Source organism: Triturus cristatus, chromosome 6, assembly GCF_964204655.1.
Source record: "Triturus cristatus chromosome 6, aTriCri1.1, whole genome shotgun sequence".
Lineage (NCBI taxonomy): Eukaryota > Metazoa > Chordata > Amphibia > Caudata > Salamandridae > Triturus > Triturus cristatus.
Window position 1 is genome coordinate 1,854,544,728 of NC_140589.1, and position 144,179 is coordinate 1,854,688,906.

The 144,179-nt window shown below is 46.2% G+C and overlaps 1 long non-coding RNA gene across 1 annotated transcript; it reads right to left on the reverse strand.

Moving 5' to 3' along the window:
• Positions 1 to 12,769: 12,769 nt before the first annotated feature.
• Positions 12,770 to 83,641, reverse strand: LOC146822198 (uncharacterized). Its single transcript, XR_014962817.1, has 3 exons — positions 83,486 to 83,641; positions 49,188 to 49,346; positions 12,770 to 13,191 (listed from the first exon to the last, which is right to left on the reverse strand). It is a non-coding gene; the product is annotated as an uncharacterized LOC146822198 (long non-coding RNA).
• Between the last annotated feature and the right edge of the window lie 60,538 nt (positions 83,642 to 144,179).

The following is a 144,179-nucleotide window of genomic DNA, read 5'->3' on the forward strand; positions in this document are numbered from 1 at the left end:
GTAACATTATTCCTGAAAGTATGGTTCAGTACTGGACATATGTCTCCACCATCCTCCAAATTTATTAGAGAAGTTTAACTAATTAAATGTTTTTGTTCCTAACTTATAAAATGTATAAGTTACAATTAAACATGTCAGTTTGTTCCTGCTACTTGTTATTAAAATAAATAGTTTTCTTTTCACATCAAAGGCTTTTTTGTCAATAAAGTAAACGTATTGTTTGTGTTTTAGTTTTTCTGTGTGTTTTTTTACAAGTGGGATATGTTTTACTAAATTTCCAAGTACTCTGTTTTTAAACTGTTTTGATATAATATTTCTAAAGGTCTCCCTCCCTGTATGAGTATAAACAGAGAACAATTCACCTGTTTGTTTTTTTAGGTGTTTTCTGTAGACATATGAACGAACGTGTACAAATTTTTTCATGCAGAACCATGTAATTAGTACATTTTAATTTCATTTTTTCTGGTATTAATTTGAAGGCATCATGGTAACTGTAGCTATGCCATTATATAAAAAATAGAGAGCAATGCAACAATAGAATTATTAATAATTACAATGAAATATACTGAGACATTACCTGTACATCTAACAAGCTTTGTTTGCAAATAGTATGCCTCTTTATTTGTATTTACCTTTCATAAAAGTAAATTTTATTATTCTTTTCCTAAGAAGACAACACTGTCAAATAAATAGGTGTATGTCCAAGCTTAAGTTGAACTACAATTCTAGTACAGCCATTTAAATAATGTAAATAGTATTTGCATGAGTCTAGTAGTATTGGGCTATGTTTGTAACCAAATAGTAATTGTAATGTAAGCACAATTTCTGTTACATGCAAATTGTAATTATAACAAATCATACTATTGGTAATGTTCTCATGGGATTAAAGTTAGTATGTTAAACAAATCATCAAGTACATAACACATAATTGGTGGGTTACCCTTGCAATACTACAGTCTATTGGTTTACATATCTTTATGACTAAAGGTTTCACAGAAATAGCTATAGCTACTCTTTACCTTTTTTTATTTGATAATCAATTTTATTGACTTTGTGAAAAACAGCAAAAGAAAAACAATACCAGCCATTAGTACAGTTGTCAGTGCAAAACAAAGACAGGAGAATAGCATGCCAGCGTACATACAAGAAGATGATAACATCACACTTGCCCGAGTCCATAGGTGACCTTCTGAGATTGTCAGTCCTCTACCACCCGACATATTTGCCCCACATTCTCCGAAACTTCTTCGGGCAGCCTCTGGCCGCATACATGGGTCGCTCCTGTGGAGCGCACCAATCCACTCCCCTGCGCCAACGTGCCATGGTGGGTGCAGTAGAATTCAGCCAGTTGTCCACAATGTCTCTTTTGGCCACCATCAGAGCTGTGTTTAGAAACAGTTTCTCAGCTCTGGAGCCATCCATTCCCTCGGTAATACCCAGGAGTATGTTAATTGGGCTAAGGGGAACCTCCCAACCCAGGACCTAAGTGAGCTCCCCCGTTATTGACTCCCATTAGAGCGTGATTACAGGACAGAGCCATACCATGTGATAAAAATCGGCCTGCGGGTATCCGCAGCTGGGATAGGATGCATCAGGTCGGAGCCCAGCGCGATGAAGACGCAGTGGCATGAGGTAGCCAGCGTGCAGATAGTATATTTGAACTAGTCGGAGCATTGCTGAGGCCGTGACTCTTTTAGGAGCCATCAATGCGTTCCTCCAATCAGCGTCATCCAGAGCTCCAAGATAACCCTCTCATTTGCCCCCGAGGTAGGATAGGGAATTGGGGGTGTTATTTGTGAGAGAACGATAGATGCTGGAGATCCCACCCTTCCCCAAGTTGCCAGTCATGACCTGGGCTTCAGGCGGACTATATTCAGGCAGGGAGGTGCCCTCTGAGATGTGGGAGTGGAGGGCATTGCGCAGCTGCAGGTAGCGGTAAAACTGGGAGTCATGGCGGGAGTACAGGTCCTGAAAGGTGCGTATGTGGTTCCTGCCCCAGACATCCCCCAGTTGTGAAATTCCCAATGAGATCCCATGCTCTAAAACCGGAGAGAGTGGCAATGTCCCGGAGCCAGGTTCCGCACCACAGTGGGGTATTTCTGGTCAGCTTACCTGACCAGTGTGTGTGATGCAGAGAGGCTCACCAGGCCAGAAGCACCCCACGCGTGACCTCAGGCAGAGTTTGGGAGATGGCGGTCCCATACAGCATCCCCTGCATGTTAGAGAAACCCAAGTTATGTAGTTCCAAGCGGTATGCCGGGTCCGACAAGCCGTCATTAAACCAATCATGTACGGCAAGGAGCTGAGTCGCTAAATAATAAAGATATAGATTCGTCATTCCCAGGCCGCCATCAAAGAGCGTGATCCGGCATTGCTTGAGGGCCAGCCTGGGCCTCTGACTTCCCCATAAGAACTTGGTGGCTAAGTCGTCCATTTCTCAGAACCACCATCGTGAGAAGGAAAGGAGTGTGTTCTGAAGCATATAAAGAAATCTGGGCAGAATCATAATTTTGAAAAGGGCTATTCTGCCCATAGGGTTCAGTGGCAGCATTTTTCATTTAAGGAGGTCAGCACAAACCCGTTTCACTAGTGGGGTTACATTTAGGGACCAGGCGAGGTCAGGAAGGAGGGCCACCCAGATCCCCAGGTTTCTGATGACTACCGCCGAAGGGGTATCAATGACTGCCAATCAAAGCACTTTCTCAAAGGATGGAGAGGGACCAGGACAGATTTGGCTGAGTTCAATCGGAGGCCAGAGATTTGTTCAAAGAAATGTAGAGCCCGGAGGCACTGAGGTCCCGACGTCATCAGCGTAAAGGGCAATATTGTCCTCTTCCAAGCCGGGCCATCTCCATCCCCTGAGAAGCGGGTCAGTGCAAACAAGATATGCACAGGGCTCCATCACAAACGCAAAAAGGAGAGGCGACAGGGGGCACCCCAGCCTCGTGCCTCTCCTGATGGGGAAGGGGCGAGAAAGGGCTCCATTGACCAATGCCTGGGCCCGTGGTTTACAGTATAGAATCCTGACCAGGTTGCGGAAGGGGGTTCCAAAACCTATTTCCCTCAACAATGCTTCTAGGTATCGCCAGTCCACTGAATTAAATGCTTTCTCGAAGTCCATGAGAAGAAGAGATAGATAGGTGGTCAATTGTTGCCGATTCGAGAGGTCGAGACGTCTAAGGCAGTGTCTGGTTCCCCGGGAGGGCATGAATCCCCACTGGTTTGGGTGGACCAGCTTGTCCAGATATGGACGTATGCGGTTAGCTAGGACCGAGGTGAATATTTTGAGCTCTGAATTAATGAGAGAGATGGGGCGGTAATCAGAGCAGTGGGTCGAGGGAGGCTGAGACTTAGGAATCACCATGATGGTGGCCAGGTCCGTCTCGGGACGGAAAGAGCCATGGTTAGCCGCTTCATGATACACCTCTAGAATGTGGGGAACTAGTGTGTCTCGATAGGATGCATAGAACTCCTGCGGGAGTCCGTCTGGCCCCGGTGACTTACCCGCGGCCATGCGTGAAATGGCATCATTGATTTCTTCTGGGGTGATCGGGAGTTCTAGCTCTTCCGCCTCGGATTCACTAAGCCACGGAAGGGGTCGCTGTTCACGCTGGAGGAGTTCGAGAGTGAGAGATTGGGAGGCTGCACAGAGTAGAGAGTAACATAGTATGTGGTGAAGCATTGTGCCACCGCCACGGGGGTCTGCTGGATCTCCCCGTCTGAGTCAATCACCTCAGGAATTATACGGTTGGCCATAGGATAGGTGGCCAAACGATGCAAGAGCTTTTTCCATTTTAATCTCCCCACCCATACACTCATGCTACCGAGGACATCCACAGCAGCTTAGCGGCCTCCAAGGAGGTCTGCATGATCTCATCCCTCAGAAACGCTGGCTTCCGATCCTGGGTCTCAGTTCTCTTCTCCAGAGGTTGGGCTTCAAGCAGGACAGCCTGGGCCTCCAGAAGTGTGAGCCGGGAGTCCTGGTTCATACGCTGGAGTTTGAGTTGGCCTTTGGCAAAGCCCCGGATGGTAGCCTTACAGGCCTCCCATAGGGTGCCAGGAGAGGAAACCTAGCTCTGTTTAGTGGAGAAGTAATAACGAAGCTCGTCCCCTACCTGTTTCCGTAACTTTCTGTCCTGGAGGAACCTGGCATTTAGCCGCCAGATTGGGCACAATGAGATCAGGAGGTTGCCCATCTGCATAGTCACTGGGGAGTGGTCCGATAAACCCCTGGGAAGGATGGTGATGGCCTGAATTGTACGACAGTCCAAGGCCGGCAAGAAGATATAATCCAGCTGGGCATGTGTGTGGTGGGAGGCCGATGTATGGTTGTACATTCGAGTGGTCGGGTGCCAGAGCCTCCAGGAATCTCCGAGGCCCAAAGTAGCAGCCCAATTTGATAGGAAAGTAGACTGAGCAACTCGGGGGATGGAAGGGGCCGCAGCGGTGTCAAGGCCGGGCCATAACCGCGTTGAAGTCCCCCCTAACGACAGTCGTTCCCGGGGGCAGGGCAGCTACTAGTGTGGCAAGATGCTGAAGTGGGGGGAGTATACAGCGAGTAGGTTCAGGGGCTTGTCCCCAATGTTCTCTTCCAAGATGACAAAGCAGCCCTCAGGGTCATGTATTACTTTATGCGCCACAAATGAAAGAGGGCGGCGTATGAGGACAGCCACCCCATGTGATCCTCGGGTAAAGCCAGAGTGCCAGATTCCACCATAACCATAGTGCGCCAGGAAGGGGCAGTGATTGCCTACCAGGTGGGTGTCCTGGAGCATCAGTATGTCTACAGTGTGTTGCTGGGCATATCTCAGGACCACAGTGTGCTTGACCTTATCTAAGAGGGCATTAACATTCCAGGACATGATGTGGTGCGATGCCATCCCGGTATGGCTGTCGGACATGGGGAGACTGAGTGGAGAGTTGGACATCCGGCTTGGGCAGTGGGTGCGGGTGAGGTGGTGTGTTCGTGCAGGGTGTAAATCTACAGTGTTGGCCTCTGCACGTTCGCTTCGCAGCAGAGAAGAAGTGCTGGTACAATAAACAAAGGAAACAATCGATATAACTCGGGACAACAGTCCCCCCAACCCAACCCCCAGCCCCCACCCTATACTTCAGGAACGGTAGCATATGTTGCTCTAACAGTGGAGAACTAATAGAGAACCAAACTAGAACGCTTGGGAATGGGGAATCGTGGAGGACCCCATCTCATATTAGGGTGTGCATAGCTGTGTCCGTCGGGAAATTGAAGTAGTGATGAGCTGATGCGCGATCCCCGGTCTTGGAGCCAGTTGCAGCCAGAGGGTAGGGGTGGGTCCAAGCGGAACCCATGAGAAAGGTCGGGCTACGAGAGAGATCCGTATCAGGCAGGTCCAGCAGTGATGGCCGAGGTGAGGCACCCCAGTGTCCGAGTGGCCGGAGGAGCCAGATTGCCGCACGACTAGGGGGCCTCCGGGGAGCGTCCCAGGCTTCAGCTGGCGAGAGTGGTCCAGCGGTAGGTCTGAGCGGTCTCGCCTCTGACATCGTCACCTGCGTGAGCGGTTGCGTGGTGGCCAGGGGGGCGGAACCTCCAGATGGGCACCGCCAGCGGTGCTTGCTGGTGATGGATTCCGGGTGCCGGTCTGTAGGGGCGTTCCTCTGTTGCCCACGTCTATGCCTCCTCAGGGGTGTCAAAGAAGAGGGTTCTATTGGAAAACACAGCTTGCAGGCGAGCAGGGAAGAGGAGCCTGTATTGTATGTTGATAGCGCGCAGCTTCTGCTTGACTTCCCCAAACGAGCGACGCCGTCCCTGGACCTCACAAGTGTAGTTGGGGAAGATCATGATTGTTTAATTTTCATATTGAAGGTGTTGGTGCTTTCAGGCTTCGGGTTTCGGCCAGAACAGAGTCGCGGTCTTTAGAATTGAGGATCCGTAGCATGATCGGTCTGTAAGGTGCCCCAGACGGCGGCTTAGGAGTAAGTGAGAGGTGCACCCGTTCGATAGCGAACCATGGGGAGAGGGAACCCTTTGGGCATCCATGAGCGCAACCACCGCTCCACAAAGTCCACCGCCCAGCCCTGCTCCGTACCCTCCGGAAATCCCACCAAGCGAAAGTTGTTGTGACAGGATCTGTTTTGACCATCCTCAGCCTGCCGATGAAGCTCCTTGGTGTGAGACTGGAGACGAGCGACTTGACCTTTGAGCTGCGGGACCTCATCCTCCAAGGTGGATATGCAGGACTCAGTTTCTATAATCCGGGCTGTGCCGTTTCGAAGGTCTTGCCGGATAATGGTCGAGACAAGTCACCCCAGAGTCCATGGTAGGGAATCGGTCTATTTTAGTCTGGGTGACGGGGGTTTTGGTTGGCTGCCGCCCAGCAAGGTAGGAGGTCCAAACGTCTTCCCGGCAGTCAATGAGGAGGAAATAAGAACGGAGGATGAAGAGGGGGAGGGGTAAGAAAAGGCCGGGCCTCTTCCCGTCCCTCCACCGGCCAATCAATGGACACTACTCCCCCCCGGCAGGGTCCTCTGTACCCCTACTCGAAAATCAGACTCGTGGAGTCCCAAAGTTAGGGCTGGATCAATGTCAGGACCAAGTCTCAAGGGATGACTCAGGTGAGGGAATGGAGCACAACCCCGGGACCTGCATGGAGAATGCCAGCTGGGGGGGGCAGAAAGACCAACAAGGCTGCTCACTGGCGTCACCCGATGAAGTGGCCGAAACTTCCCCCAAAGCGGCTCTGGCCACCCCCGGTCACCGGATCCTCAGCGGCCCACAAGATGGGAGGCAGCCACTCAGCATGGCACCACTGTTCGAATTAGCTGCCGAGGTACACCCGCACGTCACCAGCGTGCAAGGGAGGGGGGCATGTGGGATGAAGTTATCTAGCGGCCCCGGTCTACTATACCCATCCGGAGGGCTCAAGGAACCCCATACTTCCAGAGCGCAAGGTCGGGATGAGGGTCGGAGAGGCCTCTGCCTGGAAGGAGACGGACCCCCCACCGCCCGGATTGACAGCCGAACCTCCGCCACCCAGGGCCAGCCAACCACGGCAGCAGGTCAGAGTTAATGGGCGACCCCGCTCCTCACCTCCACAGTCCGCTGTGTGTGGCAGTACGGTAGTCCTCCAGAGGGCCTCGTTGCCAGAAGAGGGGCCTCCGTCTAGCCCGGTCCTTAGAAAATGCGGCAGGGGGAAAAAGGGGCCTCACATCACCCTCACCACTGTCCGACCGACAGCCGAGGACATCGCTGATTTAGGAGCACCCAGCTGGTGCACGGCACGGCCCCGGGGCCGGGAGTCCAGATCCAAGGTCCGGATCCGGCATCCAGCCAGGAGCCAAAGCGAGCTCTGCAACAAGACACCAGAGGGACGAAGATGCAGAAGCACCTCTCTGCGCTGCTGCCCAATCGATGGCCGATCGCGCGTCTGAAGATTGCAGCACCGCAGGGACCCTCTCCGATGCGCAGCGAGATGTCACCGGGTGGTGAAGGGCCTCACACACCCCCCACCGCTTTCCAACTGACAGCCGAAGACACCACAGGCTTCACTGCACCCAGTCGGTGCACAAGCCTAGCCCCCAGAGCCGCCACGTCCAGATCCAAATTTTTACAAAACACTGGTCCTTGATGAGGCTCAGTATTAATGGCGACAATAAATATAGAATGAAATCAGTTCTATATAACCACTATCCAGCCGGACAGTAAGATTTATTCAGGTAACAATTATAAAGATTTTAAACGGAACATGAATGAAGTGGGACACAGTCCTGTATCCAACACAAGAAGGTGAGAACAATTAACAAAAAGGACAAACAATCAGGCTAAACAAGGAGCTCGCTTGTAAATGTTAAGGGTTAAACAAGAATGATAATCAACAACAACCGATACACATTACATTTGAATAAGCTTGTGTGCACGGTTTAAAGAAAGTCGACGATGTTTCGATCCCTTCTACATAAATATTGGGATCATCATCAGGACAACATTAGATAAATGCCTGAAAGCCATGCATCTACATAATTACATACAAAACTGGGAAAAAAAGAGAAAAAAGAAAAAAATGAAAGAGATATGAGGATAAGGTAAATAGAAGGGGAAACCATTTTATGCAAAGTACAATCGCTTGACCAGCACAAGCCTATAGAGGAAGCTATAAGTGTAGGGGGGTCAGACGCGCTTTTTAACTGTACTGGGGAACTGAAAGGCTCCGTCTGGTAATTAGGCTAACCTCATGGTTGCGGCGCTTCATTTTAAAACAGGTCGTGGGAGAGCTTAATAGTGAACTTTTCCGTGAAAATCATTAGACTAACAATATATGAAGAATAGGTTTCAGGATTAGAAGGGCTGAGTGGCGCAGGAATCAAAACTAATGGATGAGGACCGGTTTGGGAATAATGGGTGAATGGGGCAGCCAGCGATTGAAGGCTTACCTCAAAAAAGAGTTTAATGAGTACTTCTGAACACAGGGAGTTCTTGGGCGTGCAGTGCTATATGCCTGGTTCCGTTCGGGTCTCTGAAGCAAACAGCCAGCGGAATTTTGGTGGCAGTTTTAAAAAAAAACAATCATGGTCGGTCGCACTAAAGCTGTGGTAGCAGAAGTTTACCTTGTGTAGGCAATGGTTGGGCGACGCTCAAGAGCAGGGGGTCTGGGAAAGTAGGGGATCCACAGGGATGAGCATGATGGTCTGGAGGGGTGAAGGGAGGTAATTAGGGCCAGGAGGGCTTACCTTAGTCAAAATAATACGGACGGTGCTAATTAGCAAGGAGTCTGTATGAGCTAGTAAGGGGATAGAGTGACATCCATTGGGTTCCCTTGTCTTGTTTAAACACCTCCAGATCCAGGGCTTAAGCCCGGCACCTAGCCAGGGCCAAGAAAAAGTACCGCTCAGGCAGAGCACCAGCAGGGGGGCCAGGCAGAAGCACCACAAAGCGCTGCCGTCCGACCAACAGCTGATCGCGCGTCCCAGGTCAGCAGCACCACAGGAGCCGCCTCCAATGCATGGCGTACTGGGCCTCCCTAGGCGGCCCCCAGTGCCCCAAGTCTGTCAGGCACAGACTGGTGCTAAGGGGGGGAGCGGCACCACAGGGCCAACCAGGATGACGCCAGCGGCCCTTCAGAGACCCACCTCTCGCACGACACCGCAAGCAGCTCCGGAGCCCAAGGCTCAGACAGATCAGGAGCTCACCACAGCAGGGCTGCCATTTTAGGTTCGTCGTGAGGCAGGGCTCCCGCAGCAAGGACTGTCTGTGGCACTTAAATGGTTCCAATACCGCTGCCAAAAGGGGCTCCACAGGCTGGAGCAGTCCTCTGTACTCTGTCAGGCAGCCAGATCTCGGATTTAAGGATTCCCCGACGGTGTCAGATTAGGAGCGGATGACGGAGGGGTCCAGAGCACCCCTAAGGTGCAACCGCCAACTTGACGCTTCTGGCCACACACCCTCTTTACCATTTTTAAAGTTTACATTTAGACTTTTTTCAATGAATTTGTTTGTCTAGTAGTATTTGGACTATATTAGCAGCCTAATCTCTCATATAAACAAGCAGCCTGTTTATTTCCTAAATATAAAATGTTACAAACAATGACATTGCCCAGTATTGTAGCCCAGTACATCTACATTAAGTCAGTGATCATTAAACGTTTTTCTTAGTCTTGAAAGAAGATGTTTTCTTTGTGGATAATTGGACATAGTTATATCTTTTGGGGTAGAGAAGTGAATAATTGAGCATAATTTAGGAATGGCAAATATCGAGATCACATTGGTGGCTGAAAGAGGTTTAAGGTGGAATAACATCCTACCTTTCATTTCATCTACTACTACTTGTCAGCATCCATATTTTATAATTATTTGTTGTGGAGGCAATGTGAGGTCACCTCACTAGTGTACAAATTGAATTAGAGATGAAAGCTATTTTTAAATATTTAATGACTCTTTCCTCACACCCATATTCTATATACAAATATTTGCCAAAGAATAAAATAGAAGTACTCAGTAACAAATGAGGGAAAGTATGACAGAAAACACAGATATATCAACAAATCAGTGCCTGCCTTCTTATTAGTGATCCACAGAATTGTAGATTCCAGTTGTTAGACATGTTTGATTCATTAATGGAGAAACATTGCCAATTGCTTATAAAATCGCATTGATATTCCAATACTGAAATGCATTTTGCATTGGCAGAACATTTTTTGATAGCTTCAAAAGAGCTGTCTTGAAGGAACTTCCATTGGTTCAGGGAAAATGCATAATTGTGGTGTCTCCTGTTCTGGTCTTAGAGGCTGTCACCAAGGTTAGTGCCCCTTTAGTTCTGGCATTGTAGAATACAGAGTTAGAATTTGTCAAAGTGTATGATTCCTATTACTGCGTCCGGTCCATTGATGATAATTTACTTTAATGGTTTAATGGAGCTTGAATTGATTTAGAGATAACGCTACCAAGCATAAGCTTCTTTAGGGTTAGGTGGCAGCACTGAAAGATGCTTTTCCATGGGCTCATGTGACACACACATTGATTCATCAACATGTTGTTGGCAAGGTGTCTGTTTAGACTGTATTAATAGCTGCGATTGCTCAGTCACATACGAGGCAGATGATGACATCATGAGAACACTGCCTGACACCCCTTGTGGGTAGTTCTTAAACATCTTTTATTTTTCTAGTTATGTCCTTACAGACACAGTTTCACATTAGATAGGCTTACACCTACCCCAGCAAAGAAAAATATGCTAACACAAATTAAACTGATTTAAGGGGTAGGATTATTGGAATGACAATACTGAACTTATGTCTGTTTGGGGCCATATGATCTTTTCAAACAAAACAGTAGAACAAACAAGAAATCGTTGTGGCTCGAGCAATGCAAAACATTTAAATACACCAAGCATTCCCTGTACTGCATGATTAGCTAACTGGCAACAGTTCATTAATCTAACCAAATACCGGCTTAATGAAATGGTGCAGAATGGCACATACAACGCTTCAATTTCAGGTTCAGGTGGGTGGGTATTATGGCCAGTAGATATAAAAAGGTATAATACTTATTGTTAACTCCTCTACAGTGTTTAAGGTAAACAGGACAGACCCCATTATATTTAGTCTCAACTCACTGGAGTAGTTATTACCTATAGCATAGCAAATTATGTCACCAATGGTTAGAACGTTCAACCTTAGCAGCAGTTAAAACTGTACTTGTCACTTTTTTTTTACAGGATGTTTTGTTGGATCTCAGATTTCCTCGTTCTATTTTCAAAATGTTGTTATAAGTGGTATATAAAAAAATACCACTTATAACAACATTTTGAAAATTTCCCAACAAGAAGCTGTTAAATGTTTGAGACAAATTGATAAGGAAACCTTTTAAAAGGCTTTGGCTGTTGTTGATAATGGTATGACTACACTGTCCACTCGCAAATATTCAGTGCAAAATGTTATTTCATCGCCATTCAATATCATACAAAACTGACATGTCTATGCTTCAACATGGACAGAGTCAGTTAAGATTGGTTTTGAAATTGAGTTGGACGTTTCAGAATTTGTTCAATTGTTCAACCTTGTAGTATAAATGTATTATTCCCAATATATTCATACCATCTTTATTTTTGTCTCATAATATTTTTGAGTTGACAGTATTTTTGACAAAATATTATTGCTACAATATTTTGTCTTTGCTATTTCAGTGGAAAACAATCTTGGGGATATCTGAGGGTTTTTTGTTTAGGTAATGTATTTAATTTCTTTCACAAAGGTGTTGAGTGTCTCCTGAAGTCAATCTCATTGTTTAGTCTAGGATAGGTGGTGGATAATGAACCTATGATATCGGCAAAAAACGCTAGGACCTTGTGCCCTACCTTCCCTTAACATCATATTGTACTTTTTTTTTTATTTATCAACAATCTCTTGTGTCAGCTGGATTTACAATGAGATGGGTTTATTTATTGAGCACAGTTTTATTATTTAGCTCCACAAAAATAAACAGAAAGAACTCGTCATTGGTGTTAACCCCTTCAGTGCCCATGACGAGCTGGACTCGTCATGGGCCGCGGTGGCGCTGTGCCCATGACGAGTCCAGCTCGTCATAGACCCCGCCCGCTAATGCAACGGCCGGCACAGGGCGGGGAAAGGGGCGGGCACTGAAGGGGTTAAAGGGGATGGAAGGAGGAGAGGTTCATGTAATAGCTGAACTGCACATTGTGAATTTGAGAAACCGGAGTTCAATCCCAGCTTCCTTGCTTGATTTCATTGTGTGATCCTTGTCAATTGCTTGTCAATTACTGTACTTCCTGTGCCGTGCTTTCCTTTATGAACTAATTTTAGTATGTTGGCAAATACTTTTGGATATGCTTACTTCATCTTTCTGAAAGAATAGTTCTCCATTGCCCACTGTGTTGCTGATTCTACTTTAGAGTATTGAAACATTTGTATTGATATTATGAGGGTGGGGTTTTGGGTACTTCAGAACTTAGAATTTGAGGGTTTCCCATTGGAAAGCCTGCTAGTCTACACAGCACAGGCTTTGCAAAGAAAACAATTCTTGGCTACAAAGTAACCGAGCTGGTTATAGATTATGGATTGTAGTGTGTTCATAATAACATTTTACATAACAAAGGAGTTTAACGTGAATCAGAGTGTAATGGTGTAAAGTGTAATGGTTTTCATGAATTCAAGACAATAAAAACTGTAATATTTTAATAACTTTACTTCATATACATGACTTTATTCAACCTTTGTTTTACAGAATGAAAACCTTCATAAGGCATAGCTTCTACATTAAAGTAATACATTCATAGGAAAAGGAGACAATGTACTCGATCAAGGATTTGCAACAACAAACAAATCACCCGTTTTTGATGGTAAAAAACAACAATTTAGAATAACAATTGTACAGATTTTGATAACATTTTAATACAAGTTTATGTTTGCAGAAAATGAAGTAATTATCCTTGAGGGTTTATCATATATAATTGATAGCCAATTGACAATATTTGATACTAAATGAAGCATTATCCATTCAGAGTTCAAGCTATGAAGCAGTGAAAGCAGTAACTAGAGAAATGCCAGCTTTAATTCCCAAAGAAGGCATTGCTTTAAACTAAGAATTTTGACTCTCTTGTCGAGGTGATGAAGGCATAGTATGAAAGGGACCATAATCACTCTGGTACCTAGAATAGGGAGTAAGCTTCATTTGAGGATGGATTCACACCGGGTGGGGGAAACCTGGAAATATACAAGAATACAGTGAGTGAGGCATAAATCATTATATGAGTACTTACAACACATACTGAGAAGGCCAATGTGAAACTCTAAAAACACAGAAACTTGTTGGAGGTTAGTATCAATGGAATAATTGTGCAGGCTTCTTGAAAGGGACACAATTCTTGCATTACAAGAGACTTTGGAAACAGCATTCAATAATTGGTTATTTGTGTAGGTTTACTTAAAGTTTGCCACAAACCGTTTAAATTCTTAACATTAGAAAAATAAAATAACAACATATATTAACTTCCTGATTTAGACATTGGTGGATGGGTACTCCACCATAAACATTAAGGATATCCCATCCACCTTATTACAGTTTTCCTTTTTTACTGATTTTTACAGAAAAATATAGACAGGAACCTGGGGAAAAATACAGAAAATTGCCATTCTTTTGGGTAACTCTCCATGCTGTGATTCTTGAATTTCAGACCAATAGCTATACAGATTAACTGCATGGGGAGTTAAAAAAAAGAAATGAGATTTCCTAAAATCCCGGCATATCTCTACATATGTCTGAGCTATCATGCGAATAATTTCATGTACATATTTTATTCAATTATATTTTGCTGTATAATGTCATAAAACCTGGCAGGTATCGAAATGTGAGTGCAATTTAATCAATAAATGTGCAAATATATCAGTTATGACTTCATTTGTTCACAAAACACTGAGGGGCCGATCTACAAGAAAGTAACGCAGCGCGGTGCCGCAAGTTATTTTGTTGCGCCGCGCTGCATTAGTTTTAAAGCACAATGTTGTGACATATTTACATCAATATGTCGCATCTCCGTGCTTCCCCCTGTGCTGGAGCACAAAATGCTACCATGAGCCGGTGCAGGCACCCTTGCACCATGGTGCAAGGACGCCTGCATCATGGAGAGATTGTTTTTGTGCAGGAAGGGACACCTTCCTGCACAAAAACAATACATTGAGGTGATTTCCACTTCCAATGTGTGATGTAGAATGCAGCACGCATTGAAAGAGGAAAAAAACTAGAAGAAATGAAAACATTTCTCCTCGTTGCACCTCGCTACGCCACCAATAGGGTGGCGTAGCATTCTGACGCATTTCCAGATTTACGATTTCTCGTAACTCTGGATATGTATCAGTGGACATGGTGTTGCGTGGGAACATCCACAGCAGCACCCATATCACGCCCCTAACACGCAAAGTGTTGCGTGAACAGGGGCGATATTTGCAAGTACAGGTTAAGTCACGCTGGGTGATTTTACCTGTGCTTGTAAATATCACTAAGCAGGCTGCGCCACCGGTATGTCACGCAACGTGATGCACCGGCGGGGCAAGGGGCTTGTAAATCTGCTCCTCAATATGGGAAAATACAGACAGAAATGTTCAACAAATGAACACCATATAACTCGTAGGCCTAGATATAATGCACTGGTACTAAGGAGGAAAGGATATCCATCACGTTTGTGATGGAGTAACCTATCTGCCAACCTCTAAATCAGGAAATATGTCATTTTCTTAAATATGCAAAAATTGACAAGGTTTAACATCAGTTTCAACATGGAAACAGAAATGTAACAGACTATTTTTCTTTATAAAATAGCTTATTATGGGAGATTCATCTGTTTATAAACACTTCCCCTCAGATGCCCATGAAAGCCTTGAAAACTATGGAGTTCTCTCCTAGCTCATTTCACCGAGACTAACCCGCTTAATTACACTCACTGTGAATTTCCAATATCATTAGATTTACCATATTTAATCCCACTCATTATGAAGAACATATTGGGTCACATAGGTATATTGAGCTGCAAATTTTGGTTTAAGTGCACCGCTCCTTCATGGGAAGGGACCTCCTGCTCCAGCAGACAGTATAGGCAGGCCAAATTAGCAGAAAACTAAGCAGAGTTAAGAAGGGACTAATGACTCTGTAGTGTCAATGTCTCTTTCCTATAGGCAATGGGGGCACAACCAAGATATCTGGTGAGCAGTTCAAAGTCTTATTTTGCAAATCACGAAGTCCAATATGATTGACGCTTCACTCTCCCATGTCCCGCCGCCAAAGACATTGTCCTCAAAAATGAATTCCACAAAAGGAAAGAAGCGTCAATGTATCTGCTATGATATCCAATCAGTTATTGTTTTTTGAGAATCAAATCCATAGGCAAACATTTCATATGTGTTTTCCATGTATTAATTCAAAGGAAAATCATAGCTTCAAAATATAACAGTATCCAATCGTCAGCCAAATATAACAATATCCAATCATCAGCCTACGTGTTTCGTCCTCACTTGGACGTCATCAGGGCTGGAAAAAAGGATAAGCAACAAATCAATATAAATCCCTATGTATTTTTAGATAATCAATAATTCAATCAAATTCCCCAAAATGTAAACATCATATCAATTTCATTCTTCACCAGCCCCTTCGTGTCTGCTTATTTACAATCTAATTTCCAAATATTATCCCCATAAAGAAAGTTCCATTAATGTTTTTTTGGATGGAAAACATCATGTGGTATCAGCACCCTCCTTATTGCTACCACTTCAATCCTAATCAATTTCTCTCCTTTACTATATACACTGTTGTTGCCATGCACCATGAAATTATATTTAAAGTTCTGGCAAAAATTAATCATACATAAATCTCTTAAATACTTATTCATCATTAACTCCCCAACAGCAATACTGACTGCTAAATTTCTTTAGTCGCCTTTTGGAACATACATCCAATGTATCTCCTAAGCATTTATCCTTAAAGTTCTTCAGCTCTTCATTAGCTCAACCCATACAAGTGGAAAAGGTTGCCCTGAACATAAAAAAACATATATGTCTGCTTAAAACCAATTTATAAAGACCCGTTTGCTTGGGGAAATTATTTTGATAATCTCATTTTTATATTTAACTTTTTACATACCCCCAAACAAAGACATAATAAGAAAATGGAATCCTGTACCTTTTTTCCTAATTATTATCCAACTATGTGACAAGAGAACACAAATACTTACTGTTCTTTTTATTATTAGTCACCAGGCTCTATAGATCTATTGCTCAAAAGCCCCACTCAGCCAAAGCTCCCCCATATCACCTCCTGGTTCTCACCTCTTGCCAGAGTGTCGTATACTCTGGTCTTCTTTACACGGACTGGCCTGATAAATTCCGCTGTAGAATTGACCATCTAGAGAACCTGTATTTCAATGTACCAAATGACCAATAGGAAGTCGCTATTTCAAGCCTCTGAATTAGCATTGCTACAACCGCATTTCCCTCTCTGGTCCTCACAGTACTTGACCAATCACCTTTCACGAGCCAATGGTACTATTATTTGAGCCAATCGCCCATCAGTTTTATTTTCATGACAGTTTTCCCTCTAGTCCTCACTTATTCTGACCAATCATGAGTCAAATATACTCCTTCCCTACCTCCCATGTGTCTATGTGTCAGGACTTCCGCCTGACCTGCCTGACGTTGGGCAGTAATGTGTTGCCATCTCCAATGACGTTGCCACAAAATTCAAATAATATATAAGATTAGTTATAAAAGCCACCAATAACTATACTGTCTACGTTTTTTGGAAACTACTATTCACGTGGTCGTTGCAAGTCGAAATACTGACTGAAAAATCGTAATTCTATTCACAGCCAAGCGCACTCAGGAATTACGATGACTGACCAGCCTGGAGGTGGGCATTTTTATCACATGACTATCACTTCCTGTCCCTTTTACGTACCATGTAAAGGGTTGCGTTGAGTATGGACAATATCGATCACACAAAAATATTTTTTTAATTAATTACATGTCTAAGTTTTTGTTAACTCATTCGAATTATATTTAAATTCTTTCATCCCCAGTAATTATTTTGACACTACCTGACCTATCCAGAATTGTGCGTGATGACATTACAAATGGTCAAAGTTATACAGGCATCTAAGCACTTATCATATGGTATCTAAATAATCATTCATTTATTGTGATTAAATTCAAATTAGTTGCTTTACAATTATTAATACGATCCTGCCTGACCTGTTTGCGATTTTATGTCGTGACATTTCACCTAATCTCAGTCGAGTACAGGTTGTATATTACGGCTTGCAGTAACCAAACGGATATGTCCTAATAATAGCTATTACCGCAAATATCAATGTACCATCCCAAGTAAATACTAAAAAATGTGTATACCTCCAACATATTGTCAAACAGCCTGCGCTAGATGCAGGCCATTTGCTCATTCTCAAAAAAAAAATCTTATTTGAGGGGCTGCTTCCACCAAATAAAGAGAACGGCAATGGGTTCCAGGTTTGCTCCCTCTTACGTGAACCTCTTCATGGGGTTGTTTGAAAGGGAGAATGACTGGATCAAGAGAGCTGACAAATTGACATACTTGATTTTGTTTTGGTGTCGCTTCATTGACGACATTTTACTAATTTGGAGGGGCACAGGACAAGAACTAATGGAGTACTTTGCATTTCTGAACAGTAATGAGTTTAATGTTGAATTCACTATGAGTCATCATACTCATCAGATTGAATTTTTGGATGTGCAATTGTTTGTAGTTGATAAATACAAAGCAAACTATTTAGAAAGAAAACAGCCACAAATTCGATCCTCAGAGCAGACAGTGCTCATCCCCCATAGGTAATTAACCGCTTTGATGCGGCACACATTTCCCTGCTGTGCGGGTGAACTCTACACGTGCGCAAATCGGACAGCCACCAGCTGTCCGACGCACAAGCCCACCGTGACCTTAGACGGCGGGGGCCGTCCGACGCACGGAAGAAGTTAAAGGAATACCGCATGGGGAGATGGTGCGAATCAGGAGAAATTGCAGTCTGGACGAAGACATCAATAGGGAACTAAATGAGTTACATTCATGGCTCTCAAATAGGGGATATTCTGGAGAGGGTCTGAGGAAAGCAAGAACCAGGGTGGGCACAATGAGAAGGGATGCCACACTTATCCAAAAGGAAAAGGTCCCAGCAATTGAACGTTTGGCCTTTATCTCGACTTTCAATACTTTGCATGACGAAATATATAAAATACTGAACAGAAACTGGAACTTACTGAAGGTGGTGCCTGGTTTAACAAGGATCATTGCAGACAGACTAGCAGTCACCTACAGAATATGTCCCCCAATCAGAAATCTAATTAATAGGAACAACATAGAACCTAGGAATATTAGGGGAGGGAATTGGCTCCCAGCCCAACCTAAGGGATTCATTACATGTGGTTCATGCAATGTTTGTGCGGTTGGAATCAATTGGATTAAAGAGTTCAATTACAATACTGTTAGAACCCGGAGTTTCTAATTGGGAATGGTATGTACCTTTGTCAAGTAGGGACCCTTTGTCTACGTCAGGGCAAGGACGTTACACGCTGTAGATAACCCCTGCTCACTCCCTTGGTAGCTTGGCACGAGCAGTCAGGCTTATCTCAGAGGCAGTGTGTTAAGCATTTGTGAACACATACAGTAATATAGATGAACCACTACAAACGTACACCACACCGGGATGTATCAAAAATAAGTAAGCTTTTATATAATTAACACAAGACCTTAACGGCAAAAGATTCCACAGTACAAATATGCTTTACGGTTACTCAAAAATAGGCTTTAGCTTCAAGTGTCTCTTGCAACAGATAACCCCAACGGGAGATATCGCTTCAATGCACAAAAGAGTTCTCGGGGTACAGCCCGCCTACGAGGAGCGCAGCGTGGGGCTCGGAGTACCTCCAGCATCAGGGAGCTGTGATGTCGTGTGGCACTTATTAGCGTTGGTTCCTTACTTCAGGGGAAAGCAATGCGGCGGGGCCCTAGATGCGGATGCAGGCAGGGGGCGGCTTCGGTCCTTACGGGAGGGAAGGTGACGTTACGGCAGTGCCGGCACCACTGGTCGTTGCGGTGTCATTGAGTCAGTGAAATGCTGGTTCACTCTTGTCAATGGTCGGCTCCGCCCAGATGGTGATCTTGGAGCCAGTGCAGCCCAGCGGCAGGCGTCGGTCTACGGGGTGAGTCGGAGCGGCGCTCACGGTCATGTTTGCAGAAATTGGCATTGTTGGCTGGCTTGAGTTGCAGAGTTCCTCTGTAGCAACTGAAACCGCAGTTCCAGCCCTCGTTCAAACAGAAGAGGTGAAGTCGTTGGTATCCCTGCGTCTTCAAACAGGAGGCTAGCTCGACTCTAGCCCTTGGAGAATATTCGGCAAGATGATGAAAGTTTCTTCCTTGGTCCTTTCTACCTCTCCTTGGCACGAGAGACACCACCACAGGCCAACCCACTACAGCGCCATGGCAGAGGGGCAGTATAACCCCTGAAGTCTCCGGGTGCTCTTCCTCGGCAGAGGGTCGTCTTGTTCATTCCCAAAGTGATCCTAAAGTTCTGGGGTCAGGGCCCCAATATTTATACTCCTACATCCCTTTGTCCTGGAGGGCAGAGGGTCCTGTGCCCAGACCAAACCAGTTTCAGGTGCCTTCGACCAGGTGTGCTCTTCTCCTTTGTCGGGGATGGCTAGGGTCTTCAGACGCTCCACAGGAAGTGGAGCCAGCACCGGGGGAGATGGCCCCGCTCTATTCAGACCCAGGCGCCTGCTCATCCCACCTTTCTCGCAACGATCGGCCTAGTGCCGTCACGCCCTACTCACAAACTCAGACGTCCAATACACACGCTAGCAGAAGCTGGCTGAATGGTTAGGCCAGAAAATAAAAGAGGTATTTTCAAGCACAGAATGTTAAAATCATCTTTCCTAAAAGATGTATCTTCCCATTCTGGGTTCAGGCATACTAAACTCGACTCTCTACCTGGTTCCCTGAGCCAGTTACGATTATAGGAAACTATCATCAAAACTGCCCTGTCTGGCCTAAGGGGAACCGGTAGTCTTGCAATAGTGAAAAACGAGCTCGTGGGTAATTCACTACCAGGTCATACCACACACTTTAAGGCATTACCTGCCTTCAACAGACAACACACCCTGCCCGCAGGCCTTCTGTAGGGGTGACTACCATGTCACAAAGGGAAGGGTCACAGACCGGCGAGTGGGTGCACTCGCCGAGTCACACAACGGCACATGCTGCGTACGGCGCTCTGCGGTGGCAGGCCCAAGTCATACTTTACGGGGAACTCCGGTGGGTGGCACAATCGGTGCTGCGAGCAGACCAGTCGCTTTTGAATTACAAGTCCCGGGCACCCCTGTGCATGATACGAGGGTCTGACAGTAAATCAAAATACCACTCATGGAATCACAAATTCAACATTACTTTTCTCAGGGAGCACTTGCACTGCACACTTGAGAGCAGTGGTGCAGTGCCCAAAGCGTCTAAACCAGCAACCATCAAAAAAACAGAGGAGGCAATCCGTCAGAAAAAGAGGAGGGAGACCCACGCCAATGGTACCAGGTCTAACTCGTGTCCCCTCCAGCTGAAATGTGGGGAGAACTACCCATCCCCTGGGAGTTCTCTTCACTAAGGCGGAAAAATCTGGACAGACCATCAGCATTGGCGTGTTCTGTGCCAGGGCGGTGTTTACCCGTGAAGTCCATCCCCTTTAGGGAAATGGACTACCTCAACAACTTCGGATCCTCACCCCTCATCTGCATCAACCATCTGAGGGACCTGTGTTCTGTCTGAACTCAAAAGTGAGTCCCAAACAGGTATGGTCCCAGCTTCTTCAGCGCCCAGACCACAGCAAATGCCTCACGCTTTATCGCACTCCACCTCTGTTTCCGTGGAAGTAACCTCCGACTGATGATAGCTACGGGTTGATCTAGGCCGTCCTCATTCACTTGTGACAGCACAGCTCCCACCCCATGCTCTGAAGCGTGTGTCTGGACAACAAATTCTTTAGACAAGTTGGGCGCCTGAAGTATGGGTGCGGTACACATGGCAGTCTTCAGGGCGTCAAAAGCCTTCTGACAGGTGTCAGTCCAATTCACTCTCTTGGGCTGCTTCCGGGAAGTCAGCTCCGTCAGGGGTGCAAGGATGTTGCCATACCCCTTGACCAACCTCCTGTAGTACCCCTTGAGTCCTAGAAAGGCCCTCACCTGCGTCTGAGTCTTCGGGGGTTCCCACGCCAGGATGGTATCAATTTTGGGTTGTAAGGGTGCCACCTGGCCGTTCCCTACTTGGTGCCCAAGTACACCATGGAAGCCTGCCCGATCTGGCACTTACTCACCTTGATCATGAGGCCTGCCTTCGGCAGTGCCATCAACACTTCCCAGAGGTGCCGTAAGTGTTCTTCCCAACTAGCGCTGAACACTGTGATGTCGTCCAGGTAGGCGGCACTGAAATCAACACCTGGTTGACCAACCTCTGAAACGTGGCAGGGGCGTTCTTCATCCCAAAGGGCATAACCCTGAACTGGTAGTGCCCATCTGGTGTGGAGAACGCTGACCTCTCCTTTGCCCCATCGGTCAAGGCGATCTGCCAGTACCCAGATGTTAGATCAAACGTGCTGAGGTACCATGCAGCCCCTAGCCGATCAACGAGCTCGTCAGCTCTGGGGATGGGGTGTGCGTCAGTCCTTGTGACTGAATTGAGTCCTCTCTAATCCACACAGAACTGTAGTTCGGGTGTGCTACTGGCTGCGGCAGCCTTCGGGAACAAGACCACTGGGCTAGCCCACGGGCTGTGAGATGACTCAATCACCCCTAAGGCAAACATCTTAAGGACCTCCTCCTTGGTGTGAGCTCTGACCCTGTCAGTCACTCGGTAAGCCTTGTGCTTCACCGGAGGACTGTCGCCAGTATCCACGCCGTGGACGCACCACTCGGTGACACCGGGAACCAGGGAGAACAAGTCAGAAAATTGCCCCAACAGTTAGTGACAATCTTGCTGCTGCTCGGGTGTCAGGGTGGTCCAGAGGTGGGCCCCATCCACTGACCCATCCTGCTCAGTTGCCGACAGGAGGTCCGGAAGAGGCTCCGTTTCCCCTTCCATCCCATCATCCATCACTAAGAGCATGCCCACTTTGGACCGCTCTAAGTGGGGCTTTAGGCGGTTAACGTGTAGGACCCGCAAAGGGTTCCTAGGTCTGCAAGTTCACCAGGTAGGTGACTTCACTCTCGCGCTCCACCACCTCGAAGGGTCCAGTCCACCTGTCCTAGAGCGCACGGGGTTCGACAGGTGCCATGACCCAAACCTTCTGTCCAGGCTGAAGCTTGATCAGAGTGGCATTCTGATCATACCACCGCTTCATCTCCTCCTGGCTGGCCTCCAGATTTGCCTGAGCGAGCTGTTGGAAGTGCCTAGTTTGGTTCCGGAAGGCCAGCATGTAACTGTACACATCCTGAGGAGGTTTCCTGGGAGATTGCTCCCAGCCTTCTTTGACAAAATTCAAAGGTCCTCGTACAGGGTGCCCGTATAGCAGCTCAAAGGGACTGAACCCTAGGGACCTCTGCGGCACCTCATGGTACGCAAACAAAAGGCATGGCAAGAGGACGTCTCATGGGTTTCTCGAGACCCATTATCATGCCCTTGAGGGTTCGGTTGAACCTTTTAACCAGCCCATTACCTTGAAGGTGGTAAGTAGTGGTGAACGTATACGTTACATCGCACTCCTTCCATAGAGACTTCATATAGTTCGATATGAAGTTTGTACCTTGGTCAGACACTACCTCTCGGGGAAACCCCACTCTGGGAAAAAAAACACCAGTGCACGTCCCACCACGGGGGTTGTCACTGTCCGCAGAGGTATGGCTTCTGGGTACCGGTTGGCATGGTCCACCAAGACCAGGATGAACCTGTTGCCCATGGCTGTCTTGGGGGTCCAGTGGCCCCACAATGTCAATTCCCACTCGCTCAAAGGGGGTACTGACGACCGGGAAGATCTGGAGCGGAGCCTTCTGCTTCCTTCCGCTCTTCCCACTTGCCTGGCAAGTTTGGCTGGTCCTACAATGAGTGTACTCTTCCACATCTGGGGCCAGTAGAAATTGGTGACAAGCCTTTCGAAGGTCTTGTCCTGCCCCAGATGTCCACCTAAAGGAACGTCATGAGCCAACCTCTGTAGGAAGGCTCAAAAGTGCTGGGGTACCACCAGCACACGGGCCGACCCAGGCTACGCAACCTTAGGCTCGCTATACAGGAGGTCATTCTCCCAGTATATCCAATGTGAACCGGTCTGATCAACTGCTGCCTGATTCGTGGCCTGTTGCCGCAAACCCAGGAGAGAGGGGCATTTCTTTTGCTCTGTGTAAAACTCTTCCCCGGAGGGCCCTCCTTCTTGCTACCAATAGGTCAGCTCAGGTAGGTCCCCCAGTTCAGCCACTTGTTCCCCCGTCTGTACCAGGGCATCCCCCTCAAGGTCTGCCTCCTCTTGGACCGCAGATATAGTGGGGGACGGCCTCCCATGCACCTCCCTCTCTTCTTCAAGGCAGGTCTCTGGGCCATACTCTCTGGCTCCAGAGTCTTGTGTACACCCTTACTAGCTGCCATTGCTCGGGTGGTCACACAGGCACACTCTGGCAGACCCAACATCTCCAAGTGTGCATTTTGCTCCACCTTCGCCCAAAGAGAGCTCTCCAAATCGTTGCCCAGCAGGCAATCTACAGCCATGGCAGGCCTCACAGCTACCTGGAGAGTACCTGACACCCTCCCCCACTCAAAGGGAACCCGAGCCACCTCACACTGGCTCTGCGAGTTGTCTGCTGCCACCACGGGGCAGAAAGCATGAGGGATGACCTGCTCTTTGGACACCAGCCGGCAACTGATGGCAATCACACTCACCCCGGTGTCTCGTAGAGCCTTCACCCTATGGCCATTGATAGTCATCCACTGCCTGTATGTTTTAGTGTTATCAGGCAGCCGGGTCCCAGAGACCATCTCACAGTCTCCTAGCGAGACAAGGGACATTTCTGCGGGACCCCATCCACCTTGGGCACCCGTCTCCTCTCTTCCCAGGGCTACACTAGCCAGCTGTCGGAGGTGCACGCGGCGGTGCCTTGGAGTCCTTCTGAGGACAGTCTGCAAAGCGGTGACCCTCCTTGCCACACGCAAAGCACTTGAAGGAGCCCCTCTGAATGGGTTTACCCGTCAGAGCCTCGGGTTTCTTCTCTTGGGGAGGTTGGGAACCTTTCCCTTGGTTCCCTTGGGGATTACTATGGGGCCCTTTCTTGAACTCCCGCTGTTTACCCCTGTCCCCCCCACTCCTCTGCTGGGGATCCTGCCCACCTTTGGCAGAATCTCCCACATGACCCTTGTGGACCCTGGTGCTGACCCAGCGGTCAGCCTTCCCAGCAAGTTTCCTCGGATTGGACAACTTACTGTCAATTAAATGCTGGCGTAGCCCTGGAAAACAGTTAGCGGCCAAGTGCTCCCATGCAAACAAATCATAGAGCGCTTCAAACGTATCCACCTTGCTACCCTCTACCCAACCGTCCATCGCTCTGCAGAAAAATGACTGATACTCCACCCAGGTAGTTGCCTCCAGCTTCTTACAGTTTCTAAATCTCTGCCTATACAGCTCGGGGTCAAACCATACCTTGTCATCAGGGCACCATTCATGTGGTCGTACGACATCCTATGCTCGCTGGGCAGGTCTAACAACGTATCCCTCCCATTACTCACAAAGCGACCCCACAACCCCGCTCCCCAATCCTTCTCAGGGACCCGGTGGGCCATCATTGCGATCTCGTAGGCTGCAAACCACTGCCCTATATCCTCCTGCCTGTGAAATTCCTTTATCACATCTTTTGGAATGTGGACTCGGCCTTCTGCAGGCACAGACGGTGCGCTGCCACCAGAGGAATTGAGCTCTAGACCCTTTGCCTTGATCTTCAACTCCCTCAACATTCTTTCATGCTCCAACCGCATTCTGTTTATCTCTAAGGACGCCCGACTAATCTCAAGGTCCCTCTGATCTTCTAACGTGAGCTTGGCCATCTCCAACCAGTGCATCCGGTCTCACTCTCTGTCTTCCAACTCTGCAGAAGATAGACCCTTGGAAGAGGTGCCACTGCCAGGCGGGAAGGGCACCCCTGCCCTGGCCGGAATCAACAGATTATCCAGCTGCCCTTCTCCGTCCCTGGCTGGCTCCACCACCATCAGGGGGGCATGTCGTGCTTCGACCCAGGCCCTCAGCGCATTTTGGTACTCATCTTTCTTGGTGACCAGGGGTCGCCACTTTCAGTTTCCGGCAGAAGTACTTCAACTGTTTCACGTTGTAGCTTTCCAACCTTTCTTCCTCGAACTCCAGATCCACGGATGTTATTGATGCCGGTTGGCTCATGAAAGCAAAAATAGGCGGTTCCAATGAGGTCGACTGATCTCCCTCCAAGGAGAGAATCAGCTGCGTGTCATCTGCATAATTTACGATGTTAATATTATGCTCTTTGATGACCGTAATCAGGGATTTCATATAAATATTGAATAAAATAGGGCTGATTGCCGAGCCCTGTGGCATGCCATGTGAGATGTTAATAAAGGCAGATTGGTAAGGGGGGAGGGACACTGCTTGCTTTCTGTCTGAAAGAAAAGACTGAAATCACTTAAGAGCACAGCCCATCACCTCCACCTCCCTCAACCTACTCAGCAGAGTCCCATGGTTGACCGTGTTGAAGGTGGCACATCCAAGCTCATCCATCATGGTCACCAAGGCTGTCTCCGTGCCATGAGCAGGCCAAAAACCAAACTGGACCTCCTCCAACAATTTATGCTGTTCCAGATGATTAGAGAGAGTACTGCTGACCACTCGTTCTGTAATCTTGGACGGAAAAGGCAAAAGAGAAATAGACCTATAATTCTTGGGACACTCTGGGTCAAGACAGGGCTTCTTTAACAGAGGTGTCACCAGTGCCTGTTTTCAGTGGGACGGCACCACTCCACTAGAGAGGGGTTGATGGCAGATTGACCGAAGTGTAGGAAACAGCTCTGCCTCAAACTCTTTCCAAATTTTATGTGGCACGGGATCCAATGGGAAACCAAAAGAGGTACCCCGAGCTACCTTGCAGAAGTCCTCCACATCCAGAGGCCCAAACTCCGTTAAATAATTAATGGCCATGCTTTCTGAGGTTTTAATAGAAGCATCAGTGCCTCTCTCTACAATATCACTGAGACCCATAGTGTCAGCGATTTCAGGTGGCGGTTGCTGACGACCCCCCCCAGATCATCAATGATAATTTTAATTTTATCATTAAAGAACTTGGCTAAATTGTTACAAAGTTCTTGAGAGGGGGGTATCCGCTTCTTAGTGCACTCAGGGCTAGTGAGGCTATTCAAGATGTTAAAAATGCTTTATGAGCTATTGGGGGCAGTAAGAATCAAATTAGAAAAATATTCTACCTTGACCCTGTTGATCTCCTTCTTATAACATACAATCTTCCATTTCCATGTGTGTTTGTCCTTGTCCAAATAGCCCCGTCTCCACGTCCTCTCAGCACGTTTACAAACTGATTTCAGATTTTTTAAATTATCATTAAACCAAGGGGCCGATGGTCTACCCTTGCTTCTGTGTTTTTTTTAACGGAGCTAGCGTGTCAAGAACCGCAGTAATCTTCATGCAGAGGGATACATAGTTCTCCTCCACCTGCTTGTCTGCTGAAAAGCAGTCTTCTACCTGAAACAAAGGGGCTAAACCCCTCTTACGCAGGAGAGCCTTCCAATCTCTACCAACTTAATCATTCAAGGTACCGGCTGCCCGGGGATTATAAGTTGCAATGTCCACAAAAAATGTGATCAAAAAGTGGTCAGACCGGTCCATAGGCAAAATTTCCACGATGTTAAGGTGACGAGCCTCTGAGAAAATCAGATCAAGTATGTGCCCACCCTTATGAGTTGGCTTTGCCACCTGCTGAAAAAGGACAAGGCTCTCACATGAGTGGAGAACATTAGAGTAGCCTGAATCAAGGGGTCCGTTCAACCAAAGATTAAAATCACCCAGAATAACCAATCTGCGGTGAGCGGCGACCATATTGGTAAAAATCTCCAGCAACGACTGTTGCTGAAGCACACAAAAAACCCCAGGGGGTCTATAACAGATAATCCCTGTTAAAACATGAGCCTGATCGTTCTTGATAGCAAAGCGAAGTAGTTCAAAACCTTCAACCACATCAATATCGATGGTGACCAAATTCCAGGTGTCTTTATAGATCACAATGACTCCACCACCCCTCCCCCTCAATCTTGGTTTATGGCAGATTTTGTAACCGGGCAGGCATGCCCAACCAGGATCAACCTCACAGTCTAAGTGGGTCCAGGTCTCTGTCATGAACAGAACCTCCAAATGATGAAGTTCCAACATCAATTGAATTTCCACACTGTGCTTGGGCAAAGATCTTACATTTAGTACCCCACAGTTCAAAAGATCTTTAGTCAGAAAGTCAGAGGTCGGAGAAGCAGACTCAGCAAACCTAAAGTTCCCATTATCTTTACCCCACTCACCATTATAGTGAAGCTCTTCACTAATATAGCTGACGGGGCGACCACCTCTATCAGGTCCCAGATTTCCAGCGAAAGGGCGGACAGGCGCAGACAGGCTTGCCTTTGGCGCGACACTGGCGCGCCCGCTGCGCGTGCCCGCTGCGCGCTCGCGCCGTCATCGATATTTGTTCAAACCCGGCGATCACAAATATCACCCCCCAAACAGCGCAAAGAGAGTTTTAAAAACAATACCCCTAGTGAGTGAAACAACCCCCCATGCCTTCTACAGACAACGCACCCTGCCCACAGGCCTTCTGTAGGAGTGACTAACATGTCGCAAAGGGAAGGGTCACAGACCGGCGAGTGAGTGCACTCGCCAACTCACACAGCGGCACATGCTGCGTACGGCGGTCTGCGGTGGCAGGCCCGAGTCATACTTTACGGGCGACTCCGGTGGGTGGCACAATCGGTGCTGCGAGCCCACCAGTCGCTTTTGAATTACAAGCCCCAGGCACCCCTGTGCATGATACGAGGGTCTGACAGTAAATCAAAATACCAATCATGGAATCACAAATTCAACATTACTTTTCTCAGGAAGCACTTGCACTGCACACTGGATAGCAGTGGCTTAGTGCCCAAAGCGCCTAAACCAGCAACCATAAAAAAAACAGAGGAGGCAATCCGTCAGAAAAAGAGGAAGGGAGACTCACGCCAATGGTACCAGGTCTAACAAATACCAACAAGTGGTATAGTATTAATGAATTTATAAATTGCAATAGTTGTGGAGTGATTTTCGAACTGCAATTTCAATGTTTTAAAATCTATATAGGCAGCACAAAAAGAATTTTAAAGTTGAGGATTTAAGAGCATATAAGAGCAATTGTGAATGAGGACATTAGATTGCCAATTTTTCAACATATTAGAGACAACCACCCTATGAGAAGGAATATCAAATTTTACGGAATACAGAGGAATATTCAAAATGTGAGAGGGGGTGATTGGGAACTAAAAATAAGGCAAAAGGAAGCTAGATGGATTAGTAAATGTAGAATGGTTGATCAGGGTTTAAATAGTGATAATGAGTTACACTATTTTTTTTTTTTTTTTTTTTTTTTTGAAGACCTTTATTGATAGAAAAAGGGCAAATACAAGTCAAACAAGGAGCCCGGGGGGGCTCACACATAAGGTACATTACAACTTACTGAAAACACAGAGGATATATTACAGAAGGACTGAGGTCAAGTTTTAAAAGTTTTCCTTGTAGGATAGACATAAGCAGGATATCGTAGCACAACAAGTCAATACTGGTGTTAAACAATCAGGATAGATAATCTTATAGCAGTAGAAAACACCAGAGTCGCTACGTGGCACCCAGAAAGGAACGTCTGAACCCCAGGGAAGGAAAAAGGACAAAGAATAGAAGGCCCATAGAACAAAAAGAAAAAACAAAAAAGAAAGCAACCCCACCCCCCAAGTGCCCCCCACCCTGCACCCCTGCAGCTGGCTACGGCCTTTCCCCCCCTAGCAGTGTGCCTGTCGCCCAAGAAAAGGAGTCCCGAAATATAGAAAGTAAGAAAAAGAGAGAATCCGAAAACTCTTATAAAATTAAGAAAGGTGGGGAGGAGCCCACTATTCGTCCCCCAGCTCCGCCATCTCGCACCCATAATAGCAACAGTAGTCTAACACCCAATAGTAATAACATGCTCGGTATGACGAGAGAACTGGGGTCACAGCAGCAGCGCGCAGGGTAAGTAAGGCAGCAACACCCAACCGAAACATCCAAAATATCCACCAGGAATCTTCAAGCCATGATTGATAAGCGTAAGCCCCCGCAATAGTCTTCTAGCACCACCGATACATGTCCCGGTCACTCAGAGAAAACTAGTTCCCCGGCTGCCCTACCCACAAGAACGGTGCAAAACATTTATCAACGGAGGAGGGCCAACCCAAGAGAACAAAAGAAAAATCAACAGATGTGTATCCGGCCATCACCTCCCGGGCCCCCATGCAAACCATACCCAAAGTCCAGCGTTCTCGTCAGTCCAGCACAGTCCCAGGAATGTAGTTACCGGTATCAGGGCAAGAAAAAGACAAACTCAACCCTGACCCCTACGTGCCAATGCGCCAGCATAATGCAGTTGCGGCGTAGTCCCGCAGAGTAGGAAGAGCAGCCGATGTGAACACCCAGAGAGATGGCAACAGCCAGTAATCGCCATCCAAAGCAGGACAGTGTTATCCCCAAGAGTGCAGTACGGGTAGGCATACAGTGATAGTCCACCAAAAGTGGGCAACTCACTCCCGGGCAACATGTGCAGAGTAAGCAGAGCGATCTTGTCAGCAATACCCGCTGGCGGTGGTAGTCCTGGCATCCGACGGCGAACCTCTAGGTTCCGTCCAAAGAGAGAATGCACTGTGTCCTCCATAGGTGCGACAGTCCGAGCGGCGGTGATGGTAAGTTCACTCACAATCAGTTCCTCTACGTCTCCCCGGAGAGGCTGCACACGACTGCCGAGTCCTGGGCGCGGCGATCCGCTCCGCGCACAGCCGCCCGTCCGGTCAGCCAAGGAGAGAACGGGCACGGCGTCGTCTAGCCGGCGCTCCAGGTCACGGGCGTTGGAACAGAAAGCGGCTCGCATAGCAGCCAAAGCTTCCAGGACGTCGCCGATACTCACGGGCATAGCGTGAGAGGATGAGATGCCAGCTCCCTGTTCCCGGAATCCGCAAGCGTGTGGCGACCCTCGAGCCCAGTCTTTAGCGTACATGTCCCGGCGTCGTTTAGGAGGTCAGCTCCCAGAGAGGCAGCGCCAAACCACAGGGACAGGGCAGTAACCCCCAGCCCAGCGCCACGCACAGGGACAGCACGGGGACGGTCCAACCAGGCGCCGTGTATAAGCGCCGATCACTCAATAAAGATGGCCCCTTCCATTACACTTCGTAGCGAGAGGTCAAAGGGGAACTTCCAACAGGGGGGATACATTTGTTGCATCGGTGGTGGTAAAGCAGCGTAGCGGCGAGGCTCCAAAAGAAACTGTTGCGCTACTTCTGGGAATCTCGGTGGCCTACCGCGTCTCGCCGGCGGTTTTGGATTCTCCTGTAATGGCCGCTGTTGTTGCCCTCCAGCCGGACGCCGCCGAGAACAAAGGACCGGACCCACTCCGTAGGCGTCTGCGGGAATTCAGGGCATTTCTTCACCCCCGGTGCAGGAGGGACGACGGGGAGCCCACCATCGGATGCAGCGTCGCCTCCCCTACCCGTTACCGCACAACAAGCACGATTCAGCAATCAGGAGAGGAAGCGGTACGGGAGGGAAGCGGACGAGTCGGCGGAGCCGAGGGCTCAGGCGGCCATCTCTGTTGCCGGCTAGGCTCCTCCCCCCGAGTTACACTATTTTTGTAACAGATTTACATCTTGTGAAAACACACTACTGAGCAATAGGTCTGCATCTAGCACAAGCTGTTTGACAACATATTGGAGGTATATACATTTTTATTTCCTTGAGATGGTACATTGATATTTGCGTTAATAGCTATTATAAGACATATTCATATTCATTTGGTTACTGCAAGCCGTAATATAGAACCTGTACTCGACTGATATTAAGTGAAATGTCATCACGTAAAATCGCAAACAGGTCAGGCAGGATCGTATTAATAATTGTAAAGCGACTAATTTAAATTCAATCACAATAAATGAATGATTATTTAGATACCACATGATGAGTGCTTCGATGCCACCATTTAGATGCCTGTATAACCTTGACAATTTGTAATGTCATCACACACAATTCTGGATAGGTCAGGTAGTGTCAAATTAATTACTGTGGATGAAGGAATTTAAATATAATTCGAATGAGTTAACAAAAGCTTAGACATTTATTAACAAAAATATATATTTATGGGTGATCGATATCGTCCATACTAAATGCAAACCTTTACATGGTACGCAAAAAGGACAGGAAGTGATAGTTATATGATAAAAATGCCCACCTCCAGGCAGGCCAGGCATCCTAACTCCTGAGCTCGCTTGGCTTTGAATAGAATTACGTTTTTTCAGTGAGTATTTTGACATGCAATGACCATGTGAATAGTAGTTTAAAAAAAACATAGACAGTATAGTTATTGGTGGCCTTTATAACTAATCTAATGCATTATGTGAATTTTGTGGCCACATCATCGGAGATGGTAACACATTACCACCCAACGTCAGGCAGGTCTGACACCTGACACATAGACACACGGGAGGTTGGGCAGGAGTATATTAGACTCATGATTGGTCTGAATAAGTGAGGACCAGAGGGTAAACTATCATAAAAAATAACTGATAGGTGATTGGCTCAAATAATAGTACGATTGGCTTGTGAAAGGTGATTGGTCAAGTACTATGAGGACCAGAGTGGGAACCGCAGTTGTAGCAATGCTATTTCAGAGGGTTGAAATAGCGACTTCCTATTGGGCATTTGGTTTATTGAAATACAGGTTTTCTAGAAGGTTAATTCTACAGCGGGATTTATCGGGCCAGGCCGCGGAAGGAAGTCCAGAGTATAAGACACTCTGGCAAGAGGTGAGAACCAGGAGGTGATATGGGGGACCTTTGCCTGAATGGGGCTTTTGAGCAATAGATCTATAGAGCATGGTGACTAATTATCAAGAGAACAATAAATATTTTGTGTTCTCTTGTCACATAGTTGGATGATATATTAGAAAAAGGTACAGGATTCAGTTTTCTTATTATGTCTGTTTGGGGGTACGTAAAAAGTTAAATATAAAAATAAGATTTATCAAAATTATTTCCCCAAGCGAATAGGTCTTTATGAATAGGTATTAAGCATACATATATAATTTTTTTATGTTCAGGGCAACCTTTTCCACTTGTATGTGTTGAGCTAATGAAGAGCTGAAGAACAGGAAGGATAAACGCTTAGGAGATACATTGGATGTATGTTCCAAAAGGTGACTAAAGAAATTTAGCAGACAGTATGGCTGTTGGTGAGTTAATGATGAATAAGTATTTAAGAGATTTATGTATGATTAATTTCATGGTGCATGGCAATAACAGTGTATATAGTACATGAGAGAAATTGATTAGGAATAAGGAGGGTGCTGTTACCACATGATGTTTTCCATCCTAAAAACCATTAATGGAACTTTTTTTGGGGGGATAATATATGGAAATTAGATTGTAAATAGGCAGACGCATTTTGGGGAAAGTGATTGAATTATTGATTTTCTACAAATACATAGGGATTTATATTGATTTGTGTACTTATCCTATTTTCGCAGCCCTGATGATGTCCAAGTGAGGACGAAACACGTAGGCTGACGATTGGATATTGTTATATTTGGCTGACAATTGGATACTGTTATATTTTGAAGCTATGATTTTCCTTTGAATTAATAAATGGAAAACACATATGAAACAAGTTTGACTATGGATTTGATTATCAAAAAACAATAATTGATTGGATACCATAGCGGATAGATTGACGCTCCTTTCCATTTGTAGAATTCGACTCTGTATTGTCACTGCATCCTGTTTGGAGCCAGGGCAGGTGAGCCAGAAAGTTACATGTACTTCAACGAACCTATCCACACGCTTCTCTCACATTCCAGCTCTAGAGCACCAGGGTAAAAATATAGGACCTTCAGACCCATTCTTCAATTCCATACTAGACCTGAGGAAGACCCCTGAGAGGACTGCCTGCTGCTGTGACCTGCTGGGCACTCTGGAAGGACTGCTTTGCTGCCTGGAGTCTGGCTGGAATCCTCAAATGCCATCCCAGCTGTTGAACCCTGCATCTTCAGCTGTACCCAGGACTACCAGAGGAGACTCTAATGGCTTGTTTGCTGGCCTCCTGATCAGAGCCACAGGGACATGACAGGCTCCCATCATCCTGAACATGCACCTGGGTCTAGCCTGAGCGAGTCCTGAACCCCCAGGAGTTGTTGCTCCTTGGTTGTAGTGCAGTGTCCTTGTTGTGTTGCCTAAACTGAGAAGTCTCTCAAGTTACTCAGTAGTCACCCCTGGATTTAGGCTAGAGGGGGTTGTGATGGACCTGGTCCACTCTGCAGAGTCACCCAAAGCTTTGGCCTTTTACCCTCCAGTTTTTACTGAAAATTTGTTTTTGTTTTTGTTGTTTACCACTGCTAACCAGTGCTAAAATATTTGACTTCACTCTCCTAAACATGGTTTGAAAGGCATATACATCTTTAACACATTTAAGTTATGTTTAAGTCCCTCGTAAAGTGGTAAAGCATAAATCCAGGGTCTGTAAATTAAATGGTACCAGTGGGCCTGCAGCACGAATTGTGCCATCCACTTAAGTAGCACCTTAAAATATATATCAGGCCTGCCCATCCCCTTGCAGCCTGAATGCAGTGTCCCTCTGCAATGTCGACTTGACATTTCAAATCCACTGCCATGCCTTAAACTCACCTTTTATTACATTTAAATTACCCCTGAAATAGGCCCACAGGCAGCCCGTAGGACAGGGTCTTGTAGAATTAAAAGGCTGGATATACATTTTGAATGCCCTCGCCTCATAGTGGAAAACTCCTAAATTAATTTCTCACTACTGTGAGGCTTACATCTTCCATAGGATAACATTGGTGATTCAGTATTAAATATAATACGCTGTAATTCCTAATTGAGAGGAGGTTGATCTATCATGTTTGGTACCTATGACATTGTAATGGTAAACCCTCTTTAATGGTAAAGTCAGATTATTTGTTACATTTTTGAAAATGCCATTTTTGGAAAGTTGTAATTTTCCTGCCCTTAGCCCTTTTCTTCTTGTAGGTTGGCCTGGGTCACATGACTGGGTATAACTGACTGTTAGACTTTGTGTATTCCTTCCTGACAGTCACACAATAGAGGGATTATGCGTGCCTGAAAGGTCAATTTGCTGGAAAGATAGGGGGCAGAGCTGATCACTGCTCCACTCACATCTGAGTGGCGTGTGCTATTCCTTCACAGAAAGGGCCTAACAACCGTTTATTGTCACTCCATCCAGCTTGGAGCCAAGCTGGGGAGTCAGGAAATTCCATGCTCTTCAAAGAACCTTTTCAGAAGCTTCTCCCAGCTTCCAACTCAGTACACCAGAGTTTAAAAATAGAACCTTTGAGGGGGGTGTGGCTAGCGGCCGTGGAAGATGGCCGCCATCTGATTTTGCTGCGCTAGTCGCCGGCGTTCAAGCCCGTAACATCTGACACAATCTGCTGAGCTGAGGGCCCCCGGTGTGGGCAACTGTGTGCTGGAGCAGCGGCGTCCTGAAAGTGCCTTCACTTCAACACAGCCTTTCCCGCATAGACTACATACTAGTCCCCGCTTCACAAGTCACTCACATCCACAAAATCAGACACTTAGCCAGGGGCATCTCTGATCATTCCCCGGTGTGGGTGAACATAGTCCTTAGCCAAGCAAGGGTGGAGAAAATTGCCCCCACTAGCCCGTGGTATCTCTGGGACCCTGTAATCCGTAAAGACCTCGTCAAAGCCATAGATAACTACTTTCAAGAAAACAAGGGGACAGTGGACTCCCCCAGACCCCGGGGGAAGCCTTTGTAAGTCAGTAATACGGAGGCAAGCCCTTTCCCTAATAGCTGGGATGAAGAAAGATAGACAGGAAGTGATCTCAGAAGCCGAGGCAGAGATCTACCGGCAGGAAGGGGAATTGGAAACTGAGATTACACTGGCAACTGATAGGGCCAAAAGCCTGGGGAGGGAAAAATTGGCCAGAATATACGATCTGGGAAACATGGCCGGGAACCTAATCGCTTGGCTCGATAAAAAGGAGTGGGCAAGTAAACTGGTTCTGGAACTCAGGGGTACGGGTAATATTTTTATAACTGACCCACAAGATATCGCAAACCAGTTTGCTAGTCACTTCAGTGCTGTGTACATGACCGTTGCACCCTATACTGAGGATGACTCTCACAAGTTACTACACGACATAGCGCTCCCCACACTGTCTGAAGAAGACCCTAACTTTTTAGAAAGCGATTTCACACCGGACGAAATAACGCAGGCCATTATATCGCTACACTCAGGGAAGGCCCGTGGTCCCAATGGTATACCCATTGAATGGTACAAACTCAGGCCTGACAAATTAGCCCCATACTTAAAAGCCATATTGATAAAAGCAAGGAGCTGGGGATATTACCAATGGACCATACAAACCGATCTTGCTCCTAAACGCAGAGCCCAAAATTCTAGCCAAGCTCCTTAGTTAAAATAATTGGGGGTCTTGTACACTCAGATCAGTCAGGCTTCATGCCACACCAAAACACAGCTCTGAACTTGCGCAGAGTGCATGGGGTTCTGGGGAGAGCAGCCACGATCCAAGAACCAGCTATATAATTGTGTCATTAGATGTGACCATTGCATTTGATCCCGTCGAATGGCCGTATCTCTTGGCAGTGCTTGCGAAACTGGGGTTTGGTCCGGGCTACATTCAGTGGGTGCGCCTCTTGTCTTCGGAGCCCAAGGCGCAGATCGTGGTCAACAATAAAAAATCTGATACATTTACACTGAGTCATGGGACCTGTCAAGGGTGTCCTCTTTCCCCTCTTCTATCAGCCCTAGCTTTGGAACCATTGGCGGCATGGATTCAGAGGGACCCAGTAGTACGAGGTCTTCGTTGGTCCCCTGACTGGGTGGACCATATTTCACTATACACAGATGACATACTATTGTACCCCAGGAAGTCCCTATTGGCGGTCCTGGACATCCTGGCAATCTTTGGTAGATACTCTGGGTTCTCCATCAACTGGAATAAGTCCCTCCTGTACGTCCTCAAGGAAGACCCTCCTTCTCCACCACGAGACTCCCCAATTCAGATTAGCTCAGTGGGCCTCAAATATCTGGGAATCTTAATCTCCTTGGACCAAACACTCCGTTTCAATCACAATCTTCTCCCTCCACTACAGAGGCTTAAACGTGATATAGCCAGTTGGAAAACGCTTCCTCTCTCGCTACTGGGCAAAGCGTCTCTCTTCAAAATGATGTCATTACCCGTCTTGTGTATGCCTTGCAGAATTCACTGGACCCTGTCCCGTTGACGTATTTTAAAGAGATTGAGAGCCTACAGAGGGATTTGTTGTGGGACAGGAAGCCTCGGATTGCATTGAACAAGCTCAGGGGAAATTGGCCTCCCAGATATAAAAAAAAACTACTGGGCGGCGCATTTTACGGCCATCAATCACAGTACCTATGGTTGCTCTGATGATCCCGGGTATACCATGGACAGTTGGCTCCTCCCGGGAGGGAATTATTACAGGGCACTCTATTCAAATCCTAACCGATACCCACTTACGGGCCCAACTAAGCACTCGGTCCACACTTAGCATACCACCACTAAAACCCTAGGATGGGGGCAGAAACTTACATTGGCAACCCCCTCATGGGACTCCGAAAGGCTGGGTAATCTATGGAAGTCGAAGGGAACGCATTAAGATCTGTGGGAGAAGGGCGACGTGAAGACATTTGCCTCTCTACAGCAACAACATGAGTTAGTTGACTCAGAGCGCTTTCGATACACGCAAGTCCGCCACGCACTGCAGTCACACCTCCCTAAAGGCTACCCCCCCCTGAATCCTCCCCGTTGGAAGATAGATTGATGGATGGTCACCTGCCGGAGAAAACCATATCATTAACTTATAAGAAATTGATCAATAATATGGCAGATCCCCTCCAGCCACTACGGGAGAAGTGGGTAAGGGATGGCATCAAACTGGATGATGAAGAATGGCAAGAGGCGGTATCTTCCCCTAGAGTGGTGGCAATCTCAGCTAGACTCAGGCTAGTGCAGCTCAAAATTCTCCATAGAGTGTATATTATAGGGCCTCGTCTGGTACAAATGGGTAGAGCTGATGGGGGAGAATGTAGGCAAAGGTTCAGCCAAGAAGGCACATTCACACACATAATATGGGAATGCGAACACATACAATCCTATTGGTGAAAAATACACGACATACTAAGTGACATACTCACATTAGTCCTCCGCCCAGAAGCACGTAGATGCCTCTTGAATATATGGGAGACTACTGATCTGAATAGTTACCAAACACAGTGGGCTACATTGGGAGTAATGTTTGCAAAGAGGAATATTGCACAACTGTTGGGAGCAACGCAACCATCCTCAGTAGAGGCCTGGGAAAAAGACCTCGACTGGTGCATGTTTAGAGAAAAGACTGTTTACACGGCCCGGGGTTGCCCTAAAGAATGGTCCCAAATTTGGAGCCCGGCGAACTCCTACCTCAGGGGATATCTGCTGCCCGCCACGTAGCATTGACCAGGATAATTCCCCTACCCCGTAACCTGTCCTTGCATTGCAATGTTGCAAAGAGCTGTTACTCATTGTCTTGACTAAGTAAGAATGGACTGATTCCTCTGTACTGTATATCTTATGTTGATGAATGTTAATAAATAGAAATTAAAAAAAATAATGAAATGTCAAAAATATTCATACAAAAATAGAACCTTCAGACTCACTCTTCAGTCCACTACTGGACCTGCAGAATGGCTCTCAAAGGACCTCCTACTGCTATGACCTGCTGTGCACTCTACTGAAATGCTGATGTTCCTGGAAGTACTGCTTTTCAGCATGTATCCTGCCTTGAACCAGTGAGGGCTGTTATGTAATGGAGGTGGGGGACAGGACGCGGTGGAGGGGGAGGGAATAAAAAACAATTAAAGATTCACTTACCTGTGTGTCGCCTCCGCTGCCTCTTGGTTCTCTTCGCCCGCTTTCAGGACTCTAGGGCAGGAAGCCATAATAGGAAGAACCCAGGCTTCCAGTATCCTCTAAGCCAATCACAACGCTGCAATGCAGCAGCAAAGTGCGCATGATTTTGTGGCCGGCCCGAGAAGGGTGGCCACACCATCATGCAAACTTAAGAGAGTGCAAACCATTCCTCTGACAGTCCAGCCCACAACACCCCAGCTCAGCAACAAGGGAAAAATAAAATGATAATAACAATGAGTTATTATCATTTTACTTTTTCCTTTTGGACCTGCTCAGTCGGGCGATGGTACTCTGCCTTAGTGGAGGAGCCGCCCCTGCCTCGAACCCTCAGAGTCCAGCCCTGCTGTTGAGACCTGCATCTTCATCTGCACCTAGGACTACCAGAAGTGACTTCAAGGACTGCTTGCTGCCCTCCTGTTCAGAGCCACAGGAAAATTTCAGCTTTCCACTATCTTGAGCCCACACCTGGATCCAGTCTGAGTGAGTCCATACCCCCCAAGAGGTGTTCCACCAGTGCTGAACCCTAGGTTGTGGTGCTAAATGTGCCCTGAAACCGGTCCTAGGATGCTTGTTTCCGGTCTAGGGAGGACCTGGCTTGGCAGTTCGGGCTGGACTGTTCCCATGAGGCACAGGGTCAAGACTGATTTGCATATGGCCAGGTGGCATGGTGAGCAAATGATGGATTTAACCCAGATCTCCTGACTGGGGGAGAATGTTTTGAGTTGTTCTGTATTCCGTCAATCAACTGTGTGTCTAAATGTGCCCAAGTGGGCATTTTCTGAAACTGAGAATTCATATATGGAAAATATGGAAAAAAGGTGCTCTGAGAACCAGGACTAGAGTGGGATCAACCTGCTTGCCTATTTGCCAGAGGTGCATTGCTGGTCAGATTGACTTTGAGGCTTCCCTTGCTGTTCTTCTCCGCAGCAGAAAATCCATTTCAGTGGTCCTTCACCGAAGAGGTATTTGACTCTGTCAGTTTCTCGACAACTGCGTCCAAACAAAGAAATCTTTATAGCTTCGACCCAAGGTCATCCAATGACTGTGCTCTTTTATCGGACACCTCCTGCAGCCGTGCCCTGCTGAACCTTACCTTCTCAGACATTTTTCTTCAGAATTTTTTCCAAGTCCAAAGGCAAGCGCTCACTGTCTCCAATCCAGTTCTTGTATCTGAACCGGCTCTCTTGCATTCGGCCACAACTTTTGAATTTGACCTGGTCTTCCGTGCCTCGATATCCCCAGTTGGCGCTTTGATCTATTACATACTATTTTGTACCTTACACTTTAAAATCCATAACTCCGGTTCTACTCATTGGAGTTTTATTAGTTTTGGTGTCAGAAAATATACAGTTTGTGTGATGCATAAATACGTTATACATTGCCTCTAAGTAAAGACTGGCTGATTTTTTTTGTGCCAAGCTACCCAGTGTTAAGGCATGTTTATTTTGTGATATTTGTGGTTCTCCTTGCAAGTGATTGTGGTTGTTGCTTGACCAGGGCTCACATCTCATTCAACTAACAACCCAATTTCTCACACCATCCCTATCATTGTTGGCACTTTTTCATGTGTCCCCTCCATTGTTACTCTTATTGGGCTGCTGACCAGCTTACATTTACTACAAGTGAGTCCATTCTTGCCCCGTTTGATGTTAATGAATTTGTTGAATGCACTTGTATCAATTGCCTTTTTAGGTCTGTGTTGTTTCCAATGACTCAAATGGTAATATCCACTCTTGCTCCTCCATACCGTACATTTGCTTACATTCCTCAAAGACGTAATAGTTCCTTCATCAAACAAGGGCCCTCTCCCATATAGGGCAGACTATTCCTGTTTTGTCTACACCTCACCTTCAAACAGATGTATTGTGCACAAACAGGGAAAGTGCGCCCTATTTAGTTGAATGTGCTGCACTCAGGGCACTTATGCACTCGTGCTGCCCTGCAAACATTGCATTCAAATGAAATATGGAGTGGCTTCTCCAAATCCGCTCCATGTTTCACTGTGTGGGCCACAGCCCACCTGCACCTTCAGGAAGGGAGGGAGATCCCCCTGCAAGAGGGTGTAGTGATTGAATGCACCACCTGCAGGGGCATGTCTGGGTGGGGTCCATAGGATCCCCTTCACTCCTCCAGAGTGAAGCCATCAGAGGGTGCAATTACCATGGCCCACCTTTTTGTGGCGTACTCTCAGTGCTCATATTCTGTGGCTTTGCACCCACGTCTTAATACGGTGCAGGCCAGAAGTAAAGAGATTCCCTCATTTGCATGGAGCCGCGCTCCCATGCAAATGAGTGAACTCCATCTTGAAATAGCGCTAGCACTATATGTGCACCAGCGATATCTGTATTACAGAAGGGACCGAACAAACGTTTGTGGCCCCTTCTGTAATACCATGGTGCCCTGGGGTTCACATGTCCTTTGTGCCCGGGTGTTTTCTATAATATCGCGACAGTTCTACTATAGCCCTTTATTTGCCTTCTCTGCATGCTTTAAGTCTGTCCCCTTTGTGGGCTGGGAGGAGATCCAGATTATCATGGATTGGTTCAGGGAGGATGAGAAAGTTGATAGCCTCCTGTTAGTCTCTATTGACTGCCCTACCTCTAGTAGTGTGCTGGGTATTTGTCTGTAATACTGTATGTTTGTCTCCTAGGTCATTCACCTTTGGTAGTGGTGTTTGGGGTACTTCTTCAAAAGTTGGGACTTGGAAAATGTTCCCAGTAAAAATTCCTTGAAAGCCCACAGAAGACTTGCATCTATCTGCCTGCTAACACGTGCAAGGTACATCATTAGTCGGTCGAGCATCTTGGTAGCTGACGCAACACTCCGGAGCAGCGAAAAGTCATTCATGCAAAATATTGCAATAAATGAGCTTGCGGGCTGATTTACTAAGCTTTGAAACTAGGTAGCAAGGGAAGAGGCTATGTTTCTTTGCATGAACTGTGCCATATTCACAAAGATTTAGGACTGTTCAGCTCTGTCCTTGCGCTGGCACACTTTTGGCTCCCTAGAGTCAATGCAGACACCCCTGTGCCATAGTGTGGCAGTGCCTGTGTTGTAGGTTGGGAAGGGTGCCTGCAATGTAGTTATTATTGTTTTTTTGCAGAAAGGAATACCTTACTGCACAAAAGCAATCCTTAGAAGCATATTCCTCTTTGTATGTGTTCTGAAAAGGTGAAGCGCATATGGAAAGAGCGACGAAACAAGGAGATATTGAGATATTTCTCCTAATCATTCCAAGATTGGGTAGGTGCAGCATTTTGTTGCTAAGCCAGTTTTGTAGACTTTATTAAATCTGATTTTGCATCAAAATACATCGGTACATGGAAGGAATGTCCATGACCCACCCAAGTTAAGCCTCTCCGACACAAGGTAATGCACATCAGCATTATACCCTGCATTACTATTTTAGTTTTTTCTTTCTTTATAATCTTTATTTCGACCATTTAGATCATAAAAGATATACAACAATAAAAACATTTAAAAAAGAATTAACATTCGGATTAAAAAATAACACATAACATTTTGAGCAGAAGCATAAATAACAACGAGTTACAAGATACAATTCATTCAATAGTTCTATTATCCCCAGTCTCAATCTGCTTTAAATGACTTGCTCGAATGTGCCACATTGCACTTAAAGATTTAGCTACCGCAAACACAACCGGGGGCGAGAGATCTGTTTTTAACACTCTGTATGCATGTAGATAATGCCTAAGACCCTGGTCTTAAGAAGGGGAACAAGCCAGTCATTTCTGGGTCTACGGTCTGCTTTACAGAAAAAGATCATATGTAGGTCATCCTCCCGGGATTGGGTGCATAGAGAGCATTGCCCTGATGAGGGGGGATTGGACCACTGCTTTGTGTATGATCTAAGTGGGAGTGAGCTGTGTCTCCACTGAAGGAACAATTTTCTGGTCAAGACTGGGCTAATATTGTCAAGAACTCTCTCTTGGTGGTACACATCTTTCATTTTAACAAATGAGTTAGTAAGAGACCCCTCCTTTATAGCCCCTATAAGTTTTGATAATTTAAATTCATAAAATTCCTTTACCAGGAGTTTCCTAGGGATCCTACAGCACGCACTCTCTGGATCTAGCCAAAGGTCCAGCCGTCCCAGATTCTCACCTGTTTTTGTTTTTAGTAAGCCATGCAAATTAGGCTGTGCTTGGCTCAGTAAATCCTGAAATAGCTATTTCTTTAGGGCAGTGTCAAAAAAGTAGTGCAACCCCAACACAAAATGTAAATCTCAGCCTAAGGCTGTCTACAAGAGAAGTAAATAAGTGGTTCTTGTGATGTAGTTCAATCATTGTAGGAAGAAAATAAATTAACCCGGATGTACTCACAGATTTGTCAGGAAATACCTGTTTGCTTGCCTAATCTTTGCCTGGGGCCAATTAAAATTTCTTATGTCCCTTGCATTGACTTTTAACTCACAAATCAGTGAAATACTTTTGTTTCTAAAGTCACGCTGCTGCATGCAAGCCCGCCAATACTTGTCCATACTTTTCATTGTTTAGGCTCCCTCCAGACCCAAAGGAATGCTAGTGTTGGCATTAAAACAATCTACAAATGAAATGGAAGAAACTTGTAGTTAAAGTTCAAACCTTTCACATTCTTTTGGAGAAAACATTGCCCTTAAGCTAAAGGCAAATTGTGACAGCCTTAAGAGTATTTGATTAATGAGTCAGGATTGAAAGTTCTCTGTACACTTAGACATCAATGGTGACTATAAAATGGATCAATCTATCTTTTGACATTCCACGAAGGGACACATTTAGTAAAAGGATGAGCATGGCCTAATTATGTTATTTCGCAAAGAATCATTTAGGGGAAGGTGATTGGTTGATGAATATAATATGATTTTCATATTCACCCCTACCAATCCCTAAATGACGTCCATGTATTTAGGGCATGATATTAATGTCAAACAATATCCTGAAAGTAGGTTTGCCACATTTCCTAGAGAAAAATAAGGGCCATTTGTTGTGGAAGAGTCAATAAAGGGTCAAAGTGATATTAAAAAGGAATGTAACCAAAATCGTATGAATTCAATTGTAGAGTGGTTCTTTAACCTTTGTTAATTTATTGGACAGGTATCATTAGTGCATCTCTAAAGAACATTTAAAATTGCTTTCTATTCAAATTTGCTGTTTGACGAATGTACAAATAAAGTTTGAAGATACCGGCTTTAGATCATCTATGAAAACCGACCAGGTGGCAACTCTATCTGAGAACTATATTCTGAGTACAGGCAATGCACATTGCAACATATGCCACACTCGCCATACTAAGTTTACCATTTGCAAATGGTGTGTGATTAAAAGCTACCTACCAAAACCACTGAAAGGAAAAAGGTACGGCTTGTGTTGCGTGCCATGCATAGCATAACAAGCAAATCTCAGTAGTTTCATGGTTTTGTATTCGGTGAAACATATCCAACCTTCAACTGTGTGTTTTTTGGGCAATTTCTATGATTTTTTATCATGCTGGGTTTTGGTTGCGCACAGTGGGAGGTGGTCAAAGGGTTTGATCTTAGGTCAGACCTACAGCACCTACCTGTGCATCCTCCCAGGGTCTTGTCTCATTCATACATCTGCTCGCAGGCAGGTCACCCCCCACGCTGCCGCACGGCCAGGTCTGACTGTCCTTGCACTGCTGTTGCTTATTGCCTACTGTACTGTCGTTGTGCCTTCATTGCTGTTCCTCTCTCCCCACTGACATGCTAATGGTTTATTCCCCCTGCCTTTTCTTTATTCGGTGCCCTTGTTGCCTATTGTACTGTTGTTGTGCCAAATTACTGTTCCTCTCTCCCCTCTGACATTTTTATAGTTTTCCCCCTGCCTTTCTTATTCTGTGCCCGTGTTGTGACTGGTTTTTTCCCCCCGCTCCCCTGCCGTACTCCTCCCGCTCTTTTTCCCGCAGCTGCGTCACTGTGGCCCCGCCCCCCACATTCCCATTCGCCACCCCGCTCCCGCCTCCCAGCTGCTCCTCCCTCCCACATCCCCTCTTATGGAGGCTGCGCAGCAGTGAAAGGAGCGACCTCTGACCCTGCTCGCAGGCAGGTAACTCCCCACGCTGCCGCACGGCCAGGTCTGACTGTCCTTGCACTGCTGTTGCTTATTGCCTACTGTACTGTCGTTGTGCCTTAATTGCTGTTCCTCTCTCCCCACTGACACTCTAATCGTTTTTTCCCCCGCCTTTTCTTTATTCTGTGTCCTTGCTGCTTATTGCTTATTGTACTGTTGTTGTGCCAAATTGCTGTTCCTCTCTCCCCTCTGACATTCTTATAGTTTTCCCCCTGCCTTTCTTATTCTGTGCCTGTGTTGTGACAGTTATTTTCCCCCGCCCCCGCCGTACTCCTACCGCTCTTTTTCCCGCCAATGCGTCCCTGCAGCCCCGCCCCCGCATTCCCATTTGCCGCCCCACTCCCGCCTCCAAGCTGCTCCTCCCTCCCACATCCCCTCTTATGGAGGCCGTGCGCCTAAGGCAAGCCCGTCTGCGCCCATCCACGCCTGGACCGCGCATAGCGCCAGGTCCCCGGCCCCCACAAGCGCCATGACGCCCGCCTCCGCTACGACTCTAGCACCCTCCATGCATCAACGCCGGACGATCATGCACTTGCTGCCTGGCCGCCCCGAAGCACACCCAAGGACCCTTCTCCTGCCGGAACTGTAGATTCACCAGCATCCGGCCCGCCAGCCCACCCACCGAAGAACCCAACTTCCTCAGATGCATCCTGCTCAACACCCGCTCTGCCCGCAGACACGCCGTCGAACTCTGGGACCTACTCGACACCGACGCCCCAGACATCGCCTTTCTGACGGAGACCTGGCTGAACCCCTCCACGGCACCCGACATCGCCATAGCCATCCCAGAAGGTTACAAGATCACCCGCAAGGACCGCACCAATGGAGTAGGAGGAGGAATCGCCATCATCCACAAGAACACTCTCAAAATCTCGACACCGACGAAACCCTGAGCACCTGCACTTCCAGATCCACACCAACCCCAACACCACCCTCAGAGGGACCCTCTTCTACAGACCCCCCGGACCCCAACCGCAGTTCAGCGACTCCATTGCCGACTTCATCAGCACACACGCCCTCACCTCCACAGACTACATCCTCCTCGGGGACCTGAACTTCCACCTCGAGAACAACAACGACCCCAACTCTTCCATCCTGATCGACAACCTCGCCAACCTCGGACTCAGAAAACTTGTCACCTCACCCACCCACACCGCTGGCCACACGCTTGACCCCATCTTCTCAGCAAGCTCCCACGTCTTCTTCAACCGCACCACCGAACTCCACTGGACCGACCACGGCTGCATCCACTTCAACTTCCGGAAACCTACCACACACCACCGCACCCAGCAGATGCCTCGCCGCCGCTGGAGCAAAGTCACCGAGGACCAGCTAACCACCACCCTCGCCCAGAGCCCACCAGCAGACCAGACCGACCCCTAAGCCGTAGCCCGTAGCCTCAGACAGTGGATCGACGACTGCGCCAACACCCTCGCCCCACTCAAGAAGCCCCCCAACACCCACACCAGCAAGAGAGCCAGTTGGTTCACGGAAGACCTCGAGGCCTCCAAGCGAACCTGCTGAAAACTCGAGTAAAACTGGATCCGTGAACGAACACCGGAAAGCTACTACATTCCACAAGAACGCCACCCACAGACACCACCACCTCATCAATTCTGCCAAAAGGATCTCCTTCAAAGACCACCTAGACAACAACACACACAACAGCAAAGAGTTCTTCAACATCGTGAAAGAACTCTCCAACCCCAGCGCCAACTCCAACGACATCCCACCATCACAAGACTGTGCGACTCGCAGGCCACCTTCTTCCATCGCAAGATCGCAGACATCCACGACAGCTTCGCTGCCGCCTCCACCCCGGCAACCGCTGAAACCCCCACCTCTACAACCACCACCCGCACCAACCGCCTGCTCGCCTGGACCAACATCACTGATGACGACACCATCAAGATCATGAACACCATCCACTCCGGATCCCCGGAAGACCCCTGCCCACACCACATCTTCAACAAAGCAAGCAGCACCATCGCACCCATCTCCGGAAAACCATCAACATTTCCTTCGCGACAGCGACCTTCCCGGAGAGCTGGAAGCACGCGGAGATCACCACCCTACTCAAGAAACCCAAGGCGGACCCCAAGGACCTCAAGAACGTCCGACCCATATCTCTGCTCCCGTTCCCAGCGAAGGTCATCGAAAAAGCCATCAACAAACAACGGAGCAGCTTCCTCGAGGAGAACAGCATCCTGGACGCATCCCAGTCCGGGTTCCGCAGCAACCACAGCACCGAAACTGCCCTCATCGCTGCCACCGATGACATCAGGACCCTGCTCAACAACGGAGAAACCGCGACCCTCATCCTCCTGGACCTGACAGCCACCTTCGACACGGTCTGCCACCACACACTACGAACACACCTCTACGATACCGGAATCCAAGAGAAGGCCATTGACTGGACCACCTCCTTCCTCTCTGACAGAACACAGAGCGTCCGCCTCCCCCCTTCCACTCTGAAGCCACTGAGATCATCTGCGGCATACCCCAAGGCTCATCCCTCAGCCCAATGCTGTTCAACGTCTACATGGCCCCACTCGCCCATGTCTCACGACACCACGACCTCAACTTCATCTCCTACGCCGACGACACCCAGCTGATCCTCTCCCTCACCAAATACCCCTGCACCGCCAAAAACAACCTCCACAAAGGAATGAAGGCTGTCGCCGACTGGATGAGAAACAGCCGACTGAAGCTGAACTCGGACAAGACGGAGGTCCTCATCCTCGGATTCACCCCCTCGGCCTGGGACGACTCCTGGTGGCCGACTGCACTAAAAGCACCCCCGACACCCACTGACCACACACGCAACCTAGGGGTCATCCTCGACTCCACCCTCTCCATGAAGAAGCAGGTCAATGCCATCTCCTCCTCCTGCTTCAACACCCTCCGCCTGTTTCACAGGATCTTCAAGTGGATCCCAACCGAAACAAGAAGGACGGTCACCCAGGCCCTCGTCAGCAGCAGACTGGACTTCGGAAACGCACTCTACGCAGGAGCCCCAGCTAAACTCCTGAAACGACTCCAACGCATCCAGAACGCTTCCGCGCCTGATCCTCGACATCCCTCACCTCAGCCACATCACACCCCACCTGAGAGACCTGCACTGGCTCCCCCATCAACAAGAGGATAACATTCAAACTCCTCACCCATGCACACAAGGCTCTCCACAACACCGGACCAGCGTATCTGAACAGCCAACTCAGCCTCTACACCTCCACCCTCCAGCTCCGCTCCGCAGACCGCATCCTAGCCACCGTCCCCCGCATCCGAAGAGTAACCACCAGAGGCAGATCATTCACCCACCTCGCCGCCAAGACATGGAACACCCTCCCCATCCGCCTGCGGCAGACCGAAACCTTCTAACCTTCAGGAGACTCCTCAAGACCTGGCTCTTTGAACAGCAGCAGTTTCCCCCCCCCCCCCGTGCCTTGAGACCCTAGCGGGTATGTAGTGCACTTTAAAAATGCCATGATCGATTGATACATTTAGTTTTTTAGAAAAAAACATAATTGTGATGAAAAATGTGATATATTTTTTACAAGTGGATATATACTCTTTTCATACAAAATGGCAGCTGCTTTATTGTGATTTTAATGAAAATCTCAGTTTTACAAGCCCTGGGCCCTCCCCTGTGGGCTGGAATCTTTCACAGTCCCCTCCCATTGCTTTGGAAATAATTTTTACATAACACCATTTTCTTTGTTTTTTTACAAAATTATGATTTTGAAAATTTCAGGAAAATAAATAGATACCAAGGCAGCCACATTTCGCAAAAAGTCCAAACCTGATTGACAGAAATTATTTTTTTAAATTGTGACTTTAAATGGACAGTACAAAGTATTTCAAACCCTTTCAAGCCTACAGAAACATTTTTAAAATGTCAATATTTAAAATACTACTGAAAGGATTTACTAAAACCAACAAAAGCATGCTTGCTGAGAAAATTTCAACTTTCAAGGTGTAAATCTGTTCAGTTTTTTTTGCTTTAGCTGAGAGCAAAATTTCCTATAGAAGCATTAAAGGGAAAGGACAATCTTTTTTGACCACTACCACCGTGTCTTTTTTTCTATGCACACATTTGCATGAAATTTGACATGTCGGAGCTTAGCTTGCTACATTTGCCAAATCTGATGCCTAGCCAACCCAGTACCCCAAACGTGTGGGCAAAAATTATGCTTTTTATGTGGAATGTGTGACTGAACCATATCGATACTGGGTATAATGGAAGATACTATGGAATCAAATGCTTTTGCTCTTTAAACTCAGTGAGGAAGTTGTGTTGAATCAGTGGAGTAATATTCAAGTATGTTGATGTGTGTTTTTTAAGTGCACTTGGGTTTAGTGACACGGTTATATACTTTTTAAGTGGTGGAAAGCAAAACAAAGATGAAAACATCAGGAGGAAGTAATCAGACTCAGTGTGGCTAATAAAAACATCATGTCATGATATTTCATGTTGCATTATGCTATTTGATGTAATGTAATGTTATGCTATGTCACGTTGCGGTATACTATATTATGTAATCCCATGTTATGCTATGTCATGTTGTGTTATGAATTGTGTTATGAATTAGTATTCTTTTATGCTATGTCATGTCATATTATCCTATCTTATGTAATGCTGTGTCATATAGTATTATAGTATCTTATGTAATGTTCTGAAATGCCATGTAATGGTATTTTATGTAATGTTATGCTGTTCTATGTCATATTATCCTATCTTAGTTAATGTAATGCTATGTTATATGTGGAAAAGAAGCAGCAGAGCTTAGTAATTGACCCCTGAAACCCAAGAAGTTATTTACCTAATACTTTACTGATCACAGCATCTAAACATTTCTTCCCACACACGTCGCAGCACTTCTGAGTCTGAGGGCACTCGCTGTCGCACTGGCACAGTGGGGGAGGCAGCGGCTGCTCACACTTGACATTCACGATGGGGCATGTGCCCGGATGTGGTGCATCTGCAACACACAATCAGGATTATTAACATTCTGAATTAGAAAAACATAGCCCTCCTGGGCTAACATCGCATCTTTCACAGGCATTATACCATCTTCACACTTCATTGTTTCCTTATAATGGCTTGACTCCTTTGAAATTAAGGAGATTGAAAAAGCATCAAAGATCTTCACAGAGACGGCACACAGACACATCTTTATCAAACAATTGGCTCTTGCAAGTCACATTAAGGTGCATCACATAGTATCTCCCCTCCAACCCTCCTCTCTCTTCTACTATTCTTATTTTTCTTATACACCTGTACTCTCTCCGCTACTCCTTACCCTACCTCTTGTCAGTCTTCTGTGATACTCTGCACTTAACAGTTTTTCACTCTAGCGCACTTCACTTTTCTCTCTTCTACTGTAAACATCACCCTATGTGACACTCTTTACTGTGCCACGCTTAACACTATCACTTTTCATTCCACTGCTCTTCTTTCTGGCATTCTTCACTCTATCTCTTTTCATCTAACCACTCTTTCTTTCTTTAGTTCAGGTTGCATGCCTGTTCTTAAGATGGCAATTCATCTCTTCTGTTGACTAACTGAAATAACTCTGTGATACAGCCTGGATTGGGAGTATAATTTTTTTGCTGAGTTGTATGTCTTAGTTTAGGTGGGTCTGCAGGCAGCTGCATACTTATGAGAGGGGATTACTGCTTTATGAGCGTTAAAGAGTGCAAAGTTACTCATGCAGATGTGTAGAAATGGGCAGTTTTTCTCTTCTTTCTTCTTGCATGGTGCAGCTCTATGCTCCGTAAAAGGTCTTTTCATATCTAACAGAAGAATCTCACTCAGGATGCAATTCTATCAGGTACACCAAGAAGCAATTTTGATTGCATCTAACAAGAGCCTAACACCTGATGAAGAGCTTCTGCTGATAACTGATTTGGAATAGCAAAGCTTGCATTTTAAAATTGAGCAATACTCTATCTACAATGTCTAGGTGCTTTCCAAAACTTCCATCAGGGCAAACATTAGGAATGGATTTTGTAATTTTGTTACAATGTTTGTAAATTTAAAGGTCGGATTACGCACCACTGAGATTCTGCTTGCAGCTTCCAAACAGATCTCTAGGGTGTGCACATCAAAACATTGCATTATCTAACAAGCCGTAATAGAGTCTGAACACTGAATCTTACAGAGCGAGCACAAGTCGCAGGAGCAGACACCGACAGGCCTTAATTACAAGCCTGCCGGTCCCCCAAGGAGGCCCGCAACAGGGAAGACAAGTTATAGGTAACAATGACCAGTAACAATTATAGAAGAAGGTTAAATCATTGACCTAATCTAGCAACCTTACTTTTCCTAGGGTCCTGAAGAAAGCCCCCCAACCCAGCTGGGCACCGATGGGGCTGAAACATGTCGACTGCCCACATGGATAAACCAGTGCGTTAGATTAGTAGCTTATCTTAGAGTAGGCCATTTTAACTCACTTCACTCTAGCACTCTTTCATCACTGATCACTACTGTATTACCAGTGGGTCTACCTCCAGGTGGAGGATAGCATACAAAAAAAACCCCAATGATTATGCTATCATGTGAATAAAAGGCGGATAATCAAGATATACCACCCTACCACCTTTGTACGTGAATGACGGTTTTTAGGAAGGCCACCATACCTGACCCTGGTTACACAGGTAAACGTGATCCATTCTCTCTTGATAATTGTATCACTATTCTTGCACAAAACAATACTGGGTCTCTTGTGAGTGGCAACCCCATAATATCTTTTATGACTGACAGGTCTTATTTTCTGTACATTTGCAACTTGAGTCAATTCCACCATGTGTATGTGGTCTTGCATCCTCTCCAACATGCCCTTCAGCTTCATCGGTACATCCTGTGTATTTCGTATGGTGTCATGGACCACCCCATCATGATATTTATCATAGATACTCTGGGTAGGATTTACTAACATTTTGTGCTGGGTTAGCATCACAAAAGAAACTCTACCCAGCATAATTTATTTTTCCTAATTTACTTTCCAGTGCAAAACGTGTTTTGCGCTGGAAAGTAACCTGAAAGGAATGCAAAGCAGCTCAAAGCACTGCTTTGAGTTACTTAGTGCCAAGGGGGTGTTACATGGGTAGTACATGGCCATTCCCATGCTACCCCCCATGCCTTTTGATGCAAATTCCTATTTATAACCTAAGATAGAGAGGGTATACTGCCAAAACTGAACACCATTTAAAATGAGGCATTAAGTGGAGAAATGGATTTATTTCTCCTTTCTTTCCTAACTTTGCAGCGTGCTGCACTATGCATCATACATGCAAAATTTTAAAACTGTTAAAATGTGTCTACATATAGTATTTTGTAGTGTAACTGTAGCCTTCCAGTACAAAACTTATGGTAGACTCAGGCACGCAATGTAGCGCTAATGTTTCAGCACCTGCACTAAGGAGAAGGGAGGAGAGATCCATATCTTTGTAGACAGGCACTCTCGTCCTCTCTTCCTGTCATGCAATACAGTGCAACATTTTTTGCTGCTGCCCTGCATTCTCTGAGTTTTTCTTAAATCTGGGCCTCTGTGTGCCACACATATAGTGTGTGTTACTTCGCTTTTATTACAAGCCCATGTCTCATATCAAATTTCCATCTATTGTACCTGGCTCTTTCTACATGTTACCCTCGAACCTTTTGCTTTTTACCTTCCACTGTTTTTTGAGATTCCTTTTTGTTGACCTTAGGACTCTCTGCAGTTTACTCCTGCTAACCAGTGTCAGAATGCTTGTGTTCACTCTTCTACACATTATTTGATTGGCATTTACCAAATTGGAAGATTGAATGCACAGGGCCTGTTATCAAAATACTACCAGTAGATTTGCTGCATTATTGTACCTCCCACTTAAGTAGCAGATTAAAACATGTCCCAGCCCTTCCATTGAAGCCTGAATGCATTGTCCCAATGCCATGTCGACTTGGCAATTAAACTCTACTTTTATTAGATATGTCGCCGCTACGCTAGGCCCTTGGTAGCCCTGAGGGCAGGGTGCTCAGTAATTAAAAGGTTGGCCATTTTCTTTTAGTTTTTGCATGTCCTGGTAGTGAACAACTCCCAATATCGTTTTTAACTACTGTGAGTCCTATACCTACCATAGGATAACATTGGCTAGTGCTTATTATATTTAATGAGCTGTTAATAGTAATTGAGAGAAGGCAAATATGTCATGTTTGGTACCTATGAAATTGTAATGATAAATCCTCTTAATTGGTGAAGTCAGATTGTTCTTACAACTTTGAAAATGCCACTCTAAGAAAGTTATCATATTCTTCCCATTAACCCTTTTCTTCTTGTAGGCTGGCCTTGGTCACATAACTGGGTGTGAATCACAGTCAGACCCCCTTTTCAGTTCACTACTGGGCCTGCAGGAGGACTCTCCGAGGACTGCCTGCTGTTTGATCAGTTGTGAACTCTGACAGACTGCTGCTGCACCTGGAAGGACTGCTTTTGTGCCTAGATCCTGCATTGAACCCCAGGCTGGGCCTTTTCCAAAACTGAGGACTTGGACGAAATTTGGCTAAAAAGTGCTCTGCGAACCAGGAGGAGACCTGGATCAACCTGCTCACCTATCTGCCTGATGTGTGTCACCGGTCATATTGACTTAAAGGCTTTCGAAGTTCTTCTCAGCAGCAGAAAATCAATTTCAGCAGTCCCTCACCAAAGGGTCACTTGACTGTGTTAAACTGTCTTCGATTAAACACTTCTGCCTCGTTCCATTGTAGTATTTCGAATTCCTTTTTAGCGACTATATCTGAACATAGAAATCTTCACTGCTGCTTCGACCCAAGACCATCCGATGACAGAGCTCTCTTAATGGACACCTCCTGCAGCTTTGCCCCGCTGAACCTCACCTTCTAAGACATTCTTCTTCAGAAATGTTTTTAAGTCTGAAGACACACGCCTACTGGGCCCAATTCACTTCTTGTATCTGAACCGGCTCCATCACAGTTGCCACAACTTTCGAATTTCAATTGGTCTTGCGTGACTAGATATCCACCTTTGGCGCTTTGATCTTTCAGGTGCTATTTTGCACCTTACACTTTAAAAGTCCACAACTCTGGTTCTACTTTTTGGAATTTTGTAGTTTTGGTGTCAGATAATTTATAAAAATGTGCTCTATTTTTAAATATTGGTTCAAGATTTGATTGTGATTGTTGCTTGACCAGGTATCACATCTCAGTCAACTAACAACCTAATTTCTCACATCATCCCTATAATTTTTGGCACTTTTGTATGTGTAAAAAAGTGAGTCCATTCTTGTCTCCGGTGGATGGCAATGAATCTATCAAATGCAATTCTTTCATGACTGCTTTTTTGGTCTTGCTTAGGCAGCGCTTGCACTGTCTCTTCGAGACATGCTGTATTCAAGTATGGACTGTAAGGTCTGCCCACTCTCCGACCACCTTTTTATTTGGCTTCTATCACTGTAGTTTCTAAACTTTGGCCTTAGATTTGCTTATAGGCTTACTAGTCTCTCCTTAGTACCCTCCTGTCTTCTGTTGTTACCTCCCATGAATACTGGACCTTTTTCTGTTTCTGTAACTCTGTATGTTTTATTTACAGTCTGTCAGCCCTATTTTCTTAAATTACTTCTCCTGCCTGCCCTTGCAGACAGAATCTGCTCTCCCCCAACAGCTGTTTTTTATAACCAGCGCCTACAGCTTCAGCAGGTTTGATTACTTTAGCTGATCCTTCTCTCTTCATCGGAAACATTTGTCACGCTAATTTAGCATCAGGATGGAAATGTGTCAGGCAGCTGAGCCCAGAGTGAGGGCAGAAACTTAGAGCATAACAGCGCTGGGGGCATTCACTACAGGCAGCATGCAAGGCGAGGGGGCACCATGCAAAGCATTGCTTCCAAGCAGCCAGTCCAGCTGACAACATGGACTAAGTTACTTTTTTATTCTTCCCACTCCTCCCCACTTCTAAGCATCTTTGTATGTGATTTCTGTTGTAATCTTGTGCATCTTTCTAATTTCCTTAAATAGTTGGTCGTTCTGGTCTGGAACTCAGTGCCGCGGGCTTTCCTCTTCTAATCACTGTCGCCTTCCCTCCTGCTGATTTCATTTATGTAAACTTAGTCAACTGTAACAAGTTGAAGCCAGCATTGCCCAGAGTTTAAATTAGGGTTTGTGTTTTGAACTCATGCCTTACGTTAAGTGCTGCTTCGGCTATGTTTCCCGGGAACAACAAGTGAAAGATGAGCTTTTAGCATTCTTTAAAAGGGCTGTCCATTCACTAGAAACAGTGGTACAAAGTATGAGGCAAAGTCCATGCCGGCTACTTCTGTTCTCTCTCCATCTCCCCCAGCCCTTTGTGGAGTTGCTTGATTGCAGCTCTTTTTGCTCCCCTCCCCCGCATCAAAGGCTATTGGAAAAATAAGGACAGAAGAAACCATCAGCCCTAACAAAAACAAGCATTTGCAATGCCACAGGAGTTTTATATAGCGCAAACTTGACCAGGGCCGGACTGGCTGTAGAGGGCACCGGGCAATTTCCTGGTGCGCCGCATGGGTGGGGGCTGATTTTGGGCCCCCTGAGGCCGTTTTTGTTACAGGGCAGTTTTTGCAGCATAGCGGCAAAATCGGCCCTGTAACAATATCGGCCAAAAACCGGCCCTGGCAAAGAGCTCAGCGGCACCCCCCACAACCCCCCGGGAAGGGGGAGGGATGCCGAGCAGTTTGCCAGGGCCGGTTTTGGTTCCCAGTCCGGCCCTGAACTTGACCCGAATCGGGTATCAGAGTGCTTTACATAGCACCAGTTACGTTACATGAGGACACACATTAATTTTTTTGGCTTGGCACGGAGAGATTAACAGGCACATGCATCAAGGTAGGATTTTGCAAGTCCTTAATTGCGATTATTAAGGAATCGCAATTAAGGACTCGCAAAAGCCTATGCATGTTGGAATCGCTATAAAAATAGCTATTCCTACACATTCCTTATTTGAGACTCACAAATTACGAGTCGCAAATAAGGAATGGATTCCCATTCATTCCTATGGGCCTACAGGCCCATAGGAATGAATGGGAAATTGCATGCGCAATTTGCGAGAACCAATAGGTCCTCGTAAATTGCGCATGCAATTTCAAGGGTGAAAGGGTGTCAAAATGACACCCTGTTGCACCCCTGAAATTGATCTGTGCACATATGTTGCGCACACACATGTCCTAAGGGCATGTGTGTGTGCAACATAAAACTTTGAAAAATGCACATTAGTGCATTTTTCAAAGTTTCCGCTATTTACCATTTGGTTTGGTTTCATAGAAAATAGCGGGCCCAAATAGTGAAATGGCTATTTTAAAAGGCATGTTGCATTGCATTTAAGGAATCGCAATTTGCGATTCCTTAAATGCAATCGCTATTTAAGAAATCGCAATGAATTGCGATTTCTTAAATTGCGAGTGGCAAGTTGTTTCATGCATCGCAAAAGCTATTTTTGCGATCGCAAATGGCCAATTTTTGCGAATCGCACTGTTTGCGATCGCAAAAAGCTTTGATGCATGTGCCTGTAAGTGATTTGCCAAGAATCACAGGATGCTCAGCATCATTGCCGAGAGTCGAACCTAGTTCCCCATATTCGAGGTCAACCGCCCTAGCTGTTAGGCCAACTCCTCTCCCCAATTTGAGAGCTTTTGAGCTATTGGCATTGTCAATGACAATGCCTTTTATTTATGTGTTTGAAAAACCTGCAATAATAACATGAACTGTCACTTACAATAGCAATAGGTCAAAGTTTCGAAAACGCAAGACCTATTGCATTGCAAATGCTTATTTCAGTCTGCGTTGTATAAAATGTCTCAAATGGTAATATCCACTCTTGTTCCTCCATACCATACATTTGCTTACATTCCTCAAAAGATGTATAGGTCCTCTAAAAAACAAGTGCCCTATCTCAAATAGGGCAGACTTTCCCTGTCCCGGCCACGCCTCAACTTCAATCAGCTATATTGTGCGCAAACAGAGAAAGTCTACTCCATTATGTTCAATGTGCAGCACTCAGGGCACCTGTGAACTCATGCAGCCCTGGGGTCAGTGCATTCAAGTGAGATACAAAGTGGCTTCTTCAAATCCGCTCACATGTTTCACTGTGCAGACGGCAGCCCACCTGCACCATTAAGAGGGGAGAGAGAACCTCTTGCAAGTGGGTGCAGTGAGTGTCTGCATCCTCCTGCAAGGACATGTCTGGGGGTGTCCATAGTATCCTCTTGACCTCTCCAGAGGGGTGCCATCAGAGGGTGCAATGACAGTGCCCCACCATTTTGTTGCGCACTGTCATTTCTCCTCCGGATCAGCTTCTTGGCCTTTGCACCCAGATCCATAATACGGCACAGGCACAGAGGTAAAGAGATTCCCTCATTGGCATGGAGCCATGCCCCTATGCAAATGACGGAACTCCATCTTGAAATAGCACTTGCACTAAATATGCACCAGCCTCCTGTTAGTCACTATTGAGTGCCCTACCTCTGGTAGTGTCCTGGGAATTTGACTGTAATACAGTATATTCACCCACCGGGTCCTGAAACCTTGGTCGTGGTGTTTGGGCAACTCCTTCAAAAGCTGGGACTTAGAAAATGCCCCGATAAAAATTCCAGCAGAACCCATAGATGACCAGGATCTATCAGTCAGCTAAACTGCACAAGGTACATCATTAGTTGGTGGGGCATCGGTTAGCTGACGAAACGCTTAGGAGTAGCAAAAAGTCCTTCATGCAAAATACTGGAATAAATGAGCTTGTGGGCAAATTTACTCATCTCACAAGCAAGGCAGCAAGGAAAGTTTCGGTGCTTCTTTGCGTGAAAGGGAGAGTGCTGTACTGTGCCATATTTACAAATATTTAGAATTGTTCAGTTCTGTCCCTGCACTGGCACAATGTTGGCTCCTTAGGGCCAATGCAGACACCCCTGCACCATATTGCTACAGTGCCTGTGCGGTAGGTGGGCAAGGGAGCCTGCGTTGTAGGTAGGGTTGTTTTTGTGCAGGACGGAATACCTTCCTGAACAACAGCAATCCTTAGAAACATATTCCTCTTTGTATGTGAACAAAAAAGTTGAAAAACATATGGAAAGAGGAAGGAACAAGGAAATATTTCCCCTCATTATGCCAAGATTGGGTAGATGCACCATTCTGTTGCTCAACCAGTTTTACAGACTTTATTAAACCTGGCTTTGCGTCAAAATATATGGGTAGATGCAGGGAACACTCATGCCCCACCCAAGGAAAACCTCTCCCATACAAGGAAATGCACATCAGCGCCTTGCACTGCGTTACTATTTTATTTAGTAAGCAACGCAAATCAGGCTGTCCTTGACTTAGTAAATCCCCCAAAACTTCCTCCTGCAGGGCTCTGTCAAAAAAGTTATGCATCCCCAACATAAAATGTTTGTAAATCTTGGCTCAAAGCTGTCTGCAAGTGCGGTAAAGAAGTGGTATTTCTGATGTAGTTCAATCATTGGAAGAAGAAAAGAAAACAACCCCAATCTACTCACAGATTTGTAAGAAAAGAACTGTTTGCTTGTCTTGTTTGCTAAAAGCCCTTTTGTTTCCTTAGTTGCGCTGCTCCTTGCAAGCCAGCCTATGCTTGTCTCTACTCTCAGTGTTGGCATTAAAATAATTGACAAATGAATTAGAAGAAACTTGCTGTAGTTAAAGTTCAAATCTTTCACCCTCTTTTGGAGAAACCTTTGCCCTTGAGCTACAGGCAGAATGCAACAGCCATAAGAGTATTTGATTGATAAGTCACGATTAAAAGTTCTCTACATACTTAGACGTTAATGATGATTATAATATTGAGTCAATCTACCTCTTGGCGTCCACAAAGGGACAAATTTAGTAAAACAATGAGCAAGGCCTAATTCGGCTATTTTGCATAGAGTCGTTTGGGGAGGGCGATCGCTTGATGAATGTAATATGTTTTCATATTCACCCCTGGCGATCCCTAAAGTACATGCATATATTTAGGGCATGATAATAATGCCAGACAATATCCTGAGAGTAGGGTTGCCACCCTTCCTAGAGAACAATAAGGGCCATTTGTAGTGGAAGAGTCTGTAAAGGGTCGAAGTGATACTAAAGAGGAATGTAACCAAAATCGTATGAACTCAATTGTAGAATGGTTCTTTAACCTTGGTTTACTTTATTAGTCCGGTATAATTAGTCCATCCCTAAAGCACATTATAAAAGTGCTTTCTATTCAAATTTGCTGTTTGACGAATGTACAGATAAAGTTTGAAAATACCGGTTTTAGATCATCTATGAAAACCGGCCAGGTGGCAACTCTATCTGAGAACTATATTCTGAATACAGGCAATGCACATTGTAACATGTGCCACACTCGCCATACTAAGTTTACCATTTGCAAATGGTGCATGATGAAAAGCTGCCAACCAAAATCACAGAAAGGAAAATAGTATGGCTTGTGTTGCGTGCCGTGCATAGCATAACTAGCAAATTTCAGTGGTTTACCGGTTTTGTATTCGGTGAAATATAACCAACCTTTAACTCTGTGTTTTTTGTGAATTTCTATGTTTTTTTATCATGCACTTGATTCGCCTGCCATCTACCCATTCAGCGCTGGGTTTTGGTTGCGCACAGTGGGAGGGCCCGAAGGGTTTGATCTTAAGTCAGACCAGCAGAGCCTGCCTGTTCATCCTGCCAGGGTCTTATCTCATTCATACATTTTGTTTTTAGAAAAAACATAATTGTTTTTAAAATTGTGAAATATTCGTTACAAAATGGTATATTATCTTTTCATACAAAATGGCAAGTAGGTGCTTCCGATTTTCATGAAAATCACAATTTTACTCTACTGGACTCAGTTTTTTTCTGTTTGTGTCCCCATTGTCAAAGTATTTGCGATCCCTGAGCACTGCCCGGGGGACTGGCATCTCTCCCAGGCCCCTCCCATTGCTTTTAAAAAATGTTTTACACAGCTTCATTTGAGTTTTTTTTTTTACAAACTTGTGATCATCAAAATGTCAGGGAAAATAAATTGACATCCAAGCAGTCACATTTTGCAAAAAGTCCACATCTGATTGACAGAAAATACTATTCAAAATTGTGACTTTATGGACAGTACAACGTATTTCTAACTGTTTCAAGCCTACCAAAAACGTTTTACAATGTCAATATCTAAAAAACTGCTGTAGGATTTACTGAAACCAACAAAAGTATGCTTTCTGAGAAAATTTCTACTTTCAAGGTGTAAATCTGTTCAGCTGTTTTTGCTTTAGCTGAGAGCAAAATCTCTTATTGAAGCATTAAAGGGAAAGCACATCTTTTTAAAATCACTACCACCTTAACCTTCTTTCTATGCACACATTTACATGAAGTTTGACATGTCGGAACTTAGCTGGCTATAGTAGGTGAGTGCCAAAATTGATGGCTAGCCGACCCAGTAGCCCAAACATCTGGGCAAAAAATCACGATTTTTCTGTGGAAAGTGTGACTGAACCATAACTCCACTGGGGGTGGTGTCATTGTATAATGCAAGGTAATATGGAAAAGAATGCTTTTGTTCTTTAAACTCAGTGAACAAGTTGTGGTGAATCAGTAGAGTAATATTCAAGTATGTTGATGTGTGTTTTTTAAGCGCACTTTGGTTTAGTGACACAATTATATACATTTTAATTCGTGGAATGCAAGACAAAGATGGGAACATCAGGAAAAAGTAATCCGACTTTATGTAGCTAACAAAAATGTTATGTTATGCTAGGTTATGTTATATTATGCTAGCTTATGTAATTTAATGGAATAATATTCTATTTCCCCTTTTTAACCTCTAAATCGTCCTTCAGCATTTTCAAGAGGCACATATAGAGACTACCAATCTTCTCTCTGCGATTGATTGCTTCAATAAGACCCTTTTTAGGTCTCGTCTGAGACAGCGCTTTAGCGCTGCTCTGGCGAGACTTATAGTAAGCGAGTTTTGGAAGTGCAAACAGTGCTTTTCAGGCCTCCAAATACAGTGCATGTGCCCCGGGCGCGCGCACCATTTGGCAGCCTGAAAAGCACTGCCTGATCACTTGCTTTGATGTCCTCAGTGAGCCGCGCGGCCACTGATGACATCAAAGTGCACACCATTTGCCACCCCCTTCCTGCTTGTTATTGTCTAGCTAGGTGTTAAAGCTCTGCCTCTGCTCTTTGCTTGCAAGTCTACGCTTTTCTTTGCAGCTAGTGGGGTGCTTTTGGTAGGTAAACAATAAAATATTACCTAAGAAACATCTTTGTTAGAAAGAAAAGGGAGAAGAGAGGAATTATAAACCGCCTAATGTTTGTTGTGCAGTTTGTTACATTTTGACTTGCGTTTTATCGTAGCAGACAGAACGAGAGAAGACAAGTTGTAGCTGCGTGCCATTTTGTCTCACACGTTCTGACCGTGTATGATTGATCACTTATTTTTCGCCCATTTAAAATATGTTTTTGCAAATGGCCCAATCTCACGAGGGGAACTTTCAGTCATCCCTTGTAAATGGCAGCTTCCCATCAGAGAACGCCATGTACAAATCTCTGTGCCAATGAGGGTGAACACATTCTGGCATACCTGGAATCAGGCGCGCAACACCCATTGGACTCACAGGGCTTCAGCCCCCCCCTATGTGGCAGCCTGGGATGAGACAGCTTCCCGGTGCACACACAGCCGTGCCCGAGCACTTCACAGGTCTTTAAAAGACCATCTGCATGTTAATGAGGCTTCGCTGTTGTTTCACCCCTTCTAAGAGACCCTGCAGCCGCCTAGATTCTGCCCCCCCACCCCCGAAATCAGCGCCACTCTGCCTACTGTTTAAAGATTCAGCCCCCCCCCCGAAATTTTTGCTTAGCCCCCCCGAAATTTGGCTCTAGTTGCGCCTCTGCCTGGAATTTAATTCGGATTAAAAAGGAGAAATGTAACTTAAAGCACGTACTCAGTACATACATGCACTCGTCACCGCACAGCTATCTCACAAACATAATAACAGTACAAAGTGGCTCAGAGAGTTAAACATCGCGGCTGACTTGGGATGTTATAGGTGGACCATACTTATAAGGTGGGTAAATGTTACAGCTTTACAATGTGTAATGGCAACAGTTGCCGTTTCTATTTAAAGCACCTAGAGGTGACAGGAGCGGCGCTTTAAAAAAAATGTTTTTCTTCTTAACCTTTGTCTGTTTGGGTGAGCTCCTTTCAGGCATTGGTTTGTCCGGTTGTCCGTTATGTTTCAGGGCCAGCCTAGAGGATTTTGCAGATGATTAGATTACCCAATTTACACTTTGAATTGGTGATGCACTGGAAAAAGGTTCATGTTCGCATGCCCTTTGCCAAAGCCAGCTTTTACCTGCTTTCTGACAAATCGACATCCCCTACCCATCTTGCACATCAGCCACACTCTCATACTTGCCAAAACACATATTCAGGCGGGAGATCCCGATTTTTAAAGCCAAAAGTTACTTTATTTTTGCTTTCTCCTAACTGAAATTACCTCCTCTTCAATGCACGTTAATGGGGAAATAAATTCTCCCATTTATTTATTCTTTTAATTTTAAATTTACATCTTTCGTGTCTACACATGTTGGCATGCATGCACTGTGTCCTGAGTATTATATTTTCTCTGCATGGCATTGAGAATGAGATGAAACGTGTCCTTGTAATGTCCACATATTTAGTTCAATACCTTAAGACATGATGACATACTTGCCCCCACATATATACTGTTTTTAGTTGCAATGTTGATGCACAGGCTCCAAAATGGCTGCATATATTTGTGGCTTTGTACATGAAAACTCTCAAGGTAATGGATACGGTTATTCGTATGAAAGCACATTTTTTTTTAATTAGGTATTATTTATGTATGCATTTGTTTAGATGAATACTGCCATGAAATGTCACCACAGATTGACTAGAATTAAGCCCAATCCCTTATCCATATAGTTGCACACCTTGTGACTAACATGTTTTCATCTGACTAGTGGTGCAGTCGCACACAGAATGTTATAGTACTGTTGACTTGCATCAGCGCACATGTCTTTTTTGGAATGTATCTATAAATGTTTCCTGAGCATGTATTCTTGAAGTAGACTGCATGACCCAGTGTGTAGTAATTGTATATCTATTCAATCCCTGGCAGCACAGCACCCAGGCTAATGTGCTGCTTGGCTAAAAACTCTAACTATCCATTGGCTGAATTCAGCTCGATTGGGCTATCCCTGTGCTTAGAAATATCAAAAACAATCTACAGAAGAATCTACATCAATTCAAAATTTATTTATTATTTTCTTTTGCAAATTCTATCTGTCTTCTATTTTTTGGGAATTAGAAATACATTTTTTTAAGGTGGTAATAAAAGTCGCCATAATTTTCTCTGTGTCCATATATATAATACAAATAGTGCAAACATGAATACAGTACTATTAAATGTGCAGATTTGTGCAAGAAAAAACATACAATATAACAATATTAAATGTGTCCCCATATCAATATCTCATTAATACAAACCTCACATCCAGTCATAGCATACCACACATTCTCATTCACACATCACATTCATTGTTTTCCAACTTAAAAATGGCTTGCTACAGAAAGAACTCATGGTGAAGATTCTTCTTTAGTACCATGGTAATGCCGCCAGCTGGAGAATGGAACAGGCCGACGCACATTTCAGTGGATACCTGTCATTCAATCCACCTTCTTCAGGACCGCTTGCTTTCTTAAAGTTAATGCAGCGGAGGTTGATTAGGGGATCAATTGATATGTGTCAAGATGATTTTCTTGTTTAAATATTGTCTTGCTTCTTCTGAAGCTCTTATATCCCACTCTGCCAGGAGCAACAAGGTCAACAAGTCCTGATTTTATTTGCGTTATGGTATTTATAGTCTTGAGTTCATAACTGGGGAAACAAAACAAGCCCCAAATTACAAAAATACATTCAGGCAGTGCCCTGCCGTTCCCGCCCACTTCGACCACTGATTCAGAGAGATTTAGTAAGGGGCACAAGACCTTAGGAATGCGGTTTATGGCCAGTGCATGTGAGGCATTCAAGCGCGAAGCTGGCATCTGGCATCGGACTTGAAAGCAGCAGACTGCTTTCGCCAGCACGCGCTCGGCCTCACTTCCAGCATCCCCTCTTACAACAATTAACTTTCGTTATAACTCACACCCCATATGCTCGTTCCCTCCCACCCTTCCTTTGATGTCCGCTTTTCTTGTTGTTTACAAACCACACCACACACTGCTGCACGCCACACACTGCTGCACGCCACATACTGCTGCACGCCGCACACTGCTGCACGACGCACACTACCGCACGCCACACACTGCTGCATTACACACTGCTGCATTACACACTGCTGCACGCCACACACTGCTGCACGCTGCACACTGCTGCACACTGCTGCATTACTCACTGCTGCATGCTGCACGACACTGCTGCACGCCGCACACTGCTGCACGCCGCACACTGCTGCACGCCGCTGCACGCCACACAGTGCTGCATGCCTCACACTGCTACACGAAACACTGCTGATTGCCACAAACTGCTGCACGCCGCACACTGCTGCACGCCACACACTGCTGCACGCCGCACACTGCTGCATGCCGCACACTGCTGCACGCCTCACACTGCTACACGCCTCACACTGCTGCACGCCACACACTGCCGCACACTGCTGCATGCCGCACACTGCTGCACTCCACACACTGCTTTTATGCAAGTTTATGCTACTGACATTGCAAATGACAATGCCTTTTATTTGTTTTACAACCAAAACATAAATAAAAGCCATTGTAATTTTACAATGCCAATAGCTCAAACTCTTATAAATACGAGACCTATTGCATTGCAAATGCTTGTTTCCCATTGCCTCCTGTTGCAACTTTTTATGGCGATACAGGCACATGCACCAAAGGAAAAACCGGTCGCAAACGGGCAGATTCTCAGAATCTGCCCCTTTGGGACCGGTATTTTTGCATTTGGGATGCATCATCCCAAATGCAAAAATCGCAATTTAAGGAATCTCTAAATTGCGATTACTTAAATTGCGATTGCATTTAAGGAATCCCAAATTGAGATTCCTTAAATGCAATGCATTCAAGTAAAAAAATTAGCGATTTCGCTAATAGGGGGAGCAAATTACCATGAAGTTGAACTTCATGGTAATTTGCAAAAACTTTGAAAAATGCACTTTTGTGCTTTTTTTTAAAGTTTCATGTTGCGCACACACATGCCCTTAGAGCATGTGTGTGTGCAACATATGTGCACAGATCAATTTCAGGGGTGCAATAGGGTGTCATTTTGACACCCTTGCACCCTTGAAATTGCATGAGCAATTTGCGAGTACCTACTGGTACTCGCAAATTGCTCATGCAATCTCCAATTCATTCCTATGGGCCTGGAGGCCCATAGGAATGAATGGGACGGCATTCCTTAATTGTGACTCGCAATTTGCGAGTCGCAATTAAGGAATGTGTAGGAATCGCTATTTTTATAGCGATTCCTACATGCATAGGCTTTTGCAATTCCTTAATTGCGATTCCTTACAAATCGCAATTAAGGAATCGCAAAAGTCTTTGTCGATGCATGTGCCTGTAAGTCCTGTATCTAAACTTAAAAAAAATCTTTGTTAGGCAGACAGAATTTCTCAACAAGTGCAGCGAATGTATAAATAAACTCTTTCTCATCAATAGTTGACATTCCCTATAGTTGCCACCTAACCATGATCATGTCCCAGAAAATATAGTGTAATAACTGTGTTGAGGAAATAGGTGTAATAGCCTATTCTACCAATTTTCAGACTTCTACGGACCTGTTTCCAGGCTTTAAAAGATGCCCAGAGAACCTTAAACCGGGTCTTTTTATAGTAGCTTGGTTCAACCATCCTAAAAAAAATCTTTCTGCTTCTGCACCAAGCATCATTTGGTATATAGAAGGAGCATCTAGTACATTGCTACTCACTTCCCCAGTTACTAAAATACTCATATTTTGCAAAAGACACGCATACTAATAAAGTGCAAAATTAGGGACCGCCCAGCCTCCCCGAATTCTGGGTAATGTCATAAACTTCACAGCTCTAAAGGCTTGTTTCTGACCCCAGATGAATCTACCACAAATTGCTTGCAGGTTCTGTAACTGGGCTCTACTGAACTCTAAAGGCACTGACCTGAAATAGCACTGCATTTTACGTAGTATGTTAACTTTTAAAACATTACACTGACCGACCAGCGAGAGATGTAAAAACTCGATCCTACCCAGTTCTTTTTTAATCCCTCCCAACAAAGGGCCCCAATTAACAGCTACTATTTCATCCAGACAAGCTCTAATTTTAATACCTAAATAAACTGCCTCCTGCATAACTCTTGAATCATCAAAGCTGGGCTAGTTTGTGCAGATTACCTGCGTTTTAGCAGTATATAATTTATACCCTGACACGTGGCCAAAAAGAGCAGCCAATCGCTCTACTTCAGGCATTGTTATGGCTGCTATTTTCGTGACAAAAGCCATCCGCATAAGCAAACACCTTATATTCTTCCTGCTGAATTTGTACAGGTTGGATGGTCGTGCTTAGCTCTAACTGAACCAAAAAAGGATTAATATATAAAGTAAACAATAAAGGAGAGAACAGACTCTAAGCCCAATCAATCATAGGTTTGTTAAGTGTAACTACTCACCCGAAAGGGTCTCAAGGTGCTGGGGAGGGGGGGAAGCGCAGATCCTGCAAGTTCATGGCGTTACATCTCAGAGCCAGGTCTTGAGGTCCTTTGTGAACTTGGAGAGTGTTGGTATCTGTCTGAGGTGGAGTGGGAGGGTGTTCCATGCCTTGGCCTCGAGGAAGGTGAAGGACCGACCTCCTGTTCTAGTCTTCTTGATCCGCGGCAGCATAGCGAGGTAGAGCTGGGCTGATCGGAGGGATCTTTGGGGTGCATGGAACGAGAGGCGGTGGTTCAAGTAGGCAGGTCCCGTGTTGTGGAGGGCTTTGTGGACATGGGTGAGAAGTTTGAAGGTGATTCTCTTCTCGATGTGAAGCCGATGAAGTGTCCACAGGTGTTAGGTGATGTGGCAGTGACGTGATTGGTTGAGGACTAGTCTGGCAGAGGTTATCTGGACGTCACTGAGTTTACGGTGAGGATCCAATTGAAGGTCTTTCAGAGGAGTTGGAAGGTGAGGAAACAGGAGGATGAGACAGCATTGATTTGGCGGTCCATTTTGAGTTCGGAGTCCAGGATGATTCAGAGGTTTATGAGCGTGGTCTGTCTAAGAGGGCGGCTTCCTGAGGGTGGGGGTCACCAGGTGTCATTCCAGGTGTCGGTGTGTGGGCCTATGATGAGTACTTCGGTTTTGTCCGTGTTGAGCTTTTCTTCATTCACCTGGCGACAGCTTCCATTCCCACTTGAAAGTTGTGTTTAGAGACTTTGGGTTTGTTGGATAGGGAGAGGATGTGTTGGGTGTCGTCTGCGTAGGATAGGCGCGAGCGGGGACATGTAGATGTTGAACTGGGTGGGGCTGATGGAGGAAACTTGGGGAACTCCGCAGGTGGTCGTTTTGGGGTCTGAGAGGAAGGGTGGGAGTCTGACCCACTGCGTTCTGTTGGAGAGGAATGAGCAGATCTAGTCGAGGGCCTTGTTCCGGATCCCTGCATCGTAGAGTCTGCAGGCTAAGGTGCAGTGAGAGACTATGCCAAAGGCTGCGGAGAAGTCTAGGAGGATGAGGGCCACAGTCTCCCCTCTGTCAAGGAGAGAGCGGATGTCATCTGTTGCGGTGAGGAGGACGTTTTGGTGCTGTGGTTTTTCCTAAAGCCGGATTGGGAGGTGTCAAGTATGTTGTTTTCTTCAATGAAGGCAGTGAGCTGGCTGTTTATGGCATTTTCGATTACTTTCGCCTGATACGGGAGTAAGGAGATGGGTCTGAGGTTCTTGAGGTTGATGGTGTCTGCCAAGGGTTTTTTCAGGAGTGGGTGGATCTCTGCATGTTTCCAGTCATTGGGGAAGGATGCGGTTGATGGTTCGTTAAAGCTCAGGGGCGATGATGTTGGTGGCTCTATGGAAGATGTGGTGGTGGCAGTGGTCCGTGGGGGCCCTGGAGTAGGTTGACTTCATGTTTTTCAGGGTGTCTTTGATGGTGAGGGTGGTCCAGCTGTCAAGTGTAGGCTGCCGGGGTCAGGAGTGGGGGAAGTCGGTTCTGCATGTTGGTTGTCATCATCGAAGTTGACGTAGATTGAATTGATTTTGTGGTGTAAGAAGGAGCTGAGTTTGTCGCAGAGGTGCTGGGAGTGGGGGGATGTCGGTTGTCTCACTGTTGGGTTGGGTGAACTCTTTTATTATGCTGAAGAGTTCCTTGCTGTTGTGTGTGTGGGTAGAGATTCTGTCCTGGAGAGCTTTCTTCCTAGTGTTTTTGATAAGCTTGTGGTGGGCAGTGGTGGCTGCTTTGAAGTTGTCCGGGTTAAGTGTAGTTTTGGAGTTCCTCCATATCTTTTCATGGCATCTGCAGGTTCGTCTGGATTCTCGGAGTTCAGAGGATAACCAGCTGGCTCTCTTGGCATGTGTGTTGAGGGGGGCAATGGTGTTGGGACAGTCGGTGATCCAATTGTGCAGGGTACGGGCTACGGTGTCGTCGTCCATGGCGGCTGGAGTGGTGATGAGCTGGTCATCAAAGACCTTGTTCCACTTCCTGAATGGGGGCTTGAGTGGAGGTTTGCAGATGGTCGTACTTTTGAAGGTGAAGTGGATGCAGCAGTGGTCCGTCCATGGGAGTTCGGAGGTGTAGTTGAAGGTGATGGAGTTTCCTGCTGTGAAGATGGGGTCGAGAATGTGTCCTGCTGAGTATGTGGGTATGATCTGCTTGAGTCTGATGTTGAGGAGGTTGTCCAGGAGGGTCTTGAGGTTGTCAGAGGGGAAGTTGCCGTCTCCTAGCAATGTGTAGTCGGTGGAGGTGATGGCTTTCAGGCTGATGATGTTGGTCATGGAGTTGGAGAAAGGTGCGCCGGGTATGGGGCCTGGAGATTAGGGTGCCTTGGAGGGTGGTGATCGGGTTGGTCTGTATCTTGAAGTCAAGGTGTTCTATCAGGTCTGTCAGCCTGTCGGTGTGGGTGCTCAAGCAGAGGTTGGATTTGGGAGCAATGGCGATGCCTCCTCTGGGCCGGTTGGGGCGGTCCTTCTGGGAAATCTTGTAATTTTGGGGAATGGCGATCGCGATGTCTGGTCAGGGTGCGGTGTTCGTCCAGGTTTCTGTGAAGAAAGCGACATCAGGAGAGGTGCAGTAGTGAATAATCTAGAAGCTGGCGACATGCTTGGGTGGGTGGTTGGGGGGGTATTGTTGGGGATGTTTTTGAGTTAGAGAGGGGAGAGGGTGAGGGGACTGATGTTCCACTCTGTTGTATTGGAGGGTACATGTATGGTGGGCGGCAGGGTAATGTGGATATCTTACGGAATGTTAGATATGGGTCTAGACTGCGATTGTTGGACTGCTGGTGATACTTTTTTTTATCCTTGCTATCGCCCAGGCATTGGGCGGCAGGGATGTGTTTGATTTTACATGAAAATTAATAAAAGTCTGTTTTAAAAAAAAAAATCAGGAGAGGTGCCGTCGAGGAGGTCTCAGATGTCTGCACCATGTCTGTGGAGGGAGCAAACATTGAAGAGGATGCATTGCAGGGTTTGGGGTGCGGTAGATTTGTGGCAGTAGGGTTGAGGTGAGTCCTGGGTCTCATTGAAGTCAAAGGAGTGGCGGCAGTGGCTGCAGGTGAAGGGTCCTGGGTGTCGATGAGTAAAGAACGCTTGCAGTTTTTGTCCATGCCTGTGTTGTGGAGAGCTGATGAGCTGTAGCGCTGGTGAGTTGATAGACCAGAGTATCTGGTGCTGGTCCCAGTCGAGTCGTGGACAGGCACAGACAGACTAGCCTTTGGCACGCCCGCTGAGCGTGGCCACACACTGGCCGCCATTAAGTAAGGGTCGGAGGGAGGGCGGGACAGCTAGGAGGCAGGAGCAGAAACACGCGGTAGGGCTGCGGGGACAGCAACAGTGGAAAATGGAAAAAGCAGGAAAAATGAAGAAGGCGAAAAGGCAAAAGGAGAAGGAACAAGGAAAAGGCAAGAAAAATGGAAAAGGCAAGAATAAAGAGAATAAAATCAGGCACAGAAGCGGACATGAGGAGAAAGAGGCACAGAAGCCTCGAACACCAACCTTGCAGTGCTGGGGGCAGGCACTCTAAGGAGGGGCTGCGAAGGGGAAAGCAGTATTCTGACCAGGATGTCAGTGGTCTTGCTCACCCTATTGCACAGCGGCTGCCATTAAGTAGGGGTCAGTGTTTGGGCAGGGCAGCTAGGAGGTGGGAGTGGGAACACGCGGGAGGGGCCTTAGGGGCTGCAGTGGCAGACAATGAAAAAAGCGGGAAAAAAGAAGAAGGGGAAAAGGCAGAAGGAGAAGGAACAAGGAAAAGGCAAAAAATGAGAAATAGGCAAGAAAAATGGAAAATGGGAAAGGCAAGAATAAGGACAGCAGATCAGGCACAGAAGAGGAGACAAGCAGAACTAGGCACAGAATCCTCGCACACCAACCTTGCAGCACTGGGGGCACGCACTCCACGGTGGAGCTGCATGAGGGAAAGAGCAGTATTCGGACCAGGAGGTCAGAGGTCTTGCTCACCCTGTAGGGGTCGCGGGAGGGCAGGATAACTGGGAGGGAGGTTGAAGTTCTCATGGTTACACGCCAGTGACAGGTGAGCATACAGACTTGGATTAGTGCGAAGGAGATGCTGACCTACCTGGTCCAGTTTTACATAAAACCTATGTGAGTTTTACTGACTTATTATCACCTCTTTGGACCAGACTGGACAATTTGGAGACAGACTCTAGGGACTTGTCAAGTAAAATGGAAAGTTTTTTAACTTCTCTGGTCAAGTATCAATATTTACCGCCACAGCTCCTACCCACAGCTGATGCTATGTCCTTAGTTAATCCCCCGATCAGTGATAGTAATTTGCATGCAAATGACCTTTTAAAGTCCAAGGTGGTATTGGCTAATACTACCCAATAATAATGTAGATGGTTTGCCCCATGCTGATCGGTCCGCTTTGGCCCCACATATGGTAGACGCCTACCGCACAGGGGAGCAAATACATAAGGCTGTGGAAATTTAGCGTGCAAACTGAACATTATCTGCGCCATCTTGCCTCTCCCCAGCGCCACGCATAGCAAATGCACGGCCGCCATTTTAGGCACCCCACTCTCTCTCCCCGCTCACTCTCGATCGCCAGCGCTTCCCCCCGGCGCTGCGAGCATCCCCCGCGCGCCAGCCACCCCCGCTCTCTCATACAGGCCATAAACCCTCTCCTTCTGCGCGACCCTGCTACAGAACCACTTCCGACCGACAACCCATACATGGTCATGCCTCTCCTTTGATAACCCCCCTTCCCCTGCGCCCCATTGTCTGAACTGGTCCCAGGCCATCACCTAGCCCTGCGGATGCAGTTTATTGCCCCTACTGTAAGGGAAACACCCCACATCAAAGGGATTACAGTAGAATCAAAGCCCCTACCCCCTGAGACCCGGCCGGTTGCACACACCCCCGGGAATTAGCGGAATTCCCTGCTGCGCGATAGCCATCTCCCACTGTGGGTAGGGTGGGAACCTCTACTGTAACCATGTGTGGGATCGGATCTGAGCCGGGGCTTCAGGGGATATTTCCCCGCACATCAAGGGAATCTCAAGAATGTACTATGTATAATAAAGCAATAAACCAGTGTATAAGAGACCAGGTCTCAGAGATGCAGTTAGAGCACCTCGTGACGATACCTTGCTGTCTGATCTGATGTGTTCTGCTCCGACGGAATAAAACCTTGTTTCCTGCCTTCCAGTCTCCAGCGCCTGCCTCTTTTATTGGTAAATTATCGAGTGGTATGAGAGGCGATTACCGCCGGGCAAATACTTGAAAGGATACCGACTGAAACTGCCGCTACCATTTAACAATTGGCGTCCCAAACGTGGGGCCCATCAGCGACACGTGGATCCAGTGGGAGAGGTCCCGACGACAGAGTGAACGACTGCAACGATCGGGAGAGCTCCTGCCCAATAGACCCTCGTCTGGCAGCCGATCATCCGAACTTCACTGGTTCCGAGCAGACCTCTCTCGAGTGATCTACGGTCCTGACTGGGAACCATCAGGAGTGCCGCGGCAAATACGGAGAGTAGAGGACGATCGGGCGCTGGAGGCGGAAGACGAGAAACTGTCCACGCGGTCCGGGTAAGGTCGTGATACACGACAAATTGAGAAATAATTGATTGATTGTTTAATGCTCTGGAAATACTAGTATTGCTCATTGATTGTGCTCATTGATTGTTCTCTTTGAGATATTCGCTGTCTACAAACGGGGAGGAGTAGAAATACTCTCTCTCTCTCCCTTTGCAGATAGTGAAGGGTAGGTAACGCAGACTTTTGTCCCCGTTGAAACCCGTCGTGCCTATCTTTATCTCCCCATTGATTGATTGTCCGAACATTGATTGTTTTGAAGAATAGTGCTTTTGAGATATTCTCTGTTTGCAAATAACGTAGAATAGGAATATTCTGTCTAGTCTTTGCAAATAGTGAAGGGTAGGTAACGCAGACTTTTGTCCCCGTTGAAACCCGTCGTGCCTATCTTTATCTCCCCATTGATTGATTGATTGATTGTCCGAACACTAGTTGTTCGATATTGGTTCTTTGGAGGTATTCTCTGCTTACAAATAACGAAGAATAGAGATATTCTGTCTAGTCTTTGCAAGCAGTGAAAAGATAGGTAGTGCTGACTTTTGTCCCCGTTGAAACCCGTCATGCCTATCTTCTCCCCACTGATTGGTAGTTGGTTCTGCCCGGACCGCTTATTAGAGGTGAACCATCCGGCTCCACTGGAAGGCACCCCTAATAAGGACATGTTCACTAAATATGGACTAGTCGCCGTAGCCTATAGCAAGCTGTGGCATAAATATACCAAGAAGGACCCCGAAAGTCAGTGGCCACTGATGGGATCCTTCGACGACCATAAGATAGAAGCGCTAGAAATAGCTCTGCGTAGCAATAAGACGACGCCTACTATGCTTGACAGTATCGGCATGTGGCGCAAAGAAGCAACGCAACGGAAAAAGAGGGAAGAAGTAAAAGCAGAAAAGGAATTACGAAAGGCAGCTCACCTTGCCGCTAGAAAGTTAGAAGAAGACATAAAAGAGAGAAGGGAAACTAAACTAGGACAGGAACCCGAAACCTCAGGCCAGTACGCTGTTAGGACCCCTTCTTTGCTCTACCCTGAGTTGTCCTCCAAGCAGCGAACGAATGACGAGTTACTGTTAGGTCCTCCGATCATTTACATGCCCCCTCCGTATGCACCCTCCCAATCAATAGTACAACACCCACAACCCCCGAACACGAGCGAAAGCAGTACAAGGGCCTCGGCCCTCACGGCCTCCGCGCCGGCTGAGCCTCTTGTGCCGAACCCAACGTCAACCACAACGCCAGTCGACCATGAGATAGGAAAGAGAGAGTCCACCAGAATGAATCGACTAACTAAGGATGAACGAGCAGGAATTGACAAGATAGTAGGGACGCTGGTGGAACGAAAAGAAAGTGAGGAGTATATAACAGACGTGTATAACTCGTATGCCGACAGCCGCAGACGACACTTCGTCGTACGGCTCTGTTATCACGCCCTGAATGCATATGAGGATAGGTACCATGATAAAGGTCCCGAAGGCTTAGCGGCCCTATATAGGAAGGTAGACATTGGGGAAGAAAGAGAGGGTGATGTAACGAACCTCTTCACTCGTACACTCGAGGTCTACCGACACCTTAAAGAACATGGACAGACCACCACAACAGAAACCCCCATAGCAACTAAGCCCCAGGGAGGAAGGGCCGATGCCATGATGCCCATTAAAGAAGCTGCCCCCTACTGGGTCCCCCCACGGGGTCAGGGAACACACGACGACATCAACCACCAAGATGCGAAGGGAAGGGTTGTATATAACTGGGTCTACCAGCCGTGGGACCGGCAAGATATTTTGACCTTTAGAAAGACTCTACCCGACTTGAGAAAGAACCCGACTGCCTTCTACACTGAATTGGGTACAGCCTTAGGCTCAACGATAATGACGTTAGCAGATATCGACTTGTTCTTTGGGCTATGCCTGCCGGCTGATGTGTGGAAACAAATCCGGAAAGTTGACCACGCTGAGCCGTTCGGATATACCTGGATACAACTCGATACCATAGATAAACAGCGAGAACCAGGACAGAAACCCCCGAAAGCCATCAGATGCTCCCCAGACGGAGTTCGAGTCATCCTACACGATAACCCAGATCTGTCCAGACCCTGTCACACACGGCGTATGCTCTCTATAACCGATGCTGATATGTCCCTACTCGACACATTACCTTCACATCTATGGGCTAAAACCGACTCAGATGTAGGGCGCATGGTGATCGACCCGGTACACATAACCGTCCGACCGGACGCAGTGCTCCCAAAGCTTCCACAGTATCGGATATCACCCGAAGGCGAGAAGGCATTGGTGGAAATCATCGAGTCCCTGGTCGAGGCAGGAGTGGTAGAAGAAGTAGTCAGTAATGTTTGCAACAGCCCTATCCTACCCATTGTAAAGAAGCAAGGCGAGGGGGATGAGAAAGCCTACCGTTTCATTGTTGACTTGCGAGAGGTTAACAAAGTAGTCATACCCCAGTACCCCGTAGTCTCAGACATCACCACCATCCTCACCCTGATTCCATCCACTGCCACCATCTTTACTGTTATTGACCTCAAGAACGCATTCTTTTCCATCCCCATCCACCCAGACAGCCGCTACCTGTTCGGCTTCACTTTAAAAGCCCGTTCGTACAGATTCTGCAGGGCACCCCAAGGCTACACTGAGAGTCCCAGTATTTACAGCCAAGCCCTCAAGAGGCAACTGGATGCAGTCCAACTACCCGATGGAGTGGTGTTGATACAGTACGTTGATGACATTCTTTTGGCGGCCGACACCACTCCTCTCGCCGTCACAGCCACTATTCACCTCCTCCGCTTCCTTGCGGAGAACGGTCACAAGGTCTCCAGAAAGAAATTGCAATTCTGCCAGCCCCAGGTAACTTATCTAGGCCACCTACTATCCAAAGACGGGAGGAAACTTACCCCTGACCGAATTCAAACCATCCTAGAAACCCCTGTTCCCAAAACTCAGAAGCAAGTACGATCCCTAGTGGGCCTCACCTCCTTTTGTCGACAGTGGTTGCCAAACTTCAGTCTTACCATAAAGCCTCTGCTTTCCCTGCTGGCTAAAGATGTCCCCTTCCCCCTCCCCTGGACACCTGAATGTCAATCCTCCTTCAAAGAATTACGAGACGCCCTCTGCTCGGCCCCAGTCCTAGGAACCCCAGACTACACTAAACCTTTCTCCCTCTACACCCACGAAAGGGAGGGATGTGCGTTGTCTGTCCTAACCCAGTCCATAGGCCCTAAGCAACGCCCTTGTGCCTACTTCTCTGCCACTCTTGACCCCGTAGCCAGAGCTTTGCCCGCCTGCCTTCGAGCAGTAGCCGCCGCTGCTGTCTCTATCCGGCAAAGTGAGGGGATCGTGCTCTCGAACCCCCTCACAGTATTGGTACCCCATGCTGTCGATACCCTCCTGAACCAAACCAAGACTCAACACCTGACTAGCGCACGACTGACTGGGTATGAACTGACTCTGCTTGCGCCCCATATCACATTGAAACGATGCACCACTCTGAATCCAGCTACTCTACTACCTCTCCCTGACGCTGACCCCAATGCATCCCCTATACATGATTGCGTGACCCTCACCGACGAACAAACCAAGAGTAGGGTTGACCTCCGGGATACTGCCTTCCCGGACCCTGACGGAGAACTGTGGGTGGATGGCTCATGCATCAAGCTCCCTGATGGCACCACCTCAGCTGCCTATGCAGTCACCACAGCTCGAACAGTTGTTGAGACAGCCCGCATCACACAGCGATCCGCACAGGCGGCTGAACTAATTGCCCTCACACGAGCCTGCATCCTGGCAGCAGGGACAACCGCAAACATTTACACAGACAGTCAGTATGCCTTTGGGGTAGTTCACCACTTCGGGCTCTTATGGAAAGAGAGGGGATTCTTGACTTCTCATGGCACACCCATCCTGCATGGAGATCTAGTCTCTGCCCTGACCGAAGCAGTCCTCCTCCCCACACGGATAGCTGTGATCAAATGCCAGGCACACAAGAAGGTGACAGACATTATAGGTCAGGGAAATGCACTAGCTGACATTACTGCCCGAACCACAGCCGAGAATAGGTCCACGACCCGCATGTACGTGACCAGGTCACAAACTGAGAAATGGAAGGATGCTAGGGAAACGATTAGGGATATCCAACTAGCCAGCACACCACACAAATTAACTGAATGGGCCCGGGTGGGATTGAAGGACGATGACGGTTGTTGGCGAACTAAAGACTCGAACAAATGGTTACTACCCGACTCATACTTGATCCCCATGCTGACCATGGCACACTCCCCCGCACACATAGGGTCTGCCCCCATGATCGAACTCATCTCCAAAGTCTGGCACAACGACAGAATATCAGACTCAGCCAAACGTCTGGTCCAACAATGCCTAGTATGCCTCCAACACAACCCTGGGAAAGGAACTGCTGTACCCCGGGGAGGGTTTGGGGTCCCCAATCACCCCTTTGAGGTCCTACAAATGGACTATGTCCAGCTAGAAAGGTGCCAAGGTTTAAAGTATGTGCTTGTCGTTGTGTGTGCCTTCAGCAAGTGGGTGGAAGCCTACCCGACCCATGACAACACCGCTATGACTACTGCAAAAGTACTGCTGAAGGAATTCTTCCCCCGATACGGCCTTTGTCGAATTTTGTGGAGCGACAATGGCCCCCACTTCGTAGCCGAAGTTATCCAACTCATCTTAAAAGGGTTGGGTGTAAAACAGAAGTTCCATGCGGTCTTCCATCCCCAATCTGCAGGCCTGGTTGAGCGACACAATGCCACATTGAAGCTTAAGATAGCAAAAATAGTCGCCACCACAGGACTAAGATGGCCAGACGCTCTCCCACTAGCATTGCTATCAATGCGTTCCACCCCCACCAAACACCACTTAACCCCCTACGAGGTCGTCTTCGGGCGGCCCATGAACCTTTGGACTGCACCAAAACCGACATCCATCCACGACGTCCCGGACGTCCTCATGTCTGATTATCTGTACAATCTAACTAAAACGTTGTCTGTTATCCATCAGCAGGTGCTGCACGCCATTCCCGATGTTTCCAGGGGCCCGGGACACGACATCCAACCCGGTGACTTCGTCTTAGTGCGTAACTTCCAGCGCACCAAGAGTTTGGAGCCCCGGTGGACGGGCCCCCTGCAAGTCCTGATCACCACCCGAACAGCTCTTCGAGTGGAGGGGAAACGCAATTGGCTGCACGCACACCACTGCAAGAAGGTATCACCGACCCTGACAACCACGGACAACATCACCGCCCAAGAGGAACTTCTGGACAAAGACCGACCATCCCTGAGCCGCTGCCCGGATACAGAGACACTTGAGTTGATTGAATATCCCGATCCCACTGTGCCATCCAAAGAAGGGTATAACTTGCGACGAAAGGAGAGAATTTCGGCTAAGCAGACCACAGGCTAAGTGGAAATCTCAGAACAGTAGCCTAGGTACCTCAAAGGCCACCAGGAGAGAAACTAAAACAAAGTCTGTGGTTCTGCCCGCTACCGAGTCTCTTGAAGGTGATGGAAGCGCCCGACATGAAGATGATGGAAGCAACCGGACGTCCGAAGATCCACTTCAAAAACTCAAAGACTGACCGAATGCACAGCTTTAAGACAATAGCACTTTTCATTTCCCTTCTCTTTTGCCTTCTCCTCGTGGTCACCTTCTGGATCATGGAGGAGAGCACACCCGCTCATAAGACATTGCTGACTACCGTTCAAACTACCACCACGAAAGAACACCATCTGATCTCACTTTCACCCCAACTCCGAGAAAGGCGTAAGGAGTTCTGGAATAACTCTTTTGTGCAGTTACTCCACCAACACAATCTTGCCACCAACGCCACTAACTGCTGGATCTGTGGATTGCTGCCCCATGCCACTGGGCACTCAATCCCCTTCATCCCTTCACCCTTTTCCGTCCATGGTTCCTGCCTCGCCTGGCTGATCCTCCTGCAGGAGAGCTACAAGGACAATGCCACTTCCGACACACTTCTACCATGGGTTCTGGCTGAACAAAACTGGTAGAACCTCCGCCCTCTTCTGCCCTCTGAGATCGAACACTTCCTTTCACATGGACATCCCCGCCAAAGAACGAATTGAAATGCAAGTGTTCAACAATCCAGCCAGACCCACCTTCTCTTACCTCCGAAAACGGACAGCCGCCACCCTAACAGTGGCCCTGTCCGTCATCAACATCACTGGATCTGTATGCCTCGAAGGCCTGGGGGCACAGCTGGTGGGCCACAGCTCCTGCCTCATCACCCGAACATTGGACTCAGTTGACCCACCTTCCTTTGTTGCCTCCCCGAATATGTACTTTGTGTGTGGTACTAAGGCCTACACCTGGCTCCCGAAAGGTTGGGGAGGCACCTGCTACATCGCCTTTGTCCTTCCTCCGACGTATGTGGCTCCAGCAAACCATCACCGACAGAAACGTGCCAAAGACATTGTACAAACCGACTCCACCAGAGCACAGTTCATGGACGCAGTAAAGGGTCTTGTTCCGCTCTGGGGTCCGATGGCAAACAGCCGTGCCATCCGCCACTTAACCCAGGCGGTCGAAACAGCAATGAACATTACAGCTGGCGCCCTCGCCAACAACACCGCCGAGCTTCAGGCCGTCCGCCTGATGGCTCTCCAGAACCGCCTTGTTCTAGATGTGGTTCTGGCTGACCGCGGAGGAGCATGCCGCATCATTGGGTCCAGCTGTTGTACCTACATACCGGATAACTCACCCTCAGTCTACAAAGCAATTGAACACCTCCACAGACTGTCCACAGAGGTCCATCAAGAACAAGAAGAATGGTCGCTGGGGAGTTGGTTTTGGGACGCTATTAAAGGTTGGGGATGGAGGCTGTTTTCATTTATCCTCATACCAATCATGATACTATGTGGATGTTGCTTGGGGATTCAGTGTCTGCCACCTTTATGTTCGTTTTTTATGAACTGCATCTGCCCTAAGACTTTGGACTTTGAAACTGAGCGGATGAAAGCTCTGAATGAGGTGGAGGTACGGGGTATTATGGGGATAGATCCAAACTAGGCAAGATGGCGAGACATGTTAAAAGGGAGGACTGTGGAAATTTAGCGTGCAAACTGAACATTATCTGCGCCATCTTGCCTCTCCCCAGCGCCACGCATAGCAAATGCACGGCCGCCATTTTAGGCACCCCACTCTCTCTCCCCGCTCACTCTCGATCGCCAGCGCTTCCCCCCGGCGCTGCGAGCATCCCCCGCGCGCCAGCCACCCCCGCTCTCTCATACAGGCCATAAACCCTCTCCTTCTGCGCGACCCTGCTACAGAACCACTTCCGACCGACAACCCATACATGGTCATGCCTCTCCTTTGATAACCCCCCTTCCCCTGCGCCCCATTGTCTGAACTGGTCCCAGGCCATCACCTAGCCCTGCGGATGCAGTTTATTGCCCCTACTGTAAGGGAAACACCCCACATCAAAGGGATTACAGTAGAATCAAAGCCCCTACCCCCTGAGACCCGGCCGGTTGCACACACCCCCGGGAATTAGCGGAATTCCCTGCTGCGCGATAGCCATCTCCCACTGTGGGTAGGGTGGGAACCTCTACTGTAACCATGTGTGGGATCGGATCTGAGCCGGGGCTTCAGGGGATATTTCCCCGCACATCAAGGGAATCTCAAGAATGTACTATGTATAATAAAGCAATAAACCAGTGTATAAGAGACCAGGTCTCAGAGATGCAGTTAGAGCACCTCGTGACGATACCTTGCTGTCTGATCTGATGTGTTCTGCTCCGACGGAATAAAACCTTGTTTCCTGCCTTCCAGTCTCCAGCGCCTGCCTCTTTTATTGGTAAATTATCGAGTGGTATGAGAGGCGATTACCGCCGGGCAAATACTTGAAAGGATACCGACTGAAACTGCCGCTACCATTTAACAAGGCCTCCCAGCTCCCAGTGATTTCCTCCCCCGGGCATGTGCCCCCTACACCGTTGTATTGTCTGTAGTACCTGGACTGTCCATTGATAAGGGGGAATCCACTGATCAATTGATTAATAAAGTTTCTCATTGGTTAGCCTTACACTCTGGTTACACCGTCAGGGATCATCAAGACATTCTGATGGGGCAGACGGTTGCTTGGATGGGGCCCTCCAGGAAAATCTTTGGTGGAGACTGCATTATTATTTCGGTGCAATACCCATTGCAGGCACGGAAAATTCTTAATGGACCTTCTAAATCATGTTTCCCAGGCTCATGCCTCAATTTACTCCCACTGAGATTTTTTTATGGACCCCGTTGAGCAACCTAGGGGTGGAGCATCAAATGACGGGTGGGTCTGATGAAAGTAGAGTAGGGCTGCTTCATGGACCCACAAATTCCTCTGCTCCCCTAGAGGACCTTGATGATTTGGATGGACTTCACGATGTAAAGGCGACACTTACCCGGTCGCCCCATCATTTAGGTCTTTCTCATCAGTGTGCACAGGTGGTTTGTGTTTTACTGGCGACAAGCCCAAATGGGCTTTTGCCAGATCCCCCTCGTTGTGAGACCCTTTAGGACTCTTCATTCGCCCTCATTTATTATTCCTCGTCCCAATGGCACTAATCCTAAGCTTGGACATGAATTAAGACCTATCTCTTGGAATGTGGCATGGTTGTCCTCCAAGTTCACTGAGGATAGTTGGTTATTGTACATCAGGTTATTTAATATTATTTGTTTGAAAAGGCCTGAGAGTCAAAGAATAATGACTTCCTGGAAGCGTGTAAGACCATTTTCTGCCCCACGGCTGAATCTAATATGGGCAGAGCAGGAGCGGGCATCATTATTTTTGTAGATCTTGAGCCTTGTAATGCCTTACAGATTATGAAGTGGGATTCTCAGGTGTTCCAGGGCATAGAATTGTGCATGGGGAGAGCTTTTCCACTGGTAATACTTAACTTTTATAATGCAAAAAGGGAGACGGGATGTCTCTCTAATTTTAGTGCCTTAAATAGTGCCTTAGACTCCTTAAACGAGGGGAGGGTTGGGCATGACAACCTCATGACGGTGGGGGATTTTAATTGCCGCCTGTGCTCATAGTTTGTAAATAGTCTACCTAATGCCCTAATGCCCGGTATCAGATGATCTGCAGATGGCGCTGCCTGCTTCCTGTTCCTGTTCCTGAGCAGGAAAATGCGGGACGCGGCCAGGAGGTGAGACGGCGCGGGACACCCAAAAAGGTATGTTTATTTATGTTTTTAAATGACCCCCCCCCCCGCCGCGAACCCCTGTGTGACCCCCTACACGCGAGTAATGCTAGTTGCGATTGCAGGAAGGGCAGCACTTAAAGTAAGGCGCGAGTTCAGAACACGAACACTTATTTAAACTCTGAGCAATGCTGGCTTCAGCTTGTTACAGCTGACTTTATTTACACAAATGACATCTGCAGGAGGGAAGGCGACAGTGAGTAGAAGAGGAGAGACCGCGGCACTGAATTCCAGACCAGAACGAGCAACTATTTAAGGACATTAGAAAGATGTAAGAGTTTAAAATATTTTCATGATGAAGATGACATCAGAAAGCCCATACACTCATGCATGGAAGGAGGGAGTAGTGGGGAGAATAAAAAAGGAATGTAAGCAAAATCGCATGAATTCACTTTTTGACCTTTGTTTACTTAATTGGTCAGTTCTCATTATCGCATCACTAAAGCTCATTTAAAAGTGCTTTCTATTCATATTTGCTGTTTGGCGAATGTACAGATGAAAGTTGAAAATACCGGCTTTAGATCATCTATGAAAACCAGGCAGGTGACAAGCCTCTGTCTGAATACAATAGTCTGAATACATGCAATGCCCTTTGTGCCACACTCGCCATGCTAAGTTTACCATTTGCAAATGGTGTGTGATTAAAAGTTGCCAACCAAACTCCTAGTAATTGCGGGCCCACAGTTATTCCCTAACCTGTGGTTTAACTCCTACCGACACAGTGTCACTGCATGCGAGCACACACAGTGTCACTGCATGTGAGCACACACAGTGTCACTGCATGCGAGCACACACAGTGTCACTGCATGCGAGCACACACAGTGTCACTGCATGTGAGCACACACAGTGTCACTGCATGCGAGCACACACAGTGTCACTGCATGCGAGCACACACAGTGTCACTGCATGCGAGCACACACAGTGTCACTGCATGCGAGCACACACAGTGTCACTGCATGTGAGCACACAGCATCAACTCAGCATCACTCGGCACCTCCTGAGAAGTAGCTCAGCAACACCTGAGCACCAGTTTAGCACCGCCACCTCCGCATGACTCAGCACCACCTCAACATCACTCGGCACCATCTCAGTGTCACTCAGCATCACCGGAGCCTCACATACGCACCAAAACACCAACACCTCAGCATCACTCAGCACCACCGGAGGATCATTCAGTATCACCCCGAGTCTCATCTCCGCACCAGCACACCACCACCTCAGCACCACCTCAGCACCACCTCAATCTGCCCTCGGAATCGGGCCTCTGTTGGATCTCCCCTAGTGTCCGTCCGCTGCTCATGTTGCAATTCAGGGACTATTTCTCAACCTCCACTCTCCTGTTTATGTCTTCCACCCCCCCCCCCCCCCCCCGGAAAAAAAAGCTATAACAAACCAGCATCACAACAGACAGGAAGTAATTGCAAGGACAAAAAAACCAACACATTTTGCATGTTAATTCTTGTTTTAATTGGGTCGTTCAGTTGTACATAATGTCTTCTTGGTTATATATAAGGTAGCAAAATGCTTATATTACTCTTATAACTTTGCAACGTGCCGCACGGCAGCCACACTGCTCTAAAACATAGCTTAAGGACATTGACAAAGCCTATAGCTCTGGCTAAACACTTATAAGGTCCCAAACGTGAGACCTATTGCCTATGCCAATGCTTGTTTAAACATGGTATCTATCGTTGTTTCTGCAGCGCCTCCCATACCCCTCACGAGGTTAAAGCGCGTGCCCTCTCTGGAATGCCAATCACGAGGGATGGGTCATCGGAGCCAGTCCGGGCGCCTCCAGGACACGTGTGCGTGCCTCGTGAGAAAGCACTGACCCCAGGGCAACACGGTGGTGCAGAAGGGCTGGTCTGACCGGTCGGGCTATTCCGGTTTGTTGGCTGTTTGTCGGTCCATTTTATAATCCGCTGGGCCGGTTTTTGTTGTTGATTTCCCTGATATTAAAAAAAACATTGCCTGCTGCAAATCCAAATGGGGTTGTAATGTGGAACAACGCACGCATGCCTTTACAACGCAAACACTAGGGTGACCATATTCCCAAAACAAGCATTGGCATAGCCAATAGGTCTTGCTATTGGGACCTTATAAGTATTTAGATATGCAGCACAATATCCTTGGTGCAACAACATCAACCGTTGCATGGCTAAACACTTATAAGGTCCCAAAGGCGAGACCTATTGGCTATGCCAATGCTTGTTGTAGGAAGCAGCACTGACCAACTACAGTTTCCCTACACTGACTGTTTATATATTATTTTGGGGGCTACTTTTTACGTCGAGCATCACACACACACACATACATAATCAGCGCGGTGCCCTTTTACGAGCGCTGCGCTGTTAATGGTCTCATTGTTTCCTCCATCATGCTCTGGCTCGCACTCCCCCCTCCCTCCTCCCCCTCCCTCCTTGTGAAACAGCTCGCTGGAGCTCCCGTGTCATCAAAGCGTCGTGGGCCTTCACAAATGCATTTTTATTTTTAGAGCGCTGAAACGTTGCGCTCTAACTTTATTTTGTAATTCTTTCCTGCTAGTTTAATTTCCTTTCCAATGCTGTTTCCGTGGAGGCGTTGCAGCTCCGCCCACATTTCCTTTCTGTTGACATCCCTTTAAAAATACATATAAACAAAGCATAACACTCACCAGCTAGGGTAACCAACTATATGTAATTTTCATGGTCTGCCCCTGAATTTCCTGTAATGTACGTTCTCCGGGGAGTTTCCACAGGCGGCATTTGTCTGGTATTTCAGCATTTGAGGACAGCTGAAGCAGAACACCACAGGCTCTCCTGAACAGGGATTTAGAGGGCCGGAATTTAGTGCTGAAAAAGGCATCATGCACGTGAAACCCATTTGTCGATGACTGCATGCCAGGCAGCCATACCCCAGCAGAGAGAGGGAGAGCGCGAGGGGGTCTCCGAGGGGCATCCGTCACTGGTCTCTTTCATGACCAATTATTTTAAAGTCCTCCTTTAAAATTCGCTTTTGCAGCAGCATGCTTATACAAACAAGTCTTTGTGAACCAGGCTGTTGGTGTCTGGACGCGATTGACCGCCCAGTAAATGACCGTGGTGCACACCTCTTTATTCCTTTAAACTTGCCCTTCAGACATTTCACATAATCTTGGCACCGCTTCAAAAAGCGCGGCTTTGGGAAAGTCCTTGCCTGGTTTGGAAACGTTAATACGCTTCTAAAAACGGCACTGGGCATTCCAGCTGTATTTCGGTTGAAGAATTTCACTGGATGATATAGTTGATCATTTAAGCAAGTTCTGTGATTCTTTCAGGACATTTCTGGTATCAGAATGCCCCTGCTATTAGATGGTTATTAGGGAATAAATTATTGTGTGCTGTACAACGACATTCTACGAGTCCTTTCTGCCAGCACTCAATTACTTCTGCGTGATCAGAGAAATCCTTGCTGACTTGAACCATCCTCGGAGTTAAAGGGACTTGGTACTATTATAGCCTAACAGCCCGCCGTAGCGGGCTATACCGGCTATTAAAGGCCCGCTGCAGCGTTAAAAGCCCGAGCCGAAGGCGAGGGAGTTTAACAAAGCAGCGGGGACTTTAAAAGCCGGTATAGCCCTGCTACGAAGGGCTATAAGGCTATTAGAACATTCTGCCACTAGAGGGCAGAATGTTCTAACAAAACAAAGCCTTCAGGGAGCGCGAGGGGATTCAAATCCCCTCAGGCTCCCTGAAGCCTTTGTTCAAAGACACATTGGAATGTTGGAGCTCCGGGCTTATACCAGCCATTATAAGCCCGGTGCACTCCATTGTTTTCAGTGGAGCTTCCAACATTCCAATGTTCTAATATGGCAGAATGTTCTTTACGGTGCATAGTCCGTGTTAGTTCACCAATTATTTCTGAATAGACAGCGTCTTCGCAGTGAAGATGCGCGCTGTGTTACTGTTTCCCGCGCAGCACTCCTGGCCATGCTGAGGTCTGCGCACACTATGTATAGCACATGTGTGAAGGGATAAACACATTTTCTCACAATCTTCCTCATTTTAGAGTTGAATTGAGGGCTGTTTATGGGATTCTATATGGATATTTTCGCTCCTTGGCCCTCCTTAAAAAAAAAAAAAAAAATTGGATGGCTCCTGCCTGTGGTCACTTGAGATTGCTGTCCTTGAATCCCAATGTTGAAACTTGGGGAAACCCAAATATATTCAGGACTCCCACCCAAGTCATCCCCAGCGTTTTCAAGAGTTGCGACTCAAATACTGACCAAGTGTCCCACCCCTCCTTGAATGCGCACATTTTATTGGCTGTATTCCTGCACTGATCTCTTTGCGCGCAGACCTGTGGCAAGACAAAAGGACAACTTTTTTTGGGGGGAAACCCTTCCATTGGTTTTTGTGGCTTTCAAACAGTCCCCCACCACCCCCCATACACACACCTCTAATCCTGGAGAAAATACAAACTCTTTGGTTGCAGCCACTGGGTGGTCCTGTTACATCTTTCTCCCACTTGGTCTTTGATTGTATTCGGTGCGTTGTTTGCTAATGCTTTAATCTTTCACACTGCATCAGTGGGTCCCATGCCCACCAGCGATCCAGCTCACAGTAGGGAGCCTTCAGGGAGCACCCTCCACATTTGGACCTAGTTATTCACTGCATGTCTTACTTGGATGTATCTAAAAAATGATCTAGGTGAAGTTCAATTCCTTTGCTTAATTGTTTGAACTATATCCTCTTGTATCTCCCCCAGAAGTCTCCTTCTTTTAAAACACCTATCAGGTCACACTTACTTGATTCGGAAAGTTCAATGATGTCGCACGTGTAGTTTCTGCCCCAAACTGGGGTTTCTTGGGTTACTTACCTCTACATCCCATGTTGGAGCTTGCTGTTTCCTCTGCTTTTACAACTATAAGTAGGATTTAGCATCACAGCCATACTCTTCCTCCACAACTATAATGTACATATCTGACTCCCCCCATTCTGTATCTGTCCAGGTGCAGTGAGTTCATCCTGTGCCTTAGAGCTCGTACTGTGCTTTAGTGCTCCCCTCACCCACCAGGTGTATTTACCGATCAATAGTATTTGTGTATTGTGGTCAGAGAAATCCTATGCCCCTCTCCTTTCAACAAGAAATTGCTGCAACTTCTCTTTAAAAATAAATAAATAATGATAACACCTTGGCTGGACTTTCAGCACCTTTTTGAGTATCATACTTTAGGAATGTTTAATCCAGTGTACTGTATTGTAAGAGGGACATGCAGATTTCAGATATTTTAGTTCTGCCCATTTGCAGCCCATCTTTTCAATTGGCTCCTGTTACAGTCCTTTCAAAATCGTTGCTTTTCATTCGTGAATAGGCTTACTAGTCTCTCCTTGGTACCCCCCTTGTCTGCATTTGTATCCTCCCATAACGACTGGACTTTTAACTTGTGGTCTTATACAGGCTGCTTTATCTAGTTGGTGAGCACTAATTTCTTTAATGGTCATCCCCTATTCCACCCAGGACGTTGCCGCCCGCTTTTACATTGTTGTTATTAATGTAATTATTTTTAATTTGCAGCATAGTCCGCTTTCACTTTAGTGGTCGCACTTCTTTATTGAATTTACACCGTGGTCTGCTTGCACTTTAGCGGCTGCGCTACAGAATTTGCTTTTTTGTGTGAAATCTCCCATACCGCGCTTTCACTTTAATGTTAACCGCACCGCTATTAGACACTGCTTACTGTAACCTGAATACGGTGAGATGCATCTAAACAAAAAGGGCGTGGCCACTATGAACTTGGTCTCGCATTTGCAAGAGTTTGAGCTATTGGCATTAGAAATGACAATGCCTTTTATATATGTATTGCTTTTGAAAACACATAAATAAAAGGCATTACTATTTACAATGCCAATAGCTTAAACTCTCGCAAATGCGAGACCTATTGCATTACAAATGCTTGTTCCTGATTGTGTCCCCATTGTCTATGTGTCTGGGTGTCCGGAGCACTCCCCTGGGGTCTGGCAGCTGCCACAGGCCCCTCCCATTGCTTTTGAAATAATGTTTACACTGCACCATTCTCTTGTCTATTTTTTCTTACAAAATTGTGATTATCAAAATTTCAGGGAAAATAAATTGACACCCAGGCAGTCACATTTCGAAAATAGTCCAAATCTGATTGACAGAAATTATTATTCAAAATTGTGACTTTAAATTGCCAATGTGTTATGTTATAGTATTTCTAAAGTGCAAACTGTTACCCGAAGGTGTCCTGGCGCTATCTACAAAGAACCTCCCAAAGAACTCACCAAAAACAGAGGCCACAGATTAAATGCTAAACAGCCAAGTTTTTAAGGCTTTCCTGAAAGTCAAAAGATCCATACTATTTCGAAGCTGAAATGGGAGGGCGTTCCAAGCTTTGCCTGCCCCCACCCGAAAACTCCTACCTCCCCAGCCGGCTTTTCTAAAGGGAGGAACTGCTACTAATTTAGCTCCTAGAGAGCGGAGTGGTCTATTGGGAACATACCACTGAAACGGGGAACAGCCATTACAACGCGGTTTTTACCACGCGCAGCTTTTACATCACATGCGTTACAACGCATGCGATGTTATAACGCAATGCCATTACAACGCAAGTCTTTACATCGACTTGCGCTAGATGGCGTGCTAACATTACAAATAGTGTAGTTTACTATCCCAACACCTTCCCTACTGTTACGTGGACTGGAGTTGGAATAGTAAATTACACTTTTCTAATGTTAGCACGCCATCTAGTGCAAGTCGATGTAAAGACTTGCGTTGTAATGGCATAGCGTTGTAACATCGCATGCGTTGTAACACATGCGATGTAACTACACGCGTTGTAATAACACGTGTTGTAATGTCATACATCCCACTGAAGCTGCTGCTTCAGATGCTCTGGACCGGTCTCGTGAAGAGCTTTAAAAACAGTACAGAGTGATTTAAACTGCACCCGTTTCTTAATGGGTAACCAGTGAAGTCTTCTGATGTCACCAGAGACAGAGGCGAATTTAGCCGTCCCTGTAAGCAGTCTGGCGGCCAAATTCTGTAGAAGTTGGAGTCTATGCAACAGTTGTTCCTGAATGTTAAAGTAGAGGCTGTTACAATAATCCAGCCTCGTCGTAGTTAATGCAGTCACTACTGTACCTTGGTTTTTCATTGGTAGATACTGTAAAATTTTCTTGCATGATCTCAGGGCAAATGTGTTAGCCGAAACAACTGAATTAACTTGGTCTTCGAGCTGAAGCTTATCGTCGATCAGGACTCCCAAGTTTTCTACTTTCCTGGTGGGAATTGGAAGTACACACAGCGAAGCTGGCCACCAACTTGGGGTCCAAAACTTGGGAGCATTGCCAAACAGAATAACCTCAGTCTTACCCGAGTTACGTTTTAAGCAGTTTTGGGATATCCATTTACCCACTGCTTCCATGCAGTCATGAAATCGTAGTTCTGTCCCCCTCTCTTGCCCTGGTAGCAGAGACACCACAATCTGAGTGTCATCTGCATATGATGTCAGAGCAAACCCAAATGACCTGATCAGGGGTGCAAGAGAGGAAACATAAACATTAAAAAGCGTCGGCCTAAGAGAAGAGCCCTGCGGAACCCCGCAGGGCAATGAAAACGGTTTAGAACAGAATGTGCCAAGTGACACTGTTTGCTTTCTGTCCGAAAGGAAGGACATCAAAAGTTCCCACGCTTTGCCTCGGACTCCACATCCCCACAACCAGTCCATCAACAAATCATGATGGACCGTATCGAAGGCCGCAGACAAGTCCAGCATGATCATTGCGGCTTTGCCTCCCTGATCTAGTACGGCCCTAATTTCCTCTGTAGATTTTAGAAGCGCGGACTCCGTGCTATGCCCTGTTCTGAACCCGTGTGGAGTTGGATCCAATACTTGTGCTTCACGTAAGTATGTAGTTAGTTGTGCATTCATACTTTTCTCAACCAATTTAGCTGGCAGAGGAATACGCGAGATAGGTCGAAAGTTATTGGGATCCTTTGGGTCCAGATTGGGTTTCTTGAGTAGAGGCAAAATTGATGCGGTTTTCCAGGCTATATGAAAATGTCCTTCCTTGAACATGGCATTTATCATAGCGGTCAGCGTTATAGCAATCGGTTCTGGGGCTAACTTTAAAACCTCCACCGGACAGGGATCATGAGGAGAGCCTGATTTAGTAGACATCAGTAACATATGAGTCTCTCCGATGAGTAAAGGTGCGAACTCATCAAAACTGAAATGAAAACCTGACCGGGATTTAAATCTCTCTCCGACACCTAATTTTCCATCTGTTGTAGGGCCATTAAATGTGGTGAAAATAGCCTCCACCTTACTGCAGAAGAATCTGGCTATTTCGCCGCAAAGCTCCTGATTCGAGGGAACACTGGGTGTACCAGGGTACGCCAGGCTGGTGACTATTTTGAAGAGTTCTTTAGCTGAATTTATAGCCGAATTGATTCGATTGGCAAAAATAATTTTCTTGGATGCCCGGATGAGGTGTTTATAAGCCACCATGCTTAGTTTGTATGCTTCTTTCTCTGCGGCTTTATATCCCTTTCTCCACTTCCTCTCTAACAACTTACACTTCAATTTATGATCTTTTAGTTCCTGGACATACCAAGGGGCAGAGGGCCGTACTCTATTACAGTATAGAACCTTTTTAGGCTCTAACTTATTGCCGGCCGCCTCAAGCCAGTTAGAGTATTGGGTGGTCGCCTCTTTTATGTCTATTGGTAAACGAAGAGAGGTAGAGTTCAATAAATCTTCTAGCTCTCTAGCCTCAATTTTATTCCATGCTCTATATATCACTTGCTTCTTGGCTAATTTACCCATCCCATACAGAGTATTTCCAACTTTTTCAAGCCTACCAACACCTTTTTACAATGTCAATGTCTGAAAAACTGATAAAAGGATATACTGAAACCAACAAAAGCTTGCTTTTTGAGAACATTTCTACTTTCAAGGTGTAAATCTGTTCAGCTGTTTTTGCTTTAGCTGAGAGCAACAATTCCAATGGAAGCATTAAAGGGAAAGCACATCTTTTTTGAATCACTACCACCTTAACCTTTCTATGCCCAGATTTGCATGACATTTGACAGGTCGGATCTTAGCTTTCTGCAGTAGGTGAGTGCCAAATTTCATGCCTACTCAACCAAGTCGCCCAAACCTATGGGCAAAAAATCATGCTTTCTCTGTGGAAAGTGTGACATAACCATAGCTAGACTGGAGGGACTGATTGTATAATGCAAGATAATATGATTTTGTTCTTTCATCTCAGTGAAGAAGTTGTGCTGAATCAGTAGAGTAATATTCAAGTATGTTGACGTGTGTTTTTTAAGTGCACTTGGGTTTAGTGACACAATTATATACTTGAAATTGGTGGAAAGCAAGACAAAGATGAGCACATCAGGAAAAAAGTAATCAGACTGTGTGTGGCCAATAGCAATGTTACTTTATGCTATGTCATGGTGTATTATGCTATCCTATGTCATTTAATGTTATGCTATGTCATGTTGTGTTATGCTATCTTATGTAATGTTCTTTTATGCTATGTCATGCCATATAATCCTATCTTATGTACCCTTATGTAGTGCTGTCTTATATTGTTTTATACTATCTTATGAAAAGTTCTGAAATGCTATGTGATGTAAGGTATCTTATATAATGTTATGTTGTTCTATCTCATGTCATATTATCCTTTCTTAGTTAATGGTATGTAATGCTATGTTATGCTGTGTTATCTGTTTTAAGTAGTATTATATTATGTGGTCCTTCTTAATCCCAACAGGTTTTTGGGTGCTGTGAGTGGAACAGAAGCAACAGAGCTTAGTCATTGACCCCTGACACCCAAGAAGTTAGGATTCTGAGGATACTTTACCAATCACAGCATCTAAACATTTCTTCCCACACACGTTGCAGCACTTCTGATTCTTAGGGCACTCGCTGTCGCACTGGCACAGTGGGGGAGGCAGTGGCCCCTTGCATAAGACATTTTTGATGGGGCATTTGCCTGGATGCCGTGTATCTGCAACACACAATCAGAATTATTAACATTCTGCATAAGAAACACAGCCTTCCTGGACCAACAGCACTACTGTCACAGGAAGTTTAAACATCTTCACACTGAATAATTCTTATAGATGGTTTGACTCCTTTGAAACAAAGGATATTGAAAAAGCCTCTAAGATCTTCAGAGGGACGGCACACATAGGCAACTTTATCAAACAATTGGCTCTTGTAAGTCACCGTAAGGTGTATTACATAGTATCCCCCTCCAACCCTCCACTCTCTTCTTATTTTTCTTCTCCACCAGTATTGTCTCTACTACTCCTTACCCTACCTCTCATCAGTTTTCTCTGAAACTCTGCACGTAACAGTTTTTCACTATAGCGCACTTCACTCTTCTCTCTACTATGCTTAATGCCACCATTCAGGTCAATCATTACTGTACCATGCTTAACTCTATCACTGTTTGTTCCACTGCTCTTCTTTCTGGCATTCTTCACTCTATCTCTTTTCATCGTACTACTGTTTCTTCCTTTAGTTCAGGTTGCATGCCTGTTCTTAAGATGGCAATTCATCTCTTCTGTTGACTGGGTCGAATGACTCTGTGTTGCAGCCTGGATTGGGAGTATAATTTATTTGCTGAGCTGTTTGTCTTTGCGTAGGTGGGTTGTGCAGTCAGCTGCATGCTTATGAGATGTGATTACTGCTTTATGAGCGGAGAAGAGTGCAGCGTCACTCATGCTGTGGTGTAGGAATGGGCATCTTCTCTTATGATTGCAGTTCCTTCCTTATATAGTGCAGCTCTATGCTCCGGTTAAGATCTTTTCATACCTAACAGAAGGATCCCACGCAGGATGCAATTCTACCAGATACACCAAGAAACAATTTTGATTGCATCTAACAGGAGCCTAACACCTGATGCAGTGCTCCGACCGATAACTAATTTGGAATGGCAAAGTGTGAATTTAAAAATTGAGCTATACTCTATGTACAATGTCTAGGTGCTTTCCAAAACTTCCATTACGGCAACAATTAGGAATAGATTTTGTAATTTTGTTACAATGTTTGTAAATGTAAAAGTCAGTTTACGGACCACTGAGATTCAGCTTGCAGCTTCCTAACAGGTCTCTAGGGTGTGCACATCAAAACATTGCATTATCTAACAAGCCGTGATAGGGTCTGAGCACTGAATCTGTGTCCTGTTCGTAGACAGGCTTGCACTCGTACTGTACCTGGGCGCACAGGGTCTGTACACTCAAAGCCACAAGACCGCTGGCAGCACTTCTGGATCCCACGGCAGTTGTTGTCAGTGTCGCAACTTCTGGGCAGAGGATCGATCCCGCAGGTATATTTTACCTTAGGGCATTTACCTGACTTTTCTGTAAGTAAAACATTTGCAGAAATATTAAATGAGCAGATGATGCAAATTAATCACCAGCAGAAAAATAAATAACCAAATGTGAATTGCATATGAGAACGGCACAATGTCCTCCAATATCGATTTTGAGTAGCAAAAAGCAACATATAAGTCTCAGAATTCCTTATAAAATCAGGACTTGCCAGTTGAAATGATTAATATAGTAACTAAAGAGATGTGCACATCTCAACCTCCATTCATCACAGTCTCAGTTAGACACACCCCTGTCGGTTTTTATAATAATACAATAAAATATTGTTTACTGCAAAACTTTTTGTTGATACTTTCTATTGTCAATGTAGTAAATACAGTAGATTTGACACAAAATTTGCTACTAATCTTTTCAGTCATGAGAGTGCTCACTACTCCTCACTTTTCCATTAGTTAGAGTTGATATCCTATGTCTCTGTACAAATATGTTCAATATAGATTTAACACATTTTGCCCCAACATCTCTAATGCTTTGCATTACAATCCTAGTTATTTTGTTCTCCATAGGTTCATTCTCTTTCATCTTTGTGTATGCCTTTTTGTATGTTTTCACTCAAACAGGTGTAATGGTGGCGTGGCTACGAGTCTCAAGATGACGGTCCCACTCTAAGAGTGCTTTGGAACCCTCCTTCATACGCTCCCTGTTGATCTCAAGAACAGTGGACTGCCCACACACAAGATGTCGGCCCCCTGAGAAGGCTGCACTGAGGGTCTGTGATCCGGGACCGCTGGGGCTCTGAGGAGGGCTCATGTGGTCGGCTGAAAGTTTCCCTGGCCCCCAGCTGCACTGCCTCTGTGATTCTTTGGCCCGCGACCAGGGTGGAGCCCACTTGTCTGCTGCCTACCTGCATGCTATAGAGAGGACAGTCCGTGGCCTGCCTGTCTGTCGCTTGCATCGCAGTACCAGCCTTGATTGGCTGCTTCTGCCTGCGACCCCCGACTCCAGATGACAGCATGCCGGGGGTCGGCCTTGTGAGTCAAAAGAGGCCCCTATGGAGGGGAGCTGCACGGATCCTGATGGGTAGCGCAGGGGTCAGATCGGAAGATCTCAGGCCCCCCCTTTGCTGAGTATACCTGCCTGTGATGCCTGGGATTCAGCTTGATCCGTGTCTATGCCTGCCTAAGAGGGCGGGCTATTCTGTAAAAGCCTTCTTTACCCTCTCCTCCCTCGCTCTGCGATGGGCCTGCTGGTAGATGATCACCAGGAGGCACCCAGAGGGCGGTGATTGAGCAGGTAAGGAGGCTGCATGGGGGGGAACAGATATCAGTGTTGAATTCCCAAGAGAAGTACGGCATCCTAAGAGACTTGACGCTCATCAAGGATCACTCCCTCTGGTGGATCCTGTGACTGGATTGCCTGGGGTGGGCACCAAACGGGGGGCACAGTGTGGTTGGAGTGAAGCCTACTGATTCCTGGGCCCACACTGGTGCCTTAACACCTGAACTGCCAGGGCCACTGCCTACACATGACCTGCTGATTTGAAGATGCTCGGGGGACTTCCTAGTTGCAAGCCCTGTCCCCGGGTACGTGGCTATACCCTTATGTGGCTCCTTATGTGTGAACTTCCATACAAGCGCTGAGGCCTTGCTCCCCATGCGGGATGAGGATTAGACCCCCACGGACAGGAAGGAAGGCGGCCTAGGAGAGGATCGCGCACTGGGCTGCCACAATGCCCGACACGGAGGTGGAGAGGCTGAAGGGAGCATGTGAAAAGAAGGGGTGGACTCACCACTAGGGAGACCCCAGACTTTGCCATCCTTACAGGCCTTTCCTTCCCTGGAGGTGTTGGGCTTTGGGTCCTTCCGCTGTGGTCCTTAAGGCCTCGTGGCCCGCTGAGCACCACGAAGCCCCTAAGACGATGGGGTACCGTCCATCATTCCCTGATCGAGATGCCATTATGACGCCATTCCCGTCCCTGTGGCCCGCTTAGTGCAACTGGTTCCTGGTTGGAAAGCATCCGGCAGGACGACTGGTGAACTGTAAGAGGGGTTTTGACTCTGCCCTCCCTCTTGGTCTGGTTTCCTGACCAAGAGGTGTTACCTCCTCTTTGAATTGGTCTATGGGCAAGGATAAACTCAAAAAATGTCCTCCATCTCAAACCTGGATAGACCGATACACCATAGGTTGCTCCATCGCTGGAAACAACACCCTGGCTATAAATCCTTTAACGGAGTGAGATCTGTCCACCATCCTCCAGGCTATCCATACCTACCAGGACTCTGTGGAGACCAAGATAGATAAAGTGCACGTCAACATGGGTTCTCATCAGACCTCCGAAACACAATGGCCAGGATCTGTGATGTGGAATCCCACACATCCTTGGTGGGAGACAATGTTGGGACACTGAAGGCGCAGGTCTCCAAGCTACTGACTCACACCGCTGAGCTCAATCGATGGGCTGAGGATGCTGGAAATCGCTCTTGCCAGAACATTCTAGGCTTCATTGGCATTCCGGAGAGAGCGGAACTGATGCAAGCCACAACCTTCTTGGGAGAGCTGGATTAGATCCTGGATGACCTCGGATCGCCTCTCAGCATGGTTTGTTGTGGAGCAGGCTCACTGGGCCCTCATGCCCAGACCTCCACTGCGGGCCCCACACAGAACAATGATCGACAGAATTCTCAATTTTGAAGACCGAGACACTATCCTGCAGGAGACCCGCTCTCGGCCCACCCTATCCTACCAAGGGAACAAGATATTGATCTTTCCTGACTACATCAAAGAGGTGCAAACCCAACATTGCTCTTATACAGAAGTAAAGCAAAAGCTCTGGGATCACAACCTTCCATAAAGGCTCCTGTATCCGGCTCGACTCAAAGTGGTTTTCTACAACAAGACCTACTTCTTTGACAACCCAGAGGAGGCATGGACCTCGGCACGGAGGAGCAACCTCTCAACCAACAGGTGGCCGCTCACCCCTCCCCCTCCCCCTCATGACCATGCACACACGCTGCAGAGGATGGGACTCCCAGGCCTCACAGGAGGTGTACTCCCCTGGAGGGGCCACAATGCCAGGAGAGTGGCTCCCTCATCGCCTGCCCTTGTGGTGCAGAGGGCACCCAGGTCTTCTCTGTCCACCGCTCTGCCTCGGCCGGACCCAGATTCCAGTTTGGGCAGATGTTCTGATGCCCCACTTTTGCTGGCTTGGAGGACACTGACCTCTCTTGGAGACCGGTGATTGGAGAATGGGGCCACACTGACAATGGAGGAAACCTCATACAGGCCTCATACTTATGGACTGTCTCGAACTCCTGAACTTTCACGATCCTGCAGCAAGGAGGGGTTCACCACTCCACTCTGAAGTTCACAGTGTTGGCTTTTAGTTTTCTTTTTAGGGTGACAGATGTTTCTGGGAATGACGTATGTGGTGGGGGGTTGGTTGGGGGAATGTTAGGGACTCAGTTTATATATTGTTGCCTTTCTTTTCTGTGAGTTCAGCTTGTGGCACAACACTTTTCCACTGAGTACTTACAGGTACCATGGCCCAGAGGCACCTCCCTTCCTATTCCGTGAGCCCAACACCCAGGAGCCTACCCGCGACTCAGACAGATACACCTGATTTCTTCACCAATCACTACCATGACAGCACCATACCTTGACTTTGAGCCCCTCCATATCATTTCATGGAACGTTAATGGGCATATAGACTTAAATACTCTCATCGTTCCTTCCCAATGCTTTACTGCTGCAATAAACATGTCTCCTGGGGAATCAATGCCCGTTCCTGACGCATCTAGGGTACGACAGGGTTTTCCACACAGGGTTTACACGTGGCTCCCATGGCATAACGTTCTTCTTACACCGTTCCTTCTCATTCACGGTCACCAAAGATGCTAAAGATTTCCTGGGGCATTTTTTGGCCTTCACAGGAATATTGAGTGGTCATACCCTTAATCTCGTTTTGACATATGTGCCCCGGTGACTCTCGAGTCTTCCCTTCGAGACCTCTCAAGGCTGTTGTCGACCCTTCTGCAAGAGTTGTCTGTAATCGGGGGACACTTTAATGCAGTCTTAGCTCACGACAGTGATGCCACAGGGATTCTCTCCCTTCATCTCTGCACAAACGCTAAACGTCTCTTAGAATGGGCCTCCAGGTTTGGCCTATGCGATGTGTAGAAAATGTGAAACCCCTGCCTGCTCCAATAAATCCACACTTCTGCATGCTCACTGCAGTCACTCCTGAATTAACTTAATATTCATGCTTGCCCTTGAATGCCCTGCGATCACTGATATTCAAATCCTTGCTCGGGGAATCTCTGACCATGTTCCCCTCCTCTCCCATTTGGGAGGCCCCACTGGAGCTCTCTGTCCTATCTGGTGACTGAACGCCTGGTTTCTCCAAGACAGGCACTATAAGAAGGCCCTGGGAAACAAACTTCAACATTACTTTCACCAAAATGAAGGCCTGGTTCGGTCCCCTGGTACCCTGTTGGTGGCGGGTAAGGCTGTCATCAGGGCGTTTGATAAAGACTGCCTCAAAAAGAAGCATAGGGCCCAAGAGGACCATCTCTCCTGGCTGGAGGCTCATATCATCTGTCTGGAGCACACAAAGGCCTTGGATGGCCGAGGTGGCACACCTCGGCAATTTTGAGCTCCTGTGGGAAGAAATCATTCATATTACTCTGGACACGGCCAAACAGATGTGGAGAACTTCCTCAACCAGAGTCTAGGGCTGGGGCGACACAAATGGCAATCTCCTTCATTGCCTTGCCCAGAGGGCAGGCTAATGTGTAATTAAAAGATTGTAAATAACCAAACAAGAGTCCCTCCAAGGAGAAAAAAGAGAGATGAAAAAGCAATGACATCAACCTCGTTGTGGAAGTGAAAGGTTTTTCCTTTTAATTAACCCCTTGGATGCATGCTTCATCATAGGGTTCTATATAACAGGGAACAACGGTTCCTGTGGACTATGTGTATAAAATGTAACTAAATAAAACGCTTAATGGCACATTTTACTGGGAATGGAATCTCAGAGAAAGAATCAAAATCATACACACCATAGATTTCCAGAAGTACTTTTACTAAGCCTTTACTCTTTGCATCATCAAATTAGACAGTGTGCTCAGTGTCCCAAGTGACCTAGAACTTAAAAAAGGGGGTGGGGGTGGCAGTTTGTAACATATAAAAAAGGTTTCAGTTTGTACAAAATGACCACAGGTAAGTATGGTTGCTGAATTAACAGTCCTCTGATTCAATAATAAAGGATCAGAGAGTGGTTTGTTTGTAATACGTGTTGATGGTGTTTCGAACCCAAGGGCAATAAGGAGCTCTCATCAGGACCTAACAATGCGGAACATCTGAAATAGAGTAACAGGGATAATAACTTGAAACGCCAAAACAGAAAAAAAAGGGAGGAAATCATTATTGGATACAATACCAGATAGGTGTATATTAACTGACCTGTCAGTGTGAATGGTGCACACCCAAAATTGTGTAGCTCAAAACAAGTGTAGGAAAAACAAGGGTTACTCACATAGGGGCCCAGTCGGGCACTGTCAGTGAAGGAGAAAAAAAGAGGAAACAGTTGAGTATATTGCCATATAGATAAATAATGAGTACAACGGTAATGATAGCCTATAATGTCACTCCCCCCATTGTGAGGGAGACGAGCAGACGGACAGTCCTATCTTGTATGGATGTCCAATGCATTGGTTGATACACAATGAATGTGTCAATAGTTCATCTGAATGCAGGTCTTTAAGAAGTTTATAGTAGAGGCGGTGCACTACTGCTGTCAAAGAAGGGTGGGAAAACTCCCTTTACTCACCCAATGGGGTGATGTTAATCCATGCAAAAGGTAGTGCAACTGGATGCAAGAGCTTGATTCCAAGTTACTGCTCTATGGATCCATTAATCATCCAATGATTATCTGTATAAGAAGGACACCTTGTAAGCGCCTTGTGTGGAAAAACCCCATTCTAAAGCGAAGTAGGTTGGTGGTGTTAGACCGAATTTTGGGACATTCATAGGCCTTATATTTAATGGGAGAAGTAGATATAGGAGGTGGCTCTAATTCTCTGGTGTTCCTCCCATTGAGGCTCCATTTCAACTCATAAAGTTGGACAGTGTTTGCCCTCCTGGCGTGTATAAGGGCAGTGCCTATTCAGGCTTGTACAATGTGAATATACAGACTTATCGATGCAATAACCACGGTTCAATTGTAAAAACCACAGTGGTTGTGAACCACAATTGTAAATAATACCTCCTGAAGCATAGAATGGTCTGTCTGGAACAGTGTTAAACTGGTTCACTTCCTTCCTCCAAAACAGAACACAACGATTCAAGATCAACCAATCTTTATCCAACCCCACCCCAGTCACCTTGGGAGTACCCCAGGGCTCTTCCCTCTCCCCGACACTCTTCAATCAGTTTATGGAACCACTCACAGAGCTTTTCAACTTCAAAAATATCCAATATCAAATGTACGCAAACGACACACAACTCTACATTAAGGTCCAATCTCTTGAAGACATCAAGTCCCTAACTCAACGCTCCAAAAAGACACAGACCTGGTTAGTTAAGAACCATTTAAAACTAAACACACTAAAAACAGAATTCCTCCTAATCGTTCCCCCAACCAAACAACTATCATCCGTGAGTGGATGAAGCACCTAACTGCACTCGACGGTCAACCTCTCATCATTGATTCCGCTAAATCTCTAGGAATAACCCTGGATAATAAGCTAAACATGCAGAAGCACATCAGCGCTGCAACAAAAGGAGCAAATTTTCAGATTAACACACTGAGAAAATTGAAACTCCTTATACCCGCAAATGACTTCAAACAGGCGGTTCAATCACTAGTAATTTCCAGAGTCGACTATGGGAGCGTCGCACTCTGTGGTTTTCCCAAATCAACGACCGCTCCTCTCAGAGCCTCGATCAATACAGCCACCAGACTCATTACGGGCACCGCTCGTAAAGATACACGAAGCACTGCCCTCATCCCACACCGCAGCCTTGGCCTACCGGCGCCGGTGCCATCGACTCCAGTTCGTCAGCCAACGACAGCGCTCCAGCAACGACGACGACGCTGCTTGCACCGTGACCTCCCAGCACCGTGACGAGCACCACCTTCATCTCACACCGCAACCCTGGTCTCACCGATGACACCATCTGACGCCGCCACCCAGCCTCTGCTCGCACTGCAACCTGAGGGCACCGCATGCTGCACCACTGCACTTCTTACCACAGCACCCGATGCCTGCCGATGCCAGCGCTCCTGACTGCAACAAAGAGGAGTTCGATCTGCAATGCGTGTGAATACGAGGGCCCCGACGACTCCTGCACCGACCCCCAGAACCGACGCCTACGGACGCCGTGGTTTCAGAAGCTCAACGAGAGGTCATCGACTCCCTGCATTTCGGAAAGGTACTGTTTGTGGGTCTTCCCGACACCGTAGCTGGCCCGCGACGCCGCGGTCAGCCAGAACTGTTTGGATTTGTTTGCTCACAACGCCGTGATAGCTCTGGATGGAGCTATCAACATCAAGGAACTGTTTTACAAAGTTATTTTGCTGACTAAAGATTTTTAAGTACTGTATTGTGTTTTTTATTATTGTTTTGGTCTTGTCTTAAGTATATAAAAATATTGGATATTTTTCTAAACGGGTGTGGTGTCCTTTTGTAGTGCTTACACTGTATTACTGTTGGTTATGTGCAAGTGCTTTACACACTGCCTCTGAGATAAGCCTGACTGCTCGTGCCAAGCTACCAAGGGGGTGAGCAGGGGTTATTTTAGGAGTGTAACTCCCTTACCCTGACTAGGAAGAAGGGTCCCTATTTGGACAAAGGTGCAAGCCCTTGCCAAGTAGAGACCCCCATTTCTAACACCGTCTCTAAAATATAGTAACCACTGAGGATTTATAAAAACTGGGGGACATGTGAACCACGTACTTGTCTACAATAAAAGCCTCCGCTCAGAGGCTTAGTAAGTATTACATTCTTACCTGTAAATGAGGTGCATCCTACATCCACATGACGCGGCTGCAGAAGTTAGCAAGCCGGAGCAGGGACAGGGCGAGACAATGCACCTGTCTCCTTGAAGCCATCAATGCCGAATGTCAATTACACGGCAACGCGCGCTTCACAAGCCTTTAAGAAACCTCGTCTGGCAGGCCCCCGAAGTGCAACGTGGCAGGCGTCGTCATTAAAGTAAGTTGGATATGTTTGTTTGATTGAACGAAAGAAAGCACAGATATGAGTTTTATAGAAAAGAAAAGAGTTGTAAAGAGTGTCTTGAGACTCTGATGTAAAAAAAGGGGCATGCATAAAGAGTTGTAATAAAAACAGAAAAAATACTATATATTATATACACACACAAGGTCATGTGAAAAAAGTACATCACATGTTCATGGCATCATCATTGGGCTTAGCACTTTGTGAACCATTTTTCCCTTTATCTCATTGTAGGATCTGGTTGCATCTTTGCCATAGGTGTATAAGGTGGCCAGTGCAGATGGTATTTTAGTTAGTGAAATTGTTGAAACATTATGTCATTTCTCAGCACAGGTATCTTTGGTCTATGGTTATACATTCTATGCATTATGTGTTACAGCATTACGTACAACAATTTGTTCATAGAAGCCAACCATGGTTTACATGGAGTAAATTCCTGCAGTACGTTTATTAGGTTTGCAACTATGCATGTACATGGTGGTGGGTACATTTAATTTGTCAGGGTTGCCACAAAACCGCGCCATTCCTCAGCAGTATTGAGTCCATGGGCGATGGAATCCACCCGTTCTATCCCGTGGCATTCCATTCTTTGAAGGATCTGTGAGATGTTGCCACCTCTTTCGGGTATAGTGGCCATGTCAATCATGTGCCATTTTATGTCCTCGGGGGTATGGCTCATTTCTTGAAAATGTGCAACCAAAGGAGCATTTAATACAGCGCATCTTATTCTGCTGTGATGTTGGCTGATTCGTCCTTCAATTGGTTACGATATTTGTCAAATATATAACATGTTGCATGGGCACCATACACAGTATATTACATTGCTTGAGTTACAATTGGAAAAAAAAGTCAACATATTCAGAGACTTTTGTATCAAAGGAAAAATTGCATGCAATGCAGTTTCCATATTTGAAGTGACCTTTTATTTGTCGAAGGCCCCAGATGGTTTCTAGGGCCCTGGCCTTATGACCAGAGTTGGTTTGCGTGGAAGAGTGCACTAGGTGATTCATGATGTTTTTGCCACGTTTGAATGCAAACAGGGGGACTTCTAGAGAAGGATCAATGTTCACAATCAAATGGCAGTTCTTTTTAATCTGATTGCAAACTTTATTTGTGTGGACACCAAAAGTTGGGACACAGATTAGTTTGGCAGGGGAGGTCTTTTCTTTAGTGATCAAAAGTTCTTCTCTAGCACACAAAAATGCGCGTTTCATGGAGCTCCTCACTATCCTATTCAGGTAGCCCCTTTTGATCAGTTTGTTTTCAAAATTTAGGCTTCTCGCATGTAGTCTTCCTTTTTGGAACAGGTTTGGCGTAATCGCAGGAATTGGCCAAAGGGTAGCCCGTCGCGTAATGCTCTGGGACAGCTGCTAGAATATGAGAGGATTTGATGATGCAAAGAGTAAAGGCTTAGTAAAAGTACTTCTGGAAATCTATGGTGTGTATGATTTTGATTCTTTCTCTGACATTTCATTCCCACGAATATGTGCCATTGAGCGTTTTAGTTACTAAAGTTTTATACACATGGTCCACAGGAACCGTTGTTGTCTGTTATATAGTAGATACCCTGGTTCCGTGTGAGTAGGGTTACCCTTGTCCTTTATTTACACTCATCATAGGTTTTATCCCTAAACTGCTACGGAAGTGGCATGCTGCGACCAGCGGATATGCGGGAGCACTAATTTTGTGATGTTCCTATACAACTATGCTGGTTGGGATTGTATTGGTGTTATATTCAATATAGGTACCCTATATAGGCACAGGTAACACTGCAACCTTCACCTATATCCTTCCCTACATTACATACATACCGGTTCATAGGGACTGACCTTTTACCCAGATATGGCACTGCATTCAGAATGAAGGATTTTCCCTAGTTCAAATCTCATACATTATGCCTGAGGCTTCTTGGAAGCACAGCAGGATTAACAGCTGGACTGACATCTCCTGTACAATATATATGTATAAAGTCCAGGCTCGACGTCATTCTTTAGGCCCACACAGCAACACACCAAGGTAGGACCCCTGGGGAGACACCTATGGGTATATGTACAATGTCTTGCTTAGAAAGACAGAGGAGACCGGGACTTCTCGGCTGACACACTGACTGGAGACTCTGAGGTACCTGCATGCAGACTCTCCAGCTAGCAGTGGTCTAACATCCCCGCGGGGTGACCAACTCGAGAACAGGATGGGGTCTCACATTCTCTTATTTCAGGTAAAGGGGGTTGACTAGATCCTAGAGGGATTCTTGACATATCATCTACACAGATGCTAGGTACATTCAGGTACATCTAGTTAGTGAGACATCGTAGGAGTATGCACCTTTTATCATGTGTTTTATTTATATTTATATATTCATGATTTCTGAAAGATGGTAGAACTACACCATCCCTTTACTTTTGTAGTATTGCTAATCATATATCTCTGCTACTGTCTAATGGCTGTTACAGCTCACCTATTCTACACTAGAATAACAACTGTTCAATAAATACTTATTGAAATGCCCAGCCCATTTATTCTGTGTATCTCTGAGACCAAATAAGTAAGCACAAGTGATTAAGCGAAAATTAGTATATTGTTTTAACGATCCTGGGGAATCAGGGTTGTCACGTTCTAAGGTTGCCAAGAACTATTCTCTCCCCGATAAGAGGAGATTCTAGTGCCACTGTGAGCTAGCTGATACAGACAGGCTAACGTATCCGGTAGGGGTGCACAGAATCAGTCTGCCACCAATCCCACAGTTTATGTTATCCAAAACATGCAGATCCTGTATAGGGTATATAGGAACTACATGTGGGTTCTATAGTGCATAAAAAGGATAAATATATCTAACTAGTGGGAAAAAGATTAATTTATTCACTCCCCTAGCTGATATGATAATATAATGGGGATACTGGTAAACTACATGGGTATATGACTCACTGTTTCCCTGGTCAACTAGTTTCAAGCCATTCAAGAAAGATTGGTCACTCATATCATGGCACTGCACAAGCGATTGGTTGATCCTCATCATAAATACTGTGACACGGCTGCCACAAGAATTGAAAACAGAGAAACCGGACATTGAGGTCTGGCTTAAATATTATCAGTCTACTAGCACCCTTAAAAAGAGCCTACAGGAACTCAATAAAACACTCAATAACTTTGAACTATCACTAAAACAGAGTACATTTCACATATTAAAAAAGGACACAGCAAATTTTAGCCATGAGAGAGTCTGTCCCTACTTCAGAGAGGACTACATATCCTCAAGAAAGAATTTGGGCTATAACGCAGACAGTGATCTGCCAGACACCGGCTCAGACAACTCTAGCTCAAGTTCAGGAAACCGGGGCCCCTAACAGACCATGGACGTTTATGGTCCACCACCAAATATGCCATCAGCCCTTTACAACCCATGGGAAACACAACCAGGACCTTTCAGACCATATCCCAAGAGCCATTTTGAGCCTTTTTTGAGGTCAGGCCGACAGAGAGGGAGAACGAGAAATTGGAACAAGGTCCAATGGTCAAACGATCAGGACTCCACCAGGGTGTCAACCAGGAGTATCACAACCTCACACAACAATCAATCGGGACAGTGCAACCAACCAGTTTAGTTGTTAACCTAACAGAGACTCCCTTGAACCCCTGCCAGAAAGCTGTTCTGGAAAAGGGGTTACGGTTTTGTACGAACAACTAACTTGGATACATTCAAACTAATCTGCGAAGTTAATGAATTCACAAGAAAATTGAAACTCAGGGCTTTTTTTGCAGACAAATAGAGACAGATGACTCAGGAAGGGACACTGGTCTCAAGACCACATCATCATTCACCCCTCCATCTGCCTCCGTTCCCATTGAGTTTCTAGCATTTGAAAAGGCTTTGTTGAAAGAAATAGGGGAACTTACCTCCAGTAATATCAAGACCTTTCACAACATGTCACAGGATGAAATACAGGCAATAAAACAACTCTCAGTAAATGACAATTTAGTCAAAAAACGGCAGACAAGGGTGGTGCCATTGTCATCCAAACCAAGGTGGTATACCAGACTGAATGCCTCAGTTTGATGAGCGAGACCTGTAATTATGAACACCTCACCAGAAGCCCCTCAGAGAGAATAGGAACCCATATTGGTAGAAGAAGCCCTGGCCCATGACTGGATCTCTCGGAAAGAAAGTGACTACTTAAGCAGCAAACATCCAGTTACCACCTACTTTTACACCATTCCCAAAATATACAAGAGTCTGCACCAACCACTGGGACGCCCTATTGTCTCTGGCATAGGAACGATCCTTGAACCTCTCTCTCGGTTTGCAGATGCTTTTCTGAGGCCCACAATTCAAGGATGTACTATGAACCCTACAGGACATGCCCTTCGATCCCGAGAAACAACTACTTATAGTCCTGGCCATAGAAAGCTTTTACACCAGCCTTCCACAAACACTAGATATCCTAGAAGAAGTCCTTTTCACAACATAGTGAAAGTATCAGACCCCACACAACCTAGTAATGGAGTGTTGCAAACTAGCCCTGACTGAGAATTGTTTCAGGTTGGAGGACAACCTATATTTAGAGAAGCACGGTACTAGTATGGGAAGTATTTTCACTCCTAGTGTTGCTGGACTTTACGTACACCACATTAAAGAACAGAAAATCCTGATGGCTCAAAACTGATACATCACCAACATCAGCGTTTGGAAAAGATATATAGACAACATCCTAGTCATATGGAATGGGGATGAAAGCTCAGCCAATGATTTCTTGCAGTGGCTGAATAGGCCGAATGAGTTCCTCAAATTTACACACAGCTTCTCTAGGACAGATCTTGTCTTCCTGGATCTGAACATCTATCCTCAGAGGGGTGCCTAAAAACCACTACCCATTTCATACCCACAGCAAAAAACTGTCTACTTTGGTTTGACAGTTTCCATCCCAGGCACCTGAGAGAACACTTACCTTTCGTCAATTGTTTGGAACTCAGTGACTACAAAACACAAGCCACAAATGTAGCTTCCAACTTAAGAGCACACAAATACCCGCACAACATTGTGACAAAAGCGATGAAAAGAGCTAAAAATAACAATAGGAAAGCCTTTTTAGAGCCCCCTATACCGTAATACAAAGAAGTCTGCCCTGTTTGTATTACCACTTACAACTGTGCATCCAAGGCAGTGAACAAGATTATCAACAAGCATTGGGGGATCCTGGTAGGCAGTGGTACTCCTATACCAAAACCAATGTTCTCCCACAGGAGAGGTCGCAACCTCAGAGACATGCTTGTACAAACACGACCACGGATCCCCAGAGACAGGTTAACAGGCCAGGGTTTCATCACACCCATCAGCGTACACCACCCGTGTGGTAACTGCAGCGTTTGTCACCACACCCAAACCAGCACAACTATCACCTTCAACAAGACAACATGGGAAATGAGAAGATTCACCAACTGTAACATGGAACGGGGGATCTATATGATGACCCGCCCTTGTAACCTACATTAAGTAGGTATGACGTCACGCAAAATCAAGACCAGAATCTGTGAGCATCGAAGCAACCTTAGATACAAATGAGAAACTACTCAAATGACCACCGTTTACCATTGAACAAAAACACACCACAAACAAACTACAGAGGACAGTAATGGAGTAAGTGAACCAAGAATCCCAATTGTTCGAAAAAGAACAACGTTGGGTTTATAGACTAAAATCACATGAAATGGGCCTGAACAAAACACATCCCTTGGGGCCAGTTTGTATGATAAACCTTTTGACAACCGTATCTGGTGTTCTTAATGAGAAGTATCCACTAGTTTTGGGTGAGTCATCCTGACTACACCGCACACTCGCCAATCCACTCCAGTGCTTCTCCATAAACTTTTGGACTTCCCCATACAGCCCCTTCACAATAGTTGGAAGGTGCTCTATTTGGGTAGTATCCCATTTGGGCCAACGACTACCCGGTGTGCTATTACAAACGGGGTTTATACCCACTGCATGGCGCAAGGTCCAGCACACAACAACTGGTCGACTTTTAACAACATCCTTTAAAATCCAAGGTTCATTCACACTCGCGCCTGACTCCAATATCCTGACAGGGGTGTTTTTCTACCAACTTAGTTTCTTTCCCAACTAAGTTTTATTCCCAACAGGTTTCTTTCCAATCATTCTTAATACACATGTTGCTGCAACCTAATTACCCGTTATCCTTTGCAGTTTTTGCCCTTCTACGAAGTGCTGAGCCGCTGATCCTTTTTACAATTAGTTTTGTACTATTTGTCTTTTGCTTATGTGTCCTTTACCCTTTTCGCTGTATTCTTTTATGGTAAACGGACTCTGAATACACAATGAGTATTGGACAGCCGAGGCGCGAACCCAGACTCCCTGAGCGCACCTCGGGTAAAACAGGAAGTCGATATTACACTCCCCTAGCGGGTCAGGGGTCTAACCACTACCACCAAGAGGACGCTGACAACAGTTTCCCATCCACGCATAAGAAGCAGCCCGCCATGCCCCTTCGGTATCTCTGGAGCCACGTGCGAACTGGTTCTTTTCCCAGTGAGGGAGTAGTCTTGATGAAGTAAGTGCAAGTAAACCTTACCGGTTTCTTCGGAATCTCCCTGAACGGTTAATTTGTCTCTAACTCAGCATCTAATGTCTGAAAGGGGAACTCTGTTTCTTAACTCACAGGGTCTGACTACAGGCATCCCTCCTTCCCTGATTTGGACTCATGAGGCTTGAATATGGTCACTTTCATGTATGTAATGTCTCCTAGTCGCTCGCTGCCCGCTGCTCCCGGGAATTTCCCGCTGCTCCTGGGAATTTCCCGCTGCCCGCTGCTTCTTGGAATTTCCCGCCGCTGCCTCCCTGCTGCCCCGCCCCCCTGTGATTCCATTCGCCGCCCCGCTCCCGCCACCCAGCTGCTCCTCCCTCCCGGCTCCTTACTTAAGGGGACCGTAGGGGACCACAGAGTGTGACCGCTCAGCCCTCCACAGGGCTTGGTCGCCCCACTCACTGCTGCCTCTCCTGCCTGCCTTTGCCGCCTCCTGCCTGCAGATTCCTTCGCACGCTGCCCGCTGCTCCTGGGAATTTCCCGCTGCTCCTGGGAATTTCCCGCTGCCCGCTGCTTCTTGGAATTTCCCGCCGCTGCCTCCCTGCGGCCCCGCCCCCCTGTGATTCCATTTGCCGCCCCGCTCCCGCCACCCAGCTGCTCCTCCCTCCCGGCTCCTTACTTATGGCGCCCCCAGAGCGACCGCGCAGCGGACGCGCGCATCGGGAGCGCCGATTGAGCGCCGAAGGTGCGCCAAAGGTAAGCCCGTCTGCGCCCGTCCGCGCCTGGACCGCGCCCAGCGCCAGACCCCCTGGTCCTCGCCCTCGCCAGCACACCCTGCACATCTATGACGCCAAAACCCTCCACGCACTTAACACCGCCTGCTACCGAGCCACCCCGAGACGCACCCACGGACCCTTCACCTGCCTGACCTGCCGCTTCACCGGCCTCCGACCCAACACCGCACCTGCTAAACCGAGCCCCAGCAACAAACACCTGATGTGCATCCTGCTCAACACCCGCTCCGTTCACAGGCATGCCGTCGAACTCTGGAACCTCCTCGACTCGACAGCACCAGACATCGCCTTCCTGACGGAAACCTGGATGAACGCCTCCTCAGCGCCCGACGTCGCCATCGCCGTCCCGGAAGGCTACAAAATCACCAGGAAGGACCGCGTCATCCAGACAGGAGGAGGCATCGCCATCATCCACAAGAACACCATCCACATCACGACCAACTCCGATGACACCTTCACCTCCACGAACACCTCCACTTCCAGATACACACCGACCCCAAGACAACGCTCAGAGGCACCCTCGTCTACAGACCACCGGGACCACGCACACAGTTCAGCGAAGACATCACAGACTTCGTCAGCCCGCACGCCATCAATTCCACCGACTACATCCTCCTGGGGGACCTCAACTTCCACCTGGAGGACAACAAGGATCGCAACACCACTGCTCTGCTGGACAACCTGGCCAACCTCGGACTCAAGCAACTGGTAACCACCCCCACCCACTACGCCGGCCACACGCTTGACCCAGTCTTCTCATCCAGCAAATACGTCACCTTCAGCCACTCCACCAATCTCCAGTGGACTGACCACAGCTGCGTCCACTTCAGCTTCAGTAAAACGACGACCCACCACCACCCTCAACAAGCCCCCCGCAGGAGCTGGAACAAGATCACCGGCGACCAGCTCACCACCTTCCTCAGCCAGAACCCCCCCACCAGCTGAACGGACCCCAACGAAGCCGCCAACAACCTCACACAGTGGATCACCAACTGCGCAGACGCCCTCGCACCACTGAAGAAGAACCCCCCCAGCAGACGCGGCAGCAAGAAAGCCTCCTGGTTCACCGACGAGCTCATCACCTCCAAGAAGAACTGCTGCTCCCTGGAGAACACCTGGCGCACCAACCAGACCACAGACAACATGACGGCCCTCAAACACGCCACCCGCAAACACCACCAACTGATCCGCGCCACAAAGAAGACAGCCTTCAAGGAACGACTGGACAACATCACCCACAAAATCAAGGAACTCTTCAGCATTGTCAAAGAGCTCTCCAACCCCGACGCCGGAAACAATGACATCACTCCCTCGCAAGACCTCTGCGACTCCCTCGCAGCCTTCTTCCACGACAAGATCGCCAACATTCACAACAGCTTCAGCCCACCAACCACGAACCCCACCACCGAACCGATGCCCCCCACCGCCACCCTCCGCACCTGGACCCCAGTCAGCACTGAAGACACAACACGCACAATGAACACCATCCACTCCGGATCCCCAACGGACCCCTGCCCACACCACATCTTCAACACGGCCGACCACATCATCGCACCCCACCTCCGCGACATCATCAACGCCTCCTTCAACACCGCCACCTTCCCGGAGTGCTGGAAACACGCCGAGATCAGTGCCCTGCTGAAGAAACCAACTGCAGACCCCTCCGACCTCAAGAACTACCGCCCCATCTCGCTCCTCCCGTTTCCTGCCAAAGTCATCGAGAAGACCGTCAACAGACAGCTAGCCACCTTCCTCGAGACCAACGGATCCCTCGACCACTCGCAATCCGGCTTCCGAGCCAACCACAGCACGGAGACCGCCCTCATCGCAGCCACAGACGACATCAGATCCCTAATGGACAACGGGGAAACTGCGGCCCTCATCCTACTGGACCTCTCTGCAGCGTTCCACACTGTCTGCCACCAAACCCTGGTACAGCGCCTGAACAACACCGGCATCCAGGAGAAGGCCCTGGAGTGGATCACCTCCTTCCTCGCCGGAAGAACCCAGAGAGTCCGCCTCCCCCCGTTCCGGTCAGCGGCCACCGAAGTCATCTGCGGCGTTCCACAAGGGTCATCGCTCAGCCCCACCCTCTTCAACGTCTACATGAGCCCCCTCGCAACCATCGCACGTCAACACAACCTCAAGATCATCACCTACGCCGACGACACCCAGCTGATTCTCTCCCTCACCAGCGACCCGGACGCCGCCAGAGCCAGCCTACACGAAGGGATGAAAGACGTCGCCGAATGGATGAAGAACAGCCGCCTGAAACTGAACTCAGACAAGACGGAGGTCCTCATCCTGGGATCATCACCCTCCGCCTGGGACGACTCCTGGTGGCCCCCCGCCCTGGGAGCCACCCCCAAGCCAACGGACCACGCACGCAACCTAGGCTTCATCCTGGACTCCTCCCTCTCGATGACCAGACAAGTCAACGCCGTCTCGTCTTCATGCTTCAACACCCTGCGCATGCTTCGAAAGATCTTCCGGTGGACCCCCACCGAGACCAGGAAGACGGTCACCCAGGCCCTCGTCACCAGTCGGCTGGACTACGGGAACGCCCTCTACGCCGGCACCGCTGCCAAACTCCAGAACAAACTCCAACAGATCCAGAACGCCTCAGCACGACTCATCCTGGACATCCCCCGACAGAGCCACATCTCCGGACACCTGAGAGACCTGCAATGGCTCCCCGTCAACAAAAGAATCACGTTCCGACTCCTCACCCACGCACACAAGGCCCTCCACGACCTGGGCCCCAAGTTCCTCAACAGCCGCCTGACCTTCCACTGGCACACTTGTGGCTGCCTAGAGACAATGCTGGCAACTTGCGCCATAGTGCAACCGTGCCTGTGTTGTAAGTGTGCCAGGGTGGCTGCGTTGTATGTAGGATTGTTTTTGTGCAGGAAGGATACCCGCCTGCACGAAAGAAAACCTTAGAAGCATATTCCTCTTTGCACGTGTGCTGCAAAGGTGAAGGACATCTAGAAAGAGGAAGAAAAAAGGAGATATTAAGATATTTCTCCTCATTGTGCCAAGCTTGGGTAGGCGCACCGTTTTGACGCTAAGCCTCTTTTACAGACTTTACTAAATCTGGTTTAGAATCAAAATGCATGGACAGATGTATGGAACGTCCATGCTCCACCCAAAGCCTCCCCAACACAAGGCACTACACATCAGCGCTATGCACTGCGTTACAATGTGTGTTTAGTAAGCAATGCAAATCGCGCTGTGCTTGGCTAAGTAAATCTCAAAATACCTCTTCCTCAGGGCTCTGTCAAAAACCCAAAATGTAAGTATTTCGGCCTAAAACTGCTTACAAGAGAGGCAAATAAGTTGTACTTGTGATGTAGTTCAATCATTGTAAGAAGAAAAAACAACCCCGATCTAGTCATAGATATGTAAAAAAGAACTATTTGCTAAAAATCTTCCTCTGGGGCCAACAAAAATTCCTTTTCACTCAAAAATAGGTGAAGTACTTTTGTTCCTGTAGTTGCGCTGCTGCTTGCTGGGGGGCCTATAGCTGTGTATACTCACTCTAGAGCCAAAGAAATGCTAGTGCTGGCATTAAAAAAATCTACATATGAAATACAAGAAACTTGTAACTAAAATTTGAATCTTTCACCCTCTTTTGGGGAAAGCTTTGCCCTTGAACTACAGGAATAATATGACAACCATAAGAGTATTTGATGAATAAGTCAGTATTAAACGCTCTCTGTATACTTAGACATTAATAATGACCATAAAAAGAGTCAATCTATGTCTTGGTGTTCCACTATGGGGCACAATCAGTAAAAGGATGAGCATGGCCTAAGCCGGCTATTTCACATAGAATCATTTGGGAGGCTGATCGACTGATGAATGTAATATCATTTTCATATTCACCCCTGGAGATCCCTAAATGACGTCCATGTATTAAGGGCTTGATAATAATGTCAGACAATATCCTGAGAGTAGGGTTGCCACCAATTCCAAGAGAAAAAAAAAGGGCCATTTGTTGTGGAAGACTCTGTAAAGGGCCGAAGTGATACTAAAGAGGAATGCAGGCAAAATAGCAGGAGTTCACTTGTAACATGACTTCTATATCTCTGTCTACTTTATTGGCCAGGGATCGTTAGCGCATCTCTAAAGCACATTTGAAAGTGCTTTCTGTCCATTTTTGCTGTTTGGCAAATGTACAGATAAGGGCTAAAAATATCGGCTTTCGATGATCTATGAAAAGTGTCTAGGAGGAGAACCTATCTAAGAACTATCTTCTGAGAACAGGCACTGCACGTTGTAACATGTGCCACTCAGGGGTATAGCATCAAGGGGGTGTTTGGGGTGGTTCTCCAACCTAAAAAAATGAATGTTGTGGTAAATAATTAGGCCTAGCTGCTTTCAGTCGGGCATGGTGAGGTGTCACCAAGAATGTTTACATACACACTGAAAAAAATGCACACACACTCTCTCCTTGTCTCTGTTTTGAAAGTCTTCAAGGATGTTGGTTATTTTACAAAAGATTGGGGCATATCAACAAGCAGGCGAGAAAAAATTATCACCGCTTTTGCGGCCGTTTTCGGCCAAAAAGCGGCGATAATTTTATGGCCTAATCAGCAAGGTCACGCTAACGCGTGAAACCTTGCTTTACCGTCAGGATTCCTAACGCCCAACTTTGCATCTCTAATGAGATGCAAAGTGGGCGTTCCTGACCTGGCATGACAGGAGAAATGTCGCTAAGCAACATTTCTCCTATCAGCAAGCCTAACGCTATGAAGCATAGCAGCAAGAAAAGTAGTGATAACCCCTGTTATCGCTACTTTCCTTACGCCTGCTTCAGGACTGACTTTGCTATGATATCCTATGGAAGGTGGATATCATGGCTAAGTTTGTGAGTCCCTATCAACTAGCTAACGTGAGATTATCGCTGGGTTTCCAGCGATAATCTCACGTCAGCCAGTAAGCGCTAGGATTTTTATCGCTGATGAGATAAGCGTTGCTAATAGCACGCTATCTCAGCGATAAAAATCGGCGCTAGCCGGTGATAATTATCCGAGCACTAAGTGCGCTCAGCGATAATTATCGCCGGTTGTTGTTGATATGCCCCATTGTGTTTTCTCTCACTTTGTACCCCTAGTAATCCGTGTTCCTCTCCCTTTCTATTGCCCCTTAAGCCCCCCTCATGCATCCGATTTGTTGTGTAATGTATTTGTAGTACTTATGTGTGTTATTTTCAAGTATGAGAAGGTTCCTTCATGCTGCCTGTGCCTCAGGCTGCGTGGAGAGACATTCTCTGCCAAAGTCCTGATGATTGCCTGGTCCTGGGATCCTTGTGTGAGGGTTCTCGGAATGTTGGATTTTAAAATGTGGACTGTAAGTTCTTGTTTTTACTTGGCGGAGCTGCCTGCTGCTCCACAACTGTGTAGACATTTAATGGACTTCGTTTTCAACTGCTCCCCAGATGCTCATTATTGCTAAATTGCTGAATTATCGTGATCGGGACACGGCACTTCGTTTGGTGCGAGAAAAAGGTACAACAACATATCAGGACAACACTTTTGCCTTGTACCCGGCTATCACCATGGCTGTTCAGCAGGCGAGATGAGAATTTCAGCAGGTTAAAAAGAAAATGCAAATGTTGAACATTTCATATGCAATGCTTTATCTGGCCAGACTTTGGGTGCACCATGGAGGAAAAGTGAAAATGTTCTCGAAGCCACGGCGTTTGTTAAGCAGCAGGAGCACGTGGACCCAGGACGCTGCCCAGACGAGGATGCAGTTAATGATGACTGGAGGAGTGTGGCTCAATGGTTAGATGCGGCAGACCCTGTAGCAGAGTTCTGGCCAGGGACCAGGGTTCGATTCCCGCCTCAGCGGGGCTCAGGCTCAATTTCCTCGGACCTGTCTATTCTCGCCTCGGTGCCTATTCTAATCACGGGCCCCACGCTGCAACTCTGGGCAATAGCTTGCTTAGCCTCCACACCGGCCCCAACAGCGCTAAGGATGCCTGGCTTCACCCAGGGGGTGCCCAGGAGTGGACACTTCACAGGGAAAGCCAGGAGGGGTTCCACAGCGGTATGAGTATCAGCGCCAGGAAACCGCAAAGGCGACACCGCAAGGTGTCCGTCTGGTGACAGTGCGCTCTATAAGTACCTTGACATTTACTGTAGCTATGGCTTGGTAGCCAGCATTGCTGATGGCAGCAAATGTAATGATGGTGAGGAGTAGGCAGGACGGAGGTAAGTGCTAAGTCTTCCTTCGGACTAGAAGTGACTGTGTCCAGCACTCCACAGACGGCAGGATCTGGGTTAATGTGTAGGTTGAATATTTAGGAGAGATAGACTTTCCTCTGATGCGATGGGGTAAACGACCACAGATATATAGAAAAGTCAGTGATAGCAGGAGATGCCGGACTATAAGAACTCAGCATACAGCGAGATAGCCTATGCGACTACCCTGACCCCCCTCTTTTATTTAAGGGGGTGACCAGGCCACTTGCAGCCCCCGGAGAGGGTATCCCACCTGTTATGTATCTGTATGAACTTTACCTGTCATCAGGATTTACACCTCTTGTGTAGTTCCAAATGGGATTGTACTGTTCAACATTGGGTCTCTTGTTTGGGATGCTGAGGAGGGGGGGGAGGGTTTCAGGCGTTCTGTTTAGCCATGGCAAATTCTGTTCACTCCACAGGCATCACTGCAAGTGCACCCGCCATCCATTAGAGGGCACATAAAGATTTCAGACAGTAGAACTAGCCAGTCAACGAGGAAGCTTAGGGGTCACATATCGTGGATAACCTGGAATGTTCGGGGTCTTTATAACCCAAAAAAGATAAGACAGGTGTTGGCCTATTTAGATCGCCATGGGATACAGGTGTTACTATTACAGATAATTCAGCTCACGAGACGCTCTGAGGTAAAAGTGCCGTCAAAATGGGCAGGAGTTCGGCTGGCTGCCTCCTACTCATCGTACTCATGAGGGGTAATGATCCCTATTGAAAAAAACCTGCCCTTTAAGCTAACACACTCAGAAGTGGATGACCGAGGGTGATATATCATGGCGCCGGGCAGGCTGTGCGGCACACTGATCGCCATTGTCAATGTATATGGGCCGAATATTGATGACCCCAAATTCTTTGTGCAAATATGGAATAAATTACAAGTGTTGCCCACCTCTGCAATAGTATGGGGGGGGCAACTTTAATACTCCACTTTTACCGCATGAAGATCGCCATTCCCCAACAGGAAGAGTAACCGAACAGCCTGCCGAAACACTGGTCGGCGTTATGGAAGACAGGGGCCTTTTAGATATTTGCGGCTGCAACACCGTGGCACCAGGGAAGGGACGTATCACTTGTACATACACCAATCTTGGTCCCATTTAGACTATTGGTTGGTAACGAAGGATGTGAGTACATGGGTAATAACAGTTACACACCTGTCCAAGACACTGTCAGTCCATGCCCCGGTTTTATTAACAATGACGATTCCTACTCACGCCCCACTGGCATTTAAATGGAGACCACAGCCATCCTCGTTATTAGATCAAGTCTTTAAGGAGGGAGTGAGATTGGCTATTTTGGAGTAATTTATAGTGAATGATGGATTTGTGCAGGACATGGACTTTATATGGGACGCATTCAAAGCCACAATATGGAGGACATGTACATGCTACAGGCCGGAGTGCTCAAATCCAGTTGAGGGCAGCTCAAAGGGCTTGAGTCAGAGCTTAGAGATTTGGAAAAGACATATGAGACTACCCGTAGAACTGATATACTGGCAAAAAATTTAAATGGGGTCACTGAATATAATGAGCTGGCAGAACAGGAGGTGCGACACATGTCGCGAAGGTGGTGAGCTAGGGCCTTCAGGGAGGGCGGAGTCCGGTCCTTGCACTAGCTAACAAAATTGCTGCCCCATGGGCAAAATTGCAGGTGATGGAGGTAGAGGCTGATGCGACATGATACACCAGGCATTTTGCACATATTTGTCCAATATTATGAGGGAATGTGTGCGGAGCGCAACTCAGCAGCAGAGGCAGGTATTGCAGCGTACTTAGATGTTATTGCTTTGGTCTGGCTTTCAAAGGTGCAGCGTGAATTCCTGGCGCAACCATTCACAATTGAAGAGGTGTGGGAGTCTATCACTGCCCTACCTAATGGTAAGGCCACTAATAGCGATGGGTTGCCTGGACCTCTTAACCCCGCGTGTGCTTTCCATGTATTTAGAGGCGTAGCAGCAGCGCTGCCTGCCTGAGACTCTCCGGGAGGCTCTTATAATGACGTTATTGAAACCTGATAAAATACCGCTGCACTGTGACTCGTATTGCCCAATATCGCTTATAAATACAGATGCCAAGATTCTGTCTAAGGCACTGGCCAGTAGATTATGTTTGCTGCTCCCCAACATGGTCTTGCCGGACCAGTCAGGATTCATGCCGGCACGCTCCATGTCGCATAATCTGCAAAACCTGTCCGCAGTGTTGCACCCACTAGAGCCCACACTTCCAGTGGCGGTGGTGCTACTCAATGCTGCCAAAGCATTTGATTCAGTTCAATGTGGATATATGTTTGCCGTTTTGCACTGCATGGGGGTTCCGCCTGCATTCACAAGCTGAATCTAACTGCTCTATACCAAGCCAGCAGCTCGAGTCTGTGTAAATGGACGTGTTTCCGGGGCCTTCTCGATGCACCGAGGAACACTGCAATTTGCGGTGGCATTGGAGCCGTTGGCATGTATAATGCAGCAGAGATATGTGGCTACGGCATTCGGCAGCGTGCATTGGCAATCAGAGGCGCAACTAGAGCCAAATTTCGGGGGGGGGGGCTAAGAAAAATTTCGGGGGGGGGGGGGCTGAATCTTTTAAGCCATAGGCAGAGTGGAGCTGCAGGGGTTCTTAGATGGGGTGAAACAACAGCGAGGCCTCATGAACATGCAAATGGTCTTTTAAAGACCTGTGAAGTGCTCGGGTGCGAATGCTTTTTTGCCCGGGAAGGTGTCTCATCCCGGGCTGCCACACATGACGGGGGGGGGGGCTGAAGCCCAGTGAGTCCAATGGGTGTTGCGCGCCTATTGGCAATCTCCTTGTACGCTGTTGATATGGTGATTTATGTCAGGGACCCTAGTACTCATTTCAAAGGTCTCATACGAGAATATGTACGATTTGAATGGGAATTAATTGGGCTAAGTCAGTGATACTGCAGGTGACCGATGGTACAGTTCCCCATGTGATAGGACATCCATTACAGTGGTGCGATGATCCCATCAAGTATCTGGGCATCTGGATACACAGGGACCCAAATTAGTTTGTAGAACATAACTATGGCAAGGCAATTTCGGATTTGGAAGATCAGGTACGGTGGTGGATAAGACTCCCGCTCTCCCTTTCTGTTGGAATAGCGCTGACGAAGATGGTGGTGCTCTCTAAATTTCTATATTGCTTCACCAATACTCCCATACACATGACACACAGTTTCTTTGCTACGCTGCCATCCATGTTAGTCCAACTAGCTTAGGCGGGACGACAGCCCAGACTTAAGAGGGAGACGTTAACGCTCCCATATAATCAATATATGGTGAAATTGACACAGTGCCGTGCACAGTACATGCACGGAAATCACAGGGCACAGATAGAACCATGATATGCTCCTGCCATACCGCTTGAACATCCCTTGGATGTCTCAGTCACAGGGGAGGTGGGCTCATTGATGGTTTTGAATGCGGCTGGGCTCTGTACACTGAGTGATGTCTACAAGGATAACACGTTCATAGACTCCTCTGAATTGCAAGAGAATGGAGCTATCTGCCCGATGCTCCCCTATCTCCCCTGTGCTCCTGTTTGTAAATAGCAGCAATCCGTACACTATACCCACAGTTCCCCGAAGAACCAAGAGCACAAGGGGCGCTTCAATTGGCACTCACACCTACGCAGTATCATTTTATTACGCGCCTATGCAATGCGTCACAAATTGATACGCAAGCACTGGCCGAGGGACCACTGACCAAGTGGAACGCCAACCTTTTAATGCCACTTAGTATGGAAGATTGAGCAGACTGCTGTAGCCTAATAGGGGGAAACATCCTTTACCACGCAACCATTACAACGCGGTATGGTTACATCGTGGTTTTAACAAACCAAGTCGTTACACCGACTTGCACTGGAGGGCGCTGTAGGATAAGGAATAGTGTGAATTACTTTCCAACACCTTCCCTACTGTACGTAGACTGGAGTTGATAGGGCAACTAACAGCGAATTGTAACCTTCAAATTCTACACTTCAAATATCTACACCAGTTGTATTACACACCAGCACAGCTCTTTAAACTTGGCTTACATGATACAACGGAGTGTGTTAGGTGTAATGCACCAGAAGCAGATTTCACGCATTTAGCGTGGGTATGCCCTAAAAGCAAGACATACTGGGAGAATGACATAAACACTCTTACTGTAATAGTTCCGGAGCGGGTGGAGTGTGCCCCGCGGGCCTGCTTACTGGAACTGACTGAATCTGTGCACCCATCCCACCGCAAACTGATAGCGATTGCCCTTCTATTGGCAAAACGGAGGGTCTCGATTCACTGGGGGGTCAAGCTGCCCCAAATCACGAGCACTGGATCCGAGACATGGCTTATTGTCGGAATCAACTAACATGTTATGCTGAAGAACTTCCACAGGCTTCTAGGCCCCCAGATGTGTGGGAACCCCTTACCGCGTATTTACTGACCATAAATGCTGTATAATATATGCGTGTGAAATATGTATCAGGAGAAGCAATCTCTACATATTGTGCCCCTACTATAACGGACTCTGAAGTGATGTATTGTTGCATTACATACAAAATGTAACTGAACATTCTGTGCATGGCTATGTTAAGGTTGTTGTTCATGCCAACGTGATTAGCGGAAGATCTGACCTTCACCCCCCACCCCCCCACCCCAATCTTACTGACCAAGCTACGCTCCTGGTGCCACTCGCCATACCAAGTCTACCATTTGCAAATGGTGCATGATTAAAAGCTGCCAACCAAAAGTACAGTGCTTTCGCCCCCTTGGCAGCCATCTTCATCTTCCCTCAACCCAGACCTCTTCATGTGGTCTTCAATCCTTACCTAGCCTGGAGCTCCGACTAGTGGCCTTAACTTTGAACATCGTCCCACATAATTTTTACCTTTATTTACTGTTTTTTCATCCTTTTCACTTCTTATCCTTATTTATCTGATGTTTTTGTGTATTTTCCTTACTTATCTGATGCTTTGAGTTTTATTTAGAAGTGCAAATTGTATGCCTCCAGAACTTGACTATGAACATTGTCCCACATTATATTCACTCTCATTTACTCTTTGTCCAACATATTCATTTTTTACCCTTAGTTATCTGATGTTTTGAGTATTATCTTTACCCATCTTTTTATTTAACAGTCATCGACATAGAGTATACAATACAGAGGAATCAAGTACATTTCAATCAGCGAAGGCAATAATAAACAGAATTTTGCATCAGAGCACTGTAATTACAGGTTACGGGGTGGGGGAATCGTCTGAATTAATGCTATGTGGCGGGTTACAAATATTGCCTCAATAGAAGTTCCAGGGGCTCCTTATTTTGGACTATTTTTTTGGAGCAGCCCCCGGCTGTATAAACAGTCTTTTCTCTTTACATGCACCAGTCTAGGTCGTCTTTCCAGGCCTCTACTTTGAGTGGTTGCGACGCTCCCCAAAATTGTGCAATGTTCCTCTTTGCAAGCATTAATCCCAATGTGAACCACTGCGTGTGGTGACTATTTAGATCTGTAGGTTCCCATATGTTCAAGGGGCATCTAAGTGCTTCTGGGCAGAGGACAAGTGTGAGCACTTCGCTTAGAATGTCGTGGATTTTGTGCCAATATGATTGTATGTAGTCATATTCCCATATTATGTGTAGAAATGTGCCTTCTTGACCGCACTGTCGCCAACAATCTCCTCTTTCAGCCCTACCCATGCGTACCAGACAAGGCCCTGTGACATACACTCTGTGGAGAATTTTGAGTTGAGCTAGCCTGAGCCTAGCCGAGATTGCTAGCACTCTTGGGGAGGACACTGCTTCCTGCCAATCTTCATCATCTAGCTCAATGCCATACCTCACCCATTTCTCACGTAGTGGCCGGAGGGGGTCTGTCATTTTATTGATCAATTTTTTTTATAGGTTAACAATATGACTTTCTCAGGTAGGTGACCATCCAGCAGCCTATCCTCCAGTGGAGAGGGCTCTGGAGGGGAGGAGCCTTTCGGGAAGTGGGACTGTAGTGCGTGACAGATCTGAGTGTATCTAAAGTGCTCTGAGTCAGCTAACTCATGTTGTTGTTGCAAAGAGGCAAATGTTTTCACTTCGCCCTTCTCCCACATATCCTTGATCTGTGAGATCCCGATGAGGTCCCATCAATCGAATCCCTTTGATCTGCAAAAGTTACACAATTTTTCGGAGTCCCATAAGGGGGTTGCCAATTTGAGTATTCGCTCCCAACCCAGAGTTTTGTTAACGGCGTTCCATATTCGTACCGAGTGGTCAGTTGGTCCAGTGCAGGGGTATCGTTTGAGTTTAGAATAGAGTGCCCTACTGTAATTCCCTCCTGGCAGAAGTCATCTGTCCATGGCATAGCCCGGATCATCCGGTCGACCATAGGTGCCAAGGTGTGCCACCCAGTAGAATTTTTTTATATCTGGGAGGCTAATCCCCGCATCATACCAATTAAGTGTGAGCTTGGTCAATGCTATGCGAGGTTTCCCATCCCACAACAAGTGTCTCTGTAGGCTCTCAATCTCTTTAAAGTATGTTGCTGGAACAGCATCTAGTGAGTTCTGCAATGCATATAGAAAACGGGGAGTGACATTATTTTGAAGAGGGCTGCTTTGCCCAATAGCGAGAGCGGAGGAGTTTTCCAACTTGCTATATCACATTTAAGACTCTGCAGCGGCGGGAGAAGATTATGATTAAAACGGAGTGTTTGATCCAAGGAAATAAAAATACCTAGGTATTTGAAGCCCACTGTGTTAATCTGAATTGGGACACACTGCGGTGGAGTGGGTGGATCTCCATTGAGGACATACAGGAGGGATTTACTCCAGTTGATGGAGAATCCAGAATATCCGCCAAAGATTGCCAAGATGTCTAAAACACTCACCAATGACTTCCTCGGGAGGCTAGGAATAACAGAATATCATGGGCGTAGAGAGAGATACGGTCCTCCCAATTGGGGGACCAGCGCAGACCTCGTATTACTGGGTCCTGATGAATCCATGCCGCCAGCGGTTCCAGGGCAAAGGCGAACAGAAGAGGAGAGAGAGGGCCTCCCTGACGGGTCCCCTGATTCAATGTGAATTTGTCTGACATCTTGTTGTTGACCACGACCTGTGCTAAGGGCTCTGAATACAAGATCCATACCCACTGGATGAATTCTGGACCAAACCTAATTTTCGAAAGTACTGCCAATAAGTAGGGCCATTCAATGGTGTCAAATGACATGGTTGCGTCTAATGATACAATTATGGCTTCCTCTTGGATCGTAGCTGCTCTCCCCAGTACCCCATGTACTCTACGCAAGTTCAGCGCCGTATTATGGTGCGGCATGAAACCTGACTGATCAGGATAGAGTAGACCGCCAATTACTTTGACAAGGCGGAGTGCGAGGAACTTGGCCAGAATTTTGGAGAAGTGTGGCTCAATGGTTAGAGCGGCAGACCCTGATGCAGAGGTCTGGCCCGGGACCAGGGTTCAATTCCCCGCCTCGGCGGGTCTTGGGCTCAAAATTCCACGGACCTAATAATTCTCGCCTCGGTGCCTATTCCAATCATGGAGTCCCACTCTGCAACTCTGGGCAATAGCTTGCTTAATCTCCACAACGGCCCCCACAACGCTAAGGATGCCTGGCCTCCACCTTGGGGGTGCCCAGGAGTGGACGCCTCACAGGGAAAGCCAGGATGGGTTCCACAGCGGTATTCGTACAAGCGCCTTGAGACCCTTGCGGGTGAGTAGTGCGCTATACAAGTATCAATTTACATTTACTACATTACATTACATTACATTACATTACATTACATTACATTGCGTTTAGAAGGGAAATCAGCCTATACGAGGTGCAGTTGGTTTTGGGTTTACCCTCCTTATGTATAGTGACAAGCGTGTCCACTCTTTGATCCATTGGCAGTGTCCCTAGCTCCTTGCTCTCTTCAAACATGGCTTTCAGGTACGGGGCTAATTTGTCGGACTTAAGTTTGTACAATTCAATGGGTATGCCATTGGGGCCAAGGGCCTTCCCGGAGCGCAGTGTTCTAATGGCCTGCACTATTTCGTAATTTGTCAATGCACTTTCTAAGAAGTGTTGGTCTTCCTCTGACAAGGTGGGGAGCGCTATATCAAGCAGTAGATTGGGTGAGTCATCTTCCGGGTATGGTGTACTGGCCGTGCATACCATCTTAAAGTGAGTTGCAAATTGATTTGCAATGTCTTGTGGGTTGGTTGTGAGTCTGCTATCTGTACCAATCGATTAGCCCAATCCTTTTTGTCAAGCTAGGTGATTAGTTTCCCCGCTTTGTCTCCCAGGTCGTATATTCTGCCCAACTTTTCCCTCCCAAGACTTTTGGCCCTGTCTGTTGCTAGAGCTTTGTATTCATCTTGTTTAAGGTGTAGTAAATGGAGTTTCCCGTGTGTAACCTCAGTTTCTAATTTGTCCTCCAGCCTGCTGATTTCTGCCTCAGCTTCCACACTCTCTTTCTGCCTCTCTTTCTTCATCCCAGCAATTAGCGTCAGTGCTTGTCCCCGTATTACTGATTTAAAAGACTCCCACAGGGTCTGGGAGGAGTCCACCGACCGCTCGTTTTCTTGAAAATAATTGTCAATGGCTGTGAGTAGTGCTATACGGACTCCAGGGTCTCAGAGATAGCACGGGTTTATGGGGGCAATTTTCCCCACCCTTGCCTGGCTGAGGACTATCTGCACCCATACCAGGGAGTGATCGGAGATTCCCCTAGCTAAATGTTTAATTTCGTGGATGTTAGCAGCTTGTGAAGTGGGGACTAGGAGTGGAAAGTGTGCTGGATTCTTTCTGGGTTGTACGTCCTCCACCCATCAACCAGCCCTAGCGCCTCCAGGAAGTCAGGTAGCCATCTATTAGATGACTCAATCTCACGTGGTGGGTGCCGATCTAATGTGCCTGAGACCACTGAATTGAAGTCCCCCCCCATCACCAAGAGACCTTCCGGTAACAAGAGTAAGAGAGTACCCAGGTCTTTAAATGTAGTGCTCTGGAGGCCAGGTGGCATGTAGACTAACATAAGTGTTAGCGTGTAACCTTCCCATAAACCGGTGATTCCTATGTACCTGCCCCGGTCATCTTTCCAGGTGGAACTCACAGTAAGAGGAAAGGAGTTTCTTACCATGATACCTACTCCTCGTGAGCTGGTCGTTAACCCCGCATGCATCACCAACTTGTAACCCCACCTGTTTAGTGCCTTACAGGAGGTTCCCACCAAATGCGTTTCTTGAAGCATAATAACGTCAGGGGCCTGCCATTTAATATATTGCAGGATGACACTACGTTTGACTTTATCTCTAAGCCCTCTGACATTCCAACTAAGTTCCTCTGTACAGATGTCAGCATGTTTTGCTGATGCAACACTTGTAACATTCAACAAATGTGGACCCCCAACCCAACACCCCCATCCCTATCCCTCTCCCTGTGTCCCCCTGAAAAAGAAAATACAAACAATAGAAAAATCCCATAAACTGTTCCTTCCCTCCCTGCTACCCTGCTGTGTAGGCTCGAAACTACTCACATCCCCAACTAGCAGAGCACCTGTCACCCAAATATCTCATCAACTGTTACAGGGGCCGTAGTGTGACACTGCCTTAGGCCCCCCCGGGGCCCTTCTCCAGCCTCACTAGGAAAGAGGCATTATAGTACATTATTGGTCCCACCCTCCTTGGTAGACGTTACCCCTTTGTCAAAGAGCAAGCATTATACATTACTGAGTGTTGCAATGAGTCCCTGAGTCTGATGTCAGACGAGAGGAGTTCATTCTCCACCGGTCACCAAGCTCGCGGAGCTCATGGATCTCGATCTCCAGGATCGCAGGCTTCTCTCGTCCGGTTTCGCTCGACCGTCTAGGGAGCTCGGTGGACTCACCCGGGAATCTCTCCAGCTATCAGCAGTTGCTGATCTCATCTTCCGTGTGGTCCCTTCATCTAGCAACGCTTGCACATCCGACGGGGTCGTGAAGGTCCATGATTTCCCATCTGCTATAACCTTAAGCTTTGCTGGAAAAAACATCATATACTTTATGCCTTTGTCTCTGAGCGCCAGTTTCACCCCATCAGAGGATCGGCGTTCTTGCTGTCCCTTGAGGGTAAAGTCTGGGAAGAACCTGATGGTTGTGTTTTCATACCGGAGATCCCCCTGTAGGCGGTCCGCCTGCAGTATTGCATTGTGGGTCTCTGTAGTAGAGGATTTTGGCTATATTTGTTCTGGGGGCTGCACCAGGTTTCGGCAGGGGGGTTAGGGCTCTATGTGACCTTTCTACAGTGAAAAAGGCGGATAGTCATTTAGGTTTGAGATGGATCAGTATTAGATCTTCAAGGAAAAGGTCCACGCTTGGCCTCTCCGCCCCTTCTGGAACCCCAACTACTCAGATATTGTTCCGGCGGGTGAGTCCTTCCTGATCCTCCATCTTAAGAGCCACCTGATGGTGCTGATGGACAAGTTGTTTGACTCTTTCTTCCAGTTTCCGGGTTTTACTTTGCAGCTCTGTGACATTGGATTCTGTCTTCGTTAGGCGTTCCAACGTCTTGTTCATTTTCACCCAGAGCAAGTTCAATTGGATAGAGACTTTGTCGATTTTCATTTAGAGTGTAGAGCCCAACACTTGGATTGCCGCCATTATGGAGCTGAGTGATGGTTCTGGATCACCTGTCTGGCCACCTGTGGCTCCATCATCTGGCATTGACTGTTTTGGGACTGCTTATTTATCAAGTTTGTCAGATTGCACAGATGAGCCTGCCTTGGGTTTCATTATGTTGGGATGCCAGTCGACCGTGCCTTTCGCGCAATCTGGTCCCTTGATTCTAGGCAGATCTCGCACTGTTCCAACTTGCAAATTTTGGAAATACGGGTGGACTGTCGGCCGTTTCACAGTTTCATTGGTTGGAGATCAGTCACTGTCTCTTAGCTCCCCCTACAATGCAGCCACTGAGGGCATCTGTACCTCCTGATGGTTGCCAAGGTCCAGTGGCATCTGGGAATCCTGCCGCAAGTGTAATGACTCACCCGCCTCCAGACGCCAGCTGTGACGCGTCCAGGGAAGAATCAGCGGCCCCTGAAGCTTCTAATGAACTGTTAGAACAGTTTAGCCCCGCGTGGTTCCTCTCGTCTGGCAGCCGTTTTACACCAGCTCAATATCAGTGGGGCCTCACGCGTGTCCCTTCTTCATGTGGAGTAGCTCGCCAAGCTGTGGAGTGCGCCACCTACGCCCAGATACCCATGACCAGACCCCAAGGTGAGTGCAGCCCCAAAATTAATCTGTCTCTGGATTGTGTCTGGCTGTGAACCCCACCCAGTGATGAATGTAGCAGTGGTCTCTGTTTGGTGATGATAACTTAGGGACCCTGGGTCAAAGTAGCACCATTTGCACCCAGAAGGAGGCCCGCTGCACCAACAGTTCACTGCTTGGCAGAGATGCCGTGTCTGTCCCCAGCTTGTCTCCCTTGTTGTCTCCGGTTTGGCCACATTGTGGTTAGCTTCAAACAACAAAATTAGGGAGTGAAGAGGTAGTGTCTTCCAAGGACACTAGAGGTGAATACGTCCTCCTCTAATATACTGTAATCAATCAAAGAGATCCACCGTAAAGGGGGGGTTTCTAAAATTTGGTTCTCACTGTGTTAAGGAAGTGTGTTTCTCATCCTGGAGTGGAGGCACACAGGGTTTGCTTAAATACCCCTCACACACCGTGGGTTGGCGTCATTTGGAGCGAGGCAGTGTTGACCGAGACAGTTCAGTGGGCGACTCCCTTCCCTACCCGTTACAGAGGCTCATGGAGCACTATCTCCTACATTACATAATTTTCATTCTAGAGGTACTATTAGGTATCGTATATAAGTTCATGAGATTCCTGCTTTTTTTCAACCTTTTTCACATTTGTATATAGCACACTTTCAATTCTGACATCAACATAGTGAGTACTGAGGGGATCTTTCAGTCCTGATGAAGAAGCCTTTGCTTCGAAACATGTTGACTTTTTAGGAGTATCCGCACATTGTACGCAGTAAATCTCCGCATCATCTTTTAACAGGTCCAGCCTCAATGACCTATTCAAGTTTTTAAGTCCATGAGGCCAGGTCCTTTTTAAATCACTTTCTATGTTCACTCCAGACCCTTCCTCTCACTACCCTTACAACACACATAGTACTGTAAGAACAGTGCTCCCGCGTAGCCACAGGTCGTAGCACGCCTGTCCCGCAGCAGGACGGGAAGACCCCCATGATGAAGCATGACACCAAGGGCCTTTTTGGTGTGTGGGGGGTAAGCAAACCCTGTGTGTGTCCACTCTAGGATGAGAAACACACTTCCTTAACACAGTGTGGACAATCTGGATGAGGGAATTAAGGTATGTGCACAGTGTAACAATGAGCTAAAAGGGCAGAAAAGGTGGACTGCATTAAATCAATCTTTACAACCAGAAACCAAAATCTGGAAGTTAGGCCTAATTAATAGTTGTTCCCTTCCAAAACATTAAATAGAAATACGGCTTCTGTTGGAAGAGGGAGATTTGAATGGGTTTTTTTTCATGGAAAGTTGGCTCAATGATAGTTCCATCCGGATATTTTGATGGCCCTTCCCTCTGGGTTTCAAATTCACAGACTAGCTTGTATAGGAAGGGTAGGGGGCAGCATAGCTGGTATACTAAAGGTCAAACTGAAATGCACCATCACTCCTCTCCAAATATCATATTGTGAAAGCTTTCAATTCACCATCTCTTTTTCTCCCACCTTTACTTTTTCGGGAGTTTTAATTTATAGACCCCCAGGTCCCAGTGCAAATTTAATTGACAACTTAATAGACACTCTAGCTAGTCTAGTAATGAGAAAAGCATACATCATTATCTTAGGTGACCTCAATTTACATCTGGACAAACTTAACCTCCCTTATACTAATAGACTGTTGTCTTGATCCTTTGATTTCCAATGATTCAAAGTTTCAAGTAACAGCTCCAGTACCCGTTCTATGGTGGGATCATTATCTGATCTCTTTCAATTTAATTGATGGAGCTACCCAAAAACGAAATCAAAATAATTCTTCCAGTAAAATTAAGAATTAGTCAAAACTCAACCGGAAGTAAGGCAATCTGAATGAGGTTTATATCCAGTAGGAAAACTGGATTATTCAGTCGGTATATAAGTGTATCCCAGAAACTGCATTTAAGTCAAAAATGAATACTAAGAGGGCACCTTGGTTTAATGCTCATCTAATCTCCCTAAGGAAGGACTGCAAGAAGTTGGAGAGAAAATGGAGGAAGGAGTATGACCCACTTTTAAAAGTTAATTACAAGTCGGCCATTAGGCTTTACCATAACAAAATCAAAAATGCCCAGGCAAACTTTTTGGGAGAAAAGACAAACCAGGTGGAAAATCCCCAAAGGAACTTTTCAAAGTTGTTAAATCTTTGCCAACCTTAAATCCAGGTAACTCTCCTTCACATCCCTACTAGAAAATATGTAATGAATTAGCAGTCTTTTTTCATAAAAAGGTCACAGACATTTACGACTCATTTCAAGGAGGGACTAGGACCGCTGCCAGTCATGCAACAGATTCTATGGTGACTCCAACCCCCTCGTCTTAACCCACTTTTCATCAGAGTACGAACTCTTATGACTGAGCTCCTCTAGATCTGGCACGTCCCCACATTTTATACAAAGGCATGAAAGCTATTCTTTTGTCGACAGTCGAAATTCTTAATTGTTCACTAGTTTCGGGAACTGTTCCAAAAACATGGAAACATGCAACCATTAGACTACTGCTAAAAAAGACATCTAGCTCGAAAATTATCAATCAATTACCGTCCTATTTCACTGTTACCTTTTGTAGGAAAACTCTTAGAGAAACATGTAAATCGGGAGTTGTCAAATTTTTTGGAAGACTATCATCGTCTACATCCCGGTCAGATGGGCTTTCATGCTCAGCATCGTACTGAATCTGCCCATCTGGCAGTCACCCGAAGAGCTTAACAGCACTCTAGATCAAGGCAGCTCAGCTGCAGTATTGCTCCTGGATCTGAGCGTGGCTTTTGACACCGTTGATCATGTCATCCTGATAAATAGGCTTAGGGAGATTGGGATCCAGAACAAAGCCTTGGATCAGCGTGTGTCCTTTCTAAATGATAGATCCTTCCATGTTATGGAATCTGGCTGCCTTTCTGACAATATACCTTTGATATGCGGTGTACCACAGGGTTCCTTGCTCAGCCCCACGTTATTACATTTTTATATTCGACCACTGGCAGATATTGTTCTGGAGTTCGCCACTCCTTGATCTTGTATGCAGACGATACGCAGATGGTGGCCTCCTTTGATAATGGAGCAAACTCAGGGGCATATGTACAAGCCCCTTTCACCACCACAACGTCACTTTGACAGATGATGTGGGGTCCATAGGGGCTGCGCCTTGTGCACTAGGCAGCGTTAAGCCAAGTAATGTAGCCGAACGCTGCCTTGTACATAAGGCACCCTTTCATGCTATGGTTAGCGTGAAAGGGGCGTGCAGTGGGTGTTGTGGTGGGAGTTCCACCGCAACACCCATTGTATTTGACACTGCCCCCTATGTACAAAGGTGGCATACATAGGAGGCAGAGCCAAATTTAAGAGCAGGAAAACCCTGGTCTTAAGTTGGCGAAACAAGGAGCATTATTTCTCCTCGTTTTTGCTTTTCCCATTTGTACTGCCTTGTGCAGCACACATGGAAAAAACAAAATGCCATGGTTTGTTTATGTGCAGGAAGGTGTCCCTTCCTGTACATGAACAAACCCTTTAAAAAAATGCAATTTTTTCATTTTTATGTGTTCTGCATGAAGCAGCACACATGAAAGTTACAGAATTGCATTTTAGGATTGTTTATGTGCAGGAAGGGACACCTTCCTACACATAAACAATCCTCCCCTGCATGCAGACACCCTTGTACTCTGGTGCAAGAGTGCCTGCGTTGGCGCTCAGTTGTTAAACTAAGCGCCATTGCAGGGGGAAACGAAAGGCTGCACCACATTGTTGTAAATATGGTGCAGCCTTGCGCTTCAGAAGTGACGGAGCATGTCGTTAGCCAATATCCCCCTCAGACTGTAAGCATCTGGCACCATTCTTGGAAAAGGTGGCTGAGTGGATGACAAGCAGCTGCCTGAAGTTAAATGGGGACAAGACAGAGCTTGTGATCCTGGGGAGCAAAGTCATCACCAGACCTTTGCCCAGCTGGCCAAGTTGTATGGGGAGCTCTCCAGCCCCTAACCCTTTAATCAAGAATCTGGGAATCTGGGCGGATAATGAACTGACAATGGACAGACAAGCAAAAAAGCTGGCGGGAATTTGTTTCTGATTACTCAGAATGAGCCAGAAGGTCCTAGAATTGATCCCAAAATATTTAAGGAAAATAGTAATTCATTCTATGGTGATCTTCCGTCTTGACTATGGTTACTCCCTTTACGTAGGCTCCCCAAACTACGTTATAAAACCTCTTCAAGTGGTGCAGAACGCAGCACCCAGGCTTCTTTGCAAAGTTCCAATTAACTAACCAGTAGGGGAGCATTTGAAACAGCCCCATTGGCTCCCTGTTGATGGGAGGATTACATTCAAGGCACTTTGCTTGATGCATAAAGCAATAAACAATAGAGGCCCCCCTAAGATTATAGACCTGGTTGCCTTATACATCCTCAATAGAAGTCTAATATCATCTCAAGAATGCCTTCTCAGAACTACAAGAATTAGGATAGTAAGACGGGGAGGCAGATCCTTTTCACACTTGGCACGTAGCTTTAAAACTCCTTGCCACATGAACTGAGACAAGCAGAAGTGGAATCTAGATTTAGGAAAAAGGTAATTACAAAGTTATTCCCGCAGTAATTTTATAAATATATTTCCCGTCACAGATCAATCACTTAGCGCTGGGAAGCCTCTAGGCAGCCATGCGCTTTAGAAAACTATCTAACATAACATAACATAATAACCCCCTTTTCCCAGACCATCAACCCAGAACTGGCCCACCTTCTTTTCACCACTGATTCGCTATGCAACTCTGTGACACCCTCTAGCACTCTTAAATACCTTGCTGTCCCCATTAACAGACACCACAGACAATTACCCACTAAAATGACCTCACTTGCTTCCACCCTAACCAGCAAACAAACGGTAACAAAACTCTCTGTTGCACACCCCGAGTCAGATGACGCTTGCCCCAACTATAGACCGTCAGCTACTGAACTCTCTGCGAATGCACCCCTCCTTACCAATCAGACCCTACTCAGCTGACACAGACCATCTACTCTTCCAGTCCAAATGACACAGACCCCCCATAGCGTAGCATAGTCTCCTTCCTTATACTTAGAAATAGCTGCGTATCCACACACTCTCAATGCTCAAGGCATCAATGACACACATACCCAGATCCTGAGCTGAGTGGAGCAAAAACTTGATTCCCTAGCTGATGATATCTTGCATTTAAGACTGAACCTGTAAACTAGGCAAAGTTATATCACAGACTCCACTGAGCTCTCGGCCCTAGATCTGCACTGAAAGCTGATGCTATGAGTGAATCGTACCTCACAATGAACCAGCATATGGTTCTAAATCCTCCCTCCATAATCCCAGTAATAATGGGCACAAATAGAATCCCTAGAATTATCTACTCGCCCATGACTCCTGCTCAATTCACCGCCATTCAAACACTACATTCTACTAATGATAATCCCTGTCCTCTATCATGCATGCTCCTCAACTGTAGATCAGCAAGTCAACACACTACAGCCATCACTGAAGCTATACTTGGGGAAGAAATAGATATTACTTTCCTCACCAAATCCTGGTTTGATGACCCCTCTACCCCCATATTAGACCTGCTTACAGAACCTGAATATACTATCATTAGACATGTCAGACCCAACAGAACAGGCGGTGGACCAGCTATCTTTCACAAAGGAGGAATACATCTTTCCATCTTACAAACAGCAGAATATTCAACTTTTGAATACCTTGGAGTTGAAGACAGTCAAAGCCTTCTCTCCTATCAAAGTACACACCATCTACAACCCTCCTGGTGACTGCATCCTCTTTGCAGAAGAGTTAACTGACCTAGTAACACAGTTCTCCCTCCGACATGAAGGACGTGTTTTTGGGTGACTTCAGTATTCACTGTAACAACTCAGAAGACACCACAGTCTGGAACTTCACCAACCTTCTTGAAATAAATGACTTTAAACAACTCTGCAATGAACCAACACATATTAAAGGCTCCACTCTACATGCAATTATCACTAAAAATGAGCTGGTCTCATTTAGGTCCAGCTCATCTATTCACTGGTCCGACCACGATCCCATATTTTTAAATATCAATACCCACCTCAGATCCCATCCAACTTTAACAGATAAACCTAAGCACTGGGCCAGGAACATCAAACATGTCCTAATAACTGAACCATAATCCAAAATGTGTGCCCAACTACAGCGTCACACACTCAATCATACCGTTGATGACCTCACTGCCCACTATAATACAGGGATGATCAAAGTTCTCGACCAAGTGGAAGCGCTCAAACTAAAACAATTGAGGTCAATCCAATCAAAATCTTGGTTCAAATCAGATCTTAACAACGAGAGGAGACAACTTAGACAGGCAGAAAAGACATGGAGACAGAACCCCCTCGACAATGCACTTCGCACTACTAAGAACTACACAGTTTTCATATAAGTAGCACATTTTTAAAGAAAAAGCTTCTTTCCTTTGCAACCAACTTGACCATGCTATGAATAGACCAAGGGAGCTTTCAACATTGTTAAACGACAAACAAGCTACCCTCACATCCCCATATGAAATAACAGCCACCAGAGAATGATGTGAAGAAATTGCCAGCTTCTCCAATGATAAAGTCAGAAAAATTGAGCAATCCTTCAACCCATTCTCAAATCTGCCATCCCTCTTAACCTTCCCCACTGACTCACTTCCCTTCATGGTAGCCCTACCACCAGAGCTTACTAATGACCAAATGCACCCATAAGAAACCAATGTGAACCCTGGTGTCACTCAACTGAAAAATCATGCCAATTGGTCAAAACCATGACAGGAAATAAAGTCTTCGATATAATTGCAAACTTAAAGCCTATTTCCCACACTGCTGGATCTTCTCCCATCCACAGTAGTACACAATCTGAAACACATCATTGCCCCATTCTTGTCAAATATCATCAATACATCTTTAACCTCAGGCTGTGTACCTGACTCCCTCCAACTAGGACAAACCATACCCATCCTCTAAAAACCAGGGGCAGACCCTAATGATCTCAAAAACATCAGACCAATCTCCAACATTCCATTCCTAGTCAAAACTATGGAGAAGTGCGTCCTACAACAACTTAATCAACATATAGGTGAATTCAACCTCCATGACACCTTCCAATCAGGATTCAGACAAGGCTGTAGCACAGAAACAGCCATGCTCGATATCTCATACGACATCCACAGATCCTTAGGCATAGGTGACGCATGCCTTCTTAGCCTACTTGACTTATCAGCCGCTTTTGGTACCCCAAATCACCCAGCATTACTTGAGTCACTTAAGATCTGCTCTGTTATCAGTGGCACAGTCATAAAATGGTTCACATCGTACCTACAACATTGATCGCAACACATTAAGATTAAGTCCTGTCTCCCTAAACCTACATTAGTTACTCTTGGTGTATCCCAAAGCTCAATTCTCTCCCATTTCCTTTTCAATCTCGTCATGGAACCCCGTGCAATCATCCTAAAGCAAGCAGGGGTCGCATATCACCTATATGCTGATGACACTTAACCCTACTGCATAATCAAATCACCCAGTAACAACCTACATCTCAACGCTACACTAATTAAGATACATACATGGTTTAATTACAACCACTTAAAGTTGAACTCCAACAAAACTTAACTAATACTGGTCTCCCTTAAAAGTAAACTCCTACCAATCCAAGACTGGCTCAAGAAAACGTGCTGCCCTAAACCACTCTCTCACTCTGCCCAACTCCATAAAGTCCTTAGGCATTGCCCTGGACAAAAACATGTCAATGAAGGAGCACATCAAAAACTCAGCCAATGGAGCGCTTTACACACTAAAACACCTAAAAAACAAATACAATGATTTCACGGAGGTAGTACAATCTCTAGTACTCTCTAAACTGGACTATGGGAAGGCCATCTTTACAGGGATGTCAAAAATTCACCTTACACCCCCTGAGATCAGTTCTAAACATGGTTGCCGGGCTCATAACAGGTGTAAGACGATTTGACCACATCACCGCAGCCCTCAAGGTCCTCAAATGGCTTCCCATCAAAGGAAGATGTATGTACAAGACTGCTTGCATCACCCACAAAGCCTTTCTTACACATTTCCCCAACTATCTAGACAACAAACTGACAAAAGCAGGAAGAACCAGAACTCTGTGAAGCTCCAACTCACTTCTTCTCATACCATCCAAACTGAAAAGGAAATCCACCCAGACTTGCTCTTGTTCTGGAAATGCAACCAGAATATGGAACTCACTCGCTAGAGATCTCAGATGCAACCCTTCCTTCTCCTGCTTTAAAAGGGACCTGAAACTCCTTCTCCTCAACAAATACCTTAACACACATGATAACTGAACTGTGTTGCAATAGCTCACTCTCTCTCTGACAAGACCCTTTGTTTCAGCTGTCCAATATGTCATTCACTTCGTTCAGTCAAGTTGTTCTAATTGTTTGCATAATGTAACCTATAAATATATAACAAAAAGGAAAATGGTCTAGATTGTGTTGAGTGCCATGCATAGCATACCTAGCAAATTTAAGTGGTTTCATGGTTTTGTATTTGTTGAAACATAAACAACCTTCAACTGCCTGTTTTGTTGAGATTTTCTATGTTTTTTTATCATATACTTGATTCACCTGCCATCTATCCATTCAGCGCTGGGTTTTGGTTGAGCACAGTGGGAGGTGCCCAAAGGGTTTGATCTTAGGCCAGACCTGCAGAGTCTGCCTGTGCATCCTTGCAGGGTGTTATATAATTCATACATTTTGTTTTTAGAAAAACACATAAAGTTTATGAAAATGGTGATATATTTTTCACATGATGGTGTATATTCTTTTCAGACAAAGTGGCAGCTGCGTGATTGAACTGGGTTCTTCCTGATTGTGTCCCAGTTTCTATGTATCTGAAAGCCCTTAGCACTTCCCTGGGTACTGAATGCTCTCACAGTCCCATCCCTTTGCTGCGGAAATAATTTTTACACCATTTACACCATCTCCTTTTTTACACCAGTTCCTTTTTTTTTATTACAAATTTGTAATTAACATAATTTAAAAAAAAAAATGACACAATTTATCAGGCTGTTACATTTCTCAAAACGTCTAAATCTGACTGACAGAAATTATTTTCAAAATTGTGACTTTAAATGGCCAATACAAAGGTATTTTAAACACTTATAAGCCCACCAAAACCTTTTTTCAAGATCAATATCTAAAAAAACTACTGAAAGGATTTACTGAAAGCATACCATCTGAGAAAATGTCTACTTTCAAAGTGTAAATCTGTTCAGTGGGGGGACTGCCACTGTATAAAGGAAGATAATATGGAATAGAATACTTTTGCTCTTTAAACTCTTCAAACTCTATAAACTCAGTGAAAATGTTGTGTTGGATAAATAGAGCAATACTAAAGCGTTTTCCGTGTGTTTTTTTGGGTCCCCTTGGGTTTAGTGACACGATTAGATACTTTTTAAGTAGTGCAAAGCAAGACAAAGATGAGAACATCATGAAAACATAATCAGACATTGTGTCGTCAATAAAAATGTTATGTCATTCTATGTCATGTTATGTTGTGTTATGCTATCTTACATAATGTTCTGTTATGCTATGTCATACCATATTATGCTATCTTATGTAAACTTATGTAATGCTGTGTCATATCATGTTATACTATCTCATGAAATGTTATGAAATGCTATGTCATGTCAACGTGTCTTATGTAATGCTATGGTGTTCTATGTCGTGTCATATTATCCTATCTTATGTAATGCTATGTTATGCTGTGTTATACTATCCTATGTAGTATTATGTTATTTTGCTCTTCTAAATTCTATTAAGGTTTTGGGTGCTGTGTGTGGAAAAGAAGCAAGAGAGCTTAGTAATTGAACCCTGATGCCAAAGAAGGTAGGATTCTGAGGCTACTTTACCGATCACAGCATCTAAGCACTTCTTCCCACACACATTGCAGCACTTCTGAGTCTGAGCACACTCGCTGTCACTTTGGCACTGTGGGGAGGCAGTGGCAGCTTGCACATGACATTTATGTTGGGGCATGTGTCCGGATGCAGTGCCTCTGTAACACACAATCAGGATTATTACCATTTTAATTAGAAACACCGCCCTCCTCAGCTACCCGCCAATTGTCAAGGGCTGTTTACAGATCTTCACACTTAATTTTCAATATAGATGATTTGACTCCTTTGAATTGCAGGAGATTGAAAAATAATCCAAGATCTTCATAGGGTCTGCAAATAGATGTTTCTTTACCAAACAACTGGGTATTGTAATTTGTAAGTCACATTAAGGTGCATCACATAGTATCCCCCTCACATCCAATGCTCTCTCTTCTACTACACTTATTTTTCTTCTTTACCAATACTCTCTCTACTACTCCTTACCCTACCTCTCATCAGTCTTCTCTGAAACTCTGCACTTATAAGTTTTTCTCCTCTACCGCACTTCACTCTTCACACCACCCATCATGCCACTCTTTACTCTACCGCGCTTAACTCTATCACTTTTCGTTCCACTGCTCTTCTCTCTGGCATTCTTCACTCTTTCTCCTTGGATTTCACTGGAACATCCTGTGTATTTTGTCTGGTGTCATGGACCACAGCAAACACAATGAGATGATGTACGGAGCACTGAAACCTTTCAGACACTCACCTCCAGTCACAGATCTGGGTTCAATCCATTATCGTTCTTTAGCTCCCTTTGCCACCCCAGTTCAGAACCAGTCATATGCAAATCAGTCTTGATCCTGTTCCTTATGGGAACATTCCAGCCTGAACTGTCAAGCCAGGTCTTCCCTGGACCGGAAACAAGCATCTTGCCAATCACTTTCCTTGTAACGTCCCTCATCAGCCAGGATAGCTTGAATTCAGTAGCAGAGTGAGCAAGGGACCCACGTCTGGGCACACCCTGCCAACACAGGTGCAAACAAAACAAACACAAGGAGATGATGGTTGGAGCACTGAAGCTTTTCATACACTCACCCCCAGTCACGGATCTGGCTTTAAACCATCATCGTTCTTTAGCTCACTTCGCCACCCAGGTTCAGACCCAGCCATATACAAATCAGTCTTGATCCTGTTCCTTATGGGAACAGTCCAGCATGGACCACCCCATCATGATATTCATCATAGATAGTCTGGAGTAGATTTACTAACATTTTGCGCTGGGTTAGTGTCACAAAAGTAACAGTAACCAGCGCAAAATGTTTTTTCCTAATTTACTTTCAAGTGCAAAACTTGTTTTGTGCTGGAACGTAACCTGAAAGTAAGGCAATGCACTGCTTTGTATTACTTAGTGCCAAGGGGTTGTTACATGGGTGGTACATGGGCATTCCCATGCTACCCCCATGCCTTTCGATGGAAAAAGGTAGACAGGATATAGTGCCAAAGCAGGCATTCAGAGGAGAAATGTATCCTTTAATTTCTAACTTTGCAGTATGCTGCAATATGTAGCATACATGCAAAGTTGGAAACAATTTAAAGCTTGTCTATGTATACTATTTTGTACTGGAAGGGTAGCCGTACAGTACAAAACCTATGGTAGATTCAGGCACACAACCTAGCACTATGACGCTAACGTGTGTGCCTGGTGCACAGCAGCTGACATCAGCACCTGCACTAATGAGAAGAGAGGTCAGAGCCAAATCTTGGTAGACGGGTTCTGTCCTCCTCCCTCCCAGTCATACAACCGCGTGCAACATTTTTGGCTGCTGTGCTGCTTTCTGTAACTTTTTCTTAAATCTGGGTCTCTGTGGGCCACTGATATACTGTGTGTTACATCTCTTCTTTTTACATGCCCTTGTCTCATAGCAAATTTCATTCTGTTGAACTTGGCCCTTTCTTTAGGTAACCCCCAAACCTTCTGCCTTATACCTTCCACTGTTTTCTGAAATTTGTTGTTGTTGCCCATAGGACTCTGTGCACTTTAATATTGCTACAAGTGCCAGAACGCTTGTGCAGACTCTCCTAAACATGATTTGATTGGCATTTACAAAACTGGCAGATTGCAATTTTTTTTTGTCCCTTGTATAGTGGTATGCCGAAATACCCAGGGTCTGTAATCTAAATCCTACCAGTGGGCCTCCAGCACTTAATGCTCCTCACACTTCAGCAGCACCTTAAAACCTGTCCCAGCCCTCCCATTTCAGCCTGAATGCAGTATAGCAATGCCATGTCGACTTGGCATTAAAACTTCCCTTTTATTAGCTATAAGTTACCCCTACAGTGGGCCCATGGTAGCCCACAGAACAGGGTGCTATATAATTAAAAGGTTGGACATGTTCTTTTAGGTTTCACATGTCTTGGTAGCGAAAAAAGTCCCTTGTCCCGCTGAACCTTACCTTCTCAGACATTCTTCTTCAGAAATGTTTCTAAGTCCAAAGATAAACCCTTACTGGGCCCAATTCACTTCTGGTATCTAAACCGGATTCATCACAGTAGGCTATTACTTTTACATTTGTCTTGGTCTTGCACGACTAGATGTCCATGGTTGGCACTTTGAACTTTCAAGTGCTATTTTGTACCTTATACTTTAAAAGTCCATATCTCTGGTTCTATTTATTTGATTTTTGTAGTTTTCATGTCAGATAATTTATAAAAATATATCCTTTGTTTCTAAATTGGTTCATGATTTTTCTTGTGTTGTGTTTTCACTTTATCACGGTTTGTGTGCTGCATAAATACTTTACACATTGCATCTAAGATAAGTCTGGCTGTTTTTTTTGCCAAATTACCAAGGGTTAAAAGGAGGTTAATTTAGTGACTTTTTGTGGTTCACCCTGCAAGGGATTGTGGTTGTTGCTTGACCAGGGCTCACATCTCAGTTAACAAAGAACCCAATTTTTCACACCATTCCTATAATTTTAGGCACTTTTTCATGTGTCCCCTCTGCTGATTATCATGGATTGGATCAGGGAAGACAAGAAAGTGGGCAGTCTCTTGTTAGTTGCTATTGAGTGTCCTACCTCCTTTAGTGTGCTGGGTATTTGACTGTAATACTGTGTATTTACCTCCCCCCCTCAGGTTCTAGACCCCTGGTAGTGGTGTTTGGAGTTCTTCTTCAAAAGTTGGGACTCTTTTTGCAAATAAAAAGTCCTGGAGAACTTACAGAAGTTTGGGGTCTAACTGACAGGTGAACCTCACAAGGTACATCTTTAGTTGGTAAGGCATCATAGTATCGGACTCTACACTCAGAAGCAGACACAAGTCATTCATGCAAAATATTGGAATACATTAGCTTGAGGGCAGATTTGCAAATCTTTGCTAGCAAGGCTGCAAGAGAAGATGCTGTGCTACTTTGCACGAAAGGGAGCGCGATGAACTGTGCCATATTTACAAAGATTTAGGGCTGTGTTAGCTGCTCCCTGCACTGGCACACTTTTGGCTCCATAGAACAAATTGTAGGGGGAGCATATTTCATAGTTTAGCTGTGGCCATTAGAAATCTTCTGTTACCCCAGTTAACTTTCTTTGTTCTGGAGACGATCAGAAGGTTGGCATCTGCCGAGCACAGGGCTCTGCTGGGCGCGTATGCCAGAAAAGCTTTTTTCAGGTGTTCAGGACCTGTACCCTGAACTGCTTTATAGGCAATGCATAGCGCTTTAAATTTAGTTCTGCTTTTTATGGGCAGCCAGTATAGCTGGCGAACCACATTAGAAATTGATCTGAACTCTGGAGTACCTGACAGTATTCTGGCGGCTGCATTCTGTATCAGTTGCAGCCTGTTCAGAACATTTTCTTGGGCATTGATTAAAAGGCCATTGAAGTAGTCGGGAGGAAAGGTAGAAATTTCTTTATCATCCTTAAGACATAAAAGAATGAGGAGACCACTGCGTTGACATGCTGTTTGAAGGATAGGCTCTCATCAGATATAATGCCTAAGTTTCTGGCCTTCTTGAAATGGGTGGGGAGTGATCCCAGTTCAGCTGGCCACCCAGTCGGAAACCATCTAGGGGGCAAGGTTACCAAAGACCATTACCGCGGTCTTATCTGAATTTAATTTGAGGCAGTTGTTTGCCATCCATGAGCTAATGGCTAACATGTAATCATGAAAGCTAGCCGCCACTGCCTCCCCGTCTTTGTGCACCGCTAGCACTAGTTGCGTGTCGTCGGCATAAGACCTGAGGCCCATTCCAAAGGATTTAATTACTCGTGCTAAGTCCGTCACATATATGTTGAACAAAGTTGGACTTAGCGACAATCCCTGCGGAACTCCACAGGAGAGAGAGAAAACTGATGAGTCATAATCACCCGTACTGACTGACTGGGTCCGATTAGAGAGAAAAGAGGACAGAAGGGCTTTGGCCTTTCGTCCGATGTCTATGGTTGAGACACGTTGATCAGGGTGGCATGATCAACCGTGTCAAAAGCTTCTGATAGATCCAGAAGCACCAGGACTGCGGCACCTCCTCTATCAAGCACCATTTCATCTGATGCTTTGATGAGTGCAGTCTCCATGCCATGGCCTTTCCTAAAGCCAAATATGGTGTCATCTGACAGCTTATTCTCTTCTATAAACTGCGCAAGCTGGATGTTCATGATTTTTTCAAAACTTTTCGCTGGCAAAGGTAGACACGATTGGCCTATAATTTTTGGTCATTCCTGGGTCGAGATTGTTTTTCTTTAACAATGGCTGAATTATGGCCTTTTTCCATATGGAAGGGTAGGTGCCTGAGCTAAACATAGAATAACAAATGCTCGCTAAATTAGTGCCTATCAAGTCCGGGATCATTTTGAAGACTGATGGGGGGCATGGGTCAGACGGGAAGCCTGATTTGACTGTGTTGACCAGATCAATTACCTGTTCCACCGGTACTGGCCTGAATTCCATGAAACTGGGGGAGTCTCTACTCTTATTGTTGTCAGCTATTTGATTCAAGTCCCCCGTAGGAGTTTTAAAGTTGGAATAGATTTGGCCCACCATGTCTTGCAAAAAGCTGGCTAAGGAGTCACAAAGTGATTGAGACGCCTCTTTAGTGGAATTTATCACTGGCCCTGCCAGGTTGGATACTACCTGAAACAGTTGTTTAGTGGAATTTTGTGCTGTTTCTATTTTCCAGGTACAATAGTTTTTCTATGATTATAAGACATTTATACTTTTCAGAGCCGCTTTATAGCGTGTGTTTTCCGAGTAGTCATATTCTTGGTGCTAGCGTCTTTCTTGATTCCTACAGTGTTGTTTCTCCAATCTGAGTGCCTCGGTAAACCATGGCGCTGAGGGAGTCTGCCTGTTTTTGGAGGCTGTTTTGTAAGGTACTAGTTTGCTAAATGCATTTTGGAGCCATTCTGTGTAGTTAGTAGAGGCTAGTTCAGGGTCTGGCACAGCCTCTGATTGGGAATCTATTAGATGTTGTCTAAGGTGGGCTTGATTAATGCTACTCCAGGCCCTGAATTGTTTAGAGGAGGTAAAGCTGGTGTGCGCGGAGATGGGCTGTAGTATCCTGATGTCAAATAGTACCGCAGAATGATCAGACCATGTCAAGGGAAGAAACGTCCTTATTGAGATATGATCACTGTTTGAAAACAGACCATCTAATGTGTGCCCAGCTGAGTGAGAAGGCATCCTCACTTTTTGGGAGAATCCTAAAGCCTCTAATTCCGAGATGAGGCCTATCGATTCTCTATCTATGAGAAGCTCCAGATGAAAGGTAAAATCCCCCCAAATTGTGAAAGTGGATTCAACCGCCACAGGTTCCAATAGGTTGCCTAAGAGGTAGGAAAGCCCAGCCGGTCTAGAAGGGCCTGACCAATAGGCGCCCACCTCTCTTGACTACCGGAAATGAGGGTGTAGAGAAGTTGTCTTCGCTTCCTCTCCCTCCACTCAATCAGCCCCTAGAAGCTGCGGTGGACCGGGGAGAGAGCGAGAATTAAAAAGTGCAGGTGCGTAGCGCTGACCAGATAAAATGATTAAAAGGATAGAATGAATTAAAAAGATACAATTCAGCAAGTACAAAAGCAGTAGCAGCAGTTTAAATTAAAATTACATGCAAGCAAAATACATAAAAATAAGGTCAAAGTAGCGCGAAGCCAACAGCGCTAACCTTTCAGTTGTAGGTAGGATTATTTTGTGCACCTTCCTGGACAAAAGCAATCCTTTGTATATGTGCTGCAAAGGTGATGCACACATGGAAAGTGTGACGAAAAAAGGAGATATTGAGATATTTCTCCTCATTATGCCAAGATTGGGTAGAGTTGCTAAAACAGTTTACAGACTTTATTTTATCTGGTTATGCGTCAAAATACATGGGAAGATGCAGGGAATGCCCATACCCCATCCAAGGAAAGCCTCTCAGATAAAAGGTAATGCACATCAGTACCATACACTGAGTTATTTTTTTTGTTCTGTAAGCCACGCAAATCGCGCTGTGCTTGGCATAGTAAATCCCTAAATACCTCCTTTTTCAGGGCTGTGCCAAAAATGTAATGCAACCGCAACACAAAATGTAAGTAAATCTCGGCCTAAAGCTGTTTATAGGAGAGGTAAATAAGTGGTACTTATGATGCAGTTCGATCATTGTAAGAAGAAAAAAAACAACCCCAATCCACTGACAGATTTGTTAGAAAAGAAATGTTTGCTTGTTCTGTTTGCTAAAAATCTTTGCCTGGGGCCAATAAAAATGCCTTAAGTCCCTTGCAGTGAAATTGGTTTGTTTCTGTAGTTGCACTTCTACTTGCAAGCCAGTCTATACTTGTCTAAATGTCATTGTTTTGACTCCCCCCAGAGCCAAAGGAATGCTAGTGTTGGCATTGAAATAATATACAAATGAAATTGAAGAATCTTGCTGTAGTTAAAGTTCAAATCTTTCACCCTCTTTATTGAGAAATCTTTGCCTTGAGCTTCAGGCATAATGTAACAGCCATAAGAGTATTTGATTAATAAGTCAGGATTGAAAGTTGTCTGTATACTTAGACATTAATGATAACTATAAAATGACTCAATCTATCTCTTGGTGTTCCACAAAGGGACACATTTTGTAAGAGGATGAGCATGGCCTAATTCAGCTATTTCACATATTATCATTTCAGGAGGGCGATCAATTGATGAATGTAATATGATTTTCATATGTATCACTGGCAATCCCTTAATTAATGGTCATGTATTTAGGGCATGATTTAAATATCAGACAGTATCCTGAAAGTAGACTTGCCAGCCTTCCAAGAGAAAAATAAGGGCCATTTGTTGTGGACTCTGTAAAGGGCCGAAGTGATACTAAAGAGGAACGTAAGCAAAATCGTATGAGTTCACTTGTAGGGAAGGGTGTGGCGTCACTCATGCTGTGGTGTAGGAATGGGCATCTTCTCTTATGATTGCAGTTCATCTCTTCCTTCCTTGCATAGTGCAGCTCTGTGCTCTGGTTCAGATATTGTCATAGCTATTAGAAGGATCCCAAACCAGATGCATGTTTTCCAGGTGCACCAAGAAACAATTTTAATTCCATCTAACCAGAGCCCACACCTGATGCAGTGCTTCTACTGATAACTAATTTGGAATATTAAAGTGTGCCTTGTACAATTGAGCAATACTCTAAGTACAATGTCTAGGCACTTTCCAAAACTTGAATCAGGGCTACAATTAGCATTACATTCAGTAATTTTGTTACAATGATTGTAAATTTAAAGGTCGGATTACCTGATCACTGAGATTTAGCTTGCAACTTCCAAACAGGTCTCTAGGGTGTGCACATCAAAACATTGCATTATCTAACAAGCTGTGATAGGGTCTGAGCACTGAATCTGTGTCCTGTTCGTAGACAGGCTTGCACTCGTACTGTACCTGGGCGCACAGGGTCTGTACACTCAAAGCCACAAGACAGCTGGCAGCACTTCTGGATCCCTTCACAGTTCTTGTCACTGTCGCAAGTTCTGGGCAGAGGATCGATCCCGCAGGTAAAATTTACCTTAGGGCAATCACCTGACTTTTCTGTAATTAAAACATTTGCAGAAATATTAAATGAGATGATGATTCCAATTAATCACCAGCAGAAAAAGATATAACGGGAAAGGCACAATGTCCTCACACATAGATTTTCAGTTACAAAGGCATACTATACGTCTCAGAACCGACGCTCATGACGGAACGGTTCCGTCATGAGCGTCGGTTGGGCTGTGCTCATGACGGAACCGTTCCGTCATGAGCCTGCCCGCGCAACGAACCTTCAGCGTGGCGCGGGAATCCGCGCCGCGCTGAAGGGGTTAAAATAAAACAATAACATATTGTATTCATGGAATACCTTCTACCTCAGCATTTCTTGTTGATACTTTCTGTTGTCAATGTAATAAATACAGTAGATTCAGCATACCATTAGCTATAAATCTTTTCACTTATGAGAGTATTCGACATGCCTCACTTTTCCATTACCTTGATATGCTATCGGATGTCATTGTACAAATATTTACAATAAAGATGTAATACATTTTCTCCCAACATCTCTAATCCTTTCCATTGCAATTCTACTTATTTTAATCTCCATGGGTCCTTTTGCCTTCATCTTTGTGAGTCCCTTTTTGTCTTGTCCGTATGTTGTCAATCAGACAGGTGAAATGCCAGAATCCTAGCGAGGCATATTGATTCTGTTCAGTCTCACCCTACAGAATCCAGAACTAGTTACTACCCAGGATGGAAATTGGCTCTCTTTTATGATGTGTCTATAAAACCTTCCCATGGCTATTTTTTCCAGGCTATCACCATTCTTAAACATAACAGTGCATGGGATAGTAGTTTCCAACTCATTCTTTCGCTCCTTCTCTTGTCTTAGGTCTCAGTCCCAATTATCGCAGCTGTCTCTCTTGGATATGGCAAGCCAATTATATCTTTTATGATTGACAAGTCTTATTTCCTGTACATTTGCAACTTGGGTCGATTCCGTCATGGGTATGTGGTTTTGCATCCTGTCCAAAACGCACTTGGACTTCAAGAGAACATCCTGTGT